Raw genomic sequence first — 144,179 nt, 5'->3', positions numbered from 1 at the left:
ACCCATTCAAAGCTTTTACACGTAGGGAAATTCTCAATGAATGTTAAATGTCACTGCGATTGTTGTAGGTTATTGTTGTGGTTATTGTTTTAGACTGTCATTATTAAAAGCTCCAGGTGAGGATGTATATATATACCCTGCCTGTATTGGGTGTTGGCTCAGCCATTTACTAGGCAAGTTACCTTGAGAAGTTATTTAAATAAACATTTCTGAGCTTCATTTTCCTCATCTGTAAAGTAGGGCAAAATAATAGTACCTATGTGTTAAAGTTGTGAGGATTAAATAAAATAACATGCATAAAGTTAAATTTACCCCAAGGCCTGGTTCATACCTAGTGCTCAGTAATTGGGGATAATGATGGTGTCGGGATGATGTGAGGGAAACTGGGAGGCTCTTGTAATAAATGAATTATCTGATAAGGCTCTGGACTGTATTATTGGTTGAGGAAGGAGAAAGGAAAGGGTACGACTTAGTTATTGAGAATCTATTGTCTGAGCTTAGTGTGGCCACAAGTAGGGAGAAGAATGGAGTTAAAAATGACCTGGCTTTAGAAGGTTGGGCCTAAGAATAGTGGCAATGAAGAAGGAGATCTGGAAGAATAACTATCTTCAAAGATAAGGCGTATATTTTTTTGTTGTATTAAATTTTAGAAGACTGGCTCATCTATCCATTTGGAGTTTGTTATACAGACTGCTGGAAAGAGACACAGAATGTGCCTTCTGCTGGTGATGGGTAGTAAGGAGGGCACGTATTGCATGGTGCACTGGGTGTTATACACACTAATGTATCATCGAACTTTACATCAAAAACCAGGATGTACTGTATGGTGACTAACATAATATAATAAAAAAAATGTTAAAAAAAAAAAAAAAGAATGTGCCTTCTGATTCACAATGTGGAGCTCATTTTTGCCTTGGCAGTTTGCTGTGATAGGTGGTGCTAGTGTGATGTTCTTGATCACACAAGGAGTGAATGCTCCCTGGAATTATGCCTTATTAAATCTTTGGAAGAAAAAAAAAATCAAGAGAAAAATAAAGACATGAGAGTTGAAAGACTTGAGTTTATCATTTGTTTACCAGAATAAGAAACTGTTGTTAAGTTGTGTGTTTGTGTTTTCTCTCTGGTTTGGGGACTCAGGGGACAAAGTAGTACCTCTGTTTATTTACAAGTTAGAAAAAGAATGGTCTTTAAAAAAAAAAGAAAGAAAGAAAGAAAAAGGATGGTTTTTCCACTGTTGGTGGAAACACATACAGGGGTGGGGGGAAGCAGGGAATTTGTATAGGCAAAGAAACTGATCCAGGCAGTATGATCAATTTCTAAGAAATTGAATGATAGAGACTTATTCCTGAAATGCATATGGAAGATAACTAGTTTAACCCCATTTTATAAATTAGGAAATTCAGACTTGTAGAGAAAAAGTTCCTCAAACATTCAAAGAATTTCAAAATATTGCTATGCTAGAGCAAGGGCGGATGCTGAAGGTCAGACCAAGGTGCTCATGTTCCTTTCCAAGGCCTCTGTTTCTGCCACACTGCCTTCAGCTGTGCCTTCCTGCTGAAGTTTCAGTCTGACATAAACTCCTACTTCTCATCTGCTAAGTTACTTTCTTCAAAGAGTGTTTTCTTTCATTAATTTATCACTGCCACCATTTATAATCTGATCTATGAGTGAGGGATAAGGAGGTCAAAAGTAACCTGCTTAGTTATCCAAACTGAAGTGCAGGACTGTTGTTCTCTTTCATGCCACTAGAAACAAAACAGATTTTTTTTGTGTGTGTTTACTATTGATGGCAATAATCAATCTCCAAAGAATTTTGCCTTGCAAACTTGGGAGGGAAAGACTGAGACTGTGTATGTGTGAGTGTGAGTATAAGAGTGTGTGTGTGCACATGTGGTTTTCTTTTGGAAGGTTTTATATAGTATAGCCATCATATTGTGAAGGCTAAGTTAATGTAAAGCAATAAAAATAAAATTCATCTCTGTTCCCAAGCTCTGAAAAAAAGAATCCATCATAGTAAAGGCTGCAATTTATAGTCCCAGCCTTCTTCCCGTGAATTGTCATACTCTTTATGTGATGCTTATCAGCAATCTCATAGGAGCCTAATGCCTAGCAGGTGCTTTTGTATCAACCAGGCTTGGAATGCAATGAGGTCTCTTCCTCCTAGTGTAAAGATGACGTACATTGGAATCCAGCGGCTCCAGAGAGCTTAGGCATGGAGTGTCTTCAGATGGGGGCCAAAAGTCCATTCTCTCTTAGAGGACTGCACATGTTTAAGGGCAGATGTATTACATGGCTTGTTTCCTTTAAACATGTGAATAAGTTGTTTGATTTTGGGGTTTTTTTTTGTAAGAGTCAAACTGGATATGTGGTTCATGAGAATTATCCTTAAAAAAGTTGTCTTGGGACACCTGGGTGGCTCAGTCAGTTAAACGTCTGCCTTCGGCTCAGGTCATGATCCCGGGGTCCTGGGCTCAAGCTCCGCTTCAGGCTCCTTACTCAGCGGGGAGCGTGCTTCTCCCTCTGCCTGCTGCTCCCCCAGCTTGTGTGTACACTCTCTCTCTCTCCCCCTCTCTCTGACAAATAAATCAATAATCTTAAAAAAAAAAAAAGTTGTCTTACCCACATACAGAACTGAGAAGAATTTTGCTGCTGCTGTGTACATTTAATGTGGGGTTCCCCCCCCCCAAAAATTTTTAAATAATGGTGCATCTTAAAATCAATGACATCATAATGATCCAGCCATTGCACTACTGGGTATTTACCCCAAAGATACAGACGTAGTGAAGAGAAGGGCTATATGCACCCCAATGTTCATAGCAGCAATGTCCACAATAGCTAAATCGTGGAAGGAGCTAAGATGCCTTTCAACAGATGACTGGATTAAGAAGTTGTGGTCCATATATACAATGGAATATTACTCGGCTATCAGAAAGAACGAGTTCTCAACATTTGCTGCAACATGGACGGCACTGGAGGAGATAATGCTAAGTGAAATAAGTCAAGCAGAGAAAGACAACTATCATATGATTTCTCTCATCTATGGAACATAAGAACTAGGAAGATCGGTAGGGGAAGAAAGGGATAAAGAAAGGGGGGGTAATCAGAAGGGGGAATGGAGCATGAGAGACTATGGACTATGAGAAACAAACTGAGGACTTCAGAGGGGAGAGGGGTGGGGGAATGGGATAGACCGGTGATGGGTAGTAAGGAGGGCACGTATTGCATGGTGCACTGGGTGTTATACACAACTAATGAATCATCGAGCCTTACATCGGAAACCGGGGATGTACTGTATGGTGACTAACATAGTATAATAAAAAATCATTAAAAAAAAATAAAAAAATAAAATCAATGACATCATAGAACACAGGATATACGAGTAGTGAAACATTTGGGTGATAGCCAGATGTATGCTTTATCTCTGTTCTGGTGGAATCTTGCCTTATTTCAGTGTATGTTGCCTGTACTACTTATGTTGCCCATTGGGCCTTCCTGTTTCCATAGTGAGGTTGCCGCTGCACCATGTTGTCTAATGTTGCTGGAGATGGTTAGGTGGTCTCAGTTGTTAATTCTGGGAATGAGAGCAGATGTTCATGCTATGCTCACTGTTCTTGTCTTGTTTCAGTGCATGAAGGCAGCCCTCTGGGTGAGCTCCATCGTTGTATCCGGGAGGGAGTGAAGGTGAATGTTCATATCCGCACTTTCAAGGGTCTTCGGGGTGTCTGTACAGGCTTCCTCGTCGCATTTGACAAGTTCTGGAATATGGTAATTAAGTCTTTCTCAAGGGGTTGGAGAACCTCCTAGGGATTAAATCTTTTATATGTCTAAATGACCTGAGTAACCTTATTTAGGAAGACCTATAGAATAACTTCCCAGAACTAGAATTTTTGCATTCTCTTGGCCAACAACAAAAGAGTACTTTCTATTGCTTCCTTTTCTTTAAGGCATTGGCTTTCAACCCGGATAGTTTTGCACTTCTCTCCCTCCTAGGGACATTTGGCAATGTCTGGGGACGTTTTTTAATTGTCATAACTGTGGCATCTAATGGGTAGAGGCCAGAGGAGCTGCTGCACATCTGACAATACACAAGATAACCCCCCAACAACAAAGACGTATCTGGTCCAAAATCCTTAGTGCTATGGTTAAGAAACCCAGCCTTAAGGAATAATTATTCAATTGTTTAGTAGTTTTGTATCAATTTCCTACTGACCATTCTTTCGTTCATTTCAAAATATTTATTGATTTCCCACTTTGGTTGGTACTGTACCACAGTGCTAGGTATAGAAACTTCAGAAAGGAACTTTCATTCTACAGTTTTGGGAAGATAGATGAAGATAGAGGGGAAGCAGACATACTAATAAGCAAGGCACTTTGCAAGGTATTTCCTTATGAAGGAAATGCACTCCCACTCTCCTAGAGGCTTACTGCCTACTAGACATTTGTAGGAGTGAAGAGATACATTATAGTGCCACTATAATATGTGGAAGTTAAACTAGAAACACCAGGCTTTCTGGTGTTTCTTTTTCATATGGTCTCTCATCTCCAACTTTTCTTTTTCCTGCGTTTTATCTTTGTCCATGTGTTCTCCTGGGTGAATATAGTAGTTGCTGACATTTATTAAGCACTTAGCATTTGCTGGATAGTGTACTAAGGGTTTATCTCCGTAAACAAGGTTTGCTACTGTTCCATTTTACAAATGAAGAAATTGAGGCTAGAGATATTGCATGATTGGCCCAGATTACCCTGTTAGTAAGTGGAAGTTCTAGAACTTTATCCCAGGTCTTTCTGACTCCTAAGACCATGTTTTCAACCAGTGTGGAATCAGAAGACCTAAATTTGAATCCTAGCTTTACCTAACCTTGGTAGTTGTGTTACTTTAGGCAAAGTAATTTCTCTGAGGCCCACTTTTCTTACATCTAAAATGTAGGGGAAAGTACTTTACTGTTACAGTTTTACCTTTGAAGGAAAAGTATTTAAGACAACATCTTTGATATGATGGTCATAATAATAATCCTGCCAGCTTATATTTGTAGGGTGAGTTACACTTTTCAAATTGATTTCTCATACATAATCTCATTTGATCCTAAATAGCTGTCCTATGAGTTTGATCTTTCAGAGACAAAAATTCACCAACAATTCTGTATGTAACTCTGATTAATACTTATTCATTGCTGTCATAAGACCTAGAAACTGAGGAAGGAAAAGAAGTAATAGAATAGTGTTTCTCAAAGCATGGCTTAGGGGTATCCTATATCACAATCATGGAGTTTCTGGTTAAAACAGAAAGTTCCTGAGCTTCATCCCAGACCTACTGAGTCAGCATATCTAGGAAGTAGCCTTGGATTTATATTTTAATAAGCTTCCTAGATATTTATGCACACTGAAATTTGCAAACCTCTACCATGCATTTGTAAAGGCCCCTTACCATAGACGAAACCCATCTTACATGGTGATAGCAGCTTGGAAATCTTACTCAGAGGGTGCCAGGGATTGCCATTTTTTTCTGCCCAACAGCGGAGTCACTTGTTTAGTTCTGCCAAATGAGGTGTTTATTCTGCTTTTGAAATTTTTCCTGGAAGCTATAAAAATAATTTATGCCTAATTATGCCTTAAAATAATTCTGCCTAATTTTTTCCCCCTTTGGGCTGTTTCTCTAGGCACTTACTGATGTGGATGAGACCTACCGAAAACCTGTTCTAGGCAAAGCGTATGAGCGGGATTCTTCATTGACTCTCACTAGGGTAGGCCGTTTCCCCTGACTTCCTGAGTACCCAGTGTGCTTTCAAGCTTAGAAATGAAGATCACCGAGCCTGGTGACCAGGTTTTCTTAGTGGGAGAGCTCAGTTACTGTCCACTATGCATGCCTAGACCAAGATCTTCATTAGTTTTGCTTCTCATGCATTCACCTAATTGCAAATGAGTCTGTACTTTTGACCTGCATAGTATTTAAGCAACAAGTTACCTCTTATAAGCCTTAGAAGTCTTTCCATTTTATACCACAGAAAAAAGCAGGTGCCTTTTCTCTTGACAGATTATTGATTTATCTGTATTATGGCTACACACAGAAGATTTATTATTGAACTTTTTAAAAATTGTACAGCAAGGGGTCTATAAAACCTAAGCAATCTGGTGGGGTTTTTTTCTATATATTGAAAGAAGGATGTTGAAGGCTAAAGAGAAGGCTGATATTTATCATTGCTTTCCTTATAGCTGTTTGATCGCTTAAAACTTCAAGATTCCTCCAAAAAGGAAGCCGATTCTAAGTCTGCAGTTGAAGACTCCACTCTGTCCAGATATTCCCAGACATCTACTTGGAAGGTGGCTTCAGTGTGGGGAAGAGGAGATAGTGACCGGAGCTCACGCAGGCGTTCCCGCTCCGTCCCTTCTTCTCTGCAGGCATCTGCAAGGGAGGAGTCCAGGTCAGAGATGTCAGGGAGGACTACACGGACAGAAGGGTCAAGTGCGGGAGGTACCTTTTCCAGGGCTACCACCCTTTCCAGGGGTCAGTCCCGTAAGAAAAAGCGAAAGCCCAAAGTGGATTACCAGCAGGTATTCACTCGACACATAAATCAGATTTTCATTCGAGGCGAGAATGTCCTGCTGGTTCATCTTGCACAGTGACCAGCTCGGCCTCACTGGAGTTTTGGTTTTTAGAAATAAAATGCATGAATTGCTGCTATGCTGTATCCTAGTATCCCAGTGAAACTCGAGTTGGAATGATTCCCTCTGGTCCTGCATGCGCAGAGCATAGAGCCAGGCTCAGGCCCTCTGGAAGATGAGCTCCCTCAAGGGGACACAGGCCTTAGGAGGATGGGTATTTGCATTAATATCAAATCAAAAGCTGTACAGAGGAAACAACATACATCTTATTTGGTGTCATGGTCGACTTTAGACACTCAAACCAAATATCAAATCTCCATTTGAATTAGGGGCCATGGTATGAATTAAATTCACCCCACAGTCACTATAAGGATGGGAGGGAAAAAACACCTCAAAAAAATGATTTCATTTCTAAAAGCTAGTGCCCTATGTACTCATGAATTTGATTCTAAGAGTAACAATGTAAATTTCCCTGTCGTCTTCCTTGTACCCACAACTTGTAACTGACCTTTGAATTTTGCTCTACACCATTCTCTCTTGATCGCGAAATGTAATTTATTACCTTTGAATATCTGTAAAACTAAGAAAGCTACCAGCTTATGAAAGAGTAAGATTTGGATAGCTGATATGCTCAAAGCAGCCAACAATGAATATTCTGTTCTTACCCCTCTCCTTATTATTTAAAGGGATACAGGACTTCAGCAGTCTTCCCCCCCTTACCAGAGGTAGCTTCTGAGAATGGCATGGCAGATGGGACTAGAAGATGCTCATGAGGTGGCTTCTTGTCCTTTTCTCTCACTTCTGTGGCATGGTGCTAGTGCATGTACCCAGTGTATTGCCCTTCTGTATGTAGTGTGGACTGTTCCGTGAGCTTTATGGCAGGTGACTGTGACCTTCATATCTGGCTTCAAAGAGTTCTGCATGAACTCAGTAGCACATATGCATCACGTGGATGAGAGTTCCCTTTCCGGTTAGGGCTGGCCTGTGTAGACTAACTTTCAGAATGGTATTTCCGTAAAACAGGAGTGGCAGTTTTATTCCGTAATGTCATGCCGAAGAGGTTCTTACAAAGTACAGTGGGTGGCATCTGTAAGGGACACTTCACTCACAGCCTGGCTTGAGTAATGGCACCTCTGATACTTCTACTTGAATCATATGCTTTTTCAGTCACTAGTACAGAATGGGCTACATCTTGACACAGACTGTTAGGCAATATTGATTTTTTGTTTTGTTTATATTTGGTTTTATTTTAGAATAACTTATGTTCAAAATGAGAATAAGAAATAGCTGACTAGTTAAAATGTTTGGGGGAAAAAAGTTCCCCTGCTGTATTTTTTGTGTAACTTAGGTAAGCCTTCTGAGAAGCAGGGTGAATAATGTTGAGGAAGTTAGGACACCTGATCCTTCTGGTAGCTGGGCCACTGGCTCGTCATGCAATGAAAGGAGAGCAGACTTTACCCCTCCGTGCCTCAGTTTTTCCCATCAGACACCTACCTCACAGGGGCACTGAGACAAAGAATTTTAGGAAGGCATTTTAAAGTCTTTCAACATATTTAAGTGCCATGAGTAACTTTTACTAACTATATTTCATAGCTTGGTAAGAGTTCTATGTCTTATGAGCAAGGTGGGTGCTACATATGAAAGTCATCTCCGTAGGTGTCATAATTTTGAACTCGTCCTCAGACGGCAGTGATATCTTCAGGAACTATTTTCCATAATCCATTCTTTTCTCCTAAAGGACAGTGGAAGTGCTTAGAAGAATATCCTCATTAAAAGAAGAGTAATGTTTCTTTGCTGCTTCCCCCACATCCCAGCCCCAACCCTGTTCTGATCATCATCAGAAAGAATTCCCCTGAACTTTTCAAGGGGTTTATATGGTAGTACCAAAGGGACAATGCACATCTAAATATGACACATCCCCAAAGGGGAATTGTAGAAGATGTTTTGTTTTGTTTCATTTACTTGTTTTTATTTTAAAATGCATTGTAAATATTCCTCTTTAGAACCATATCAGATACAATAAACACTTAGAGAGGTTCCATGTTACAAAGTCAAGCGGTTATCTTTGGAATCGGCTCATCTAAATTCTCTTCTAAATAGTATGTCTAAAATCTCTGTTCCTCAAGTAATAGTTATCTTGTTTCATCCTCAGGCACCCCTGCCTCTACCTCTTTACTAGTCTTTCCTGTTAGATGTCCTCCTCTGCCTGCTTTTCTGTCCCTCAGCTAGAAGCTGCAATAGATACCAGGTTTCCCCAATAGGTAAACGTTTGGTATCAAAAGGAATATATCAGTTTCCATTCATTTTAGTGCCTAAATCTAACGTGATTTATTTTAAACACATGCTGCATTTTCATGTTTGTATATAATTTTCGTATGTCCAGATAACGATTGGTTTGCTACTTTTCTGTCCAATCTAATAATTCTGGCTCTGAAAATTATTTTAAACTCATGTGATCAGTCTCATGTGCCCATATCTCCCCATTTATTGATTTGGTTTGGACAGTGATTCTAAGAATACTATTTAGTAAATGTGCTGTTTTGTACAAAGTATGACAATTCTTTTTTAGGGAAGTCAATTTTTAAAATTATTGCCTTTTCTTTATTATTGTAGAAATTTTTCAAAAGGAAGAAAAAAATTGGTCCTAATAACCTATGTGCTGCTCAAAATATGTCATCACCTGGAACATTATAATAAGTTGCTATGAAAATAATGGAATTCGTCTTCCTCAGGAGAAGGAAAGAAAAAGGGAAAGTAACAGCCAGAATGGTAGAGTTCTAGAGGCCCCCACAAGCCTACTTGAGGGGGCCCTGCACAGCTGAAATGCAACATAACTGGTTTCTGATATTCCCCAGGGATTTGGGCTTAGGACAGTTGGTAGGAATAGTATTTATTTTTGAACACCCAACTGGGGTTCTTCAGAGTCATCTCTAGCATGGGAATCCGTTTCTGAGACAGTTCCTGGGGCGTACCTGTGCACTTCTTGAGGTCTTTGGAGGAGCAGCCAGCTTCGTTAGATGACAACAAAGCACTGAGCCACAGGAGATGTGGTTTCACGCCCAGAATGACTTCATGTGCCATTCTTTGTACACAGAGGTGATTCTGCGCCTCTACCACCAGCAGAACTTCTGCTTTAGGTTGTTTGTTCTAGTACTTGGGAAGCGCTCTGCTCCCTTTTAGAGACCATCTTATGATGGTGGGCCATTTGTGAGATAGTTAGCCAGCGTTAGCAGTGTCTAAGGCAGATGGCTTTAGACCAGTCCGTTCCTTGCTCTCTCTGCATGGTGCATATCAAGTCAGAAAGCCGAGAAACCATTCACATTAAAGTCTAGGTGCATGAGAATCCTTGAGTTGTTAGTGGGTCAGGAGGGGCTTCATCTCTCGTTGTGGTAAAATTATCCAGGAGTACCTTTGGAGATTGTCAGGCATGAACTATGAGCTGTCTTTAATCCTCAGAAGCTGTGTGCAGAAGTCTAGGTATACCACTTACCCCTTGAGAGAAAAATAGGACCCTAACTTGATGCTGAGGGGTTTTGTATTTGTATTTGCACTATCCCCGTAGCCGCTGACATGGGCAAAATCATGAAATAGAACTGATTTTGTAAATTTTCTCTTAATTTTTGCCTTTAGGAAAAATTAAAATTATTCAAAGATGGCTAGCTGTCACTGGTGCTGCCCCAAAGCTTTCCCATCTTATATGTATTTTTTATGAATGACACGGTTGCTATGGGAAGGCCAAGGTTCACGTTAAGAGTATCATGGTGTAAATATAATGGTTTAGCAGCCATTTTAATTTTTCTTTCCCTGCGCCATATGTAGACTACAGTCAACCCCTTTTCAGTAGCTTCCATTCACCAGCCTGTGTTTTCCTGGGCAGTGACTCTCAGACGCTTTTCTTAGTGATTATAAAGCAAGAAAATCTTATCTGGGCCTATGTTGCAAAGGTGGGTGGTCTGTCATTACTTTCTGGCAAACTGAGTTGGTGAATTTTAGATAAGCCTTTGGGGTTCCTGTCACAGGTTCTTGGGCTCTGAAGAAGGGTTGCGCCTTTTTTACTCTCAGTGTTTTGAGTATTTTTCAAGTGTTTGTAAGTTCTCTTGCACTCCTCTAATAAAAACGAAAGCTATCTGTCAAGGAATGGTTTTGGATGGTTCAGAGATCTAGGGGAAAAGAAATAAATACACCTGAGACCTTCAGTTGGTCTTTTATTTATTTAGAATGAAAAGTAGTTTGATAAGCTACCAGAGTTAGTGCTGCTTGAAAAACACTCTCTGAAAAGATGGCAGCTGTCCCTCAGGAAAGCTATAAAGCTATTCCCAATGCATCGCAATTGCTTTTGATTTTTAGTCCTTTGGAGCAAATGTCTGATGTTATGTCTGATGTTATGTTTTTAGAACTGTGGGGGAAAATGTCTAAACAATTTTAGGGGGTATTATTTAAATGATTATCTGGCTGAAGTATGTGTGAGCTGGGTTCTAGGGCAGCTGTCCAGTTCTTTTTCTGTTGTCCTGACAGTAACACAGATAGTGAGCGATGTCTTGGAAAGTGATTTGCTTATTTCATACTGACATCTAAAGACATTAGCCTTCTGTTTGGCAACCCTGGGGACACCCTTCTGCACCGTGACTTATTAATGTTTTTTTAGACAAGGCTAACCTGGATGACTCTCTGTATTTATAGTTTCACTATTCATATACCAGCTGCTAAAAGAAAAACCATAACTTATAATCTTGTCTTGAAATTACTCCTAATTGTGAAGTTCACCTAAATTCTTCATGTTTAGGGAGGATTGCTGCTAGTTACGTCAGTTTGCAGTGTTCTGCTTTAGGTATGTGTCATATGGGAGTCTGGAAACTGTAATAAATACGATTGTTTTAATGTACTGACTGCTTTGTCTCTGCTGATTTTGAGGGGCGGTGGAGGGAAGGAGACATGGGAGTCTATTACCAAGAAGACACTGACCTAGAAAGTTAATGCCTTTCAAGCCTTCTGCCAGCTTATTGTTGTAACCTCGTACCTTTTCTTTATCAAAGCATATACATCTACATCAGCTGTCCTTGGGGTGGCTTTGTTCTTCCATGTTTATTAGAAGCTCATGCTTAGAAAAGGAACATGGCCCACATTGTGAATTATCTCTTCTAAGCTCCAAGCAATGGTAATTGCCCTGTGAATTTATTCTATCTAATAGCTCACTGGCATTAACCCCCCTCTCTTCATGATCTGCTAAGATCACACTTCACTGTGCTCCCACTGAGGGTTTGACCACATTTGACTAATTGATCCTCACATGGTTCCAGAAATATTTGAATTTGTTGCGAGCTTCCCTCTGTGCATGTACAGGAAGTTGAACTTCCCTAAGATTTGCCACACGGATTACTTGATCTCCTCTGCGTGCTTTCAGAACTTAGTCACCTGGCAAGGTAGACAAAAATCACACTGAGGCTTAGAGAGGGAAACCTCAAGTTAACTGTCAAGACCCAATCCCCCGCTTTCAAAGAATTTATTAAGCTGGGCTTAGTCGACATTCAAGAAATTTCTAACCACTACAGTGCATGGAAAGGAGGCAAGACCCACATGCTCCAATTCTTCCCCTTGATTGGTTGTTTTGTATCTCAGACTTCTGATTAAATGAGAATGTCCTCATTAATCAAAATAAAGGCAGAACAGTCAGCTTGCTTGACATTTAAAATGTACAGTAACAAATATTGGCAGGGGGATGGAAGCCAGTGGAATGAGATATATCTATTATCTTTTCCTAAGCTTCCTGGATTCTAGAGGCAAGGACAAAAAGTTTATTGCCCTACCGCGTGACTTTCCTGAATAGAAGTGAAGCACTCCTCAGTCTGCTCAGTTGCCACTAGATGGCAGTGGGTTAACGAGAACTGCTAAACCGGAGGCCCCAGAAGGACTTGAGTCTCCCGATCTCCAGTCACGGCTACAATTCATTGTTAAATGCTCACCAGTCTGAACCGAGATAATCAAGGAGAAACAAGCTATAACTAACCAACCCAAGTGGCAATATAAACGTTTCTTCCCAATATTGGATTTGCCTAATTGGGAGCCTACGAAACCTGACTGATGGCAATCAGCCACTGAATGTGCTTGGAGAAGAGTGGTGAACAGCGAGCTTGCCCAGCGTCGTCTGCTTCAGGGCGGCTGTCACCAGTCTCATGTCAAGGGCTTCCTTGTTTCTTCTCCGCAACCAGTCAGCTCCACCCAGCCTCTTCCCAGCTGCTGGCTAAGGAGTACCTTGGGAAACAGTCTCGATGCCCTGCTTTCTCAGCAGTTGTCTCACTTTTGGAAACAATTCAGTTCCAACCAATGTTGATGCCCAAGAGCCGGCTTGTAAGAAAGGTTGCATCTGTCTTGTGGTTCCATGACCAAAATTGAGTCTCCACTCCAAGACCAAGCAAATATGCTCCTGAGTCAAAGGAAAACTTATAATAGACACAGAAAAGTCTGTTGTTTTAGGCTGGACTCTGGGGGCAGAAGGGGTGGGTAGGCAATGGTAGTAAGTCTCCTAGCACTTCACGTCAAGGCCTTCAAAAGACCTTCCCCCTCTACCTCAGGAAATAATTTCTCAGCAGCTTATACTGAAGAGGAATACAGAAAGTGAAATAATAAATAGATAAGGTCTCCAAATGAATAACTAAAAGATAAGATTATATTTAAAAGCTTTATCTCATGCCTTTTTGAACCATGGCGACTTGTACCACATTTCACTCAATCATGCTATGTGAAGGGGCAGAGCACAGATCAGGCAATAAGAAATACTGTCATTTTTGAGCATTTCAGCCCTGTGCCAAGCGTATTATATGCATTACCTGATTCAAATACAACCACCATGAAAGAAAGATTTTATCCTGCTTATATGTGTGAGGCAACTAAAACAGAAGGTAACTTGGGATGCCTGCGTGGCTCAGTCAGTTAAGCGTCTGCATTCGGCTCAGGTCATGATCTCGAGGTCCTGGGCTCTCCCTGCTTTGGGTTTCCCTGCTCAGTGGCAGCCTGCTTCTCCCTCTCCCTCTGCCCCTCTCCCCTGCTTGTGCTCTCTCTCTCTCTCAAATAGATAAATAAAATCTTTAAAAAACACACAAAAACATAAAATAACTTGTCAATATCTCTTTGCTAATCAATGGCAGATTTGGGATACTATCTAGGTCTGTCTGACTCTTGAGTTTGTTATTAGTCAGCTGTAAATTAAAAATATTACATTTCTCAGGCATTGACCAGGAAACTGACAAAGCTGAGTCATCCCCTCCGATTAATCAGAAACCAGAGGGCTGAGTTAAAATATGATTTGGTGATCTGCTTCAAGTGTCTCTAGTCCCTTCTGATTCATACTGTTCTTTAGCTGGAAGTGAATGTGCACACAGGGCTTCATGGCTTCCAAAGAGGATGAGGGTGGTGGGCACCCCCAGGGCAGCAGGCCCACTGCGGCTCTGGGAATAGTGGCTGCCAAGTGAGCACCAGTAGGTATTTCATCCACCAGTAAGTATGGCCCTGGAAGGGGTATCGATCCAATAGCCTTGTTAAAAAGCAGATGGAGTAACAGTGGTCTTTCCTGGCTCTTCAGTATGCATTAGAAGGTCTGCTATCCCTTTCCTTCCAGTGTTCTCCAACACTTGGAAAGAATGCATTCTCTTGGCCTTGACTATACATTCATCTTATTAAAGAAACTCTCGTGAGGGCTAAACTGTGGATTTGCTAAAGCTACGGAAAAATAAAGGTGACTTGAAGGCTTACACTCTTTCTCCTGAGACCTTAAAGGGGACACAAGCAGAAAGGTTTGGAAAGCAGTCTGTCCATCTTGTAGAACTTCCCTTCAACTTGACAACGTGTTTATTTCCAGAATATAGCAGTCCTGGGAGGAGCTTGCTACCGGAGGCTCTTGCACTGGTTATCTTGGAGCCTCGATCTCCTGATCTCTAAAATAGAGATAATATCCCTACCTCACAGGGCTGGTGACAGAAAGTGCTTGGTCCAGGCAGCAAGCACTTAATGTCATTTACACCGTGGTGAGCTTGCTGTGTGATGCTTAGCATTCTTCACTTCCCTGTGCTTGCATTTTGTGTCCTGAGACCTGGCCTGGCAAACAGATGGACAGAGTGGAATGCTGTTGTCATCCTTTTTTCTAGCACACAGGTGTTTGAAAGATTGTTCTCAGGCTTCTTAAGTTCTCTGTGCTTTCTTATTTGGCTTTTCCTGGGTTAAAACTTCAGAATATCATCAACTTCTCCACTGCTGGGAGAGCAGTGTGCTCCCCCAGGAATGACATTAGGCTCCACGGGACATTCATTAGTTGGGGTTACGAGAGGACCACAGGGCACTGGAATGGTAATTTCCTACATGGGACCCCAGTGACCCAGAGCGAGCTAGCTCAGCTGGTCTGAGCATGTGGCTAATGAGGGAAGGGTCATGGTTTCACTCCTGTGTGGGCCAATTAGTGTCACGTGGAAAAGCCCGCTCCTGGGGCATCAGGCAGCAGCTTCACATGTGTGTGGCACTGGTCTCCAGGATGACTCAGTGTGGCCCTCATCACGCTCAGAAACTCAACCCAAAGCCGACATCTTCGTTCTCTTTATTACCTAGCCCACTGTTTCCAAAACATGGGTCATTTGCAGAGCACTTTCACAATTTTTGTTTTATCCTAAGCAGACTACAGCTTAATCATTCAATACTTTTCTACAGATTGACTCACTTTTTAGCTTACACTTAAAAGGAAGCGGCGCATCACTACCATGAATGGCAAGTTGGAAAATTTGCCCTAAAGTGAAAGTACACATTAAAAGAAATATACAACTTTTGAAATCAAAATGTTTGTCTTCATACTATCTGCAGACACCTCCTGAGCCACAAGTGGTCGTGTACTGTGTGTTAGTAAGTGGTGCATTATATAATCTTCATGTGTTTCATAACACACACACACACGCACACTGTTCCGCAATAAAATGGCCACATCAGCAAAAACAATATTAAGCAATTGCTTCAGTGGGAAGAGTTGGGATCAGTGACTGGGGAGTTTCACACTTGAAGCGATGAAATTATTCTTGCAGGAATTTCAACACCAAGGGTCTTTCTAAATGCCGTAAATGTATAGCTATAAAACCTCAACTGAACAAATCCAGAGTTTAATTGACATCTAGCTTTTGCTCAGAAGTCATGGCTTTTGTTCGCACTCTCTACCGGCACTATCATTAACACTGTGCCCCTCACACATCCTTATCATTACCACCTGTTGTACGATAAACAAAGCACAAACACGCGAAGCAGATGCGTGGACTGCACGACGTCTTTGTTCCCTTCCAGTCATGAGCCAGTTCACACTAATCTGCCTGGCTGGCCAGTTCCTTATAGAGATCAAATTATAACCAATAGCGGTGTTGGTAATAAAAATGTAACCCCTAATTAATTGAGCATGTTACATCCAATCCAGTTATGAAAATGTGCACTGGGGGACAAACACACATAAAAAGATACGCGTGCACCTCTTCAAGGTTGAGAGAGAGCCCAGCCACTTCCGTTACTGGAGGCTCCCAATACACTAAAAAAAATGAAGGAAGGTCAAAGCCAAGTTGTAAATTCTGTGGTATATTTTGTAAATTCAAGTTGAATGATAGCTTTCAATCCTCTTTGTGTGCCTGTGAGTAGGTGTGTAGCCTCATTTAAGAGCCCCAAGTTTGTATGTGAGGTCTTTGTGAAGCCAGAAGGTCCTCCCTTCCTGCCCCCATGTCCAGAGATGAGCCCTGCCAGAAAAACCGACTTATAAAGGGATCTGGGTTCAAATATACCATAAGGCAGAGCGTAACATTTTCGCAGTGTAGAAACAGAGTCATCCACGGTGTGTTTCCTTCTCCTGTCTCCTCACTTACCTTATGGACTCTTGCAAAAGACCACTCCTATTATTTCGGTGCTGCTTGGGTTTCACACTTTTACAGCTTTCTCATCATCCTTGTAAAGCCATTGATTGGTAGCAAGAGGGCCAGACCATTTTATAAGTGCTAGAACACTTACTTAGATCAGAAAATCAGAACATTAAGAAGAAGGAATGCAGTTATAGTTTACTTCCACTACACGGAGACCTGACGAGTACTTCAACCACAAGAACCACCTAATGATTGCACACGCATGCACGTGTGTGCACACACCCACACACGGTACAGAGCAAGGGAAGGACTCCATGCCGTTAACATCTACAAAGTTCTCGGTGCACGATTCTTGCAGAAACAGGAAGACTGTGTAATGGGGAGTGTTGTGTATGTATTTATGTAAAATAGTATAAAATAGTATTTACTTAAGAATATCTGTTGGGATTGTGTTTGTATGACCTTGTTCTAAGATCGATGCATACTTGTGATCTTTGCCTCTCAGGGCAGAAAGCAATTAGTGCATTTGGTATTCTGTGTGAGAAGTCTTAGGCCTGTGTAGCCTCTTCCCTACCCTTGCCAGGTCCAATTATGCCTCAGCTGAGTCCTCTTACCCCTCCTTCTCCCCTGTCCCTAGAGTTCATCTGTGTACATCTGTTGCTCCATGAAAAGGGTTTTGGCAGAAACTTCCCTCCCCTGTGCTGGGAGTCATCTGTCCTCACTGGCTTGGAATTGTTTTTGCTTATTTTATTTAAATATGTAATACACACATTTATATATCCTTATATATTAATACATATGTGTCATTTTAATAGACCAACATGTAAACCCTCACATGCCAGACGAAGAGCCTGGAAGGATTCAGAATGTTTCCTTCCAGTTCTACCCTCCACTTCAGTCCTTCCTAGATATAACCTTCAGTGATCATACCTCAAATCTACGTTCTCTTACACTGAGTGGGTATTCACAATTTAATACTAACTCTTCATATTGAAAAATATTGGCAAGGACCTGGTAAACCTATTTCAGGTACAGAGATCTTCTTACCAGAACATAACATGCCTAGGAACACATCCTGCACAGGACTGCCCAAACGGTGAGCTGTGGCATCTTGAGTAATATAACTGATGCCTCAGTTCTCGGGACAGCTGGAACCCCTACACCAGTCAGTCACCTCCAGCCAGAAGCACCGACAGCTTCATCAGGGTCCCTCGAGGGTGGCTGAATGGAACAAGGTAGGAGGGTGTAGGCCATGGTCATGTGAATGAACATTGAACCTGATTAGCCTGATGATATCCAGATTGTTACGCTCCGTATCGAGGAGATGAACACAGAAGCTAAGAAGTTGCTTCATAACTCAAAAGCCAGCGGTAACACATGCCATTGCTCATCATGGGCAAAGGCACAGGATGGCTGCTACCAGAGGAGCTTGTGTTCCAGGTGCCCCAGATAACGACACCAGCTACCTAACTTGCAGGGCCCAGTAAGAAAAGAAAATGAAGGGCTACTTGGTCAAAAATCATCTCAAGGGGCGCCTGGGTGGCACAACGGTTAAGCGTCTGCCTTTGGCTCAGGGCGTGATCCTGGCGATCTGGGATCGAGCCCCACATCAGGCTCTTCCGCTATGAGCCTGCTTCTTCCTCTTCCTCTCCCACTCCCCCTGCTTGTGTTCCCTCTCTCGCTGGCTGTCTCTATCTCTGTCAAATAAATAAATAAATAAATAAAATCTTTAAAAAAAAAATCATCTCAAGATGCCAAACAACAGAGTATGAAACCAAGAATGGGGTCCTTCGGAGTGTGGGGTCCCCTATGGCTGTATGGCTCGCACACCCATGAAGCTGGCCCTGCAAGGAGCTCCGCACCAGGCCGAAGTGCAGCTGGTCACGAGTTCAGTGGGGGTGGGGAGAGGGCAGCGAGGTTCTTGGCAGGCACAGCGCTCAATCTGCCTTCACACATATTGGATTCTTCCCTCTGTGACTGACGTGCCCTTTCAGAGGTGTCCAAGTTGGCTGTGCTTAGTAACTACTCTAACTGTGCATGAGTGGTCTATGAATTGAAGCATTTTTATTGTTTTGAAATAATTTTGTTTGAAAAAGTTCCCAAAGATTTGAAACCCAGTCACACAATCTCAAGGAATTTCAATAGTGCACGTGTCAGTGAAAGAAAAAGAACTGTTAGATTCTTTCAATATGACTCAAATATTATAAAATTTGAAATGGCTTCAAAAAATGTTTTACTTCGCTGGTATTACTAACTTGTGTGAACAAAGTTTATTGTTAGTGATGACTATCAAGCATTTGAAGAACCTGATTCAAGAGTCTTGACTGTATTACAAAAGTCTTCATCAGGAATTGCTATTTGAAGCATAAAATCTGTTGTAAAAAGCTAGAGTCGTAAAAAGCAAATGCTAATTTCTCATTAAAAATTAAAGGCATTATTTTTTGGAAAGTTTGTAGAAGTTCAATATTTAATATCTTCCCTAAATTTTGAATTTTATTTTCTTATAATTATGTAATATAAAAAAAAATAATGGAGGCTTTTGCCAAGCCCCATATAGATGCCCTAAGTCCCCTTCAGTTTCCCCCAGTGTGTACCTTAAAATATTGTCATTTGCTCTGTGTATTAGGAAGTGAAAAATGTTAGAAGCAGCAATATAGCCAGCAGCTCTCTCAAGGGGTCAGAAAAAACCCATCTGCTTTCACCTACTAGCGGTGGCAGAGGCTTTGGACTTCAACTTGGCAAATCAAGGCATGACTGAAGCAGAATTCAACCATGGTGACAATTCATAGTATTTGATAGAACTGTTGAAATGATTACATGAGTACGACATGTAAAGTGCTTAGAACAATGCCTGGAACATGGGAAATGCTCAGTTGAGGGCAATTACTATTACCTGGCACCACGGATAACTAGTAAGTTGGCAAATTCTGTTGAATCTCGCCCACGATGCCTCAGCTCTGTTTTTGACCTCACTTTCCATTCCTCCTGGTCCCTCCCACCGTAGTTTAGTGTTGTATCACTGCTCAATTAGACAATTATATTAGCCTCTTAATTCGTCTTTCAGCTTTCAGTGTCTTCATTTTTGACCCATCTGGTTCAATTAAGATGCTTTAGGTGGCAAATAACAGAATATCCAACTGAAACTTACTCTTTCATATAGTAGGACATCCAAAGTTTCCAGAGGTGGTTCAGCTACTCGATATCAGAGCTCCCAGGTTTACAGTGTGTGTGTGTGGGGGGGTGCATGCGAGTGCTGTTTTGTTTGTTTTGCCTTCCCCCCCATGGTCTCAATATGGCTGCTATACCACCAAGTATTACCTTCACTAATGATGATATACAAAAGCGTGGAGGGAAGTGTGTTCTTGTGTGTCTCTTTTTATCAGAAAGGAAGATTCTTCCAGAAATCCTCTTAGAGTTCCTCAGAACATATCCACCATAAACTAATCCACTGGCAAAGGGCGATGGAATTGCAATAATAGGTTTAGACTTTTCATCATTTATCTCTGGGCCTACATTCCCTAAGCATAATACTGTAAGTCCTGTAGCCAAACAGAACCAGGATTCTGATAGCCAGGAAAGAACAAAGGTTCTTGGGTAAACAACCACCAGCTTCAGCCTGTCCTTCCTACATACCACTGGTAGATTCAGCAAGCATTTCTTGCTGGCACAAGACTTCTCAGCCTGCTGGGTGAAGTCCCTGTCTCTTCACCTGAAAGGAAGTGTTTGGTCCCTAATTCAGCAGAGGAATTCACATTTCACCAGCAAAATCCTCTTGGAGCATCCTGTACATTTCCTTCAGAGCTTGGTATCCCCTTCTGTAATGTACGTGAATTTAGGGAGTGCATGACTAGTATCTCTAGGCCCTAAATTCCACCAGGACTGTGTCTGTTTGGCTCACCATTACAAACGCTGAACACGGGTCTTGGACGCAGTGGGTATCATAAGTATTTGTTGAGTGAATGGATGTCTATACTTGTCAAAGGGAGCAAGCAGCAATTTCAACAGTTAGGTATTTTATCTGGCAAAAGCAGGTTTCTATGTAGCTATCAAACGAGCGTGAAAGAATTTGGTACCTCAACATCACCAACATTTTGTTAAAGGACTAATTGCCGAGCCCCGTGTGCACGTGGGACCATTAGTAATTCTGTAGCTATGCAAATTAAAACAGTGATGTATGATTTATAGCTTTAATAACATTCTGAAGGCTCTTAAATTTTAATCACTTGCAACATCCTTTTTAATATTCAATTACTTTATTAACTAATTAGGTCACTTGCTGAAAAAGCACATAAGGCTGGTGCTATTTTAATATCAGCTGAGCCTCACAAAATACCTTTGAAATGGTGCAAATGGTTTATTTATTTTAAACAGATCATTAAGATGCTATAATTAATAAACCAATTACGAAAAAAAGGCCCGATAGTGATAGATGCACAAGTACAATCGCAGCGTCCGATGGATGAGTCATTTTCATACACATATATCAAGGGGCAAAACTCAAATGAAAACCCACTGTAAAAAGCGCTTTCCTAAATAATTAATTTGTGCGATGACTGATAACCCTATCACGGCAAACCTAACTTGGGGCTTGTTCATTACGCAAACCTGTAATGTGTACGTTCGTTTCGTCTAATGACACTCAGGATTTAGTGGGGCACACTAAACTTGGTGTTCCTTGATTACTTACAGAGGCCTTAATTTGCAGATGGAGCTGGGCACTTCATGACTTATCAGTGCATTGGAGTGAGCCAAGCCTCCCAGAGGAGAATCAGAAGGAGACATACACAGGGTCGGCAGCATCCCTGCTTATTGATTTCTCAGCGCCGTGTTAAGGTCTTCAAAGCAAACAATGTGAACAAAGAAAGCTGAGGCCAAGCCTGTGGGGATTTTTCACCCGATATTCTCAAAGGAGACCGTGCGTCATAGCACTAAGCCTGCATTGCTAATACGCAGATATGTTGGGACTTTGGCTGGGGGTGCCGTTCTCAGGTTCAGAGTAGAATTTTATCTCCAGGATCAGGGAGAAGCAAGAGGACACAAATCATTTTACTGGGCTGGGAAAGAACACTGTCAGATCCTAGAGGCCAAGTGATTTTTTTTTTTTTGCTACCAACAACTTAATCATAAAAACGTAATAACCACCATTTACTAAGTGCTTACTGTCTACTGATTAAACATGTACCGAACACCTGTACCGTCTTCCTGGATATTTCAGGGATTTTTTTAGTGGACATTTATTTCCTGAGCACCTTCTGGGACCAGGCACCATGCTAGGCACTGGAGATAGTGGGACGAACAGGACAGACAATTTCCTCTTAACGGTGTTTACATTCTGTTGGGGAAGTGAGACAAAAGCCATGCATCCCAAGGAAACAAGGTAGAGACAACTTCGGACAATGTACAGTGCCATGAGAGAATCAAGCAGGAGAGTGGGAGGCTGTGACAAGGGTGACTGAGTGTCAGGGAAGGCCTCTCGGAGGAAAACGAAATTTGTGAATGGACGGGAGGGTCTGGAACAACTTAAGAGTTTGTTCTTCCTGCGGTGTCCCTGGTTGTTTTCTGCTTAGCGTCCTTTTCAAGCTAACGGGGGTGGGCGGGGAAGGCAGTTAGCAGGAGGGGAGGCAGGCTGGAGGTGAGAGCAGCGGTAGGAGAGACGGAGGGAAGGTGGGAGACGGCACGATTTCCGTGGCTGTCGGTGTCATGATGGCTGTTCTGCAAGGACGGGCACTTGTGTGCGGTCGGCCTCCAACACGAGCGCGTGCGGATCTTGTGAGTATGTGCGCTGGGAGGTGAGAAACTGCAGAGAGAGCAGCGTCTCATCCCTCACTTCCTCCTGCCACTGTCATGCTCTGCAAGTGGTTACAGCTCTGGTTTAGGTAGCACCAGCCTGTTCTAGCACCTTTGCAATGTGCGGATGGAATTTTGAAATATTCATCAATTTCCACTTCATCCCATGGATGCTAAGTTCTTTGGGAAGAGCAACCTCGCCTGAACAACGAATCTGATGTGGGTGCTGCTAGACTATGTGTCCCTAGGGGAAAACATCAGAAAAGGCCCCCATACTCTCTGTCAACTGTGAACAACTACACAGCACTCCAGCAAGGTGCTCCCTTCCCCTCCTGGGCCGCTTATCTAGTGGGCCACTGGGACTTGTTATGACAGCCACGGGGACCGATATATAGGCAAGTCCCAGCACAAGCTGGACGATCGCTGAGAGGTGTATCAAAAACATTCCTTGTGAATGACACAAGAAAAGGTGAATTATAAGCAGACCCCTATATAATGAAGAGCTGCTTTGATGGATGAAGTTCTCTCCCCTCTTCACCGACACAAAATAGACCCCACCCATGAATGTAAGCAGAAAGAGGGCACTAGGGGTGCTTTAGGACTGAAGAGGAGAAGAGCTGTGAATTTGCAGTGAACCCGGACAAGAAAAAGCTAGTTGGGTCTATCTCTCATATCCTGGAAGCAGACAAGGGGACCTTTTCAAAGTGTTCACAAAAGTCTCCATTTCTCATTCTTGTGGCTTTCCCTGTGGTTCAGCATAAACTGTTCTTACCCAATTTTGGTTCCATTTAATCACTAGCGTTATAATCGCGTTATAATCTGTAAATTGTCTTTGCAACTATTTCTGCCACACTGAGTATTAAATAAATCTTTTCTAAGAAAATGAATTACTAAAAGCCATTTTTATGGAAAAATAAACTCTGAGTTATAAATGAATAGCAAGAAAATTTGGGAACATGGTCCATTTGTGGCCTGGGTCGTCTTTCCTTTCTTTTAAATTTGGAACTCGAACAAGATGGTTGGGTTTTGAGATTTCCAAAGGGCTGTAAAAAGACAGCATATGATTCCTCACATGTGAGGGAGATCTCTTGCACACCCTTCTTTTCTTCAAGAGCGGATTCTTCAGAGTCTTCCCCTCCCCTCAGGAACAGAGTGAGAGAGAGCTGATGTGCCTGAAACAATAGACTGCAAACCCGCCAACAGGGCGTCACCTGGGTCTGCCGACTTTTTTCTCGTATGTGCCAGTACCCGAACCTTTTTGCCTAAACAGCTGATTCATAAGATGGTGTTCACTGTCCGACCCCCAAATGTACGTACTTACAAAATAGATATCTGTTCTGTCAGTGTGCCTATTAATCATTAGTACAACCTATTTTTCTACACTTTAGAATAAATAAATACAAATAGATGTCTCATCCTTGTCATGCCACGATGGATCCTCTGGCGAATGCCAGGGCCTGTGTGAACCTACCTTTGATGATCACCGCCCTGAGCCGTGGAGGTAACTTAAGATAGACACGGTTTCTTACAGAAATAGGTCCCGTGTTGAGGGGGAACAGATCTGCTAGCAGCATCTTAAGAGCGTTTTGGACATTTCGTACCTATGAATCCAGGTGGAAAATGCATTAAACAAAATCTTTTCTGGCTTTTGACCTTCCCTGGAGCTTCTCTAGGGATCACTGGTCAAAATTTTCAAAGAGAGATGTGATGACGTCGAAACCAGTGTTTCCCCAAGTTCTTCCCTGCTCATGTTACTGTCACATGTTTGCCTCATCAGCACCGTGGTACTGTTATTTTAGAAATACCTCGCTTTAAATTTTCTCATTTGCACTTAAATTAACACATTCAAAAAGATCCTTTATATCAAAAAGACCATAAATGGAATGCCAACCTCACTTGCCATAAAGTGAAAGAAATAAAAAAAAATTACGTGTGTAATTATTTTAAAAAGCCACAGTGAGATATCACTTCACACTGTTAGAATGGCTGTCATCGGACAGACAAGAGATGAGCCTGAGGGGTCTTGAGGTGACGGCGACCGCAACCGTGACTCCAGCAGGAGAAGGAGATGGACAAGGGGAAGGCCAGGTGATGTCGATCTTCGTCTGACATTGTCACAGAAGGGTAAAGGAGAAAGCCTTCATCTTCCGAGTCGCATGAGATAACAAAATGTTAAATGCAAAACCAGAGGATGTTCGTGTCCAGTCACCACTGTCCACACTCAGAAGGGATCTCCCTTTGCAGGGGGTAAATAAAAATGAATTTCTTTTAAGTAAAAACAAAACAACACCGAAGACAAGAGGTAAGTGTTGGTGAGGAGTTGGGGTCAGGGGAAACCTTGGGCACTGGTGGTGGGGATATAAACTGGTGCAGTCACTGTGGAAAACAGTGTGAGGTTCCTCAAAAAATTAAAACTAGAAGAGTGTATGATCCCACAATTCCACCCGTGGGTGTACGTCCAAAAGAAATGAAAGCAAGATATTGTAAAGCTATCTGCCATCCCAGGTTCACTGCCCCATTATTCACGACAGCCAAGATATGGAAACCCCCACGGGTCCGTCAGTGCGTGAGGGGGTAAGGAAGATGCGGTGTCCGTAGATCCTGAGGAATACGATTCAGCCGCGTCAAAGAAAGAGAGCCGCCATTTGCGACAACACGGATGGACCTGGAGAGCAGGATGCCTAGTGAGATAAGCCAGGCAGAGGAAGACAAGTGCAACATGGTATCACTTCTGTGTGGAATTACAGAAAAAGTTAAACGCATAGAAACACAGAGTGGGAAAGTGGCCGCCAGAGGCTGGGGCTGAGGGAAACAGGGAAAGGTTGGTAACAGAATATAACCTTTCGGCTATAAGATGAATAAGGTGTGAGGATCTAATGTAAAACACGGCGACTTTAGTTGATAACACGGTATTGTATAAGTGAAAGTTGCTAAGAGAGTAAAACTTAAATGGTCTTGCAAAAAAAAAAAAAAGAAAGAAAAGATAAATGTATGGGGACGGGTGTGTTAATGAACTAGATGGGGAATCTTTCACAATGTATATATCAAATCACCACAATGTACACTTTAAATATCTTATAATTTTATTTGTCAAATATACCTCAATAAAACTGATATTTTAAAAAGTCTTTAAAAATGTCCTCTCGCAAACAAAGTTCTTGCATATGTTGCCCAAAATGACCAAACCAACCCAAACAAGCAAAAAGCCAAAGCACCACACATTGGGAAATATTGCCCTAAGTTATTTAAAAATTAATACAGTACTTGGATGCCTGGGGGGCTCAGTCGGTTTAGCGTCGGCCTTCGGCTCAGGTCATGATACCAGGGTCCTGGGATGGAATCTCGCATTGGGCTCCTTGCTCAGCGCCAAGCCTGCTTCTCCCTCTCCCTCTGCTGCTTTCCCAGCTTGCGCTCTCTCTCCTCTGTCAAATGAATAAATAAAATCTTAAGAAAAACATCAATGCAGTACTTGCTGGATCTTCCTGTCACGGTGTTTGCTGGCTGTCTTGGCGCCTGTAATCAAGCAACAGATTATACCTTCAGCTCCATCGCGTGCTTTCCTTTTCCATTTGGAGGCCCTACGATTTGCAGGGTTGGCCCTCTCTGCCAGGGCTCCTGGGCTTGGGCCTCGCTCTGCCGCTGATTCTGATGGGTGCACTGTGCAGAGCAGGGCTCAGTCCCCCCTCCCTCCACCAGCTGTGCACAGATCTGAATCCCTGAGAAGTCAGTGTCACTCTGAGTTCTGTCAAGTGCCAATGGTTCGCTTCCCACATCATACATTTCTGGTTTGTATTAAGAAAAATGACCTAATCTGGTGTTAGTGGCAGTAAGTATTTGAGAATTTACTTTCATATTCTCTGGAAATATTGAGTCCCAGTTTTTCTCCTGGCTTTCTCAACAAAGTTATAGGACCTCAGTTTCTCCTTTTATAAGAGGAAGCTACATACTAACCATTTTCCTCCCTCTCTACCAACCTTCCTCCCTCCCTTCTTTCCTTCCTTCCTTCCTGAAGAAAACGGTCTGCTGCCTGATGAAACAGGACCCAATCTGTGTAAGGCCCAGCCAGGCAGGATTTGGGGTAGCCCAGTCCTTGCGTGCTCTCAGCAGCTGTGTCCCACGCACTGTGGAAGGCCAGGTCCACAGGGCCTATCGCTGTCCGAATTTTCTGTGGGGACTCCAGCACAGTTCTAGGCAGCGTGTGGTGAGCGCCATGGGAGCGCAGCTGGAAGGGGCCGCACTCCATGCAGGACTGCGCCCCGTTTCATCCCCCTCCCCCCAAGCCCCAGTTTGCTCCTCATCTGTAGAACCAGGCCTACACGGTGCATTACTGTGTCACGTAGCAGTCGAAATCATGTAGGCTCTGCTGTGGCCCCTTTTTCATTTTCATCTGGCCGCGAGGAGATGATGGGGGACCTGAGTCTGCGGTTTTCTCGAGCGTCAGTTCCACGTGCCTCTCGCAGTGTGAGCTTGGAGGGCATCTTAGCGTTTATGTCCTGGGTGCCCACGGTTATACTGCACTTAGATCTACTTTAGTGTATGTTGTGCGTAACGCTGCGTGTTTATACATCGATATCGTTGCATAGGTTTCTGTGCCGAACACCATGTGCAATTGAGAAGATTTTCAAGAGCAGTTCTGACCTTACCCAGTATCGGCCATCTTCTTACTTCTACAGTCAACCTCCCACCTGTAAGTTCCCTGTAATACCAGCTCATGGGCCATCATGAGAATTCAACGGGAGAATGTATGTAAACCTCTCCGCCCAGGGCCCAGCACGGTGCTGATATCGAAAGGTGACATAACTGTGATCATTCGGTTCCTATTGTTTTCCATCCGGGGAGGGAACTATCCACGATAAGCACCTACTCTGTGGTTATTATGAATATAATCATCCAAGGAAAGAAACAGAGGGAGCTCCCTTTCTCCTAGCGTCGCTCACTCTTCACAGAGAAGAATGGGTATGTCCACTGCCAGACCCTGGGTCTGGGGGAAGGCCTCCAGGGTCCTGGGGCCGGGACTGGCCTGGACCAGTGTCAAGGGAGGAGAAACAGGCACGCAGTGCGCCAGCACTGAGGAGCGGTTTCCTTTGGTCGGCACGTGGGAGAGGAGCCAGGCATGAGAGTCTGAAAGGGTGGCCCGTGGGTAGATGGCCCTGAATGCCTGACCTTGACTCAGCTGGGGAGCCACCGGTGGTGTCTGATCTGAGGAGACGTGAACGAGACACGGAAGGTGAAGGCGAGGCTAGAAACACGGAAACCAGTGAGGACGCTGTTACGAGACATTCGGGAAGAGTCGTTCTGAGCTTCAACAAGAGTGGTGGCCGAGGAATGGAAACGATACTAGCAGATTTAGAGCAACGATAATGGTGTATATTTTTGGAGCAGATCTCAGATATTTTATTGTCCTTTTTTGCTACAAAGAGTTATTTATTCCATCTTCTTAAAAGTTTTTACCACTCGACAATGAATTTTTTTTTAAAAAAAACCCTTTTCAAGTATAAAATATGGAATTCTGAAGCTACAACTTATGGGAATTTGCATAATGACTGAATGTTATTGAAAGATTTTATGAGCCACAGCACTGATGGCTGAATCCTGAGAATGCAACTGTTATGGGAAGCCTGTGGAAAAGTCCCCAAAGTGGGGTCTGGGACCCACCCACACGTGTTTTAGAACAATAAAAATATAACATATGACCTTGACCGAGAAAAACACCATCACCTCAGTCCCAACTGAAAGGAACCGAACCTATCATCTGCCCCCAATCGCTCTGAAACACGGTAAGGGAAAGGGAAAGAAGAAGAATTGAAAAATAAGAGGAAGCTGTCTTGCAAATAAGTCACGGGGGGCGAATAAATACTACTATTTACATCTCCTGAGTTGAAGCCATTTATTGGCTGGCATCTAAGATGGACCCGTCTAGGTATGGACAGGGTGCCTACAAGTTTTTAAAGAAATTTTTTCTCTTAAAAAAGAAAAATTTCTTCTTTCATCATACTTGCACTGAAAATGATACAGTATTGTACCTGCCCGATAGTGTCTGCCTGAGTACAGTACCGGAATGCCTTCAAACAGCTCCCGCCGCTCAGGGTTAGGGGATATTAGTGCATATCCCGAAATGACTTCCTACTGGATTGTGCTAGAGACTATTGTCATATTTGCATGAACAATACAAACTGGGCTTCCGTACCAAACCACTTTCCTGTCACGGAGCCAACCCATCATTTAAAGTTTTGGGTGCTTGGCTTTCCATTTGTAATATGAGCATATTAGATGGGTGGTAGTTGTGGTGATAATTTTTATATAGTTTTGGGGGGAAATTGATCTTACATCCCATGAATAAGGTGTTAATCTCTGGGTAGGAATTCAAGGCGATGCTTTGTTTAATCAAGGAGCCCCTCCCACAACTGAGAGATTACACAGTCTTACATATGTATTTGATGCTGTGGGGTTTTTCAAAAACAACCGTAATTCTCAGCTTTTAATAGAACACCAGTCTGTGGTGTTGTAGGGAGTGGGTGGGCCTCAATCCCCCCCTGCCCCGTTTTAAAAAGCTTATTCCTCATGGTGTGCATTCTTGTTTATTTTCCAGGCATGAAATTAGGGAAAAAAAAAAAAAGAATAAACTCTGAGGTTGTCTTGGGTTTTTTCCTCAAAGGGACCAAGGAGGAGAATATGGAATCTGAGCAAAGGCCCTATGTCAAGGAAAAAACCGAAATCCAAAATGAGCCAAATGACACTTCCTCAAAAATTAAACATAGAGTTACTGCATGATCCAGCAATTCCGTTTCCAGATATATGCCCAAAAGAATTAAAAGCGGGGATTTGAATTCATAACAGCATTATTCATAATGACCAAGAGGCAGAAACAATGTAGGCGTCCAACAGATGAATGGATAAACCAAATGTGGTATGGACATACAACGGAATATTTTTCAGCCTTAAAAGTAACGAAATTCTGACGTATTCTGTGATATGGATGAACCTTGAAACATACTAACCGGAAAAAAACAGACACAAAAGGACAGATCCTGTGTGATTGCACACTATGAAGAATCGAGAGTAATCACACTCATGAACAGACGTAGAATTGTTGCCGCCAGGAACTGAGGAGAGTGGGAAATGGGGGGTTCGTGCTTATTGGGTCCAGAGGTTCAGATGGAGACGATGAAAAGTTCTAGGGATAGGTGGTGGTGATGGTTTCACAACAATGTGAAGGTACCTAATACCACTGAACTATACACTTAAAAATGGTTACGATGGTGTTATTTACACTTGTACACATAAGTTTACATTATACACATAAAATAAAATAGGTATATTTCACCAAAACTTAAAGAGATCATCAAAATGAAATAGAAAAGGTAGTTGAATATACAAGAGACTTCCAGCCTTCCCCCTTGCCCTTAATATTCCCCCCAAACATACGTGTGAGCATCGGATGAGACTAGAGTAATGGGTACACATTTAGCTAAGAAAATGTAAGCTCTTCTAGGTATAATCTTCGCTTAACCGGATAACCATCTCAAGCAAGGCTTCTATGAATATGGCCCTCAAGAAATCTCAGCCAGTACACGGGGCAGGGGTGGTCCTGACTTTAGGGGACTCACTGAGACCAGTTACCAAGGTCTGAAGCGCTGCCTGCACAGGGGGTGAGGGCTTCCCTCAGGAGGACCCACCAGTTCCCAGGTTACCTGCAGACACATAGAAGTTCCGTTCTAAATATTTTCCAGTTCACTGGAAGTCCATCTCGTACCAATTTGATCCTGATATTTCCTGCCTTTCTTATCTGGAGAGGACTCCTTTGTTTTAAAGCGTCTTGGCCAGTGTGTGGTTTAGTGGAACAAAGAGGAAGGGATTTTTGAAACCGACGTTGTAAGCCTCAAATCAGGCAATCAGGAGCAAGAACTCGTAGGTCAGAAACGTGGCCACCAGTTTGGGGAGAGTATTAGCGCAAGTGGAGAGCTACAGAGACATGAGTAGCTAACAGTCGATTGTTAAACTCCCAAACTCGATTCAATGTGACAGTGACACTTCACAGCACATTGCATCCAATCTCATTTGAAGCTGACAAAGATTGTTTCTGCTTTACATCTATTGGTTTATTAATGGCCTACAGCCTCTTACCCAGATGCATATTCATTAGGTGGCCAGCTGTTAGGGGGTTCCCAGATGTCGAATGTAACTCTGTCTTGGAACATTTTTTTTTCCTTATCATGAAACAAAGTAATTGAGGACATATTAAAGAACCAGTTAATTACTAAAGCGGTACCTTATGTCACCCTTTTTATCATTCAAATCTGAGAACTCCTGGGACATCTAAAAAATTTGGTGAAGACACAGTATTTAAGAGCCAACCTTTATTATATATTTATCGAGAGAGACAGACACTGTTATGTGTGCAGACACACATACACACACTTCCATGTGGGAGGGACTAAAAAGTACGTGAAAAGTTCTTAACAACTGAAAAATTTTCAGCTACAGTATCTCTTCCTTGGCTCATTACAGGCATTAGGTCCAAAGACAACATAGATAAAGCTAGTATATTAATTAAAATTAAAGTTACTTTAACATTTCTTTTATTTAATCTTATCACTTTCCTGTAAATGATGACTTGAAAACTGGTTTTTCAACCATTCACTCATCTCAACTTTGTGTACCTTCTGCCTCGTACTTCATTTGATATTTTCCACTAAAGTTAGCATTTTTTCTATATAACGAATAATTCAACTATCAGCAATCAAACTAGTTTTCAAATCCCCACATATTTCTCAATGCCCTTAAAAATATATTAAAAGTAAATAAATAAAAACTTACTCTAAAGAAGTCAATTCAATTATTCCCTTAAGAACACCTTAAATCTAGAAATTCCATTTCTATTTTTATTTGGTAGCTGGGCATCTCAATTCTATTTCTCAAATGCAAGAATCACAGGAGCAAATAAAAAATTGCCGAGAGCACACAATCTTTAAAAAACATTGCTGTGCGCTTTTTGAAATGGATTCCTTAAACAAGCAATCCAAGGCCATCCACCTTTCCTGCAGCTTGCCCTTAACATATCTTCTGATCCCTTAAGGGGCCTTTGTGTTTTACTACTCCAAACCTGCTGGAATTTTTTGCGTCCGATTTGGCTAATGTCTTACGCTAAGTTATATCACCATTTCTACAAAACAAACAAAAGGGTTACTCTTCAGAGGAGATCAGTTTTTATTTGCTCTGTGGCTCATCTCCTGCTGGTGACCTTTAGAAAATGCAAATAGATTTCATAAACATTCAGTGCTTACTTAAAAAACGTATTATTTAACAACCATTTCCTAGCTGTCTACCCTGTGTGGAGCTTTACATGGCACCTGGGACAATGTGGTCTGAGATCAAGGATACGCAAGAAAACCCTGACAATCTGAATGGCGGGCACAATCTTTAAATTAAGAGGTCTGATATTTTAATAGAGGAGAAATAAGAGACAGTGGAATAAAACTGGGTTTGGATTCCAAAGCCCTGTCCTAGGAGACCTGGCTTCACTCACTGCTTTGCTTTCCTGGGGCTGGTTTCCTCACCAACAAGGGGCTGATGACTGTCTTACCTTCTTAGCTTAGGGTGATTGTGAAAATCAGGGAGGAAATGAGTGTGACTCCACTCTGGAAACTATAATATGCAAATGTATGTTATTACTACTTGACATAGTCCATTCGTATTTATAAATGGCCCCTTTGTATTGTTCACGTATATATCAACAACTATTGACGTATTTCAGGTTGGACAGTAAACATCAAACTATTGCCATACAATTTTCCACTCAGGTTTATCCAGTGAGCCCTGTGACAACCACGGATGTGAAAGCGCGTGGGGCCTTCAGGATAGACCATCTTTGATGGGCATAATCCCCTCTGAGGAACTTTTGAGGAGAGTGAAGTAATCACTTACCTCAGCATCCTAAGCGTCGACGAGTCCCACGTCCTTGCCTATCTCCTCAATTTTTCGTTTACATCGACCTCCAGCCACAACCACTAAGCTTCTGCTGGTTTTTTTCCACTTGGAATCTTCACACACATGGGTCAAGTTCTGCTGATCCCCGTGTAAGAGCTCCCTTCTCAGAGAGGCCTTCCGGAGTTACCTGAATTAGGCCTCTCCGTCGACTTTTGGGTAGGAGCCACTTGACGGCCGGCCCTTCAGAACACTCACGCATGCGCACACTTCCATGTGATGATCTGATGGGCAGGTTTCTGTTGCAGTCACCACAGCACAGAACTTGAGGTAGTGCCGGCAGCAGCACCTAAGAAGTAGGAGCAGGGGCACCTGGGTGGCTCAGTTAAGTGTCTGACTCTTGGTTTCGGCTCAGGTCCTGATCTCAGGGTCATGGGATCGAGCCCCACGTCCGCCTCTGCGCTCAGCAGGGATTCTGCTTGAGAGTCTCTCTCTTCTCTCACTCTGCCCCTCACCCTGCTCCCAGGTGCGTGCGTGCGTGCTCTCTCTCTCTCAAATCAACCAATCTTTAAAAAAAGAAGTATGAATAAACACATGGAATAAAATTCAGGTAGTGGCCCATTGTCATATTGCAGCCTTGTTTCCCACCTAGGAGGGTTTAGACTTTCTACATTTTTATCATGACTGTCTTGGTATTGTTCCTCTCGATTTAATTTTTGATTGAGAAGTGAAAATACCATGAAATATAGGAACACGGGAACCCAGTCTACTACCTAATATTTTAGTTGTATTTTAGAAAATATTTTAATAAAACTGGTTTATGAATCACCAGACACAATAGGTCACATCTCCAACGCTTCATTAACAGAAACTGATTCTGTGCCCGTTTTATATTAATTTCCAAAATGAAGCTCTTCCGAGAGGGAGAGTCCTGCCTAGGATTTCCTTCCTCTTTCTGTGGCAAAAACTCTGCCAAATGCAGTAACCGAAGGCTGACTTTGCTGATCGGTTACTGAAAATTGACAGTCTCCATTTTGGGGACCCTGCATAACAATCTTTCCAAAGCTACTTTTGGCTAGTTTTGGACGTCCCTGTTCTGTAACTGTCAGGAGGTCGTTGTTCTATAGGTATGAGAATGAAGGGAGTGGATGTATGTAAGGCAAAGGTTTCATGAATGGATGGGAGCCTCGCTAGAGTCCTCCAGTTTGGGGGTCAGCTTTATCTAGGTTCGTAAGGTGCACTATCACTGTGGATGCACTACTTCCATAGTCTTGGGCTTCTGTAAAATATTCGGCAGAGAACACAGTACACAAAGCTGCCAGGCCCCCTTGCAAACAAGTCAGGGGTCTTCAGGTTTGACCCACTTTACTCTCTCTTCTCGAAGGACAGAAAGGGAACCTCGAAAGCTTTACAACTCACCAAGCGCTCAACACCCGGTCTCTCAGTATAAGCTTTTCTAAAAAACCCAAAATGGGTAAGGCACTTACTTCTTCATATTATAAAAGCTAGGAAATATGGACTACATATCAGAAGAAATAGCTTGAAAACTGAGCAAACACTGATGTCACAAAGTTCTGGTATTCAGTATCCAGGGAGCAATTTCATGTGACATTTTGCCTGTGACTGAAGTGAAAAGCAAAACTAAATTCTTTGTGCCTCAAGCAGATCACCTTATAAACAGAATAAATCAAGCAAATGGATATATAGCTACTGTGAAATAATCTTACTTATTAGTTTTCAATAGATAGCAATGTGGCCCGAGGACCACTGGGGAGCCCTGAGCAAGTTCCCACCCTTTCCGACCTCGTATCCCTGAGGCCAGACGTTTTTCATGTATTTCCCCCAAAACAACAGCACAGGACTGAATGCAGAAGTAGGTAAGAGAATTCAGCTGTATTCTATTAAGCCAGGTAATAGATTTTTCGAAAATGTGAAAAAAAAAATGCCACTCTTCTCACGAATTTTTATTTTGGAAGTTTTTAAATAAAATTATAATTTGACAGGGGCGCCTGGGTGGCTCAGTCAGTTAAGCATACGATTCTAGGTTTCAGCTCAGGTCAAGATCTCAGGGTTGCGGGTTCCAGCCCTGCATAGGCATGCTGCATGGAGCCTGCTTCAGATTCTCTCTTCCTCTCCCCCTATGCCCCGCCCCCACCCGTGCGCATTCTTTTTCCTAAAAAAAAAAATTATAATTTGACAGGTAATAGGGTTACTGTAAAATCAGTATTTTTAAAGTTGCTCAGTTTTTATTTCAAATACAGTAAATATCGGTATGACCCATGTAAGCATAAAGGTTCTTTGGGGTTCTCAATTTTTAGGTGTAAAGGGGGTTCTGAGACCAAAAGGCTACAAATACCAACCCTAAGCATGCGTAATAAACTGGCAGAGTGTGCTTGGAGCACTTAATGCAGCTGCAAGATATATAGTTAAGAAAAATCAAATGGAAAAAAAAGTGCAGGGTTTCACAGTCCAGGACTCAGTTATTTAAAGTAATGACATTTATTTTAAAGAGTAACAAATAAAACCCATGTTTGCCCATCAGGACTTTCAAATCCGTCCAAAATCCCTGGGAAGCTAAGCATCTGAATTGGCTGGATGCTGATTCCCCACCCATTGGGGTAAGCAAGTGCAGTGAGAAGGGGAGCGAGGAGCTACTTACTGCGTGTGCGAGGAACAATGCATTAGCAAGGCTGCCATTAGGAAGACGCGCACATACACGCACCCACACACAAGACAAGACACACAAGAATTAAGGTCATAATGAGTAAAGGTGAAAAAAAACCCCACTCTTTCATGGATAGATTTTTTTTTCCCAGTCTTTATATCTGATTGCTTATTTGGATATAAGAATAGGAAGACCTTAGTCAACAAAACTGCAAGAAGTCAATAGAAAAATTGAGATCTCTACTGCTTCTGAAAGCTGAGAACATTCTAATGAGGGTTATTTGTGTGGCAAATCCCATACCAGTTTCGGTTTTCTCCCTCACATCTGCACTAACGTGGTTAAGTAGAAGTGAGTCAACACATTCACAAAACGGCTCATTTACAATTCCTTGTCTAAGAAATTGGAATTAAACTTAGGCAGATAGGAAAATCCTCAGTTAGGAATCGACTTAGTAGCAGTCTCTAAGGCTTTCTGAACTACACACTGCTTCTGGGACTACAACTGGAATATGAACTTTTGGGTTTGTTGCATCAAAGGCATGCAGGTGGGGTGTTGAATAGTAACTGGCACATAGTCTTGATACGTAAGCACATTTACAAAAACATAAAAACGGGAGGCAGAGAAATATTTAGTGTGCTTATGTCCATGCTGGTAGATCTGACATATTATTTATCCACTGCTTCCAGATTTTAAGTTCATGTTAGAAAAGATGTTTTAGGGCCCAGAGAAGTCAGGTAAACCAATCAGTGTCACACAGATAGTGTGCGTGGTTGAAATGGGGGTAGATCTGCTTCCAAGTCCACGCTCCTTCCACGATGCAATGCTGGCTCCCAGCAGAGCTGAAACATGAAGCCAATTTACTTCACAAATCTATTTACTGGGTGTGCTCTGTGCTTAGGACAGGCAGCTTTATTTTACAAAGGTGCTTCATAAATTTTGAGGAAAGTATCTATAGGCCTCAACTTAGTACTGACTACCCCAAACCCAACATTATGGATATCATTCAGACAACTTATAAACGAAAAAGGGAAACACTCAAGTCCCATACGAGAACATTTATGGTTCCTGAAGATTTTATCAGAGAGGTTAAAAAACAATTCAAAAGGGAAAAAAATGAAATCTGGAGTGGCAGTGGAGACTCACCTGCAAATTTTGAGAAAAGTAACTACTTCCCTGTCCCCCAGCAAACAAAACAAAACAAACATTAGGCCGGTAAAAGGGTGAAAGGGTATAGGACTGGCAGAAGGGAGCCCAGCAGACTATTTAGAGTATTTTCTTGCCAAGTCCCAAATACTTGAGGGTATTTAGACCTTTCTTTGTAGTATCACTTAATAGCCCTTTCAGAAATAAATCACTGCATTGGATAGACCCCTTAAAGAGACAATTCTGTCCTTTCGTGGGCTCTGAAACAAAAATACCGATAAGACAGCAAACTGTATGCTGAGGTGCTATAATACATGAGATGGGGCTGGCTCCCTTCTGTCTTCAGAGAGATACTATAGGAAGGAGGCATAGTTCAGAAAACGCTTTACAGATAAATCTTAATTTTATTAGAAAAGAAATTTTTAAACACAAAAGTTTAGAAACAAAATATTTCCTCCAAGAATCGTTACGTATTTGAAAAGGTGATGCTATACCTCTCAGTTTAATGAAAAAATTCACTTAAGATGATGGGTTTTAACTATCAGTGAAGATAGTCTCCATGCTGCCACCAGGGCCTGGCTTGACTGCTCTGAAGTAACAACACTTGAAAGCTCCTATTCTTTGAAACTAATTTAAACACATTGAATTGTTGAAAGATTAAAAACCACAGTCAGCTAATTACACTCTCTCTCATCTCTTATTCAGCAAATGAATCACTTTTCATTACCACTTAGCTGAAGTACATGAATTTCTGCCTAATTAGAAATGTTGTAGATGGAACATTAGCAAGAATGGAGCGGGTCAGGATATCTTTGCTGCTTCATTTTTAATTCCTAACTGTAGAGTATGAGAGGAAAGAATAGAGAAGTCATTAAATAATTTTAAATTATTTATAAAAATTACTTTGCCCAAATTATAATTATTTTTTCCCCAAACGGTCTCAAATGTCTAACAGAATGAAAGAAAAAGCAGTTCAACATTGATTTTAATGAACATTTTAATGTTATGTATAACAGAACATTAGGAATACAATGGAAACAGAGTTTTGTCAATGTAATAAAAAAAAATTTCAACACAAAGTGGGGAGGTAATAATTTGATACCTATATTATAGTATTTATTTTTAAAAATATTCCCAGCTTGAGGGTGAAACAATTAATTTTGCATTCCAAACTCTAGAATCATGATTTTCATGTGAGCTTAATGCAGAATTACAGCAGGAAAATGAAAACATTTTAATTAATTTCCTTTATTTGCCATTAAATCAATAAAATCTTTGACTGCTACAGGTCTCCTTTAATAATATATATTTAACTCCTCTCTATTGGAACCATATTGCTAACGCCATATTATATACACTCAAAACCAAAACAAAACAAATATTGTATAAAATCTAAAAGCCAACATTGTTGAGTTCTAACATTTATATTTAACTTAAAGTTTTAATGAATTTTTACCTTTTCAATTTTTTGAAAAGACACCAAAAAAATAAAAATAAATATTTTTCTCTTTTGACTGTTCCTGACTGATAAGTAGTGGCTACAGGGATAAACACGGAAGGAAGCCTTGCCAAGTTAACCACTGCAAATTGTAAATAATGACTGCTAAAAACAAACAAAAATACTGGAGGGTTTTTTTTTTTCTTTTAAAGGAAACCATAGAGCAGTCCTGAAAAAAATATTTTTCCTAGTTCTGCAAAGGATAATTATAGCAGAAGATATGGGGAAAGTCCCATAGCTATCACCAATCGCTTGAAGAGGTTTCATTACAATAAAAATTTGGATAGTATAATAGTAATAGCAGTGTTGCTGGAACATTAGCAAAAGTATATACATTCCAGTTACCTTTGATTTAGCCATAATCACATATGTATGCCTTTTTTGGACAAAAATATATATTTTTATAAAAAACTGATCATCCAACTTTAATGATTTCATTTATGGACTCAAGAGTGGTAGTAAAAGGACAGACCCAATTATGACAAGGCGATTCAGGGACAGAAAAATCAAGTTCCTCAGGAAAAAAAAAAGTATAAAATTAGAGATTCAAACACATTTATTCAGCCCTATTCCAGTCTTCGCACAAATCATGATGTTAAAATGGGCTCTTCAATTTACAAAGGCTTTCAAGGTCTCACTACCCCATTTGTGGTCTATTCTCACTGGGAAAAATGATTTTCACTGCCTCATCTGAAGTGCCCTTGCCTGGCCATCTGAAATACTAGATATTTCACTTTTATAAAACAGCCTTTTTGGTTCTTTATGTAGGTTTATTTTAATTAATTGATAAAAGAAAGGGGAGTTGATTAACATTTTCCATCCCAACATCACCTATCTTCACCACTAAAAATCCTTCATTCAATCTGCTCCTTTACAATCTCTCATTTGCTAAAGTTGGCGAAATTTGCAAAGGCATCTTGCTTGGGCTGCACAGTTCCAGAAGTCATGGCTAAGTTGGGCATGCCCATTCCCATTGTGCCTGTGAGGCCCATCCCAGCAGTTGACATCCCCATGTTCATGTTCATGCCCATCATGCTCTGGTTCATCATTGGAGTATTTCCAAGAGGGGCCATTCCCATGGTGCCAGTCATCACACTGGGCATGCTCATAGGCATGGGTCCCCCCATCAAAGGGTTAGTTTGTGGCCGGACGGGAAGTATGTTTGATGGAGAACTGAGGTTCACAGCTCCAAAACTTTGGGTCATCACATTCATAGGCTGTTGCATATCTACCACAAGAGAAGAGACAAAACAACTTTACATTAGATTCAACAAGCAGAATAATAATACAATGTTCCTGACCATCAACACTTGTAAGCCCTAATAAAATTCCTTTATAGTGACTTTACAAGATAAGTCAATTAACTTGCACTATTTGCTCTAGAAAAATACTCTGTGGCTGTTAACTGGCTTCCCAAAGATGTAGAAACAGTTACGAGCGGGCTGGGGGAAAACATACCGCACTTTAAAATCATTCCGACAAAATTTATTGTTGATTCCAACCTAACAGGTTGTCAGGAGCTACTGTGTATCAAAAGCCTTGAAAACTTTATACCCTTTGACTCACTCTATTTTTAGAACATTACATTAAGGGAAAAAAAATCACAAGTACAAAGATTTATATAAAATCATGGAGTTATTTTTAATAGCAAAAAGCTGGAAACAATGGAAATAACCAACGATAAAGAAGTTGTACACTGATATAATGGATAACTATAAATATCAAAAAAATCATTTTTTTCCTAAGAATACTAAATACAGGAAAAATGGTAATTTAATGCAGAATGACAACTGCAAGGAACAAAACAATATAAACAGAGTGATTTCAAGTATTAAAAATATGGTTAGAAGAGACAGAATATGAATTGATGGTGATTATCCCTGGATTATGAGTTAAGATGATCTTTGTTTCCTGGTCATATTTACCTAGATATAAAACATTTTCTACAACAAATATTTTTATTTTAGTGGTCAGACTCCCCAAACTCACCAAAATACAATGTTATTGCACCAAGAACAGAACACAAAGTAATTCAATATGCCAGAATGTCTATCAAGTATCACAGGGAAAAAAAATCCTAAGCAATCACACAGTCACCTTCAGTACGGTCCGCATCACATATTCTCACTTCATGGCTTGAACTAGTCCTGCCATCAGGGTAAAGATTACAAGTGCACAGAGAAGCAAGATGTCTTGCGGTAACTTACTCTGTTGTTGAATCATTGTATTGAGTGATGGCTGCTGGGGTTTGGAAGGCTGCATACCAGGTAGTAAGTTGTCTAGGCTGATGTTTACACTGGGGTCAGACCAAGTAGAGGGCAGGGTTTTGCTGACTGGTTTCTGGACCATATCTGTATTCTGATTATAGAGAGGATTAGGCTTCTGCAGCACTGTGCTAACATTTTGCAAAGGCTGGAAAATAGAAAAATGCTCTAAAAATTAAGCATTTGCTCTTTAAAGGTTATCAAAATGACAGTTTAATCACAATAACTCCAGATATACACTAGACTTAGTAACAAACTCCTGAAGCCAAAAAGAAACAAAAGTTCTAGGCTAAGTTCTTTAAGCTGAATCAGTAGCTTCCCCAAAAGGTTCCTCTGAATCCCAAATCATGTTTGGGGTTAAAAAGAAAACAAAAAAACCCCCACATATTTACATGAACAATTACCCTCCCATCACCCAAAGTCTAAAGCCACCATCCCAGGGCAACTACCAACTGCAGGTTAGTACAGCTTGAAAGGAAATATACAAGTGGAAATTTATCATTACAAGATGGAATTCAGGATATGATTTCTCATGCTATAAAAAGCAAAACTATCGGGGCGCCTGGGTGGCACAGAGGTTAAGCGTCTGCCTTGGGCTCAGGGCGTGATCCCGGCGTTCTGGGATCGAGCCCCACATCAGGCTCCTCCGCTATGAGCCTGCTTCTTCCTCTCCCACTCCCCCTGCTTGTGTTCCCTCTCTCACTGGCTGTCTCTATCTCTGTCAAATAAATAAATAAAATCTTAAAAAAAAAAAAAAAAGCAAAACTATCAAAGCAATAAATTACATTGCACAAATTCTGACATTTTCCTGCTCCATGTACACTTCTATTGCCTAAAGTGAGCAACATTAGTGGAACTTGATATATGTGTACCAATTCAGGAGAAAGGAGAAATTCAGGAGGAGGAAGCAGTATGCCTCGTAGCTACTAAGGATAACTATGAAAAGGACAGAAAAAAGGAAAGGGAATAGAAACAGGAAAAATAACTAAAAATGTACCAATGTAAAGAATTACAACATAGCTGCAATTAAGACTGCAAGTAAGTAGACTGGCTTTATGTTTAGACCACATGAAAAAAACTCAAAAGAATAAACTGGTCTGGGCATGTTTAGTGGTACACAGTTCAATTTAATGGTACTGGTGTGCCCTTCACGTCCTTTTTCTTAACGTTAGGTCCAACTTCTGTTATATAGAACAGTCACCTTTCTGCTTCTTTCTTCTCTTCCTCCATTCTAACACCCAAAAGAGGAGAATCTACACATTAAAATGAGTAATTAGCATCATAAAAAATATTCTGAATTGCTTGAATCAAAAAGAGCAAGTTCCTGGTACAACTCAGACACGGATACCCTAACCCTGTGCTTGTCTGAATTCGAAGTTAGTATTAGGTAATTTAGATTTAACTGTAAAAAGTGAATTTAAAAACTCCCATTTAGTTGTTTATCCTTATGAAAATGAGAATTGATAGAAGAGCCTATATAAAAATTACATAATGTAGATAGAGCAGGCCCAAAATAAGGAAGAGCATTTGTCATTTTAGAGAATGATCTTATATACTGGTAATGACTGCTTGCAACCAGTAAGTGACATTTCTTTGAGGATCAGAGATTTTACTAAGTGAATATAGGCCACGGGTGAAGCAATAATCTCTATTCCTTCTTAAAAACAGATTTTTTTAAACTACTAAATACCAAATTGCTTATGAATTCACTAAATTTTTATTAAGTGTCTCCTCTGCGCAATGCATCATGATTGGCTTTGCATGGACTCCAAGATGGGCGAGAAGGCCTTGCTCTCTAGAACCCAAATGACTACCAGGGGAAAGAGTGTAAGGTAAACGCAATGTGCAAAAACAATCTATGTATGGCTTATTTTTCTGTCTCATGCTAGTCTACCATTATGTTAGTTACAGAATCTCAAAGATTAGGAATCGAAGTTTCCAAGGGAGGCAGACAACTTACCTGTGATCTTGACATGGGCAACCCCAGGCCTACAGTATTAGTGCTCATCATAGAGAAATTCATACTCTGGGAAGATGTCATGGTTGCCTGGGATGAGCCCATAAGATCAAATAGGTCCGAAGAATTTGAGGCAGCTGGAGGTGGGCCTAAAGCTGATTGTGAGCCACTGACAAGTTCTACAGCTGGCTGTGAGGCACCGCCAAAGAGCTCACCACTGGAGGCACCAGGGCCTGATGGGGCTTGGTTGAAGGCACTCCAGTCACCAAAGTCTCCATTCCCACTTGTTGCTGTAACTAAGAAGGAACAATAAGGGTAAGAAACTTTCTGAAATCTGCAGAACAAAATAACAACCTATGAACTGAAACAAATTAGAGCTGATCTGTGTCCATCAAGATTAACACCTGCAGGTACCATCTCCATCTGGACATTATTTTTCTCATGAATATTCCACAAATGTTAACAAGGTGGCAAAAGAAAAAAAAATCCACATATAAAGTAAAATCCACCTCTTAGCAGGTCTGAGGTGATACACAGAAATTACAATCAAAACTTTCCTTTAACTTAAGTCTGCATATCATCAAATATGCTGCCAGCTAAACAAACATGAATTAGCCTAAGACCCTGAAAAGCAAGAAAACTTAACTGGTTAAACTTTTTGTTGGGAGATAGAGAATCCTCACATGAGGAGTCACTCAATAAAATCAGAGAATTCAACTCATTTCATCCATTCATTATTTGGAAAGGTTCAAAGAGAAATCAAACCATGATTTATATGGTCTCATGTAAATAAAACCCCAAATTCATGAGATTAAATTCATAAAGAAACAAAATAGAAAAGCATGGGAAAAAACATTCAGTAAAATGAAGAGTAAGGTTAGTAAATTTCCATAAGAAGTTCTTACCCTTTTGGTCATGCTTTCATTGACCACACAAGGGCTGTAGATTGCCATGGCATAACCTTTGTACTGTGCTTGCTTCAAATGGGACTGTTCAATTTAGTTATTTAAATAAAAAGCGGGGTAAAGAGGGGAACTCAATGCTAATATTAAAAAAGGGGGGGGAATTCTTATCATTACATTTAGAGATAATTATAACAAGTTTAAGACTTAATGCATTCAGTAATATAAAAATTGATAATAGGTTAATTAATGGACCATAGTGTTTAATAGCATGGATTTTGTTACTACTAGATAATTGACCCTAAGAAAGCTACATAACCCTCTCTCTATCTCACTTTTTGAAAAATCTAAGTTGTGAAGATTAAGTATTTTTTTGTGTGAGCATTAATTTAATACATAAGTGCCATTTAGGGTTTATTATTGTTACTATGGATTAACTGTGAAAATGCAGGGGAGGACCAAAAGCACCACATTCTCTTTCCTTTAGGTATGCCATAAAACAGTGTAGGTCAAGCTTCTAAAACATATACTATTTGGAACACAATAAATACAAAGGCAATTGGTACTGAAGAAAAATTCTTTAGGCTATGCATGACTCTAAGTAAACAAATCTTTCTTTAAGAAAGGGAAAAATACATAAATATGAATTAATGGAAGTTGAAAAAGCGAAGGTGAACAAAGAGCTACACATAAACTGTCATCTGAAAGAGAACAGTATATATTTTCAAGTTAATTAACACCATCTCTTTGTACTCCACGTTCACTTAAAACTTGGAAATACATTTTGTCTAGCCTAAAAGGTAACCAACCACTCCAATACTGTGTCTCATTATGCTAACTATCTAAAGAGAACAATAACATTAAGTCTTTAAAATTATATTTCTCTATTACCATATTAAAATGTGAGATCCTTCAAAAAAAAATAATTCACTTAACAAACCCACTCTCTACCAACAATTTAATACAAGAACGGGTCTAATATTCATTAGGGTTTTACTAAAATATGTCTTTGATCTTCTTTACAAAAAAGACGGATTTAAGAGTTTTACAATTAGTTCAATATATTAAACAATTCAAATTAATTTAAGAAAGACTTGCTGGATAAAGGTAAACTTTATGCCAATTTCCTATATGCTTGATCTATAAAACAGAGTAAGAATGGAAACTGGGGCAAAATGTGTTGCCCCATCTGAAAACTTTATCTGAGATGATTAATCATAGGAGGAAAAGATTTCTAGTGGGGCATATATTAATGATTAATCATTGTTGCAACAGTTTTAGCCCCTTGCGTAATGGTGATCAGGTTATATTAATCACACGCATACAGATGAAGAGATGTATCAATTAGCAACATTAAGATATTCCAATTATTTGCATAGTAGGCAAGTTTGCATACATAAAAACTTTGAGAATTTTACAGGCAGTCTGTAAAATTAGGGCAATGTTTATCTTCCACTTGATTTGCCTAAAGTAAGGTATTAACCCTTAGAAAACATAACCACACTTCTAAAATGAAGTTAATTACTCCACAATTCTGGTTTCTGGGAAATACTCAGATATACAAGTAGGCTATTAAAATAACCCCAGATGATTAAAGCCTTTGTATCTTTCTTTTTTTAATACTTTTTAAAAAAAAGATTTTATTTATTTATTTGACAGAGAGAGAGACAGCCAGCGAGAGAGGAAACAGAAGCAGGGGGGTGGGAGAGGAAGAAGCAGGCTCCCAGCAGAGGAGCCTGATGTGGGGATTGATCCCAGAATGCCGGGGTCACGCCCTGAGCCGAAGGCAGATGCTTAACAACTGAACCAACCAGGCACCCCTAAAGCCTCTGTATCTTTCTTCCTAAATCCTCACAAAACTAAATCAGACATTTCTAAATAGAAATTTTAGTTCAATTAATCTAATGGCGATAACTCTACTTGAAATTAGACTAATTTAGCTAAATTATACCTTTTCTCCCTGCCTCACCTCATGTTTAAAATTTATAACTTAATCTTCATATTATCTCTCAAACTTCAGAGTGACAAGATTTTATACAAAAAACCACTATAGCCGACTCCTTTACAACTTAAAGAAGAAAGGACACTTCATAACAAGCTTAGTCCCTATTCCATACACTTCTATAGACATTACTTTATATCCTTATAAAGAACCATGTCAAACGGTGTTCCCGATTTTAGAAAGTTGGAGGCTCAGCAGCTTTTCCAAAGTTAAACAGCTACCATACTATATGGCAGAGGCAGTAAGGTAAAAATATTCATAAAGAAAGGGAAAAAAGACAAATGCTTCACCTCAATCCTTGATGTTTAAACCTATATTGTTAGTTCCAAGTACACAACTAAAGATTTGGTATCTGCATATACTGCAAAATGATCACAATAAATCGAGGGCATTTTAAAATTTCTAATCTAATATGGAAGGAAAGTTTTACCTGAGGATGTGTTATTTGAGGATGTGTTAAAATGAAGTTCAGTTATTTTTTATAGAAATGCTCTTACTATATCTAAATTACAAAGAAATGAATTTTATTAAGATAGTCTGCCCAATCCCAATGTCCTTGGGATCCTATCACATAGGCGAAACATAAACCATAATATTCTTCCTGCTAAACTGAGATTATACTTACACTCCCCACCATGCTGTTCCCGCCCCCGCAAAAAAAAAAAAAAAAAAACAACCTAAACAAGAGTCGCTTATAAATAAGGGCAATTTTATTTAGGTGTGCCAATTTTATTTAGGTGTGCCTGACTGAGTAGTTTGCAACTTAATTAATTAATTAATTCTTTAATGTCTTTAAGACACTGACGCAACAAAATACCTTTGTGAATAAATTCTCAAAGACTCAGGAATTATAAATACTACAAGGAGTAAGACATCAAAAAGCAGCTTATTTGGGGGGTGCCTGGGTGGCACAGTGGTTAAGCGTCTGCCTTCGGCTCAGGGCGTGATCCTGGCGATCTGGGATCGAGCCCCACATCAGGCTCTTCTGCTATGAGCCTGCTTCTTCCCCTGCTTGTGTTCCCTCTCTCGCTGACTATCTCTGTCAAATAAATAAAATCTTAAAAAAAAAAAAAAAAAAAAAAAAGCAGCTTATTTGGTAGAGAAGGAATTGTTGGGTCTTGATAACCTTTTCACTGCCCCTCGATTTCTGGCCAATCCAATTGTATCATACCTTGGGAAGGGAAATTGCCTGATGCAGCAGCTGAGCCAAAGTCAGCAAATCCTCCAAATAAATCAGCTGATCCTCCTAGAAATTAAGCATGAAGAAAAGTTAAACTGTTAAAACCACAGAACCGACAGCAATTTCAGGAAGCCATTTTAGCAGCACACTTAAAAATTACCTAATATTAGAGGCTCCAGACCCATCACAGAAGCTAGTTTGTTGATCTAGGTTTTCATGCCACCATGTTTCTTTTAAGCTACCACAAACTCTTACATTCCTCAGTGCTTTATCTTGTAAGTAAGTGACAATACATTTGTGGTTAAAGTTATCCCTCACTTACATTGCCTGAACACAGTGTGGACCCTGTGGTTTATCCAGTCAATTATGCTCTTTATAAGAATCTTTGGTGGATGCTACAACCTGGGTAAAATGTTGCTAGAGAATGAGACAGTCACATAATCACCAACTATCACCCCACAGATTACTTAGTAAATACAAAGGATATGAAGCTACTTATATAATGGACAAACTGAATAGATATCAACCTACACAACTGATCAAATTTAATGCCACTAATAACCAGACAAAATAGTATTCAGGGGCCCTTTAATGCAAGGGATTGAAAAGGAGATAATCACCTGTGTTAAGAATTCCAGCCAAAAATATTTAACCGCAATGTAATCACGAGGAATGAATCAGACAAATTACAAACTGAGGGACACTTTGCAAAACAACTCTCCAGACTCTTCAGAAAATGTCAACATCATAAAAGACAAAGAAGACTGGGGCTGCTACAGATTAAAGGAGCCTAAAGAAACATGACAAGTAAATGAAATGTATGATCTCTGACTGGATTCTGGATTTTTTTATAAAAGCGCTATCCTGAAATGACATAACTGAGACATCAGGGAAATCTGAAAATGGTCTGTATAAATTTCCCAAGTATGGTAATTATATTGTGATTATAAAGGAGAATATCCCTGTTTTAAGAAGATATATGCTTAAGTATTTTGGGGGCAAAATGGCCTGGTACTTCCAATTTTCTCTCAAATGGTACACTATAAACAAACGGGATATAATAAACAATAAAAATGATCTAGAGACAGATGAAGAAAATGTGGCAGAGTTTCTATAGGTTTGAAATTTTTTTAAATAAAAAGGGAAACATTTTTGAGGTTGATTTGCATAAATATCAGTTTTAATAGCTACATAGGAAAAAATGAATGCAATCATTTTGGAGGACTATTTGTTTTCTATTGTCTACTCCACGAACAGGCAAATACTTACATTTTTAATACATGAAAAAATAACAGCCTTTTGCTACTTCTAGACTGGTGTTTTTAAAGAGGTGAGATCCAAAGGCTGCAAATCAATCTCTGTGCGTTAACAGCACATTCGCATACAAATTTTTATTTGTAAACATTACTCGGGTAAGAATATTTACTTTTACCTACAATTTGAACAATATTATACTGAATTTTAATATTCCATTTCTGTCCAATTCAGTTATCAATGAAATAGCAATAGCCAAAAGATCTAAAACCTTAAATAGCTGTCCTTATTTTTCTTTGTCCTTAAAGATTTCACTCTTAAGAGTCACAACCTTAGAAGTTTAGAGCAGCAGTTCAATTATGGTGTTTTTAGTGTTATGCGAACATTATATAGGTTACATCACAGCTGCTTAGCCTGCAGTGCTTAGAAACTAGCCAGGTGGGACTGGAACATCTGGGCTGCACTCAAATACCACCAGGGACAGATTCCAACATCTGGTGCCATTTCTGAATTGTCTTATCGCTGTAAGACATTCTGCCCCATCTGCTACACTCAACTGGGTTAATTAAACTAGAACCATCTTCCCTTCTTAATAAATGGCCAGCAGTAATAAAAGGAACAAATCAGTTTCTGATACATGTGTACTTGGTATTTCTTTTTAATGCACATTTACTGTAGTCAACTATCAGCAAGCATAATGCACATTTACTGTAGTCAACTATCGGCAAGCATAACAAATTTCCTATTTCTTTACCTCATTACAGAGGCACATATTCACATATAACCTCACCCACCATGAACTAACTCCCACCAAGGCCAAGGTTCTCAACTCCTACCAACAATATAGCTCATCTGGCTACTTTTGCTTTATCCAAAGTATAATATCACAGTGATTCGTTTTTCTCTTCTTCAAAGATACATAATCATGATAAAATGTGGTGAGGGGCATAAACAGAACAATGAGCTACATTTTTAAACTATATAAACAAGTATATATATTAATAAAAACTAGCAGGGAAATGAAAATTGCAAATAGTTGCTGCTTTATATTCATAAATTTGTCTTCTGTATTGTTCCTTCATGTTAAAAATATTGATCAAAGTATACTGTTAGGTAACAGAATGACAGTTAATCATTTGCTAGAACATTAAGGGATTTGAAAATTAGGAATTATTTTTATTTGCTTCATCCAGCAGTGAATAAACATCAATATGTAATTTTTTATGCTAAACAAGTGAGGAATTTTCAAATCTTATCCAGTCTGGGCTACAAAGAAAGTGCATGATGCAGAAAAAGGCACTTGAATACTACAGGATCATAACTTCAAACAGGGTAAGATATTTTATTTTTGTCATATCCTGATTTAGTATTTCAGATAATCACCTACTTTGTTAGTCCACTGCTTTACCTTCTAACATCTGAACTAAAATTATTTTGTATTCATAACTTATCTACAGCAATTATTATACCTCTCCATCCATACTATAGGGAGTTGGATTTCAACATAACCAATTTAAGCATACTGCAAGTAAAGAATGGCAACACACGTAAGTATAGAAGCCACCTTTTCTTGAAAAGGACTTAAGTTTTCTCTAATCTTTTGAAGTGCCACAGATTATGCTTCTCCTTGGGTTTTACACAATGTGATCTTCAGCTCTGAAAACGACCTCAAAATATCTCAATATTTTAAAATCTGTTTCTTTTAGGAAAAGTTTCTTTCTCCTAGGAGGGACTATCTTTACCTGTGTGATGTTATTCATACCAATGCTTAAATTCAACAGAAATTTTCTATACTGCAGCATTTCCCAGATAACTTCTATCTAAGGGAATTTAAATAAAAGAGTGTACCAAAAATTGCTGCATGTGGAAGATTGCTAAATTTCACAACAAGAGCTATCCTTCAAGATTCCCACATGAGAGCTGTCATTATAAATGAACCATTTCCATCTGCCTTTTCAGGATAGTAAGGAGGTTATTTACAATCACCAGCTGGGAACATGTATTTTCCAAAGCAATACTGTGAACAGGAAAAAGCTGAACCAGACAGTGTTTAAACTTCAAATGAAAATTTTCTTCAACAAAGAATTTCATCTAGATTACATTATAAAAAATGAACTTGTGCAAGAATTCTAATAAATATAAAATTAAAAGAACTGACAAAACACAAAAAAATGTATGACAAAGGTTAATATATATATATATAAAGTTTATATTTAAAACACTAAGGATGAATACCCCCACTAAAAGAAATGGACAAAGGAACATGAAAAGACAACTTATAACTGCCCAATAAGCACATGAAAAGTATTCAAACTCAGGCATCAAACGAATGCAAAATAAAATGAAATACTATTTTCTCCTTACCAAACTGGATGCTTTTGAAAGATGCTACTCCACTACTGTAATAGAGAAAAATTTGGAAAACAAAACAAAACAAAACCTAACACCCAAAAAATAGGAGCTTGTCTGGTTAAATAAATTACAGCATACCCATACATCGTTAAGATATAAAGCAATTACAAGTCCATAAAAGAATACCAATGATCACAGGGAAATGGTCATGAGAACAGAAAAATAAAAGCTTTATCAAAAGCCTGAAAAAGATCTGCCATGTAATAAATGTTTAACATATTGAGTGAATATATAGAAAATGTACTTAAAAAAAAAAAGAGTATTCACCCAAATTATTATGCATCCAAGTCACGGTGAATTACTTGTTTTCCGTCAAATTTCTAAAATGAGCATGCACTTTTAATTAGTGAAGAGAATATGTTAAAAAAATTATTTTTAGTAAACTTGGCTTAAACTAGAGACAACCCCATGGCAATTGTAACATACAAGTCAGTGCACCGAATATGTAACAACATGGTTCATATTCATGCAAATATCCTCAAGTAATTTTTGTGATTACTGGGTACAAGGCAATAGGTTCAAACAGAAATGTAATCAACATTTTGGATTTGACATACCTTAATCTTTATAACAATTTTTAAACTAAGAAAAAAAAAGAATCCAAAACATATTGCAAGTCATGTAATGGCCCTCTATTTGTACTGACAATGGTGTATTCTCTCTTCAACCTCATTTATTGTACTAGAGGTAACTTACGGAATAGTATGACAATCAAGACCTAAATTCCTTAATTAAAAAGGGACAAAGGAGACAATGAGGACTTTTATAAATGTGAGATACAGTAAAAAATGAAGTGGGATGTTTTTGGCATTCTAGTTTTAACTGGCTTATTTTCTAAATACTGTAAAGTTAATTCCTTTTTTAAAATGTTTACTTAGAAATATACTATATGTAAAAGCCACCACAATATCCTTATAGATTTTTTTTATTACAATAATATTTTTTTATTATATTATGTTAGTCACCATACAGAGTATAGATTTTTAAAAAGAACATCATCGTGGTGATGGGATTCTTGGTGAATGGGTTTCACATGCACATTTTAAAGCTTGGTAGATATTCTCCAATGATTTTACCATACATACTTTTGAAGATGTTAACAAAAAGGATGTAGCAACATATAAAAAAAAGAAAAGAAAATCTGAGCATATTCTCATAGGACGTATTTTTCTGGTGAGAGGTACAGATGCTGCCGTATCTGCTTAGGTTTACAGTTCATGCCCGTATTACTTGGATGACGGTAATACTGTAAGCACAGGCACATGTGTAAATGACGCCCAACGGCATACCAAACAGCAATGCTTAATACGGTAGATTCTTAGACGTTTTCATGTGTAGGTGCTAAAGATTTAATAGCCAATATTTTTTTCCACTGCTAAAATCAATTTGAAATATATTACTTAAAGTATTTAAGTAGAGATTTGGGGTAAGAAAATTTATGTACTGATTGGAGGGGGTTCTACACAAACTGGGTAAGCATACTGTTTCAAACAGAAGATAACTTTAAAAAATAATTCTGATGTAGACCCATATTCAGTTGTTTTTAGAGAATATTATGATAAAACAAACATTAAGAAACTTCCCAGATTTCATTCAGACTTTGTCTCAATTGCTACATTAATATTAATTGCTACTTCTATTTAATTAGTCAATCTACTGTTTGCACTGGAGAAGAAAAAGCAGTCAATGGTTTCTTGCCAAGCAAAGGAATCATGTTGGTATTTAATAATTCTCTCTGTTCAAAGCAATCCTGGTATCACTGAGGAAAAAAGTTACATCACTCATCTGACCTTCCTAGTTAATTCTTCTCTGATCGCTCCATTAAAACTTTCTAGACGCATGAAAGGGGCTCCTTAATATTTCATGCCAGGAAGTCCAAAATAGTTGATATTCTGTGACACTATGTCTGTATCATATGACTACACACTAACAGTTAATACTACAGTTTAGATTATTTTATTTCTTTTAAAGATTTATTTGACACAGAGAGAAAGAGCACAACCAGAGGGAGCAGGATGCAGAGGGACAGGGAGAAGCAGGGAGATGCAGGGCTTGACCCCAGGACCCTGAGAGCATGGCCTGAGGAGCTGAAGGCAGATGCTTAACCAACTGAGCCAGCCAGACGCCCCCACAGTTAAGATTTTAAACATATAAAAAGACACCACATAAACTGTTAAACATCTGACATAGTTGTTTGTAACCTTGGGCATGACAGTTCAATGGAGTTTATAGAATAATTTTAGGAACAGTTAAGAGTTATAGAAAAAAGGGAACAGGAACTAAAGAAGCTCAGAAACTTGGTTGGAACCAGATGCCCCATGAAGTTCAATTCCAGTCCAGGAATTTTAGGACAGTGGGCAAGGAGGAGGAGAAAATAAGAGAAGACTTTCTATTAATTACATGTACTAAACTATCAATGAAAAGTAATTTCCATCACAGACTTCTATTTAAGCACTAATGTAAATTTTAAAACAATTCGCTTTTGAAAAATCACTACAAACATCGAGAACAACAGATTTACTTTGCACATTACTTATACACCAATCCTGCCATCTACATTTTAATGCGAAATAAACTTTAAACAGGTTGGGAAAGATCATCTTAAACAGAAGTTGTATTTCTTAAGCTGTTGTAGCACAGGACTTTATTAGAACCCCATAATCATCAAATGAAACCCAAAATGCCAATTTTGTTTAAAACAATATATAGGGACTTATTCAAATCAAATCTGGCTTGTACTGAAAAGCTAACTGAAGAAATCATTAATCCTATCTCTAAGAAAATCTTGGTAAATAAAGAGACTACTGTTTTGCTATGGCCTCCTTAAAATATGTCAGGTAGGTGATTACTTACTTTCATAGGATGCCCCTTTCCTCCAAAGCTCTCAGCATGTTTATAACTAGGTAACTATTTGTGACTCTTTGATTAATGATTACTTCTTCCACCTGACCTTCCCAGGAGGGCAAGAACTTTGTTTCACTAAGCATTATATCGCAAGCACGCAGACCAGTGTCTGGGTCAATAAATACTTGAATAGTTGAGTAAAAAGTTTAAATGAACTCTACTACAGCTGATGCTGAGAGCCAGAATTAAGATTTAAGGAAAGACAGTAAAATGGGCAGAGCAGTACATTTTGCTTATAGAGAAAGCAAAGGACCCCGTTCAGCACTAAGAAATTAAAGAGACAGAGAGATATTACTGAATCATTGGTCAAATATTTAAGCACTCCTCTTTACGTTAGGGAATTAAACATCTTTTCCCAAATAATACTCAAGGCTAATTTCGCATTAAAAATAAATGCAATGCAAAAAAAATTATTTTTCATTCTATCCTTTATTTGGCATTTTGAAAAATTACTCTGAAATCAGGGTTACTAAAAAGAAAAAAGCCAATGTGAAAGCTTACCTGTCGATTGGCTAGTGCCATCAAACAGATCAACAAGGTCACCAGATGACTTGCTGCTAGGCACTGAAGTCTGAAAACACACACAGAACTTAATATGCTTCGAAAACAAATTTCTACTATTTTTCCTAAACCTGCTCTAGTCATCTCTGATTCTCAACTTAGACACAAATACTGTAACATCTTAATAAGGGTACATTTAGTTTTCTGAAAAAAGAGAAGTGACCTTGAAGTCTTATGGAGATAGTTATTTTTAAGTAATTCTATTCCTAGCACTGTAAAATCCCTAACATCATCTACACTGCTTTCCCTAACTCATTTCTTTTCCTACTGCATTTCACTCTGGAAAACATACCTTCCAGATCCCACTCAAATCTTAATGCTATATATCAGAAGCATTTGAGAAGCACTAAAAAATACTTATGCCCCAGCCCATCACAACATATTGAGTCACAACTGCCCAGCGTGGGATCTTGGCCTATACAAGTCTGACAAAGCTCCCTTGAGAATTCCCTCGAGAATCCCATAAGAAGGTCTGAGATCCACTGGATTAGAGACCAAGATCCTATCCAGCTCTAAAATTCTACGATTTTATGATTCTAGGATTCTTTGATAACTATCTGTATACCACATAAGTCACTCTATGTTGTTTGATTTACCTTCACATCTAATTGCTTCACATTTAGTTCCCAAACTAAAATGTGGGGCTGGAGTTTATAATATGATTTTTTCTCTTCCCTATGGTCCTAAGTACCTTGATGCAAATGTCCTGTATGTTCCTAAAGCATGTTAATTTGAGCCTTGGAGATTAAAATACTATATGCTGGTTCAAAAAGGCCTTGAGATTGAAAGAGATGCAAGCAGTTGAGTAATTTTCCAAAAACTCTAGCCTTCTAGACTTTATTTTTGTGGTTAAAAAAAAAAAAATCACAAAGCTTACACTGTAAATGTGAAATACTTATGGCAGAATGACATATATTTAGGCTATATTACAAACTGATATTTAAAATCTCTTAAGATACAAATATTTTATTGTTAAGTTATACAGTTTGGATGATTTTCCTTGTGCAACCGTACATGAATTGTCCCTATAACAGCCATATGTATTCAGGTTTTAATTATGACTATCTACCAGATCCAGTACAGCCGTTAGTAAGCTAACTGTATCTATAGCAGGGGAAATCTAAGACCACAAAGAACTAACAGAGCCATTTCCCCTCTTTAACTACAATTAGAGTTGAGTTTTAATTGAGGTTTTCATCAAAACTAAAAACATAGGTGCAATTATACACAGAAGATACTTGGCAAAACTTGACAGAGAACTTGTTCTTGCCACTAAGTACGACTAGCTTTATTTTTAGAGTTAACTACAACCTGCAGGATACATTAGAAAAATGTTTTCCCTAGCCTTTTGCTACTTCTCATGGAAAGACACAAGCTGGGTAAACACTAGGCGGGGGGAGACTGACAAAATACTAGCTTGTGGCCAGGTATCTAGTAGGTGGATTTCACTTCCATGGGTGAATGAAAAACAAATGAAGAAGGCAGTGCTACTGATCAGTAGTGACCACCAAGCAAATGATCCTCCCTTCACAGGCAACATCTCTATATAAAAATGAGACCATTTCCCCTATGTATCTAGTTGGTCCTCTTTTGTCATTTCTTACTTCTAAATACTCCTCTGTTTTCTTTAGTGAATCTCACTGTGTTTGGCAACCAGTGATGGTGTCTAGAAGGAAACAAATGCACTATACTCTGATTCGCCACCCTTCCCAAACGAACCCAAAGTGTCATTTCTACTTTCAAAGAAAGTGCATACGTGATCATACAGCAACTGGACAGGTTTCTTCCCCCAAAGAGATTTCTGATTATTAATGACTCTGAGTAACACAAGCCAGACGATCTATAATTAATATGATTGCCTAGGAATGCCCAACCCTATTAATGCAGTAATTCTAGAAGTAATCTATAAGAATAAAACTGTGTAGTGTGTGCAAACTCATGCCTTTCTCACCTTAAGTGAAGACTGAGGTGTATGAGTTGAAGCATTCTGATCTGGACTTGCTTTGTCCCCTGTATAATGTGCCGCTGCTCCAAGATCAATGGTTTTGGAAGGATTCGCTGTGCGCTTGTGTCTGGTTGTGGTGGTCTCTGTGGCCTGTGTGATATGGATATGCTTTGTCGTCACAGTCTCCTCTTCATCTTTGAATTCACCTTTGGGAGATCTGCCTCTTCTTGCTTTCTTTTCCTCATCACTGTCGCTAAAAGATATTAAAAATGAAGCAAAATAATAAGAGTAGGGATTATTTTTAAATGGAGCCCTCAGTGATTTGAGCTAAAGAATTTCAAATGCAGTAACTCCAAAATTCCATACTCTATTTGACAGGGATCAACAGAATGTTATCTAAGCTATCTGAATAATGATATGTATGTGATGGGGAGGGGAAATGGGAACCCGCTCAATTCCCTAGGTAAGTCTAAAACACCGCTACAAAAACATATTTACATAAATGTGTACAAACAAAAAAAGTCTGAAGTAATTCAAGTGTTTATGTATTACAGATCTGAAGTTTAATTAAAAAATAAAATGGCAGTATTGTATCAGAATCAACTGATGAGATCCTGTGAACTCGAACATCTGCATTTGATGACCATTTTCTTGAAATGGATTGTGTGCAAACTATAGTCCTATTTAACAATTCTGTCACTGACTCATATACTCATACAAATACATAATAAAATATTAAATTTCGGTGGACAAATTTTCAACACTATCCTAACTAAATTCAAATGATTAAACGCTCCCCTGTAAATGCAAAACAATAGGAATATTGCACTTTACAACAACAGTGTGCTATTTTACTATAGTATAAGGAGATCAACTTTTACCTTACTATGAAAATTGCTTTACAGGAAACAAGTATATTTAAAATGTTTCAAAATAATTCCTTTTTAGGCATACTCAAAACAATTTTTCCCTTTTTTAATAGGGCAAAAGAAGTATAATAATATATAGTATAGTATAATAATTTAAAAAACCAGGTTTTTCATATGCCACAAATTTAAAACGTCAGCACTAATTTGTTCTTCAGTAATAAAGCATGGAGGTTTTTCTCCTGGTGCAAGCAGGACAAAGAAAAATTACCTGAAATATGTTCCATTACCTATATTACTTAATTTGAGTAGTTTAATTTATAAATATTCTGAAATAAAACACTTAAAATTCTCCTTAAAACCATACTAATTTACCCCAGACAAATCTAAAGCAATTTCTACTTAAATATAAATCAATTTGGAACCTCTATAAATTAAGGATCAAGAAAAGCTTTTCACATAGAGCAAAGGGTTAAATGTAATTTTATCTACAAACATTTTAGGGAATCTACAGGTTCCGATTAAGTGTTCAAAAGCCCTATCTCCTACCAATTTCTCAGCAACAGATGACCTGAAGATTCCCCCCATCAGCCCTATAAGTAAAACTAAAATTTCTTACCTTTCTGATGTCCAATTTTATTTCAGTGCAAGATAATTTCTTTATATGTTGAGAATATAAAACTAACTAGCACACAATGAAATGGAAGCTTCATATCTGATCAATGTTCAAGAATTCCTGACTCTAATAATGGACTAATAATAAGTCTGACATTTTGGTAACATGCCAGAGGTCACATGCAACTTTGTCTAAAAGTCTACTCTTTTTTTCACAAATACTCAAAGAGGTAAAGTCGTGCCTGGTGTGCTCTTCAGATACTATGATGAATAATACACACTCTATTTTTACTCTTTTAAACCTGAATATATAAACAATTTGGGAACTCTAGCAGAACCTGTCATAGAGGTAGTATTTGAAAAAAAAAAAATTGAGGGAGAAAACAGGAAAAAAAAAAAGGCAAAGCAAGGAAAGAAAAATTAAGGGTGGCAGGGCAAAGCGACAAACAAGAATGTACATAGATCTCTAATCAGCCTACCTACCTAAGCTCCACATCTCTTCAGGAGATGGCAACAGATTATGTGACCACTATGTTTTCTTTCTTTTTTTTTTTTTTTAAAGATTTTATTTATTTATTTGACAGAGATAGAGACAGCCAGCGAGAGAGGGAACACAAGCAGGGGGAGTGGGAGAGGAAGAAGCAGGCTCACAGCAGAGGAACCTGATATGGGGCTCGATCCCATAACGCCAGGATCACGCCCTGAGCCGAAGGCAGACGCTTAACCGCTGTGCCACCCAGGCGCCCCATATGTTTTCTAAACCAAACTAAAAACGTAAACACACAGGCCATGAGAACAGTAATGAGAGAAAAAATAGAATATTCACAGAATATTTGAGTAGGCACAGTTTCCCAAGTTTAGTGCTTATTGTAACGTACGTACTCTTCAGTATCAAAGAGCTAAAAATGTAGTGGTAAAACAGATATATTTAAAGTATGAAAAGTAAATTTTGGCTCTTCAAAGATTATATTCTAGAAAGAGTCTTGAAAAAGACAAGCATTTTAGAAATTTAATAAATACAGAAACATACCAAAGACACTAAAGTACTTTAAAATTGTTTCAAAATTATATTTTTATTTTTACTTCTTTTTAGTGACCCCTAAATCCAAACTATTAAGATTTTTTTTTTTTTTTAGGAAAAAAAAAAAAGAGAGAGAGATGGTACTTATTACAAGAACTCACTTGAAGGAACAGCTCCATCACTGTTACCTTAGGAAAGTTCCACACAGCCTGAGTAGGCATCAGGTTTTACTTCTAAAAAATAAGGGTAAAATCCTTGATCTAGCCTATCTAATAGAAATACTCTGAGGCACAAATGACAAAGAACTTGTAAAACTTGCCTTGCAAATGAAGGGCTACGAATATATACATTGTCCTTTTAACTTTTATATAGCTTATAGCTATATTGGTAGGTAAGAACAAAAAGTGAATGCTGAAAAGTTAAAGTATTGTTCTACGTATAACAAAATACAAATGCCCTAACATCAGAAAATATAGTTTATGAAAATACAGATCTACACTCGAAAATATTTTAGATTAAAAATTCATTTGGGTTTTTTTTTCCTGTAACACTGCCATGAAATCATAATAAAATGTCACAGAAAGAGTTACATTTCAAACCCTTTAACTTTTGTTTAAACTTAATTTTGTTATTAATAAACTTCATTATCCCTTAGCAATAACTTAGATGGCTGGGTGATCTGATGCCCAAATACAAAATGAGCTACGAAAGTTCTTACTGGGAAATTTTTTTTTCAATAAATAGCCTGAATAAAAACATAGAAAATGTGATCAACTTTAGAAATAAATGGACACAGACAACACGGAAAGTGTATCAATACTTTGTATTGATACAAAGTAACGTTTGACCGAGCATCTTAAAAACAGCTGCAGAATGCTCACATCAGCAACAAATGCACTAAAACTGGAACAATATAGAGATGAGCATGGCCCCTGTGCAGGGATGACATGCAAATTCATGAATCATTCCACATTTTTACACAGGGCATTTTTAGAGCAGTGCAACTATCCTGTATGGTTCTATAATGGTGGATATTAGGCATTTCTCAATTGCACAACATAGTGAACCCTAATGCAAACAACAGATTTTAGTTAAGAACAGTATATCAATATTGGCTTTCAATTGTTAATAAATGTACCACACTAACACAAGATGTTAGTAACAGGAGAAACTGTGTGTGTGTGTGCGTGTGCGCGTGTGTGTGCACGCACGTGCGTGCACGTGACCATGTGCAAGATGGGGGGTTAACATGGCAACTCTGTTACTTTATGTACAATTTTTCTGTGAACCTAAAACTGCTCTAAAAAAGAAAATATTGGGGCACCTGGGTGGCACAGCGGTTAGGCGTCTGCCTTCGGCTCAGGGCGTGATCCCGGCATTATGGGATCGAGCCCCACATCAGGCTCCTCCGCTATGAGCCTGCTTCTTCCTCTCCCACTCCCCCTGCTTGTGTTCCCTCTCTCGCTGGCTGTCTCTATCTCTGTCAAATAAATAAATAAAATCTTAAAAAAAAAAAAAAAGAAAAGAAAATCTAATAAGAAAAAAGAAAAGCTAAACTTCAGATAAACAAAAACCCAGCTGCAAAAATTTAGCACCCTTTTCAAGAGACCCAGGAAACAAAGTGTTAATACCTGCATCTTTCTGGAGAGTCTTCTCTATCTTTCCTCCGGAACTTGCTGATGGTGTCATCAATTGTGCTTCCAATTTTATCACTCAGTTCACCTAATTTATCACTGAATGGAAAAGCACTCTTGTTTTTATCCCACTCTTCATCCCATTTTGATTTGGGTTCAGGATCATATCTTTCACCTATATAAAGCATTAAAAAGAAAAGCAACTCTAAGGACATTAAATTCAAAAGGTGTCTACAGTCCTTATTTCTGAAGCTTTTCCTCATAATAAAATAGTTTTCAAAGGAAAACAGAAAGCTCCCACAGTGCTGAATCAACACAATTACAGCAAGGCACAGCATGTAGTGCCAGTCATTAAGTGGCAGGAATGCAGATTCAAAAGCTTTTGTTTATGAAAACTTACACAACCTTAATGCACAGCACAGCATATCAGGAAGTTCTTAAAAGAGTAAAGGAAAACACAAAAACCAACACAGGCTATATAAGCCAAAGAGAAATGGAAATTTTTTTTACAAAAGTCACATAATGCATTATATTTCACTCCTGTCTCTTAATGGTTCTTCAATTATTAGAAAAATATTGGACAGCAATAGTCTCTTAAAAAACAGCAACTATAGGAGACAGTACTCTGAATGCTACACGTCCTGAAATGCTGTAAATATGCTGAAAATTACGGTCATACTTTAAGTGTCAAACTAGAAAAATAACTCAATGGATTTCATGGCATGGGAAAGCATCTTTTAATTATTATAAAAAGAGAAGAATATTCTAACCACCCAAAACTACACAGACCACAATCATGAAATATGCTCAAGCAGTTCAGAACAGTGATGATCTATTCAAACACCAAGTCTAAACATATGCCGGGATGGCAAAACCTAGGGAGACTCTGTTGGAATTTGAGAATGAAAAGAATAGATCATGGCAGTAAACAAAAACCCCAAAATGTCAAAATTTGTTTTAGACCTTGACCTTGGCAGCCTAACGGAGAGAGAAGGATTCTAAACACTAAACAAAACCGCTCCACTTCCACACCCAAAGTCAACCAAAAAGGCAAGAGTAGAAGGTACAGAGAAATCAGATGAGGTTAAAAAGAAGAAAACAATGAAAACTAAGGCAGGCGGGAGAGAAGAGGGAAAGTGCAATGAGAAATAACAAAATAATCAAAAGGTGGCTAAGCCTTTGTGTTGAACTTTTGTGAATGAGTTCTGGTGGCAAAAAAGCCCTTTGGAGACTAAATAAAACCATTTTGCAGATCTGCCTGCTAAAACTGCAAAGCCAAATTTTTTCTAAGAGGATTTTAAAATATGTCCACTAGATCTGAAAGTGACCACCAACTCAAAGAGAATATCACAAAATTTTAACCAGGTGGTTTTACAAAAATGAATGGTTTTCCAATAAGGTGAACGTACATTTCAATGAAAATGTGATAAGCTAGACTTTGAAAAGACAAATTTATAGGAAAAATGAAAGCAGATGAAAACAAAACTGATTAGTGTGATGGATATCCTACTAAATGGGTGTCAAAGATACTGGATTACTGGCAAGACACCATCTAAGGTCAAAATGAACAGACATAAAATAGCTAAACTTGATTAGTTAAGTCTTTGAACAATATATGCAACATCACAAATAATTTTAAAAGAATGTGATGCAAATACATAAAATGTTCAACTCTCTACTGCAGATGTTGTAATTAGTTCACTGTGACTGGGTCTGAGAACTTAATTTCATAAGTTTATCTAATTACATTATTGTGCTGGTTAAAAGAGGGTTACAAGCAAGTAGAACGAGGAAATGAATTGCAAATAGCAATTTCTCCTCAAAAACACACTAAATTGCACTAACTACTTTGAAAAAGCTAAAGAATAAAATACTACTTAGGCAAATAATCCAAAAACTTGTTACTCCCCTAAACAAATAAAAACTCCAAAACATATTTACATGATTTAAGAGAAATATTTTTGCCCAATTCAAGAATTGACTTTTTGTGATGCTTAGTCATAAAAGAATTTTCCTGTTAAAAACATCCTTTAGCAATTAAGTATAGTATTTTTTCTTTGAGAGCAAGGAAGCAAAGAAGCAAAGGAGTGAAGATATTATTTTGTAGATGATCACAAGATAAGAAATAGAAAATTTTTACACGGTTCCAATGCAGGAGTTCTGAGATCCCAGTGTAATCCAAATATTAAAAAACTAAGATATGGGTTGGGGGGAGCTGGGAAATCCCAATCTGTGGCTAAGTATACATAGCACTAGCCTGTCTGTGTATACACAAAATGACCAGGGGATGGTCAGAGCTTACAGAAGACAGAATGAGGCCAAAGGGACATGCTGTAACAGAAAGTTCTTATTTTCTGTGCCTCTTCCTAGTACCTAGTGATCTATTTTGGGGAAACTATATTATTACATTAAAAATAAACATGAGCGATCAGTGTTCTAGCTGCTCTTAAATGTGTTAGGAACAAGAAAGTGATAGGCCTAGGTGAAAAATTGATGGCATTGTTAGTCACCTTTTTCTATGTCAAATTAAAGTATTGCTTAATTAAGGGAAGAGACTGAGGCAAAACTAACTTATAAGGAAACTTACCTATTTTTGGCCCAAAACAGAGCTAATTTGTTTCAAATTAGGAAGATGAAGCTCTTCAAACTTTTTATTTTTATGCTCCAAACAGTGAAGTAGAGAAATCCTTTTTTCTTTTTAAAAATGGTAATTCCAAGAGGGAAGAGTTTTATTCTGTGTGTCAGTTTAAAGTTCATAGTCATTTAACGACTAATGGTTAAAATCATATTCTTGAACCCGCAAAAGTAAAAAATAGAAAAGAAGATTCCTAATATCCACGTAATAGAAGCCAAAATGAGTACTTTGTATACTTTAATATTCTATTTTGGGGGGAGAAGGGGGAATTTTGGTCTTTCGTATCTCAGTGATTCTTAAAATATACCCAGGAAGCTAAACGAATGCTTAGGTGCCAGTTTGTCTTTGATACTCACTGTATCTGAATCCTCCAACACTGTCTGAGGAAACCCCAACATATTTGTCTTTGTTCTTCTTTGCTTTCTTTCGCTCTTCACGAAGCCTGTCGTCATCCTGGGCAAATTCAACCAATTCTTTCACCTTCTGGCGAATATTTATACCTTGATCCTTGCCATGCTCATCTGTGAGGATGGTAAGGGAGAAACAAAACCTTAAGAATTCAATTAATAAGTATCAAACCCTTTAACACAAAAAACAGACACGAAAATTCAACATAAAAAAACCAACTTCAATATTTAAAATTAACAAGAAGAAGCAAATAGTGCTATTGAATTTTGCCATTTTCTCATTGGCAAATTCTAAGTCTTGAGATGCAATTCTGGCTTCTAAGAGCATGTTAAGATGAATTAACAAGGACTACAGATATTGGTGGTATGCAAGATCAATGAAAGATTACTAATGATGACCATATGAAAAAGACTTATATCTATAAATGTTTTCTTTTCCTACAGTATTTTAACAACAACAACAAAAGATCCACTTTAACATTTTAATGACTAAAATATACTCAAATGCTTTGGTTTCCCCAATATAAGTTTGGAAATACTAATTACCAGAATTTAGTGCAGCTAAAAAACTGAATTTTTAAAGTGCTTTCAATTGGGGTACACTACAAAATGAAATGTGGTTTATTCTGTATCCTTGTTCACATTCAAAACACACTCTGGCCTTGCTGCCTTTCCACAGTAAATATTATTTGGTGGGAGGAAAAAAAAAAACCCCAGCTTCAAACAGATGTGTGTGTTTTGGAGCTCTAACCTTTTCTTCCCATATGATTAAAGCTATTCCTTTATGGACACCACAGGGGACCAGTCTCCAGTGCATATTTTAATATAAACCCGAACACTCATGTTGTGTTGGTTCTGTTGTTATTAGCCAGTCTTTTCTGCAAGTTCTTGTCTTCACTAATTAATACTCTAGGGCCCCACGTCTTGGATTCTGCACTCGTCACACAACCAGCAATAGTCACATTCTAATTAGAGCGGAGAAGCTTCTAAGCTGGTTCAGGTGACTGACAACTCCAACTACTGTTTTAATTTGCTTATAAGGTTTTTCTATTGCTCACCTACAAAGTGGTAATTTTCCAGGGATCGCAAATCATAAATGTGTTCTCTGGCACTTGTAACAACACGCTCTGATCCATTCCTTATGAGGTAAGCTAGAAGCAGCAATGACTGTAAAAATACAAAGCACCAAATGATTTAACAAAATAAATTCCGGTAGAGCTTTGGTAAATGGTTAAAAAAATAATTCCAACATTAGCAAATAAATTAATCTTTGTGGGGGGAAGGGAGAGCCAGAGAGAGTTTCTTTACCTGACACTGGACTTTAAATACATGGTTTAAAACTTATATTATCAATTTGAAATTCCTCTTGTAACCACAGTAAATAATTACAAGCTGTCTACTGGACACCATGTGTCAAAAGATTTAAAAAAATGCTCTGTGATGTTAAGAAATATCTGAATGTATGATACAAATGAACACTAAGCTTTTAGAAAGTGGCTCAATTTTTACATTTCATACGGGCAGTACAGAACTGTGAACTATTTGAAATATCAGCTTAACAAGAATAATTCACCAAATTATTTGGTAACTATATGATCCCACAGAATTTTCCACGGATCAAATTAAATTTGGAAGTTAACGATGTGACTTTTGTTTCAAAAACTGGTCGCCAACAAATAAAAGAAAAAAACATTTTATGGGGTTTCTTTTTGGGGTGATGAAAATACTCTGATATTAGGTAGTAGTGACTGCTGCACAACTTTGTGGATACACTAAAAACCACTGAATTATGCATTCTGAACTTAACTTTGCTTGGAACAAACCTCACATATAGAAATATCAACTATTTCATCACAAATATACAAACTGAGGGAATGACACTGAATGTTTTCAGAAACGAATAACATGAAAAACATGGAACTAAATAAAGCACTGCTCTTCAATCCTGAAAGCCAAAATATTGCTTTTAAAGTTTCAAATATAAATACTACATACCATTTTGAAAGCACAGAAAAACTTAATTCTGAGTATTAAGAAAATATTGTGGGTATGGAAAACAGATGACGATCTTTAGAATTCCACATTATATGATGAAATCAGAACTAAATGAAAGGAATCCGATAAAAAGTACGTATTTGGAAATTTATAATGTTAGAATTTTAATATGTTTTAGAATTTCCAATTATATTTTAAACTAACATATTTCTGGTGCACAACACTGCGTTATTATTATAAATTAGGGGCGCCTGGGAGACTCAGTCGTTGTGTCTGCCTTCAGCTCAGGTCATGATCCCAGGGTCCTGGGATCGAGCCCCACGTTGGGCTCCCTGCTCGGCGGGAAGCCTGCTTCTCCCTCTCCCACTCCCCTTGCTTCTGTTTCCTCTCTCGCTGTGTCTCTCTCTGTCAAATAAATAATATCTTTAAAAAAAAAAAACTATTATAAATTAGGCAAATTTTTATGCAGAGATGAGAAACCATATTAGACTGTGGTTTTCATCTTAATTGCTCATCCACTAAATATACATCCACTGTAGATTCATTACTTTGATACGCACAAATATATTTCCAGAAGGAAAAATTTTAATAAAATGAAAATATTTATAGGTATTAATTTTTATACATTCAGAATGGTTGTTTATGGTGACTAGAAAACAACACCCGTAGCAAATCTACTTCTTTTACCTGTTTAAGAATATTCTATTTGAGGACTTAGTGTCCTTCATGATCTCTTATGTATGTATACCTTAAAATTTCAAGCATTTGTTTTCAGCATGTCAAATAATAAAAACAAACTGATGTCCATACCTTGTAAACTCTTCTCCAATTTTTTTTGTTGTCTTTTAACATTCGTGACCAAAGCATGTTCATAAGCTCTGGAAATTGTTCATACATAAATGTAGCCCTGAAAAAAAAATAATCTTTCTCAACACTTTGTAATATATTAATTTTGACAGTAGATGGCAGGCTTGTTCCAAGTTACTGTGTTTTCCCAAAGAGCTTAAAAAATTTAATAAGCTTAATTCAAAAAATTTAGATATACTTCCATAAAAATATTTTTCTCACAGTCTGTATAATATGTAGCACACATGTAAACTCCACTAATTAATATCATCTTTTATAAGCCCTTTACTTACCAGGATAGTGGTCAAGATGTTCATCAAAAAAAATTTTCCTAACTTTATTTCAAGTTATTTTATACACATTTGTCAAAATTTTATGAAAAGCTACAGTAAGTCTTTAAACTTCATTTAAAAATTTTTACTTTTTTGAGCTCATTTTTAAGGGGAAATGGACTCTGCATAAAACTTCCTCCTTTAATATCGGAATGATTATGCAAAATTTATATCTGGCAGCTAAACTGTTTAAAACTGAAAGCAAATTTCATATTTCTATGTAAAGATAGTTGGATTCTTTCTGCACTGCTGAGTCAAATTATCACTTACTTGGCAATCTCTCCCATGAGTTGCCCAGAAGGTCCCCAAGGATCATCATTCGTTGCTTCTCGAACCTTAGACTCGATCTCTGAATAATTCATAACCACATTGGTGCTGCAGAGAAAAAAAAATGCACGCACATACACACAAAGATTAGCATCAAAACTGAGAAACACATGAAAACTTAATAATGACACTACTGGGTGTCTTAATGAGATACCTCTACAGGGTGGGAAAGAAAACATCTTTTGTGCATAAGCTACTTCGAGGACGCTATACAACACATTTAAGTTATATTTAAGAAAATTTTACTATTCCATTAGCCTTCCAGAATACAAATGAGAGATTACATTAGAGCTGGAATAAGTCCAGTAAAAAATGGCTTTGGGTCAAATTAAAAAGGAAATTGAACATGCTAGGGTCTATTATAAAACTAAGTTGTCCATTTTCTGACCAGATCTGGTTTACATGCATTCTTGTTTCTTTACAGAATTTCTGTAAATTAGCAAAATTATATAAGAGCAGAACATTATTTATATTGCATTAAGAAAAAAAGCAATGACAAACCAAAGATAACACTAAAAATATGAACATTTAACTGTAATCCCTTGGTCTTTTTTCACTTGTATGTTTTCTATGTCACTGGTCACCACAAGCCTCACTTTTGATGGCTACATAATATTCCATCAGGAAACTGTATTACAACATATTCAATTTTCACTTAAGACTTTCAACAGTGGTCAAGATCATGGGTTCCAGGAGTCAGAACTGACTCCAATTACTCTGTGACTTTTGGCAAAATTATCCTAATTGTCTTAATTTCAGTTTCCGCCAGTGCAAAATGGGAGTAAGAAAGGAGAACACTACCTTTCAAAGGCTAGCACCTCAAATTGTATCTATTAGCACAGTGTCTGACACCCAGAAATTGCTCAATACAGGTTAGCTGCTATTATTATTATAGATAATAATTACCTATTAGGAGGATTTCAAAATATTAAGTAATATTTGTATGAGAAAGAATTAACTTTAAAGAGTACCTTAAAATTAAGATACAAGATGGCAAAATACTTGGCTATTAAAACAGAATTTCCATACTCAAATGGATTTAAAAATTCAGATATTCTGAGGAATAAAGAGATACTGTGAAAATGTGACTTGTAGTAGTATCCATTTGACATCTAAAGCTCCAATTATTACTGAGCACTTGTTCTAATAGATGCCTATGGATATGGTAATTCAAATCTTCCACTTAAAATTAAGCCTCAGAAACAGAAAAATCGGAATTTGATAACTATTACTTCCATATACCCCACTTTGGCTCTATGGTTTTTCAGTTATCAAAAGGTTCTGTTTTTTCAAGTAAGGAAGTTTTGACTATAACTGGTATTCAAACCTGTTTCTCAAATATAAAGAAATATAAATTTTAAATTCATTGCAAACATTTCTCTTTCTTTACCTTTAAAGAAAGAGATAAATAAATGATTTTGGGTCAAATTCGAAAGGAACCATTACACATACAAATATGACTTGCCAAATCACAGAATAAATCTAGCTTCTAGATCTACATTCAGAATACTGTTCTACTGAAGAAGAAAAGTGAAATCCTATAACTTTCTTTCAAATTTTGGAGAAAGCTGCCTCTAAAATATCAACTAGTTCGATAACATAAATGCAAATTGTTTCCCTGCGACATAACTTCCAATGCCTCCTTTAAAATTAATGAATGAATGTTCATAAAAACCCAGTAATGATTCTACTGACAATAATTTTATGTATAAATACAAAGGAGTAACTTTTTTTTTCTAATTTCTTCAACAATGGAAACAAAATAAAATCAAGGCAGCCAATGACAGATCTGCAATTTAATATGCCACAAAATGATGGATTTCAAAATGCTTTTGTTTATCCTAGTGGCTGAAGAATGTGTGGCTTAGGCAGTTTTAAGTGTCAACATGCAGCTGTGGGAATGAACAATAGCAATTAGGATTATAATTCACCCAAGCATTTCATTACCAAGAATGCACTTAAAATCTGTTTGCATTGTTTAATTTGCTAGAGAACAAGATGAAAGGAGTTAATCTCTAGTCCATGCACATGAAATATTTTTACTAGAGCCTTCATAAATGCTGTAGCTTTCAGAACACTACTTTCCTTGTTCAAGCTACAAAAGCCCATGGGTCAAATGAGAAAGGTCCTGTTTCTCTAACCCTTCACAAGATTTTAGCTGAAGGCCTGTGTGTTTGAGTGCTGTGTGTTTACAGGGAGAGGTGGCAGAGAGCCAATAATTTAAGAATCGCCTTATTTCCTTGGTTGAAAAACAATGGGAACTATGTAAAATGACAACTTAGCATTAGAACACTTACAATATAGTTACAAAGTATATCCACAAAAAGATATGGCAACGATAATAACAAAAAGTAACAAAGTTAACAACTTTCATGAAGAAAACCAGGCTCTATTTTAAAGCCATTTTTTCTAGTGAAACTGCTGCTTTCAGAAACTGCAAAGATCTCTGAGATCTGATGGGCGTAAAGAATTCCAAAACAAAGTATTTTTAAGCTGCACCTAATTCAGAAACAAATGTAAACTAAAACAAAACAACATGACACTGTATAGTTTGGCCTTATTCCAGCTCACTTAAAAATAACTACTTCTAAAAAGGTAGAAATGGCATTTTGATCCTTCCTTTCCCATGTTTTCTGCTGCCCTTAATCCACACCCTACCCATAATTCCAGTGATCTTTTTAAAAAAGGAAAATAACCCCTTCCCTCGCCCCCCTCCAAAAAAGAAATTATGTCCAGATGTGAAAGGAAAAATAGCTAGTTTAATTCCTTAAATTTCTGTAAGTGACAAAAATCTTTTAAAAATGGATACTTCAGACACTAGAGGGGGCTCTCCCAACAGTTTTTTAACACACACACAAAACTCAGACAAAGGTCTGGGATGTGTTCTACAAACAAAATTATAGGAAATTACCAGGAAATAACCAAAGCGTGAAGAATTTAAGAAGCTGCTCATGTTCTGAAGATTTTACCTTAAAGCAACACTGAACCACTGCTTTGTACAAGGATAAAATCCACAATTAAAATCATTACTGCTTGTATCAGTAAGGCTTCATTGCGCCCATAGTGCTTTTACATTTGCTCCTCACAACACCCCAATAGGTAGGACAGAACTAGGGAAGTTCCTGTGAGAGTACTTAATCCTGGACAAGCCAGCACCACTCACTCACTGGATCTATAATGCTGAATGCTGAAAGCTACTGCCCTCAAATTCCGCACACATGCTTCTATGGCTGTATCCACAGAGCAAATGTTAATTACTCAAGGGTTGATTACTCACTTTGTAAATTATTAGTGTTCATTTTGGCTCTCCTCTTTATCCCTCATTTTCTGTTTATTTCACCACCCACTACTGATAAAATACCAAAGTATTTTCTTTAATAACAGTTTGGGTCCAGGTTTTAGAGGCAAGACTCGTTGAAAGTAAAAGCTAAAATGGGGCTTTTACTTATACATGGTTAATGCTTCTTCTAATCTGCATTAATGACTGACAAGAAAAATTTTGAATAGTCCTTACTGATAGTTTTTTCCTATCAAAAAGTTCAAGAACATGCTTTGTTAAAACAAAACTACACACCAAGAGAAAGGGTAAAGCTTAGGTATAATTCAGTTCTACAGGCTAACAAAGGAATAAGGAAATTGAAACAGACTGATGTAGTAAGAAGTATTTTTCCCAGCTTGCCTTAATTTTACTTCCTTTTTTAAAAAATAGGGTTATATTTTTAATGTTTTCTTCTTTTTGTTTTAAACTTATTATAAAGACTTCACTCTGAGATCAGGAAAATATTTAGCAGTATTTTCTTTTAGACCTTTAAATCTGTGTTTTATTGTATGCATGCGTATGTCCATCCACACTTACAGACACAGAGAGTCCAGGCAACAAGAGACAGAGACACAGCTTTCAAAGTAATGGTTTTAAGTAATAGTATTTTTTTCTTCATACCTTCCTGTATTTTCTGAATTTCCTCCCATGAACATTATACTGTAACCAAGGGAAAAGTATTAAATGCCATTAAAAATAGAAAGTACTGTTATCATCAGTACTGTATCATCTGCACATGTAACATCATTAGCAACATTTTAACTCTTTTTAGGCAAATAAGCATCATTGTAGACCATACTATTATTTGTACTTCCAAAGTCTTCTTTTATCAGGCTAGTAAGTGCAGCGAACTAGTAACTAAAGTATATGTATATACACCACAATATGTATACCAAGTGCTATATGTGTAAAACGACAGGAAACAATTTAAGTACCTAATACTAAAATTAACATGTTCTTAAGAAACTCTTTTAGGAAAGAATGGTTCCTGAACATTAAAACTTACATCTAAGAGTCACCTCTTTTTCTCAATGTTACAAAGATCTCAGAAGATACTTTTACATTACAGGTGAAACTATCATATGCTCCCTGTAAAGTTTCCATCTTTCAATAACTTTAAAATAACAGAACACCCATAAAATGAACACCAAAAAAGAAAATTTTCTCAGGTAACAAGTTCCTTTTTTTTTTTTTTAATGCTTGTTCCTTTTTCTTTTTTTTTTTCTTTTAAAGCTTCTGGCCAAAACATTACGACAATAGTTTTAAGAATACCTGCTCTATAAGTTTAGTAAGAGACCATGTGATATTCATTTTTCATCAGGGGATGGCCTTTACAACATTACCCTAATTTGCAAGCCGAACATTTTATAGGTTCAATACTCATATTTTAAAATCAAGTAACATGTTATTACAGTCCCGCGAACAGAATCAAATTTGTGATCAACAACCAAGAAGTCTAGAACTCCTAAATTCAACAAATCCATAACTTTCATTGTTAGCAGAAATCTGAGGTTGCATAGAAATGGTGTAGGGAGGTGGAAAAACTGATTCATCTACTTGGCTGGATATCTGCTACCCATTAAAAAAAGTCTTTTCTTGATCTGAAAATAAAACACAAAGCAATGAAAAATGTCAACACAAGCAATGGTTCAGTAGAAAAATTCATGTTGCTAAAGCAAATGTTATTATATTTGATTATATAGTATTTTAGATATAAAATAGCTAAAGTGCTAATGCAAGGAATAAACTATAGTGCTCCCTCCACACCAGAAGAAAATAAAATAAATATCAAAAGTACAGAAGAAAAAATATAACAAACCTAATGCTGGCCAGTTTCTCTCTAGTGCTGCCATGCTGTCATTACCAGCAGCAGCCCCTTCTACCAAATAGAAAAAATGAGTTAAGAGAGAGGAAATTAAATAAACTCACTCAGTATCACATGATTAGTAAACAACTGATGTTCAAACTCTGCTAGGTTTTCTAATTCCAAAGCCCATGTTCTATTATGCCTCAGTGCCCTACCAATTAGAGAATTGTAGTATCATATAACCTAAAAGAAAAAGCTTGCTAGTTAATATAGTAAGATGGTATCTGGGTTTCTGGGTGACCAGCTGGTTAAGTATCCAACTCTTGATTTTAGCTCAGGTCATGATCTCAGGGTGGTGGGATGGAGCCCTCCATCAGGCTCCATGCTGAGGGTGGAGCCTGCTTAAGATTCTCTCTCTCCCTCTGCCCCTCCTCCTCTATCTTAAAAAAAATAGATGACATCACAAACTGTGCTACTAACAGAACTAAATGCTGAATTAATCTTTAAAGAAATATATTCTTAGTCATAGAAATTACTTGGTTTTTGGATTTTCCTTGGTTTTACTAAATCTTAAATACAAAGTATTCAAATGGAAAGGAGGAAACCAATGTGCCCCGACCGAAACACAATCTTAAAATTAAGCAAGGTTAAAAAAAAAAAAAAAAAAAAAGTTTAAATAGGGAAAAACTGAAATTGAAGACATCAAAAATCTGAGACTCTCTTATCCATTCTTCTGCTGTAGCAAGATTTCAGGAGAGTAACCTTGTTACTTAAAAAACATATGCCCTATTTCAATCCACTTACATCATAAATATGTGGGATGCTCATGTGCATATTATTTACGACTTCACCTATTTACACAGAGGACTATGCTGGGTTATGCACCTTCTGTTTTCCTCTTTACTTTTCAAGAGGGGACATTAAAATACTAAATGCTGAAACATGAAACTCCGCTTTTTAAAATAACCATGAAGAACTTGCACTGAAATAATACACCTCATCTTTCAGCTATCATAGTAAAAAAAATTAACACCAAATAAATACTAAAGAACAGTTTACTGACAGGCTTTAATGAGGGAGGAGAAGAGTCCCATAGTTCTTTTTAAAGCTTCAATAAAGTTCTTTTTAAGGTAATTCTGGATACTCAAAGATCAAGTTAGACACTATAACTGGACACCCAGAACATTTTAAAAACATAGTACAGACAGAAAAACTGCTTAAATCCAAACTCAAGCTGCCTGCCTAAGACATGAAAACCACAGAAAACGTATTAATGTTCAGAAACACCTTCAAGTGTTCCTCACATGACAATAGAAAAGTACCTCTAGCTGATGTAATTCTAACTGAAATTCTAATTGTTTTAAGTTGTAAGAAAATTAAGGACTATACATAACTCTTTTCTAAGCCAAATGCTATTCTTCCATCATTCTGCTACCAAATTCTTTGATCCATTCTGATTGAGATTGGCCTTCAATTTCAGTTAATAGCTCAGTCCAGTACTATCATGGAGGTGAACTGGGAGTACAAAATTTAATCATTCTTGATGTTTTCCTATTACTGAACACTGTTAATTGATACAGCTCAATATTCTCATAATCTTAACTCAAATTTTTAGACTGTGTTCGTACTATTTACAGATAAAGTAGAAAGATAAATTCTATAAAAATATATTTTCATGTTTTTTGGGGGGGACAATTGGAAGCAAATTAACACATGTTAAACATACTCTGCAGGTAGAAAAGACTAAGAACAAACCTAACATTTGTGGACGATTAATTGAAGACCTTTGTTTACCATCAAAATTATGAAAACACAAATGTTTGTACAGGCTTCTGATAGTCTCCCAGATTTGATCAAGAGTTTAAAGTATCCTGTACATATTATACTTCCCCAACACAGGGTAACCAATAGATTCATCAAGAGTTCATCCTTAGGTAGGGAACTTATGCATGGCAGAACACTTTTTATAATTTTTTTATTGTTTCCATATAGATTTCATTGTCTTCAATCCAAGGTACTATCAAACCCAATGTGTTCCTCTCTAAATACACTTTGTAACACTACTATTTTCTGTTACTCATCATTTTCTTAGGTTCTGCCACATTCACTACAGTACTGGAGGCTGGCCTTCTTGAGCTGTTTTTCACAAAGAAATTGTTACAACAGCCCCAGAGCTGTAGCATAACAAAACCAAGCTGCCCTGTGGATGCCAATGACTGGCTTATAGCTAAGTGACTTGTTCCCACAGATGTAAATCAGATTTGGATCATAACAAAATTATACATTATTCCCTGTTAGTAAGTCTAAATTTATTTTAAAAAGTCAAAAATCAACAGAGACATCAAGAATCTGCTACATTTTAGGGGCGCCTGGGTGGCTCGGTCAAATGGGCATCTGATTCTTGGTTTCGGCTCAGGTCACAGTCTTGGGGTCCTAGGATCGAGCCCCCGTCGGCTCTGCACTCAGTTCAAGTGTACTGGAGATTCTCTCTTCTTCTCCCTGGCTCCCCAACGAACCCCTTCCCCCCTGGCCAAGCCCCCCTCTCTCTCTAAAATAAATCTTAAAAAAAAAAAAAAATCGACATTTTAGAAAGGTGAATGGTTACATAGTAGGAAGTGTAATGCAAAAAATATTTAAGAACTTTTATCAGTAACTGACATTAGCTGACATGACATATTTTCTCTTCTAATCTGTAAATATACCCATTACAAGATCATCAGTACTCCAAATGAGATCTTCATTTAAAGACTTTAAGCTTTCAAACTAGCATTCCAAATCCATACAATTTCAAATTGTACATTTAAATAAATACTTGGTCCCTTGCTTATGGAAGTTTACCTAACATTCCAGGAGAATTTCCAGTATTGACTCAATATCAGTTTACATAAGCCAAAACTAACCACTTACATCTAAAGTTTCTGAGATTTCTCACAATTGATATATTCATCACTTAAGTGTAAAGCTGTCCTAAAATGTAACTAGCATAACCAATGTCTTATGAACTTTTTCTGAAAAGACACCACAGAAAATCATTATTTTATGGTTATGTAGAATTCGAGGTCAGGAAAGGTTACATAAAATGAGTAAGTCTTAAAAAAGTCAATACTCCAAATTTAGTTTCACATGGCAAACTATGTACCAGATTAGAATGTTTACATAAATTGATCCCTCAAAGATAAGAACTTATGGAAGTAGTGACTAAAATACCTTTTTATGTTAAAAAGTCATTAATTGTTATAGTCCACATTAAAGTCTTTTGGGAAACACTAGAAGACACACATAATTATTCCAATGCCTCAAAAAATTTAGGAACTGATCCAAAACAAAAAAATACCTAAACCAGGATGGTAGTTGGATTTCTGCCCCTCAAAGTCTGTCATTTAATTCTCTTTTCCAACAGTTACCAACCTCTTGATCACTATTAAGTGTGACTTAAACTGGCAATTTTTCAAGGAAATAGTTTAGTAATTTATGTAACAGATGTGCAAGAAAAACTACATGAATGAGATAAGCCAAGAAAAACATCCTGATGTCCACAACTAAATTATGACCTGTGGGAGGAAGAAACTATAAAACTATTTCCCTTTCCTTACAACTTCAGTGGTTAGCAATACCAAATAAAATAACCCATTTGATAGCAACTCATTTTCAAACATTAAAATGGGCCCTGATTCCAGGAACTGTTCCAAAACACAAGGCCACCCTAAAGGAAAATACTGCACATTTATGTATTTTCATAATCTGCTTCATCTTTTATGGCTATTTTGTAGAAAAGCAAAATAATATGTACATTAACTGACCAATAATTTATTAAAAAATTAATAGGGTCTGAATTGTCTCGGATCCCTGGACAAATCAACCACTTTGTTCTCAAGGTTCTTCATCTCAGAGAGTTCCTATGTATAAAGGAGATGAAATGAAATGGTAAGTACCTACCATTCAGCACACATGGTTATTTTTCTGCCAATATGTATTATTTTTAGTTTGAAGATATTCTTTATATGGCCCCTTACAGTAAACTAGCATAAGTCTATTACTTACCCACATCTCATTCACTGTTGCAGAACTTTATAGTTATGGTAACTAGCAGCCTATCTGACCCAGTGTAGACACTGAAATGAAGATTTTAAGGATGTAAGTATATAGCAAGACAAAAACAATTCTATTATTAAGAAGTGGCCAAAGACCTGGAAATGAGTATTACTAAGAGATAGGATAAGTATCTATCAATACAAGCCCCAGCACAGAATTGCTATTTTATACTCAAGACAATTTATATTTTGAAGTTCACTCTCCTTATTTTGGTGTACCACCAACTGTGAGCTATGGTTTTATTTCACATAAAGCAGCAATTTCTCCTTTAGTGGTAATATGACATCAGCTGATAAAATAAAGTCTCTTAAGTTTTTGGGATTCACTAAACTCATTCATATCTACTACTGGAGTTGCACATCCCAAAGCAAATTATACCAAAAACAAAGACTTTTAAGCTATTATAATAAGAAGGGAAATTATCTAGCATGATGTTTTATGTCTACAATTCAGGAATATCAGAAATTGCAGAATTCTGAACTTTCAAAATGCCAAAAATAAGGTCGTATAATTCACTCCATGAGGTGGCTGGCTGAACAAAGCATTTAAGGGCCACAATACCTGGTTTCTACGCCGTTTCCTTTGCAAGAGCACAAATCATTAAACTAGGAAATGTCTGGATGTTCATGGGTCTTGATTTATATAAAGCCCTTCTACTCTCCCTCTAGGATAGCTGCTGCTGCTACCATGAGTTGGGCAGCAGATGACAGGCTTACAAGAAAGCTGTCCCAACCATTCACTAGTCAGTCCCATGATGTTAAAGAGTTATTTTCCAGAGAGGCACTCTGGTGGCACTAAGATTTGGGGCGCCTGGGTGGCGTAGTCGTTAAGTGTCTGCCTTCAGCTCAGGGCGTAATCCCGGCGTTCCGGGATCGAGTCCCACATCGGGCTCCTCCGCTGGGAGCCTGCTTCTTCCTCTCCCACTCCCCCTGCTGTGTTCCCTCTCTCGCTGTCACATAAATAAAATCTTAAAAAAAAAAAAAAAAAAAAGATTTGGGGAGGGGATGTTCTATGGCTGGCAAAAGAAAAGGAGGCGTTAAGTGGTTTAGGAAAGCAGGATAAAAAGCTGCTTCCAAAATGTGGTAGTAATGATGCTTGGAACAATACAGCAATGGAACAGGCAGAGGCTGCCATGCTAGAAAATACTTTTCCTTTCACCGCTGTAGAAAAAGAGCTCTCACAACACAAAACTGATGAACACTAACCACTATCAACTACATAAAAACAAATGTGCTGGGGCGCCTGAGTGGCACAGTGGTTAAGCGTCTGCCTTCGGCTCAGGGCGTGATCCCGGCGTTATGGGATCGAGCCCCACATCAGGCTCCTCCGCTATGAGCCTGCTTCTTCCTCTCCCACTCCCCCTGCTTGTGTTCCCTCTCTCGCTGGCTGTCTCTATCTCTGTCAAATAAATAAATAAAATCTTTAAAAAAAAAAAAATGTGCCTGTGGACAAAACCTAGAAGGAAAAAAAAAACCATGAAAAACAGTGTGTGAAGGGACACATTTGTTTAAAATTGTATTTACATAGTGAAAAAATTAATCTCTCTTAAGGAAAAGAAAAACAGCATTTGTATATAAAACCTCTCTTCACTTGCTAAGGCAGTGTCCCATGGCTGAGCTGATTTAATTCTGCTGAGGATCAGTTTCCACTCCTCTGGCTCAGCAGAGTGTAGGTTAGATCAGTGCCCTGTCTGCACAGATAAAAGCTTTCTCAAGACAGCTTTGGACGTAGGACCAGAAAGTAAGGGTGTCATGTTGCTGTCTTTTGGCTACGGGCAGAACAGTGCTGGAGACTATTCCCTAGGAATGGCAGCCCCAACCCAAATCTATTTTCTAATTCCAGCTGATTTTTTCTTTTTTATTGTCCATCTCTGTAACCTTAAGATTTCCATTTGTAAAACATGCTAAGGTTTGGGAGATGTTACATATAACAAAGGCGAATTTGTTACTACAGCACTTCTCAGAGACTATATTCTAAACTGCACTGAGTGTCTCCATGAGGGGACTATATTAACATTCCTAAAACTTTGGGTATAACATACCTTCTCCCTGGAACATTTTCTAAGTGTCCCAAAAAACCCACGCTGGTATGCACTAATTTTAAGAACTGCCCTTTATATCAGACTTCCACAACTGTCTATACCTTTCCTCTTACCACTCGTTTTTAGTACCTGTTATTTCTTATTTTTTCTTAATGGATAGCTTTTCCTTTAACCTTTTATTTTTATATTCTTAAATTCTTATCTGATGGCTGACTTTCAGCCTTTTATCTTGCTTTACATATTAAAAAAACCTCTTGACTGATCTTTACTGTTGATTTCAGTTTCCTCTCTTGTTTAAGTCTCACCAGTTTTACTTTTTGTGCCTTTTTCCACTGGGTTTTTTAAAAAAACTTTTAAACTTTATCCCAATCCCTTCAAAGTTCTCTATTTTTAGCTTTAAGTGTTAATTTCTCAATCCTTTTAATAACCCTATATTAAACATCTTTCCTTTCTTCCTACATGTTTGGCTTATTTTATGATATTTTATAACACATTGTTGAACGAACAGAATAGGGCAAAGAGCTCAAGAAGAGAAAGGGATTGCCTCTTCCCACAGCCCCTTACCCTCACACTGACTGCTGTTTTTCTGGGCCCCCTGATGCAGGGGTAACATTTTTCACAAGGACTGATGAAATACATACATGAGATACTCAAAAAGGAATTAGCTTTTATCAAGTCCCAAGGGTGAAAAAATTATTCTTCTTACAGATTAGAGCTGCTTTTTCACAGTAAAATATTAGTTTCCACGTATTTGAGAAGGAGCAACATGAAGGCAGCTTCATTATTTCTCATCCTGAAAAATGATCTGCAGGCGCGTCATAAAGCTGAGTGGGCTGCATGCAGTTGTTGGGTGTTTGGAGTCATCTTTGGGAGCATTTCCCTCAATGCCTACTTCCCGTTAATTTCCAAGACCTGTTCATGCTGCACTGGGGGGGGGGGGGTGCCTGGGTGGCTCAGTCAGTTAAGCATCTGCCTTCAGATCAGGGCCTGATCCCAGGGTCCTGGGACTGAGCCCTGCCTTGGGCTCCCTGCTCAGCAGGGAAGTCTGCTTCTCCCTTTCCCCCCCCTGCCTGCATATGCTCTCTCTCAAATAAACAAATAAAATCATAAGAAAAAAATCTAGCCTAGACTTTGACAAGATCCATTTAACAATCTCTCCATTTTGGGTATATTCTCTTCTCTTTATTCATCCTTCAAACTATGACCAGATTCAGTTTCCTAATATTTAGTGTTGGTTATGTTGGCCCACCATTAATTCATCACCACCTTCCCCAAACATTTTCCTCTTCATGTATCAATGGACAGTACCATCCACAGTTATGGCTTCAACATTATAACTGATTACTTCCCTCCCCTCTTTCTATCCAGCATCAAATCCATTCCCTGGCCTTTTCTTGTGTAGTTTGTAAGTATCTCTAATATGTCCATCTACTTCTCCCTACCTACACTGACACCACCTTAGACGAGGGTCATGACCATTTCTCATCCAGATTACTGCCAACAATCTTGTAACTACTGTCTCAGCTTCTTCTTTATCTCCCACCAGGCCAGGGCCAAAGCGAACTCTTCCTGAAATACTAGTCCTATCTGAGCCCCCATTTTAAATCCTACAAAGTCTTCCTTATTACCTTCAAAATGAAGTCCAAATTCCTTAACATGACAAAACAAAGGTCCTTTGTGTGAGGTATCAGTCTACTTTTTTAGTCCCATCACTGTCATTCTCACCTCTGGCCTTTGTACAAGCTGTTCCCTCTGTCTGAAAGTCCTCTCTGCCTACCCATCCCTGCCCCTGGCCTCACTTCACCTTATCATCAGGTTTTAGTTTAAATGTCACTTCCTCCAAGAAATCTTCCTTTAACTCTGGGGATCTGCTTATATGCACTTCATAGTACCCTGTTCTTTATCCTGACTTAAAACTAAAACTAGTGTACTATAAGCATGTTTGTTTTCTTGTCTTTCTCCCCTTCTGGACTGAAAACATTCAGAGGACATAAATTGTCTTTCTCACTTAAAGATCCCCAGTGCCTGTAAGAGGCTTGGTGATAGCGATGTTCAATAAATATTTATTGAGTAATTGAAGAAATAGCTTAAACAGCTTCTTTCCTCTGACTAAAAAGTCCTGGTGATCAGGATCTGCTTGATCTGGCCTCAAACGACCTGTCTACCCTTTCCTCCCATTACTTCTGTTTCATTTCCTTTATGGGAATAATTATACTGTATTACCAACTGAAATTTAAACATGCCCTTTCTTACCCCAGTAACTGTTCACTTCTGGAATCATCTTTCACAGTTAAATTTGAACCTAGTTTTTAACAAAGATACAAAAATGAAGCTTACCTGATTCCTTCTAACCCGCAACTTCCCCTTCTTATGATGAAATAAACATTACATTTATAACTCCTATAAATTATAGAACCCTGTACAACAGCTACATATGAACTTAATCTTAATTCCCCCTTAAAACATTGTTAAGTTTTTTTAGAAACAAGTACAATTGATCTTCTTGAGGATTCTGTATTGGAGCTGGCTCACTAAAATGTTTTTGTAACACTAAAATCAATATTCACAGCACTTTCATGGTCATTTGTGAACATGTGCAGAGTAGTGAAAAAATTTTGAGTCATCTTTGTGCACATTCCCAAGTAAGGCCAAAAAGGTTATGCTCTGCGTTATCCTTTTAGTTCTCATACTGTAAACAAGAATCCTTTTCCTGGTCTATGCAATGACATGACTTTTCTCATCTTTGTGCTTTTTGTTGGTGATTTCACTGTTTAGTGACCTTCAAGCCTGGTGCTAAGGTGCTGTCTAGAGAGTTCCTAAACGTAAGAAGGCTGTAATGTTCCCTACAGAGAAAATACCTGTGTCAGGTAAGCTTTGTTCAGGGATGAGGTATAGTGTTGTTGGCCCTGAGCTCAGTGTCGCTGAATCAACAATATATGTAATAAATGTGTTCATACAGGAATAGACACCAAACATGGTTATGCACTGACTGGGTGATGAAAATGTGAACAGAGGCACACAGACATCTAACCCAGAAACGATGGTTCAGTATTTGCTAATTTAGTGTCTGCAGCGACCCTGTAGAACCTGTGCACCTCAAACAACAAGAAATGACTGCACCATATGTTAGGCATTTTTATTTCCCTCTCAGTACCTAACCATGAACGCCTCACATAAAACGGGAATGTAATAACCGACCAGTGAATACATAAATGGAATCCATAATCTCTTGGTATCAGGAGGTGGGTGTAAGACAAAGAAACTGGGAATAAGATATGAATAGAGAGGACTAAAACAAATACCCTGTGACCAACAAATATACAGAGAATGACATAAGAAATATCAGCTTCACGAAACCAATCTTTTTAAAAAGGCTATCGTGTGCGGGGGAGGGGGAACCTGGCTGGCTCAGTCAGTGGAGCATGAGACTCTTGATCTCAGAGTCTTGAGTTCAAGCTCCACATTGGGCATGGAGCCTGTTTTAAAAAAAAAAGGGGGGGGGCGCGGAAGGCTCTTCTGTTTCAATCTGAGGTCTTTTGAAGGCACAGTCAGAAAGACTTGTTAATTTGCTATATCCCCTAAAATCAACTTACTGACCCCTAACAAAAACTTAAAAAGTTAAGATACACGTTAGCACAAGAATTCTATGTCCACAGACACATATGAAGAGCTAAACACCGAAATCTAAGGTTAAAAAATACTTCAAAAAATTTAAACCCCCTACTCGTGCTCAGTGTCAACTATGGATTAGGGAGCCACCAAAGGTTTCCCCTCTACAGAGTCTGTAATTCTTGTACAAGCAGCCCTCACTTTGCATGCCACCTTGTTAACCGAAACTTGTACATATTAGTACCATGCCTTCACTCTGCACAGTCTCTTACCACAGAAGAGCTATGCAAAAGACTCTGCACAGCAGTAATTCTTGTGTATTCTTTTCCAAGTAAGGCAAATAGCACAAGCAACTGAGCACCTTTCATTGCCCACTTAACATTTTATTCCATAAGATGGCCTTATTTACTGGTTTTTAAACACTCACCTAACTCTATGAGCCAGGTAATGTTCTAAGCCCTTTACAAAAAAGTCATCTAATCTATCAACTTTATGAGGCAATTACCATTATTATTCACATTTTACAGATGAGGAAACTGAGGCACAAAAAGGTTAAATATCTTACTGAAGGCCACACAACTATTAAATGGTATGCTTAGGATGTCAACTTAAGTAGTCTGAATCCAGAGATAAAGGTTCAGGGCTTTTGTTCCTAACCGCTTATGTTATAATCACAATTTTAACCACTGCCCCTTTCTACTTGTCCCCCCACTCTGATCCACTACCCAACTGAGCACCAAGAGTAGCTACATCAGTGGAATCATTTCACTCCCTTGCTTACTGAAATTCCTCACCGGGTTCTTATTACACTTAAAATAAATCCAAACTCCATGCAATGGCCAAAGATTCCCTAAGACTACACCTTCTTCCATGTTCCTTCTGTACTGTTCTTTGACTTTCTCACCAGCTCTTTCATCACTTTGCTTATTCCATAATATCTTCTCTCTGGAAACCTCTTTCCTTTACTCTCTTTAAAAATCTTTTAAGTCTTAACATAAACACCACGTCCTCAGAAAGGCTTTCTTCTCCCATTTTATTTAAAATAGTACCATTCATCATTCTCTACTTCAGCCCCTTTTCTTCATAACACTTAAAAATATATTTACTTCTTTTTATTTATCTCTCTCCACCAAAACTTATTTACAACTACACTGCAAGTATCTGAAAGAGTTCTAAACAATCAATAAATATTAATGAAATGAATAAACCAGGTCATCCTGCGGCTTTCTGCAATTTTTAGTACAACACCTCATTCTCTGTCATATGGGTATCTGACATGAGAAGCACACCTACAATTTTAGCCTTCTTATCAGAGATTATATAAGCATTCAGAATATACTTTAATTCATTCACTAAAAGATGATTATCATCATATATCCTAAGAAACTCTATCTGAAAAATGTTACCAGTCTAAAAGGAATGTGAATATGTTATTTTCCAAATTACTCCTTATAAATCCCAACATGACCAAAGGGATATTATCTGTGTTAAAATCAAACAGCAGTGTTGTATCTCCATCAAATTCCTCGAACTCTTCTACTCTTAATGTGCAACTTCCTTATATTTGTTTTATTTAAAATTCTGTTAATTGTGTTGCTTTTTAATATACACACATTATTTTTTTAACTGTTGGAAAAATGCCACTCTCAACATATAGCCATTTTTTTCCCAATTTAAGTCAAAAGGATTTCATATTCCAAATGAATTATGTGTTTGGTTTGCAGATAAAGTAAGCATAAGTCTATACATCCAAAAATTATCTACAGAAAATTAATCCTCAATACTTGTTTCTATAAATGTCCCATAGATATTTTACACTTGTTTGCTAAAAGAAGCGCCATCATCCAGCATTCTAATTAGAATAGTGCTGCCATAATTGAGACTTAAATTGCTCAGTAATCAGTTGCTAGCATAAACAATTCAAAAACCAAACAAGAGCTGTATTATGACAGAAGTGTATGAATTACAGGTAGGTGGCTATACTAGAAAATAACCATTGGAAGAATACATTCTATGGAAGCATTTTATTGACATAATTAGATTATCTACAATACATACACTTGTAAAGCACATGCTTTGATTTTTGTTTTTTTATACTAAATTGATTTGTAGAAAGCAAATTACATTGCTGGAAGTGGGAAGGGCAGGGAGAGAATAGCAGTGTAGCATCCTTCACATAGCTTATTCACTTAAAGTTTAAAAATATGAAAACAAAACCTTAATTATCCAAAAGAAAATCACCACACTTCAAAAAAGCTCTTTGTCCCTTGTGCCAACTCTTTGTACTTACTGTGTTTCTACATACTAAGAATTTCTAACAACATCTTAATTATGACAAACATCTCTCCATATATTATCTACCCTAACATCTTTATTTAAAAAATCTGTCTCACTACTAAAAGTAACCCAAACCAGGGGTCCTTGGAGAAATGGCCAACTCCAGGGCTGAAGTAGTAAAAGTAGAGGATAAGCCTGAAACATCTTATCCAGAAAATGAGAAAGTGCTCAAAAAACATAAACAAAAACAAACAAAACAAAACACACACCAAAAGGATATAGGCCTGCTTTACAGGCTCCCATTGGCCAAATCTGTGACAATTTGAGTACTGAAATAAGTAAGGACAGTATGGATTACAACCCATTGAATAAAATGAAAATCCACAAGGGAGGGATGTAGGAAGGGAGGGGGAATAATAACGAAAGCTTTTCTGTATAGTAAACTGATAAATACGTACAAGGATGGAATGTGGGGGAAGGTTAACTAACGGGGGAAGAGTCACCAATTGTAACCTTCGCACTAAAGACAGTTAAAGCAAGAAGTATCAGTAGATGCTAAATCTAGGTGGGAGTTTAATGAGAAAAGATCTTAGAATATCTCTGAGATATCTCTTAGAATAAGAAATATGCTTATTTCTTATTACAATGAGAAAAAGAGTTAACTACCCAATGAATAAACCAGACAACACCTTGACTTAGTGCTCAAAATTAACAGAGCATACAGACCTTGTGTTCTTCCTGAAAAGGACACATTATTACTTAATGTAACATCCCACCTAAGAATACATACCTGAGGAAACATCAGCTAAGCTTAAATTGAGGAATAACCTTAAGTATAGAAAAATAAAATAACTGGCCTATGATCTTCAAAAATGCCAATGTTACGAAAGGCAAAGAAAGGTTAAGGAACTCTTCATTAAAGGAGACCAAAAAGTCACGACAATTAAATACATAAGCCTGGACAGAAGCCTGCACTGGAATGAGATGACTAGAACAACTAGAATACAGACTGCGGAGAGATAAAATTATTGTTCCAATGTTAAATTTCCTGAATCTGATACCCATACTATGGTTATGTAGAAGAATAATCTCTGTTCTTAGGAAATGCACACTGAAGTTTTGAGACAAAGGTGGTATGTATCCTACTTTTAAAGATATCGGAAAAGTGTGTGAGTGTGTGTGGGTGCATGCACATACGCGCACGTGTGTGTATGTAGGCAAAGTGGAAGAAGAAGAAAAGAGAGAATGTAAAGCAAATATGGTAAAATCTTAAAAACTGGTGAATCAGGATAAAGGATATACAGGTGTTTCCCTTACTATTTTAAGAATTTTAATTTCAGAATAAAAAGTTATTTAAAAATTTGCCTAGGGGCACCTGGGTGGCTTAGTCAGTTAGGTGGCTGCCTTCAGCTCAGGTCATGATCCCAGAATCCTGGGATCAAGTGCCGCATCAGGCTCCCTGCTCAGCAGGGAGGCTGCTTCTCCCTCTCCCTCTGCTGACAACCCCCACCTCCCTGTTTGTGCTGTCAAATAAATAAATAAAATCTTAAAAAAAATTTTTTTTAAATAAAATAAAAATTTGCCTAATTGCACAATATTGTGAATGTATTAAATGCCACTGAATTCAGCACTTTAAAATGGTTAATGTTATGTGACTCTTACCTCAATATTTTTTTTTAATTTGTCTCTCTAGGTAACATACATACAACTGTACGTCGGTAACAACATACATACAACTGTACGTGGGTAACAACAAACATACAACTGTACGTGGGTAACAACATATATACAACTGTGTGTAGGTAACAACATACATACAACTGTGTGTAGGTAACAACATACATACAACTTGGAACAAAGCCAAACTTCATGAAAATGGTTGGGTTTATTACCTTTTCATTTTGAGCTATCATTTTCTTGATTCTGCAATTTGGAGAACATTTATTTCAGTCTCGAACTAGGCAATGACTAGCTTTTTCAAGTGCAATCATTCTTCCATTAAAGCACTGAAGAATTTAGTTGCAGAGTGAACATCAGCTTTCAGATACAGAATGCGTAAGTTTAAATGTTAACGTTTATCAGCATTAAAACACATAATGAAATTTAGGCTAACCTGATTTTTATAATTAATGTCATTTTATATTTAACTTATAGTAAAAGGAACAATTAGTAATATAAAGTATGCATATTTTATCCTTTTGGTACACCCAACACCACATCTCCTTTACCAAACCATGTTAGCATGTCAAGCAGTCTTAAGTACTTATATGAGTGAAAAATACTAACAGTTTAACATTTTACTCAACTAATAAATAGGCCAAAAACACCCTCAATGAAGCTCTTAGGAGAGTTCTGGTTCCAAAGTTTCCATGTAACAGTAACTTATTACCATATTCAATGACAATAAAAGCTAGCAAAATGTTATATTTAGATACAATAGTGATAGAATATTTATGACTCTAAATAACTAGGACACCCATTCCCACATGCTAGAAAAACTTTTAGTAAAATATTTAGCATAAAATATTTATTTGAAAGTTGTTTTGGAAATACCAGTCATTACAAATTCAACTGTGTATCCTGTGGTACACATTATCAATTCAAGTACAAGTTCTTCAAGTGCAATTTCTAATAAATTTTAAAAGCCTAAGCTCCCAAGGTAATAGATTTTAAAAGCCTAAGCTCTCAAAGTCCTGTTTTGTTTAAAGTATAGAATATTATTCCTATTCAACAACCAAAACCACTCCTGCTCTGTACTTAAAGAAGCTTTGGACAATCTTTCGCTACTGATGGCAGTTGTTTAAGGCCTCTCGCACAGCTAGTTAGTAAACCAAATTTTTGTTTTATAAAGAAAGGACAGTGCGATGTTTTTCTTGTCAGGAGGTATCATATGTTAAACTGGTTTCACAAACAGATCAAATATCCAAGGTATTAAAAAGTGAGTATAGTGTTAATTTTATTTGTGTTATAGATCTCAATTCTAGTTTGTACAGGTATGGATAAAATAGCCACTAAAATAATTTTAATAGTAAAAATGTTACTGTTATAGGGGTTTAAAGTTTATTTAAAAATTTCTGCCAACTTCTAAATTTCTATTAATTAGAACTAATCTAAAGAATAACAGTCTTTGTTCATCTCTATCTTTTAATTTGGGGTTATCACTTTTTAAAGCTATCTCACAACAATGAAACTAAATAAACAAAACAAAAACAATGAAGAAGAATTTATTGAGAACACAGTGATAACGTTTCCGTAATAAATTAACTCATTTAATTCTCTTAACAGTCCTGAAAGGGAGACCTTATCCCATTTTATACAGCAGAAGTGGATAAAATCTCTCAATTTATCAGGTCTCCCTTCTAATTACCCCTTCCACTCTCATTTAAAGATCTTATTTATTTGAGAGAGAGAGGGAAAGAGAATCTCAAGCAGACTCTCCACTGAGCACAGAGCTCAAAGGCCAGGCTCATTCTCAAGTGCCCTACCATCCCTCATGTAAAAATAAAATTGAAATCCAAAGAAATTTGCTCAGCTTGGGCATACTCATGACCAATATCCTTTTAAATATGTGGCACCCTATATAAAATACCCTACTAAGGCAATTTTATTAAATGTATTACCTGATTCCTTCAGGAAAAAAATCTAAAAGGAAGTTCTGAAATTAGTTAACCTTAGAAAAACAGTTTCATAACTATTCTAAGAGAATGATAAACTGATGAAAAATTCTGCACTGGGACAACATGTAAAAATTACACCTTTGTAGACGCAAATGCTTGATATTGTACAGTGTGATTACATGACTGATTCTTTTCATTTCTATCTGATTAAGTTCAGCGACACTGCTAAATATCAAACACTAACCAAAGTATGTAATTAAAAATCCTCTCAACAAAGCTAAAATGAGAAATCCTGCACCTACTTCAATAGCGGTAAGTTTGCAAAATTACCTCTATTTGAAGTCAAATATCTGATATTTTGTTTAAATTGTTTTTCATTTTCTACTCTTGATTGATTAAACTTAGATTTATTCAAATGTATTTCCAAAACCTCAAAACTAGACTCAACTTTTCTGACATATATGAAATTACTTCCAGAACCCCACCACCAAAATTTTCAAACCTCTATAATTTATCTCCCCTCAAGCTATAAAAAAACCCAAATATCTATACTTCAAATTATTAATTTGTACTATTTGATTGGAGTAGGAAGGGCTCTTTCTTTTGCAATGGAACATCTTCTAAGACAGTATCCACTGATGTCATCCTATGCTTGGAACCATTTGGGAGCAGGTTTTTATCAGTGAGTCTACACTGTTATTTGACTGGTTTCAGATTTTGCACTTCCTGTTTGATACCTTATTCAGCCTCATCTTCCTTTCAGGCAAATATACTTAAAAAAATAAAAAAAAAGTATTTCAGGATGTATCTCTTTCATGAAGCTTTTGCTATTTTTATCTTGTTCTTTTTATTCTCTCAACAGTATACACATCCTGTACCCCAAATGCAGATATCATACTACCTTGTATTATTCTCTATTTCTTTTTCATGTGCTTTTCATGTACATCTGCTTCACAGAATCATATGCAGCTGCGATTGGAACCACAAGGTCTCTCTCTCATCTTATAGTACTCCACAGGGCTCATAGCAGATATTTAATGAGCACTCAGTGAAGGACCTTTATAAGGGACAGCCAAGATTGGTAAGGATACCAGTAATGTATTTGCAGTTACTGCATAACATTTACATATAACATATGCCAAAAACATAGTACTTGGATAAGTATATAACGGACTATGGAATATATTCCTAAATGCTCAGTCTGAAGAAAAATTGGAAAAGTTGGGCATAAATCACAGATTAAAACAACACAGTGCTACAGGTACAGCAAAGACCACAATCTAAAGATCAAAGGATTATGTGAAACTTATTAAAGTTGTGGTAGCTGGTTAAAAGACTACTAATTCTGAAGCACACTTTATAGCTCATAAATGCTATATTTTCTAGGATTAAGTAGTAAGCACCTTCACTACAATAGCTAAGATTTTCTTTTGCACCTACACAAACACCTGTTTGCTTCCCTTCCATTGAGGGGCATCCAACTTACAGACATTACTCAAAGGACTGCAAGAGTCCAGAAAGTTTTTCCTTTATGACAGGTACATACAAGGGGAAAAAACTCACTGAATTTGGTTTAGAAACTTAAGAATTATAAATTTCTTTCAAAGTTATTTTTAATTAGTATAAGGTATACGCTAGTAACTCACCTTTATCATTATAGTAAAATAAATCATTTTTTTGTTTAAATAATATCTTGTAAAAGTTAGCAAAAACTGTTAAATATATGTCCTGAAAGCAGACATGTAGATTTAAATCTAGACTCTATTTTCTAGATGTGTTACTCTGGACAAGTACCTGGACTTCTCTGTGCCCCATTTCCTTATCAATAAATTGATGATGATAATAATGTTGTAACAATGTTCTTGGCATATGGCAAATGTTAAATAACTATTAGCTCTTCTTAAAAATATCTGGACTTAAATGATTTCCTCGGTAACATAAATCGGCTTATCAAATTTAACAAATTCAAAAATGTTTATTGAGCACCTACTATATGTCATAAACTCTTCCAAGAGTTAGTAATACAGCTGTAAACAAAACAAAGTCCCTGCCTTTAAGGAGTTTCATTCCAGAGGTAGCAAAAGAATACATGTAAATAAAGGAAGTAGAGGGGAAAAGAGTGATGTAGGTGAATGCATGCTATTTTATATAGGGAGTAAACAGAAAACCAGAGAGTGGTCAAAATCAAGTACGGGCTAGGAGGCAGTGAGATGAGAAGTGACTGAGGAGCTCTGGGACAGATCTGATTTAGTATTTTTAAAGAATCACTACTGCTTTGTGGAAAGCAGGTCATAGGGTTAAAATTGTTACTTGGCTTCATGAGAAATAAGCCACATTTCAAAAGCCTATTCAATACCAAACTTATAAACATAAGCCAAACACATTAAACTAACGTTATTATTTAACCATTGTGGTTTAATTACAAAAAGTTTTAATCATACAACCTTAAGTTGAAGAATGAGTATGATAAAAATCAAGAGGAAAAAAACCTCAGCATATTTACTTGCACTGGTCTTTAATGATTTGCTAAAAATACACGAAACCAGGGGCGCCTGGGTGGCACAGAGGTTAAGCGTCTGCCTTCGGCTCAGGGCGTGATCCCGGCGTTATGGGATCGAGCCCCACATCAGGCTCCTCTGCTATGAGCCTGCTTCTTCCTCTCCCACTCCCCTTGCTTGTGTTCCCTCTCTCGCTGGCTGTCTCTATCTCTGTCAAATAAATAAATAAAATCTTTAAAAAAAAAATACATGAAACCAAATGGCAAGAGAAACAAGAAATTAAATTTTCAATGCATGTATTTTTTCTATGTAAAATATTAAAGGCTATCCAGACGAGAATTTTTTTAAAGATTTATATTCATTTGAGAGCGAGAGAGAGAGAGAGAGAGAGAGCGCGCGCGCGCATGAGCCAGGGAGGGCAGAGGGAGAGGGAGAAGCAGACTCCCCACTGAGCAGGGAGGCCAAGGCAGGGGCTGATCCCAAGACCTTGGGATCATGACCTGAGCTGAAGGCAGGCTCATTAACCCGAATAAGCCATCCTGGCGTCCCTAGATGAGAATTTTTGAGTGAAACATTTCAAAAGCATGCATACACATCTACCATGTAGTGGTGAATTTATGTGGAAGTTAAAATTATTTACATTTGAATTATGTAGAACCTACTCTCCTAAGAATTTAGAAACTAAACAAAATTCACACTTCAAAGGACATTCTAATTGGCAAACTGTACTTTCCTTCAGTACAAAACATGCCTATTGTTGCACATTAACAAAATCACTAACATCTAATAGTTCATTAGATAAATCTATCCACGAGTCATAAATAGCTATAAATTGGTTCCAACATGGGAATACATTATGTTCTTTTACCTGTATTTAATTTTCAGGCTAAAGAGCTCTGGTAAGGCAAAAAAATTTCTTGTGAACTTGAGAGAATGGCCTGAATAATTTGAAAGCCCTTTCTGCGATGTGCTTTCCTTGTATAAATTCTCAGAGATAACAAATTTGATATATTTTAGAGGTTTCTTTTTTTTGATACTGTTCAGTTTAAGAATAAACCATCAACTTCAATTTGCCCTCAAAAAATAAATCTTTTTACCTTTTAGGAGGAAAGTTTACATTATCCCTATCTTTAAAATCTTGAGAAAATACAAAACAAACTGAACAAAAATTAGCAGATGGAAATTGCAATATGTCTTCCCAAAGACTCTATTCCTCCACGTCTTTTTAAAGAATTACTTCTGTAATATGCTACAGTATTAAAGTAAAAGCATTTATAACTTAGTGAAAACAACACACGGCACATGTAGTAGAGATACTTCAGTGAGTTTTCCTTTATGTAGGTTAAGCTGTCCATTCAGATGAAAAGCTTTATGAAAGAGTGCCCACTGAAAACAATGATTCACAGATTAAGACACAGTTCTTAATTACTTGTAAATAATGCAGTCTGACAACAATATTTTCTTTATTCTTTTAAACACTATATTCTTTTGATTTTTTCTGTTATAAATTATTTCTGTATTACATAATAACAATAGGCATTTCAAGAGTTTGTCAGATAATATGCTAAGTGTTTCACGTGAATTTAATCCTCACGAGAACCCTGTAAAATAAATATCATCTCCACTTCCTAGTGTAGAGATATTGTTCCAATGCCCAAGACTGCTGCTTCTTAGTAGTGGACCCAGGAGTTTAATCCAGTTCTGATCTCTGAATCAAACTGCTTCACAGATCCATTAAATATCACCTGGAGGGGGGGCGCCTGGGTGGCTCAGTCGTTAAGCATCTGCCTTAGGCTCAGGGCGTGATCCCGGAGTCCTGGGATCGAGCCCCACATCAGAATCCTCTGGTGGGAGCCTGCTTCTCCCTCTCCCACTCCCCCTGCTTGTGTTCCCTCTCTCGCTGTCTCTCTCTCTGTCAAATAAATAAATAAAATCTTTAAAAAAAAAAATCACCTGGAGAGATATAGGATAATGTGTTTTGCTAGTAAATTACTATAAAAACAGATGGATGGACAAACACACATAAGTAGACTAAATATAAAGTTTATGAAATGACAGCTTAAAAAAGCACAAAAGAATAAGCAGTTAAATATGTTGTCCTAGAATGTTAAGTAATGTCAGCTAAGGCTAAAAGGAGTTAACTGGGGTACCTGAGTGGCTCAGCCCCTTAAGCTTCTGCCTTCTGCTCAGGTCATGATCCCAGGGTCCTGGGGTCAGTCCTGCATAGGTCTCTCTGCTCAGCGGGGAGCCTGCTTCTCCCTCCACCCCACCCCCCTGGTGATTGATCTCTCTCTCGGATAAATAAAATCTTTAAAAAATAAAAAATAAATAAATAAAAGGAGTTAACTCATTGTATATAAGAACTATTACAAACACTAAAAAATGTACTTTTTAATAGCTAGGTATATCTTAATATGAAAGATAAAACAATAAAATGTCTTCAAGATTAAAATGTTATTTAAGCTGCCTATGCTCTTTTTTCTTAAAAGAAATATTAAGTAAATATTAAAAATAAGTAAGAAAGTAATACAAGAGCATAGAAAAAAGTTCAACTGTGGAGCTATACTGTAAGAACTAGGAGTACTGTAAGTGGTATTTAAAATTAAAAAAAAAGCCAAGTACTTTTAGTAGATACATCAGTAAACAGATGAAAAACTACTTGTAAACTAACACTACAGGACACAGAAAAACATAAGAGGCAACTAAGTGATTTTTAAAAGCATTGTGACACTAGTACTGAATAGGCTAATTTAAACTACAGAAAAGCTGGCAGAAGACAAATTAAACTCTTCTTTCTTTGGAATTAAATTCTTAATATCTTCTTATAACCACTTACTAGAAGAAAGGGAGGATAATTAATTATTTCAGCAATAACAATTATCTGTAATTGGTTCCCAAAAAGTTGATACGGGAAGACTAAAAAGCTGACAGTCATGTTTGCTTTCAAATTCTAAGAAGCACACGGAAGAGAGATTTACTGGTAAGATAGGGAAAATAAGGGGGAAACCATCTGCTGACCAAAAGGCAAAACTGATGATAAGTTCAAATTGTAGCATACTTGTAATGTCAAGTTTCTCAAAGGCAGGTATTGTACTTTTCAAGTTCAGAAAACACGGTACTCCAAAAAAATAATAAAAGTATTATCTGTTGAAATAACTGAATGATTTTCTATAAAAGCCAAGTTCTTCCTCCAGGGTCTAGACTAGAACAGTAGTTTCTGTAGCTCTATTACATGAACTAAACATGTAGGAGCTAAAAATGCATGTAACACCAACAAAAATCAACTTACGGCGGAAAATGCAAGCTATGCTTAAGAAAATAACTTAAAATGGACTATCTATGAGTCCATTAAAATGGACTACCAGCACTATCTGAATCACTATCATAAAAAGAGTAAGGACCACTATGTAATAGATTTACCATTAATATTACTCCCTGAGATGAAAGAGAAGGATTAGCCGGGCTTGAATAAGCAGCAGTGCGATCTACTACTTTCATGTCACGTTTACTACATTTCCAAAATTTGGAGAAAAAACAGACTGGAACTGCAGCAACTTTTAATTTATACTATGTATAGAGTGACAAAATATAAAAGTATCCAATTTTATTACAAGAAGGGAGGTCACACAATAGTGGTCAAGCTAGTCCTAATCGGTAAGAGTGGTGCCACTTATCCTTTCCTGCCACTGCTGCCTTTTATGCAACTTGAGTACAAGTGGGAGGAAACTGGTCCTCTAAGCTCTGGCTGGCCTATGACTTCATCTACTCTTCCTCAGTGTTCTGCAAAACAAGCTATTTAATACTACCAGGAGGTGCAACAACTGTGGAAAATATCCCACCCTACAGGTCTTCAAGTTCTCAAAAGCCAATATATGAAATATATCATTACACTTCAGAATTGCCACCATACTTGATCTAACTGTAGCTCCAGGGAACACATTCTGAAAAAGTGCATTTTTGTTTCTCAAGTAAACCTCATTGGGTAGGGTTATACGCTAAATAAAAAGTAGTAGTTCCCGAGTCATGGGTTGCACTTATTTACTGCATAAAGCATTTAAATATAACATTTATTGATTACCACTTTAAAAAAAACTCCCTTTTCAGCTGAAACTGTCTTTGGAGGATAATGACTTTCCAAAATTTATCTGCTATTATGAAATACTAGCTCCATTTCTTTCCCGCGGATGAAAATTCTTATCTCCGGAGAGCCAGTGAAGTTGGAAACAGTCTTTCTCTACCCCAGACCCCTCATTTTACAGATAAGGAATCTATAATCTGGAGATTTATGTGATTCTCTCTAAAATTAGACATATGGCTAACTTAAAAGGCAGTATCAGAATCTGAACCCCCAAAACCCCTAACTAGCGCCCTTAATCCAAACTCTCTGAGGAATCCTTAATCACTTCGTCTTGTTTCTTCAATTCAAGTAACCTCAATACCTTATCCTCCTAATAATCAAAGTAGCCATTCTAGGATCTGTTTCTCCTCCATTATGGCATTTCAAAGTGAAGAGTCTAACTGAACACAGTGACACAGGTACTGGTTCTTATACTTTGAGGGAAGAATTTCTTCTTTCCTGCCAGTGAAAGATGAAAATTAAATCCTGAATATTCATCAGTAGAACAACCTCACATATTAGTATCATGTGTCAGACACCCGCAAAAGCTTTAAAAAGTCCTTGGTGGCAACATTCTTACATGTTCTTGAATAACTTAGCTCAAGTCTCCATTCTAAAGTGAGTAGTAGTAAAAAGGAAGAAATTTTTTCAACAAGTTGTTCCATTATGACTTGAGAACTACTTCCGTGGCAAATTTAACCTGAACACTTGAAGATTAGTAACATAGGTGATAAAGACAAACAATATGAACTGTACGACAAGAGCAGGAACATTGTCTTGATTTCCATCTCCTGAAAAATGTATGCAGCCTCTGCAAATTTTTGAGTACCACAAACTCCATCCTCTAAGATAACAAGATGTTACTTAGTGGTTTTCTTCTGCTATTCTCTGACTTGGAAATAGTTTTGTAGAGACTTTTAGACTTTTAAAAACTATTTAAGCTGGTATCTAAGTCTTTGTACCATTTAAAAAAACAACAACAACAAATGATCCAGTAGGGCATGCACAGCACCCATGGAAAAAAAAATAAATAAATAAAAAACAACTAATGAACCCGGATCTGGAAAAGAATGATTATCTTTAGAAAGCAAAGGCTGTATAAATAGCAAAATAAGCCCAAAATAAATGTCTGAGGGCTTAATCATCATATAAATAGTTGATAAAGGAAAATTATTAAAGCAAATCACTTTTCAAACATGGTGCTTCTCTTTTAATGTTTACCTTACTCTCAATGCAGAACATCTGCTACAGTTATCAAACGTATACTGATCTAAAGATATTGTGTTAAGGGCTTTATATGTAAAGCCTTTAGCCCTTAATCCTTACAATATTGTAAGGTAGGTATCTGTTATTATTTTCACACTGCACCTAAGAAAACTAGGGCACTTAAAGATTAAGTAACTTTCCAAGGCTACACAGCTTGAACCCAGCTCCGTAGGTTCTGAAACCTGTGTTTTTCAGACACTCTACTGCCTTGGTAGCACAGATAATTTGAAAATATGGTCAAACTCTAAGTTCTAGCTGATGCATTATCCAAGCCACTATAAATTGAGGGTTTCTTTCTTTTCGTTTTTTTTTTTTTTTTTTTTTTTTGGTGTCAAGAAAGACTCAATAGTTTGGCATCTACACTTCCTGATTTTAGGTTGGATTGGTGTCACAAACGTTTTTGTTACTACACATATTGCCTAATCACTAGAACTCAAAAGGAAGAGGACTGGTTAAATTCTTAAACTTTATTTCCTGCTGGCCTAGAAGAACTTACTTTAACCATTGTTATGTCCGTTAAGCATTAAAGTTTTCTTAGTGTAGTGAGACACTAAAGTTACCACTTAAGTCTTAAAGGAAATCATCTATGTTATTAGTCATTTTACCTGTCAGGGAAGTTAAGAGCAGATCAACAGGATATAAACCTGGGTTGTTTCCTTCTTTAGGGGAAACTTCTTAATGACTTGTTAATAAAACCAAATGGAACAAGTGGCCCTCCAAAAATGAAGAGCAGTGGAAAAGGAAACAGAGGAAAAGAAGAATCACAGTAAGTTACGTGGTGATCTACTTTCACTGGTGTTAGGAAAGCAAAGGATGAATCTCCTCTTCAGTAACTTCAGTCTGACCACAATGGCCACTTGTTACACCTACCACCCACTCCAACACTTCAGGTTCATTAGGAATTAAAAGAAACCCAATAAGGTGAAGTACACAATCCATCCAGGCCTAAGGTCTCCGCACCACACCCTGAGGAACACAGAGGGTCAGTGCACTGCGTCCCTCACCCCCAAGCCTTCGCTGCTACCCTGGAGGCAAAGCCCACAGCCTGGGGCCAAGACAGTCCTTCGGCTAGGGCAGTGACCCAGCTCTAGACAACCCCGCCCCCTCCCCTGACCGAAGAAGGGTCTATGCCTAGAGGGATGGAGGTAGGGGCATGGTGAGGAAGGCCTGCACAGGACAGGCAGGGGCTAACAGCGTGTTCTGAAACGAGGAAGGGTCCCTTCTCAGCCTCGCCGGTCTGGACGAGCTCCGGGCCGGGGATGAGAGCCGGCCGCCGCCATGATGGGGCTGGCCAAGCCGGGGGGGCGTGACGCGGGCGGCCCCGGGCGCGGGGCCAGCTCCCCTTCCCCCTTCCGTCCCTCCCCTGAGTGGGCCTCGGCCACAACTGACCCCCGATACTCACGCTTTGTCCACCAGCTCCCGCACCTTCCACATGTTCAACATCGTGCCCCGCGCGGGCCGAGCCGCCGCCTCCCTCCCCTGCTCCCCACGGACCCCGGGACACTTCCGCGCCGAGGCAGATCCAGGCTGGGGTCGCCTCCGCCGCCCGCCGCCTCGAACTCCCCCAGTTAGGTCCTTCTCTTGCCACAGCCGCGGCGCCGCCGGTGACACGTCGAGACGCGGGGGCAGAGGCGCTGCGTGGAGCGGAAGTGCCCGACTTTCCGCCCGCTGCGCGCGGGGCACGCCGGGACTTGTAGTTCTCTGCGCGCCTAGCGGACCGGTGAGGCTGAGAGAGATGGTGTGGTAAGTTTGGTGCTATTTCTGTCAGATTTTCCCAGTCCTACGCACGCTTCCCCATGTCTCTGACCTTCGGAACCAGAAACTCTGGGTGATGGGACCCAGCAATCTGTGCTTTAACGAATCCTCCGTGCTCAAGTGTCAGAAGCACTAGTATAGGATCTAGCTGCGCTCAAACTTTCCAAATGTAAAGTATTGCTTCTCCCCAGAAACAGTCCACAGCGTGCTATGATTTTGAACCTTCAAATTGAAAGGCTTTTCTTGTAAAATAAGTCTTGTTAAAATATTACCTGAGAAAGTACAGAATAAATCATGTGGAAACAATCCAGAAAAAAAGAGAAATATAAAGTATTGCTATGTTATTAATAATGATTATACAGAAATGTTATTGCTATATGTATTTGTATTCCACATTGACAGAAGCATCGCTGTATTTGGTTCCAAATATACTTCCTTCTTAGGGCCTGAATTTCCATACCTGTAAATTGAAGAGGTTGTATTCTAAAACGTATTCCACTCTAATTCTATGATACGGTGGCTTTATATTTAAACAGCTATCAGATTTCCTCCTTAGATACTTCATCATGGAGCTCAGAAACTTAGTTCACACTCTGTAGGAAACTAGAAAGACAACACTGGGACATGTCCAAGAACTTGGCAGGTTTATATTCTTAAGCATAAGTATACACACACTGAATTCAGTGTTTTATTGTAATGGTTGCTGTCACTTCATTTTTCACTTATTCATTTTTAACAATGGTCATGTTAAAGCTGCAAGAAACCTTAAAATTCATTTGATCCAACTGCTTAAATTTTACAGTGCTTTTCATTCTATAAATATTTATTGAGAATTTTCTGTGTGCCAGGAGTAGGGAATACAGCTGGGAACAAGACTGACACGGCCTCAGCTCCCTAGGATCTTAAAGGTCTTTAGAGCAAATGCAATAATCAAGGAAACATTTAAGATAATTGCAGATAGATAGTGGGTGAAGAAAACAGAAGATAATGTGATAGAGAATGATGTTAGAGGAAAATAACATTAGGGAATATTTAGGGCCTCTTTGAAGACACTATATTTAAGCTAAAACTTGAATGATGAAAAGGAGCTAGCTGTAAAAAAAGATCTGCAAGAAAAGAATATCTGGTGGGGGGAACAGAGGAAGATTCTGATTCACAAGGGAGAAGTGAGATTGATTGCTGCTAGGTGTGACGCCTGTTAACAATGATCCTAAATGAAGAACCCAGAACTTTGGACCCCCTAGTTCCTCGGGTAAAGTCACCTCTTCACATTGCATCCATTTAATTACTGGAAGCATCTTTGGAAAGGGTTTCAGGACAGCTTTGGGATTAAGGCCTGAGAGAAGCAAGTTGAAAGAATTGTCAGACAGAAAAGTATAAAAAGCAGAAATCGGGACAAAGCTATCTCAAAGCTTTGTCAAGATATGACTGCTTGGGCAGGCATAAAGTGAATTGGATTGGTGGGTGGGGAGAAGCAGGGAAAGATGAGAAGAGATAGGTAGAGAAATAGGGCTTTCAAATGAGAAGTTTGTTTTCTGTAGAAAAGAGTGTCCAGCCCGAGATTCAAAGGATGGAATGTGGCCAGAGGAGATAAGAAAGAGAAACTACCTTGCATAAATAATAGCTCAGCAAGTTAACTTTCAAACAAGCAGGTCCAGGGTACACCAGCAGAATGGGTCTGGCATAAAAATAACCACCTTCCCTGCTCTGGGCCTGTTTGCACATTCATAGCAATTCACTATCAGCATCACCAGAACTACCTAGAGAGTACAATGTCCCTGTCTACTTTGCTTGTTTCAACACCAAGTTTGGAGGTGTCTAGACTTATTCCTGAGTTGTCAGGCTGGGGCCTTCTGGAATGTAACACCAAAAAAGCCTGCCTGTCTACCTTTGATTCAAGAGAGTCCCTAATGGACTCAGAAGAACCAGACAAGGAGAGTTTGTTAAAAAGTGGTCTCCAAAGACTAACCATTTGCATGTCAACAGAGTGTTCCATTTTTACCTTTTATCTTGCAAGTTTGGGAGCAGTTTCCATAGTAACTTCTTTGTGGCAATTTAAATGTGTCCATTGTAGAAAAATAAATGAGAAAATGTCCCACTCACCCCTCTTCAGGAAAACACATTTTTCACTAAATGAGCTGACACTTTTAGTAAGGCCAAACCAACACAAGCTTTGAAAGCAAATGTACTCAGATGTGTGAGGCGCTGTTGTAGACTCTGGCTGCCTATCTTCTGTGGTTGGCTCCCTGGTGTTTACTTCTGAGGATTTAATTCATGGTACACAGGTGTGTCAACCATGGGATGGCACAGCCCAAATCTCTCTTTAAGAGAACCAGTTGCAAGGAATGTGAATGGCTGACAGCTACCAGCAGCTACTCCTCAGGCATCAACCACAGCGTTGACATCAAGGACACGCTCTCACTGGGCTGCTCCCAGGCAGTGAGTGAGCATGTCGGCGCCAGGCCATTTCTCCTCAGTGCAAGACTTCTGTGTTGAGCAAGCATTGCCCTGGGCTTCCCATCAGCCTCACCCAGAATTCCTCCGAGTTTCCTTGCAATCAGGGGATCTTCCTACCCAATCTTCCTTCCTTCTCTCTCTCCCTTAGCAGGTGTTAGAACTTCCTTGGAGTCTGAAGCTGTCCCCACCTACTCTTGTTCCCTCTTCCCTTTATTCTTCATGGGTGTTTCCCCCGGTTAGTCTCTTACACTTCTAATTCCATCTTGGCTTTTGCTTCCTACAGTAACCAAATTAACAGGACAGGCAAACAGTTCTAACTTGGTTTCACTATTTGGCCTAGTGAGTCCTGTTTCTGATCACACCTGACTGTTCCTCTCTAGAAGTTGAGGTATGTGGTTTCTAATCATACTATAAAGAGTTGCCACAAGAACCATGCAGATTATATATTGCACAACCCCAGGGGCACCATTTCTATGGACTGCCATGAACTGTCAGATAATTAATCACAGAAAGGAAGTATAAAATAGTGGCTAAAAAGGGCAGATTCTGGATTCGGACAAACCTAGGCTCAAACTCTGCATCTGCTGTTCAGTGGCTTGGTCATTTTGGATAAGTTAATTAAACCAGTATGACACAGTGATTATGAACTGTACTCTGGAGCTAGATTGCCTGGGTTTGAATGTAAATTTTGCTACTTACTAGCTGTGTGACCTTGGGGAAATTATTTGACACCTCTGTGATTCAGTTTTCTCATCTATTGGGGAATAATGGAAACCTACCATAAAGGCTCTTTCAGACAATTAAAAAAAAAGGTAACATTTAAAAAGAATCTAGAACAGTACCGTATGCAAACACTCAGTAAATGTTAGCAATGCTGCTATTACTACTATTATTACTACTAGTCCTACTAGTAATTGTATTAATCTGTAAAAGGTATTCAATTGTCAACAAGTATTTAGTAAGATCCTACTATGTTCCAGGCACTGTGCTAGGTGGTGGATATGCAATTGTAGATAAAATCAACAGAATACACAGCAAATAAATGTGGTAGACATAGTAAAGTCAAAGTAAAATGCTGAGGAACAAATTAAAATATAACTCACTTCACATTGTGTCCTACGTGTAGGAAGTGCTCACTAAATTCTACCTCATTATTATTATCAAATCACTTATCTTATGTGGAACTCAGCTTTTTTCCTTATAAACTGAAGTGTTGTTCTATCAGAGTATCCTAAACCTAGCCATATTATCAGAAGTTCCCAGACATCTTTAAACATTTCAGGGTTTTTTCATCCTGCCCCATGAGTTCCTGATTCACTGGTATATTATTTTCTATACTTTTGGTCACAAGTGACAGAAACTCAAAACTAGCTTAAGCAGGACGCAGGAACCTGGGGAGTTCAGAGATAAAATTTGCCTCAGGAACTTAGCAAATACCATCAGAACTCTCTTTCTGATGCTCATTTTCCTTTGTTAAGGATAGGTTTCTCCTAGTTGGCAGGAAATAGGGCCACTACTTTGTGAAGAATGGGCTCCATTTTTTTCAGTTAGGCAACCAAGGGGTAAGAGACACTTTTGTCTTTCATCCACTGAGTCTAATAACACAGGGAAGGGCTCTGACTGGCACAGTTTGGATCACGTACCTATCATGGGACCAATGGCCTAGAGAGGTGTATGTTACAGAATTGGTAGATCTAGGAGAACCACACAGAGTTGGGGAGAAAAGAGCGCTCTGAAGACACTTGGAAGAAAGCCATGCCTTGGCAGACAAAAGCAACAGTTATTTACAACCATAGGTCTAAGGAATCTGTATTTTTAATAAATCTCTTAAATGATTTTGTCAGGGTTTGGGATGCCCCAAGTTAGATGACACCAGGTCCTTTCTAGGTCTGAAACCTTTTTTTTCTCTCTTTTTTAAGGTCTTAATTGCACAAAGTTGAGTCGGGGACAGCAAAAGAGAAAAAAAATACCACGGGCAATAATATGAAAAAGAAGCAATGCAGAAAGAGGGGGTGAAGCGGATTGCAGCCTTGTGCAGCAGGTAAGCTGTTAGCAGGGCACACCCTTGCTAGCTCTGTTCTGCTTACAGCTGGCCTCTTGCCTGAAATTCTGTCTCCTTTCAGGACTGTCAGCAGGGCTCAGGTGGGCCTACTCAGAATGCCTGGTAGGTGCTCCAAGGGGCTAACATATTTGCAGTCCTTCTGCGAGAACCTGCAGGCACTGGCAGGAGATGAGATAGAGGTAGATGTGCTCTTGGAATCATTTCCCTCCGTCTTGGGATTCCCTGTCTCTCTGTCTCTTGACCAGAGATGAGCCCAGAATGGGTGTGCTGCTCCTAGTGTCTGGGTCTCTTAAAACTCTAAGCACAGGAAGCCAAGGTAAGTCATTGAAGCAATGAGGCAGCTTGTAACTGTGAGAACTGATCCTGCATTGTCAAGTCACATTCATGGGTGAATGGTGCAGATGTCAGAAAGGATGTGCTGGTGGGTTTCTGAGGCAGGGCCTTTCTGGATAAGGTCAAGTGTCTTGGGAAAGCCCACAGATGCCCAGAATTCACACAAAGGCTCTGCTAGTCCTTGAACTTCATCAGTTCATCAAATAATTGTGCTCTAGAGGAAGAGCTCACTGCAATAGACATCAGAGGAGTCTGATGGACAGACGGCTGCTTTTTTTTTTTAAGATTTATTTATTTATTTATTTGAGCGAGGGAGAGAGCACACATGCGTGTGAGCGCAAGTGGGGGCGGTGGAGGGGCAGAAAGGGAGAAAGAGGGACAAGCAAACTGCACTCTGACTGTGGAGCCCTACATGGGGCTCAACCCCAGAGCCCCAAGATCATGAACTGAGCCAAAACCAAGAGTCAAGACACTCAGCCAACTGAGCCACCCAGAATCCCTGACCACTACTTTTTAATAAGCAAAATGAATGTGGCTATAAAGTGGGGGGGTCTGTTAGAACAAGGCATATTATCTTGGTGACAAAGAGTCAGCATTCAATTTTTGTTGCACACCTGAAATGTGCAGTGGGGTTAAACAGATGACTAAAACCCGTTGTTACCCATAGACCTTCTAGTCTAATATGGAAGATAGACATATAAACAGAAACCACAGAAAGATATTTAGGGAGGCAGTGTAATGTGGGGTAGAGGTCACAGCACTGGCTGTGGTATCAGCAGGATCTTGGTTCACATCATATAGCTCTGGGACCTTGGCTAAATTACTTGACCTCTCAGGTCTTGGCTCCCTCATTGGGAAAATGGGGCTGATAAGAGCCCCTGACTCATAGCATTGTTGTGAGAAATGAATGAGATGACACACTAAACTGCTTGACATGTAACAAGGACTCATTAAATAAGATCTACAATCATTGTTAAACTGTTTCTATTCACAGATCATGGGCGATGTGGCAGAGGGTGTTAGAACAGGTTTATTAAATCTTTCAAAAAACTTCTATTTGTACACTTACCCCATTGCCAAGAATTGTACTGTGAAAAACAGACACAATTCCTATTCTTGTGAAGTTTTCAGTCTGAGGGAGGAGATGGGTATAGAGCAAATAAACCTTCCCCAAGCCTATCATTTCAAACTACGATGAAAGCTACAAGAAGAAAAGAATGGGGAGCTATGAGATAATGTGGCAGTGGTATTTCATTCATATTTCATTCCCAGGAAAGTCCTCTCTGGGAAAGTGACATTTAAGGTGAAGGTGTAAAGAGTTAATGAGGTAGAGAGAGGAAGCCTACTCCAGATAGAAAGAACAGTCTGTGCCAAGGCCCAAGGTAGGACACAGCTTGGTATGTCCCAAGACATAAAAGAGGCCCAGTGAGACTGGATGGAGATGGGAAGAATGATCAGAGATGAGCGGGGGAGGTGAGCAAGAACGTGCTGCTTCTTTGCCTGCTCAATCCGTTCTCCATCCCGCTCTGTCTTGTCGTGTGCCTCCTGACCTACCTCTGTGGACTCCATTACCTACATTCTCATGGCTTCTGGCTTCCGGTTGGGTTCCACCAGTGTTGTGAGGGTGGATCAGAAGATGGTGGAGACATCGGTCCTGATATTTCTTTCCTTTTCCTTCCTGCTTCAGCAACATGGTTCTGGCCGTAGCCTAGTCCCTCTGTAGCCACTGTATGTAGGTGTCACTGGGAGACTTGTATGTCAATTTAAGGACCTGGTTTTTCATATTTTTATTGGAAGTGCAGTGAGAAGCTACAAACATGCTATAGTTACTTTCTTGTCGCATCATTCTCTTACAGTTACAACCCATTTCTCATCTCCTCTTACCAGGAAGGCTGTCTTCTTCACAGTCTCCTCTTCATTACTTCTCAAGCCACAGTTGACCAATTCTTCCTTCTCAAAACTCCCTGCTCTCTTTTGTTCCTCTCCCCAGCTTGTAGATGTTGAGGGGCACTCTAGAACTTACTTCTCTCTTTCTCCACTGCCAATGCCAACCATAATCATCTCTGATATGAACTAAATGTTTCTTAATTTGTTCCTCCATGATCTTTTTATTCATAAATTGGACCATGTTACTACTTGCACAAAATACCTCAATGGCTCTTCATGGCATTTAGAATCTAAGCTTAACCTATCAGAAGTCCATCCCTGGTCCAAACCGCTGTTATGCTGGAGGAAGACTGATACTGTCACCCTTATGTGGGTTATAACTCAAGGCCAGTTCTGAGAAAAAAGGATGGTGGTGGCCATGGGCCCAGCAAGTACCCCTAAAATCTGTCATTGGCAGCGTGGCAGTACTTTTTTTTTTTAATATTTAAAAATATATGTACATTCCAGCCAGTGCTTCAGAGGGATAGGTCTTTGAGAAATTCAGTGGATTATTATAGCATCTTGGACTTTCAGTTTAGATTTGGAAGTTACTACGGTTTGGTTCACAATTTATTTATAAACCCTTCCTTTCAGTGAGTTTACTTCTACTACTCTCATTCTCAGTGTGTTGATTTGACTAGTTTCAGAACTACCACTCTTTTCTTTTTCTTCTTTTTAATGCTAAATATCTATTCTGCTGACACCTCCTTATAGAAAAGAAGTGTCGTGAGTGGTCTCCAGCTGTGGAAGCTGATTTCCTGTGTGTTAGCAGTTTTCATGCTTCCTGGGGAGTGGTATCTAAACACAGTTCTTATTGGGCAGGTATAACATTAGAATTTCCTCATCTTTGGTGATTCAGCCTCAAGAGTGGTGGATCACTGACCTGGCCTGGGAAGCCTAAGATCTGACAGACCCAAACACCTACTGGGAGGGGAGGGAGTGGAAAAAAGATAGCAAGTATTGTTATCTTTTTGAGATACAGAATTATTGGGGCACCTGGGTGGCTCAATTTGTTAAGCAGCTCAGGTCATGATCCCAGGGTCTTGGAATCAAGCCCTGCATGGTCCACCCCGCTCAGCGGGGAGTCAGCTTCTCCCTCTGCCTCCCCTTGCCCAGTCTTGTGCTCTCTTCTCTTGCTCATTCTCTCTCTTTCAAATAAACAAATAAAATCTTAAAAACAAAAAGATACAGATTTATTCTCTTTCTTCCAGTTTTTTTCTTTGACATTTTTTATTAGTTTTTTAAATTACAAAAGTAGAGTATGCTCATACATCCTCATGTACCTATCCCTTGACCTAGCAATTCAACTCCTAGGTAGTTATCCAAGAGAAATGGAAATTATGTCAAAATTCTCATGTAGAAACGTTCACAGCAGCTTTATTCACAATAGCCAAAATCTAGAAACAACCCAAGTGCCCATCGATAGGATATGGACAAACAAATTTGATGCATCATTTGAATGGAACATGATTTAGTGATAAAAGGGAATGAACTATGAATATATACAACAAGCTGGATGAATTTCACAGACATGATCGCAAATGAAAGAAGCCAGAGACAAAAAGTTATGACTCCATTTATATAAAATTCTAGAACAGGCAAAATTAATCAAAGGTGAAATAAATGAGAGCTATTATTGCTTGAGGTGGAAGGAGGGGTGGGAACAGGAGAATTAGAAATAAAAGTTATAATCACTGATTTCAACAAGTGAAACAATCCAAGAATGCATGAGGAAAAGTTAATCCTTTCCCATTTATTTTCACCCCACCGTGCTAATCCTGTTAAAAGCTTGATACGTACTTTTTCACACTCTCTCCGTGCTCATAAATATAAACAAAAAAACATGTGTACATATGCAGGTTTTGCTTTAAGATCATGCTATACGCAATGCTTGCTTTTTAAAATACCTGCTTGAGGGGTGCCTGGGTGGCTCAGTAGGTTGGTCATCCAACTCCTGGTGTCGGATCAGGTCATGATCTTGGGGTCATGGGATTGAGCCCCACGTCAGGCTCTGCACTCAGTGGAGCAGTGGTGAGTCTGCCTGAGATTCTCTCTCTCCCTCTGCCCCTCTCCCTGCTCTCTCTCTCTCTGTCTCAAATACATACATAAATCTTTAAAAAAATAAAATAAAATACCTGCTTGAAAATACATCATGGATATCCCTCCAGCTCAATAAATATAAATATAACTCATTCTTTTAAATACTGGTGTAATTCCTTAATATGAATGCACCATAATTTATTGAACCATTTGCCTAGTGATGGGTAGTTAGGCTGTTTCTATTTTTTGTTTTTGCCACCATAAACAATGTTACAATAAAATATATCTTTGTACAGCTATCTTTACATATGGTGTTTAGATCTCAAAAGTGGGAACAGGGAAGGATAAGTGTTTTTTATTTAATTGGATATTGGCAGATTGTATACCAAAGAGATTACAGCACTTCCCACTCTCACTAAGCAACATACTGAAAAGCCCATTTTGTCACATCCTCACTAGCACTAGATGCTATTGCTCTTTTGAATTTTTGCCAAATGGATTGATAAAAATATGTTGCCTTAATTTCAAAGTAGTTCTAACCAAGGTAAACCTATGCTTTCATACCTTGTGTAAAAGACTCTTTTAACATCTCTCCCATTTTTCAATCCTGTTCTTGGTCGGTATGGCTTACATCCCTCAAAACGGCACTTTCAGGTATGTTGGGAGATAGAAGGCAGGCATGGCCAGGAGGGAGCTGGTCCCATTGTTTGTTTGTTTTTTGACTTAAAATATTCAGCCTAATGGGAAGAATTCCTTATTCTGTCATCCCTTGTCAGAGAAGCCTGCTTATTTTCGTCCTGGTACCAACAAGAATCTGTGATTGTCAGTTTATTTATTCACTTGTATTAGGTAGGGTCACAGAACTTAGAGCAGAAAACAGAACGCAACTCAAAAGAGTTTAATTGAAGAGAACGAAGCGAACAGACTATATATATGGATGCAAAGTCAGGCTTAAGGGTATTAATAAGGATGTTGAAACACTTGGAAGTAACATTGGTGAGGAGCCATTACCATCAGTTTCAATTATTTATTGCTGTGTAACAAACTTTCCCACAACTTAGTCTAAAAAAGCCACCACCATTTGTTTGCTCATAATTCTTCAGTTTGAGCGGGGCTTGGTGGAAATGAGTTATCCCCACTCTGCACTTGGTGCGGAGGTCTCTAGAGCAACTCAGCTGGTGCTGGGTGAGAATCCAGGGCTCACTTACGTTATCTGGTACCTCTGCTGGGGTTGTTGGAATGGCAGGGGGAGAGCTAGGCTTGTCTCTCTTTCCATGTGGTCTTTCATTTAATAAGTTAGCCTGAGCTGTTAATAGGTGGCTAGATCCCAAGAAAGTCAAAGTGGAAGCTGCCAGGCCTTTTAAAGTCTTGTCACAGAACTGACCCAGCATCCCATCTACCACATTCTACTGGTCAAAGCAAGTCGTAAGGCAAAATCAGCTTCAAGGGGAGGTGAAAGAAATATTACCTTTTAAGGGGAGGAGCATCTGTGCACATAGAGTTGAGAGGAATCGTTAGTAGCCATCTTTAAAAAAAGAAAAGATTTATTTATTTATTTGACAGAGAGAGAGGGAGAGCGTGTGTGCATGAGCAGGGGGGAGGGGCAGAGGAGCGAGGGAGGGATAGAATCCCAAACAGTACCCTCACCACCCTGAGATCATGACCTGAGCCGATTCTTTTTTTTATTTTTATTTTTTATTTTTTTAAAGATTTTATTTATTCATTTTACAGAGATAGAGACAGCCAGCGAGAGAGGGAACACAAGCAGGGGGAGTGGGAGAGGAAGAAGCAGGCTCCCAGCAGAGGAGCCTGATGTGGGGCTCGAACCCAGAACACCGGGATGACGCCCTGAGCCGAAGGCAGATGCTTAACGACTGAGCCACCCAGGCGCCCCCCTGAGCCGATTCTTGATGCTTAACCCACTGAGCCACCCAGGCACTCCAGTAGCCATCTTTGCACATAATCTACTACATATGCTTCAGTACAAAAAGGCAAAGGGAAAAATGGAGTTTCCAATGAGATCTGGCACTGCGGAGGTAGGTCTGTCCTGCAGGAGATGTAGTGATTGAGATCTATTGCCAGAACTGTGGAGGCAGGGGGAGAAGGGCAGAAGTACCCTGATCTCTTTCTTCCTGCTTTCTGATTTCTGGCCAGTATAAGGCAGCCTGCTTGATATAATTCAGAGGTCAGCCCCACCTCTCCAGAAAGCAAAGCAGCTCAGAAAAGACTACTGAATTGATTGAGAATGGGTTGGGCCATTGAAGAAGAACAAGCATATTTTATTATTATCTGTTTTTCACACTAGAATTTAAGTTTCATCAAGGGAGAGGAGCATCCGTCCTGATCATAGCTGATTCCCTGGAGCTAGCAAATATCTGGCACTTCCTTGATACTCAATAAGATGTTTTGAATTGACTTGAGTTTAGTTATCTGAGGAGGAGTCATAAACTTGACCTGCCTTCTCTCTGATACTGCAGAAGAAGCACTTAAAAGATGGCAAGATGGAGGTTAAATGACAAATGAGACCAGCTTGATCCTAAGGCCACAGTTTCACTCTGGGGCTGGTCATGGTATAAAACGTGAATGCCAATTCCCTAGAGTCTGACATGGAACGCTACTAGAATATGTTTAGAGTCATAACACCCAGTCTCATCTCCCTCGGATTGTGTGAGCATTGTGCTTTTCTCCTTTGGCTCCCTGATGATGGACTTAGGTGCCCTAAATTAAGTGATTTATTTGTTTCCTTTATGTAGTACTATGAGAAGCCAGAAGTTAAGCTTTTTAAAAAAATTGACATATAATTCACATACTATGTATCCATTCTTTTAAAGTGTGAATTCAAATTCAGTGATTTTTCATGTATTCACAAGTTATGCAACCATCCCACTTATCTGATTTCAGAATGTTATCATTGGCACCATCCCCCCACCCCAAACTCATATTCATTAGCACTCACTTACTTTCCCCTTTCCTTCCAGCCCCTGGCAACCACTAATGTACTTTTTGTCTCTATGGATTTACCTGTGGTGGACATTTAATATAAATGGAATCATACGATATGTAATCTTTCATTTCTGGCTTCTTATGCTAAGCGTAATGTTTTCAAGGTTCATCCATTTGTAGCATGTATCAGTCCATTTTTTCTCTCTCTCTCTTTTAAGATTTATTTATTTATTTTAGGGAGAGAGAGAGAGAGAGAGAGAGAGGGAGAGCACATGCTCAGGGGAGGGGTAGAGGGGTAGGGAGAGAATCTCAAGCAGGCTCCCTGCTGAGTGTGGAGCCCTCTGCAGGGCTCAGTCTCATGATCTAGTGTCATAACCTGAGCCAAAACCAAGAGCTGGATGCTAAACCAACTGAGCCACCCAGACGCCCCCATTTCTCTCTTATGGCTGAATATTATACCGTTGTATGGATATACCATATTTTATTTATCCATGCATCAATTGATGTCCATTCTTTCTACTTTTTGGCTACTTGGAGTAATGTTGTTATGAACATTTGTGTACAAACTTCTATGTGGACATATGTTTTTAATTCTCTTGAGTATATACCTAGGAGTGGAATTAGGGGTCATATGGTAATTCCATGTTTAACTTTAAGACGAACTGCTACAGTGTTTTCCAAAGTGGTTGCACCATTTTACATTTCTAACAACAATTCATGAGGGTTCAGATTTCTTCACATCCTTGTTAGCACTTGATTACAGCCATTCCAGCACGTGTGTAGTGGTATCTCATTGGAGTTTTGATTTGTGTTTCCCTGATGACTAATGATGTTGAGCATCTTTTTCTGTGCTTCTATGCCATTTATATATCTTCTTTGGAGAATTGTCTGCTGAGGTCATTTGCCCATTTTTTAATTGAATTGTCTTTTAATTGTTGAGTTGTAAGAGTTCTTTATATAGAGGTGCCTGGGTGGCTCAGTTGGTTAAGCGCCTGCCTTCGGCTCAGGTCATGATCCCGGGGTCCTGGGATAGAGCCCTGCATCAGGCTCCCTGCTCAGCTGCGAGTCTGCTTCTCCCTCTCCCTCTCACTCTGTGCTCTCTCTCTCTCAAATAAATAAATAAAATCTTAGGAAAAAAAGAGTTCTTTATATATTCTGGTTATAAGTTACTTTTCAGGTAAGTGATTTGCAAGTATTTTCTTCTATTCTATGGGTTGTCTTTTCACTTTTTTGATAGTGTCCTTTGAAGCACAGAAAATTTTTAATTTGATGCAGTCCAGTTTATCAATTTTTTCTTCAGTTACTTGTGGTTTTGGTGTATACCTATGTTAATAATAATGACTAGAATTATTGCTGCCTCCTGGCTTACGTCCTTCCATTTGAGCACTTTTGTTTCAGAGATCATTCCAGGATCTCAAACTTGTATTCCTGATTAATGCAACCCTGAGCCCATCAAGGGAGGTGGCAGAGGGAGGGTGATGGTTTAAGTCCCAGTTCAAGAGTTTGAGTTCGAAGGCCTGAAATCCAGGAATGCAGATGTCCAAGGGCAGGATAAAACAAATATCACAGCCAAAGGGAGAATAAATTTGCTCTTCCTCTACCTTTTTATTCTGTTTGGACCCTCAAAGGATTGGATGGTGCCCACCCACATTGAGGAAGGCCTTCGGCTTTACTTAGTTCACCAATTCAAATGCTAATGTCTCCTAGAAACACCCTCACAGACATCCCCAGAAGTAGTGTTTTACCAGCTATTTGGCATCCCTTAGCCCAGTCTGGTTGACGCATAAAATTAACTATCACAGGGATTAAATGAGTTTAAAAAGATGCCTATAAAACTGTACATGAGAGGGAATAACAGCAAAATACAGATAAAAAGGAGGCAAACGTCAGTGCTTTGGCAAGAGTTGGACTAGGTTGTCAGAAAACAAGCTTTGTCCTGTGGTTAGCTGGGTGACCTTGCCCAATCACTTAAACTCACAAGTCTCAATTTCCGGGTCTATTGAATGTAGGTAATCTTGCCAAATCTGAAGACCTTTCTGTGTTATTATGAGATTGAAATGATGTAGTAGGTATAAAAGTACTTTGGAGAACTTAACTTGTTATTCTGGGCGTTGGGAATAATTCATAGAGACTTGCTTGCTTTCATTCTAAAAACTGACTTTGAATTGTTTATAGTACCAATTTATCCCTTTGCTTGGGGCCAGCCCCAAGTAATGTTTACCATAATGAAACGTTAACATGAGATTTCTCACCACTTAGCTGGATGAGGGCCAGGCCCTGGTACTTGGCTCAAAGAAAGTAGTTATACAGTGTTCAATAAGAGCCAGGCCTTCAGGGAACTCTGTGAATACTTTCGGTGCTAGGGTGAAATATGACCAAAGACTATCAGCCACAGTCTTTTATTGGTCACTTAGAATGTAGAGGAAGTGTGTTTAAAAAAAAAAATTTTTTTTTTTCAAAATAAAAAAGACAACCTTATTGACATTGTGGTGGAGCTGGAAGACCTAAGCCTTTGTACCCTCACCCATTCACCTCCCATCTATCCCAGGCATTTATGTGGGGGAAGATGGTTTGCCCAGAGGAATCCAGTTTGAAGGGAGGAGGTCAGTGAAACAAACCAACCAGAGTAATCTAAAGCACTGACTTCATTATTGAGAAAGACACATTTACAAATTATGAAGAATTTAGGGATGATATTGTATATCCCCATGGGTTGTTTTAGACTTAACGCTTCTGATAGTTAATCTTTGGAAGATACCAGTAGATACAACAGTTACTGACAGGCTAAGATAGAATAAGATCTTTAATTGTCACCTATTGTGTCAGAGAGACACCAAAGAGGACAAGACACCTGGAGCAGCAACAACTCCCTTCTCTACTACCCACCCCCCACCCCCGACAAATTTCTGAGTGTTATTCTAGACTGAGTAATTCAGACTTAGAGATATTTCACCTCTGGTGAACACATCACCTGATCACCTGGCTGGGGAAGAAGGATGGCCCTGGGGTAGGAGCCGTCCCTGTGAGGAAAGGTGGAGTTTTCCAGAGGGAGGTAGAGAGGAAGGGCTGCTCCTGTCTGAGAATATGAAGATCCAAAAACAAGATTAGGATCTGGGGGCTTCCAAAAAGTAAGCTTTCTTTATGAAGAATATGATTACTAAAAGTAGTTTAAGGTATTTTTTGTGGTTCTTTTTCCCTACTAGGGAGATATAGCCAAATTACTATGTTTTTGAAGTCATGTGAAATAATTTCTTTCAAAATACTGTTAGCTTTTGTTTTATTTTGTTTCTGTTTCTTTGGGAGTACTTTTACTTTTATTTTTATTAGTTAATCATTTGAATATTTATGTGGTTGAAAGTCAAATCTACAAAACAAATTATGTTCAGAAGTCTAATTTCTCGCTTTATCCCCTCTATCCTGTTTTTCCCTCCCCAGTAGGTAACAATGTTCTAAATGCATATAAGCATTCTATATAGATATAATCAATGTGTAAGTGTGTATGTGTTTAAACAGGAGTTTACTAAAATAACTTCTCTCTGCTTAGCTTTCTTACTTGTTGTTATACCTTGGAGATCACTTCATAGCATTTTCACAACTTAGAGAGCTCCATTATAGGCATGTACTATTTTTTTTTTTTAAGATTTTATTTATTTATTCGACAGAGATAGAGACAGCCAGCGAGAAAGGGAACACAAGCAGGGGGAGCGGGAGAGAAAGAAGCAGGCTCATAGCAGAAGAGCCTGATGTGGGACTCGATCCTGTAATGCCGGGATCACGCCCTGAGCCGAAGGCAGACGCTTAACCACTGTGCCACCTAGGCGCCCCGGCATGTACTATTGTTTATGCAGCCAGCTCCCTACTGCTGAACATTTAGGTTGTTTCCAGTTTTTTACTATTCCAAATAATGCCAGTTGATACTTGGCAAAGTATGGATACAACTTTTCATATTTCATGTGTTATTTTGGGATAGATAGTTGAAAGTGGGATTTCGGGGTCAAAAAGGAAATGAAAATTTTCGAGATATTGCTAATTCTCCTCTATACAGATTGTACCATCTTGCCTTCCCATTATCAAGGAATGAAAGGATCTGTTTCCCCAAAGTATCAATACCGAATATGTTGTCAATCTTTTGGATTTTTTTTGCCAAATAGGTGGCAAAAGATAGGTGAGAAATGGTATCTCAGCATTGTTTTAATTCACATTTCCTTATCAGCGAGATAGAACATCTTTTTGTATGTTTGAGTCATTTGCATTTTTTTTTTTTTATGAAAGGACAATTCTTTCTGGCTCCTCCCTTTCCATGATCTGCAGTCCTTTCTGGGTCTCCGGTGCTTCCTGGTTGGGTCTTCAGGCCTTTAGGTACAGCACTCAGCACTGGACTTCCTGCAGCTGCTCCCATGTCAGGGGCCATGTAGTGGGAGACAGGGAGAGAGAAAGGAAGCAATAGGTGTTCTCCCCACCTCCTTGGGACCACAGCCCCTCTGATCAGAGAGGAAGGCTCCCCTCCTCCGAATGTTAGGCCTCTGTAGGCCCTGGATGCTTTTACTGCCACTGTTGTTTTTGCTGTTGCCACCATAGGATGACCTCGGGGCTGGTGCAGGAGAGGACAGAGAAGAGAACAACTCCAGACAATTCTTCCACTCTCCTTTTGCCTTAGGAATTCCCCTTCCCTCTCCTGAAGCAAGAGCTAGAGGGCTTCTTCTGGACCTCTCTTTTTCTGTGCCAAGTGCCCAGCTCCAGATATCAAAATGTCTTGAAACCAGATTGGGACATCAGAAAAAAAGAAAAGGAAATTCAAAGCTGGCTTGGTGGTACCTCGTCTTCTGGTGTCCTTCATTTTGTCTTCTGTTTAAATTAAGAAAACAACTTGGGGTGTACTGTATGGTGACTAACATAACATAATAAAAAATTATTATAAAAAATAAATTAATCAATTAAGAAAACACCATGCTTTCTAGCCACATCGAGTGGGAGGGTGAGATAGGATGGAATGTGCTTATGCCATCTTACCTGGAACTGGAATCCCTGCCTCAGGGATTTTGCACTTATTTCCTTCTCTGCTTGAAATGCTGTTCATCTAGATCTTTAGTTGACTAACTCCTACTTGTATTTCAGGTTTTACCACAAATGTCACCTGCTCAGAGAAGCCTTTCCTGACCACTCTCTCATGTAGCGTCTTCCAATCCCAGACATCCTTTGCCACATTAATCTATTATATCATCTTCAAGACATTTATTACAACCTGAAAATATCTTCTTTATATGTTTACTTGCTTCTTGTCTGGTTCTTTCCCAACTCTGTGAATTCTTGACCTATCTTGCTAATTTCTCACCTGCCTTTAGGACATTGACATGTAGAAAGTACTCAAATAGGTGTTGAATTCCTTTTCATTAAGGAATTAAGGAATTAAGCAGCATTTGGGTAAAATAATATTTGTTGGCTGAAGGAGGTAATATCATTAGGCTAAGACCACAGACATGGGGCAGTGGCCTTGTGGTGTAAGAGTGGGAATCAGGATTGTGGCCCTCGTCCTGGCTCTGCTATGGACTTGCTCTGACATTCTGGAAAAGTCGCTTCATCCCTTTAGGCCTTAGTTTTCTCATCTGAGAAATGTTAGAATGAGAACTGTTGAACACAAAAGTCCTTCCAACTTCAGCATTTAAGGATCCTCAAACACTTACGTCAACAGTATGCCTTTAAAGTTACATGATCAGGGTGCCTGGTGGCTCAGTTGGTTGGGTGTCTGCCTTTGGCTGAGGTTGTGATCCCAGGGTCTTGGGACTGAGTCCCACATCCTGCTCCCTGCTCAGTGGGGAGTCTGCTTCTTCCTTTACCCCTGCCCCTTGCTTGTGATCTCTCTCACGCTCTCTCTCTCTAATAAATAAATTTTTAAAAATCTTTAAAAAAAATAAAATTACATGATCAAATAAATAAATAAAGTTACATGATCCAAGAGGATCGGTTATACTGGAAGAACCCATCTCTCTGCAATACAAACTTCCTTTGGCAGGAAAGTGAATGAGTTAATTATAGGGAAAAAAGTTTCCTTAGGTTCTGACACTGAAATGACCTGCTTGCTTCTGGCAGTATATATCTCTTTTAACAATGACCTTTTTCCCCTACAATTTCATGTATAATATCTAGTCTTTTTTTTATTAAAGATTTTATTTATTTATTAGAGATAGAGAATGAGAACGAGTCGGGGGAAGGGGCAGAGGGAAAGGGAGAAGCAGACTCTCTGCTGAGCAGGGAGCCCAGTGTGGGACTGGATCCCAGGACCCTGGGATCATGACTTGAGCCAAACGCAGACGCTTAACTGACTGAGCCACCCAGGCGCCCTCATGTATCATATCTATTCTTATTACAGGCCCCACTCCTGTACTACAGTGTCATTTTGACTTTGGGATTGCTGGGTGTTTCATTACCCAGATTCCTACCCACCCCCACACACAGCAGACAAAAAAAGAGGGGGTTTCCTGAAACTGTAGGCACTATCGACCTGTCTGTCTCCTCCCCAAACATTTCCCCAGCACTGACTCTCTAGTAAAGTCTGGAGGATCATGTTAAATCTTAGTAGAATCATTCCCACCAACAATGTAGGAGGGATCCCCTTTCTCCACATCCTCTCCTGCCTTGTCAATTTTTGCCATTCTAACTGGCATAGGGTGGTATCTCAATGTGGTTTTGATTTGAATTTCCCTGATGGCTAATGATTTTGAACATTTTTTCATGTGTCTGTTAGCCATTTGTATGTCTTCATTGGAAAAGTGTCTGTTCATATCTTCTGCCCATTTTTTGATTTGTTTGTTTCTTGTGTATTGAGTTTGAGAAGTTCTTTGTAGATCTTGGATAATAGTCTTTTATCTGTAGTGTCATTTGCAAATATCTTCTCCCATTCCGTGGGCTGCCTCTTAGTTTTTTTGACTGTTTCCTTGGCTGTGCAGAAGCTTTTTATCTTGATGAAGTCCCACAAGTTCATTTTTTCTTTTGTTTCTCTTGCCTTTGGAAATGTGTCATGAAAAAAGTTGCTGTGGCCGATGTCATAGAGGTTGCTGCCTATGTTCTCCTCTAGGATTTTGATGGATTCTTGTCTCACATCGAGGTCTTTCATCCATTTGGAGTTTATCTTTGTGTATGGTGTGAGAGAGTGGTCAAGTTTCATTCTTTTGCATGTAGCTGTCCAATTTTCCCAGCACCATTTATTGAAGAGACGGTCTTTTTTCCACTGGATGTTTTTTCCTGCTTTGTCAAAGATTAGTTGCCCAAAGAGCTGAGGGTCCATTTCTGGGTTCTCTATTCTGTTTTTGTGCCAGTACCATGCTGTCTTTGTGATCACAGCTTTGTAGTACAGCTTGAAATCCGGCAACGTGATGCCCCCAGCTTTGTTTTTCCTTTTCAACAATTCCTTGGCGATTCGGGGCCTTTTCTGGTTCCACACAAATTTAAGGGCTGTTTGTTCCAGTTCTTTGAAAAATGTCATTGGTATTTTGATTGGGATGGCATTGAAAGTGTAGATTGCGCTGGGTAGCATAGACATTTTAACTATATTAATTCTTCCGATCCATGAGCATGGAATATTTTTCCATCTTTTTGTGTCTTCTTCAATGTCCTTCAAGAGTGATTTGTAGTTTCTAGAATATAGATCCTTTACATCTCTGGTTAAGTTAATTCCGAGATAACGTATGATTTTTGGTGCTATTATAAATGGAATGGATTCCCTAATTTCTCTTTCTTCAGTCTCATTGTTCGTGTATAGAAATGCAACTGATTTCTGAGCATTGATTTTGTATCCCGCCACATTTCCGAATTGCTCTATAACTTCTAGTAGTTTGGGGGTGGATTCTTTTGGGTTTTCCATATAGAGTATCATGTCATCTGGAGATGAATTGGGAATATTTAAATTAAACTCCTGGCCTTTAATGTTACAAAAAAAAAATCTTAGTAGAATCATGCCTCTCCTTCCTACGGTAATAAGTGTGGACACAGAGATCGTATTATTGTTAGCTTGCAGGAGACATCCTGCGTCCCTCCAATTTGGCTTAAGTATTTTGGTTTTCCTCAAGTTCCTTGGGAGATTAGCTTTGGGAGACCTCAGGCCAGACCCAAACATGCTGAGGCCCTAGTAGTCTGTACCAGGAATGTGGTTGTATGTAAACAAAGTGCTTTGCTTTTTATATTTCCCTATAGTGTTGGTGTGTGAATCATATTCAAGTTTTATGTCACAATGGAATGAGTAGCTTTTTCAGAGAAGTCAGGAAAGAGGGTCTATGTTCTCCCCATCTCTAGTTTCCCTCATGTTTTCATCTGTTTACCAGGCCTTAATATTCATTCAGCTACAAAACATTTGCTATGTTCTAGATACTGTCTCACTCATGGGATGAATCTACATGCAAGGAGAGCTTTTATTTTCCTTCACAAATATTTTGACCTTTGACTGCTCTTCAGTTCTTCTGTCACTGCATTTCTGAATCCCTGATGATATAGTACCTGTGGTTTCCTTAACATAAAGCTAATGAGATTCTCATTCAGAGTATTTTTAAATGACCTGTCTAATTATCAGATAGTCTAGCTGCTGGGCTGTGGGGTATAATTCAATTTTGCTGTTATAAAGTTTTAAAGTAAGAACATTTATGGACTGTATGTACTATTTGGAGAGAGTTATTTTGCATTATTTGTGTGAGCCCACATTGGAGAGTTAAGCAGAGATTAAAAAATGAAGTGTATAATCAACACATTTTAAGTTCAGAGATGTTCATTACCATATTATGTATCATACAAAACATTGGATATGATTTTTTTGTCCACCACTAGAGAATTGATTGAATAAAGTAGAAGAGAATTAAGTACAGCATTACAGTTGTTTTAGAGTTGTAATAATATTGGAATGTGTTTATGATGTATTATTAAATAAAAGAATTAGGTTATAGCAGCATATGACCTGATTTTATTTTTTAAATTGTAATACATATATAAAAAATACAAAAAATATGTTGAAAATGTAGAAACTATGTTAAAATTATTTACATGTAAATAAATTAATTGTAAGTAAATATATTTACCAATATAGTATATATACATGCATGTATGTACAGATGTGTATATATATGTGTATATATACACACACACACACATATATATATATTTACTAAGCTGAAGGAAAATACTAAATTATCCATAATTTTTAATAATCAGTGATGATCATTCAATTATGGGTGATTTATAATATAGCATAGTGGTTAATCTCATGGACCCTGGAGCTGGTCCGTATGAACAGAAATCCTGGATCTACCAGGCCATGTGACCTTTGCAAGTTGTATAACCTCTACATTATGTTTCAGTTTACTCTCTGTAAAATGGGGATGATAAAAACTGTACCTGTCTCATGGGATTGTTTTGAGTAATAGGCTAGATAGGAAAAGTGTTTGGAGTAGTGCCTGGTACATAGTAAGCTCTATATAAGTGTCACTACAATTTTCAGTTTTATCCTTATTATTAGCACTGATATGTAGTCTTCTATACTTAGAAAACAATTCAGTAAATGTTATTTTTAACCAAAAATGTATTGCATTATTGATGTAATCTTTCCAGAAATGTTTCCCCCTTGTATCATAAGTGTGTCAAGTTAGTAGGAAATGACAATGAAAGTAATGTGCATTAGGTTTCTAGAGTAAATTATTTAAAAGCTATAAATAAATTCACCTTTTTCTGTCCACTTATTCTCAAACATAGGCAGATAATGAAGAGTTTCTCCTCCAGCAGTGGTTGTCAAACTTTGGCACACATCAGAACCACCTGGAGGTCTTGTTCAAACCCAGATTGCTGGGCCCCACCCCCAGAGTTTCTGATTCAGCAAATCTGAGATGGAGCCTGAGAATTTGCATTTCTCAGAAGTTCCCAAGTGAAGCTGATGCTGCCGATTCTCAGGACCACACTTCGAAAACCACTGACCTACATCACCCAATGCCATGATCAAGTGGAAAAACCTATGACTAGAGAATCAGCACTCTGGAGCTTTCAGTCACTCCCAGTTGTATCATATTCCTCCTTTCCTCTTTCCCTTTCCTCCTTCCATGCATTCATGGAGCACCTACCACGGGCCAGGCACTGTGATAGATGCTGGGGATAAAAAACCAAAAAACAAAAAACTTTTGCTTTCACTGAGCTTGCAGTCTAAGGAGAGTCTTAGGCAAGTTACTTAATCTAATTTTTGATATCTCAACCGGGAAATGAAGAGTTTAAGTATTAAGTCATTTTAATGGCAATTATTGAATATTTACTATGCCCCAGGTTCTGTGAAAGGCAAAAACAAAACAAAAACATTTGATTATATGATGTTTTTAGTAAGCTAAGTGTATCCATAAATATTATTTCAGTTGATCCTCACATTAACCATTTGTGCCTGATAAGATATATTTAACACTATTCTACAGATAAGCCAACTAAAATGTAGAGAGGTCATAAGTTTGCCTTAGCTGGAAAGTAACTAAGAGGGACTTGAACTCAGTTCCTTGCTCCCCATTTCAGAGTCTTCCATCTACATATCATTTGGAACTAAATTTTCTCCAAGGTCCCTTCATGTTCTTTTAGTAAGTGATTTTGTGATAAATATTGGTTGAATTAAAAGGTGATCATTTTTTACCTATTTTTCTAAAACTGTAGGTAATGCTTTTAGATATGCATTGGAAACCCACTGAGCATTGTTGGTAGTGGAACTCAGCAAATATTTATTGGGTATCTGATACATAATAGAGAATATATTAAGGGCTGGAGATTAAAAATATGTATAAAGTATGAATCTAGAAAATCTATGTAAACATTTTATATATAATAGGATATATAATATGTTATATGATAAAAATACATATATAAACATAATATATATTATATATAACAGGTTATATATGTGTGTATGTAGGTATGTGTGTATATGTATATATATGTCTTCTATTTTTAAAGGGACTTAAAGTCTAGTAGGACAGATAAACAGAAAATATAATACTACAGTACAGTGTGGGAAGGACAGTGACAGAAGAATGCCTAGGGTGCTAGGGGACAACAGAGTGAGGATACAAACTCAGCCTGGGGAAAGGATTGGGGAAGATTTTCTAGGGACCTTGTGTCTCAGCTGATTTTTGTGAGATGAGTGATCAAAAGGGGTGGGAAGCAAGTGATCCTAGCAGAGGGACCCATATGAACTAAGGCTCCAGTGTGTAGAACAGCAGGGTGTGTTCAGGGAGTTGTGTGTTCTTTAATGGACCTGAAATGTGATGTGTGGCTGTACATGTCTGGAAAGTTGGTCAGGAGCTTCATGAGTCACTCTTGGACATATGCTCTATGTGGTAGGAAGACTGCATATCGTAGTTGTTCAAAGCTTCGGCTCTCAAGTCAGACCATGTGTCCTTGACCCCAGTTCTTATATGTATTAGCTGTGATCATGGGCAATGTAATCTTCCTGAGCTTTAATTTTCACAGGTGAAAAATGGGGATAATAATGCTTACTTCTCTGGTTTGATCCAAGGATAAAATGAGTTAATGCATGTATGGCTCTTGGTGTAGTGTTTATCACAAAATAAGCTCTCCCAATAAATGGTAATATTTGACAATAATGATGATGACAATTATTAGAAGGGTTCATCCTAAATAACTGCCTAGTTATGCATCATATTGTAATTATATTGAAAAGTAAACATTTGGTGATGACTCCCAGGGAATTTACTGTCTTGGAGACCATACTAGCTGGGACAAAGAAAACATGAACAAGTTGTGTAAGCACCTTTGCATTTCTATGCTTATCAATAAAGGATTACTATTATTTACCCGAAGTGGCAAGATAGAGAAATTACCCTGGTTTAGCATCAGGCAAGCTGTCATTAATAATTATTTAGCTTATGCTTTGTTTTATTCATTGTGGTAAACTCAGAGGCAAAGAATAAGTGGGTAAATTTTCCATTCATATCTGAATAAGGGCAGGCAGCCTTGAATTTTGGGTTCTCTGACCCAAAGGTGCATTGACAACCTTCATTTTGCAGCCGAGAGGGCTGTGCTCAAGTTCTGTCCTGCAGGTTGGGAGGGATAAGGATCATAAGAGGGGTAGGGATTGCAAACTTCTGTATAGGGCATCTGGAATTCTAGGCTGCCTCTGGTACAAAGCCCTTCAAAAACTGCAGGCCGTTGGCTAGCCGGTGGTTGTGGGGATGCTGTGCTGTTGGGAAGAATGTCTCAGCCCTTGTGGCCTGGGATCTAGGGAGAGGAAGAATGAGTAGGCAAAGCAGCTAGCACCAACCAATGGAGGGAGCAGCTCTCAACCATGTGCACACATTAGAGGGCTTAGTGGTGATAATAGTGACTGATGGGGACTGAACCAGAGCTCTTGCCTCTATTTTTCTCCGTATTCTGATACAGACCAAAGCGGAGAAAGGAAGCCACAAAAATAACAGATATCAGTCTTCTCACTGACCTCATTGCATAGGGCAGGAAGGTGGATTTTTTGTGGTTTAGAAAAATAAAAACATATGACATTGCTGAAAAATGGAGTATTGAGTCACAGTTTCAACTCATTAAAATAACTTTCATACAGGCTTCAATTCATTGCAAGTATTGGCAAGCATCAATTCATATGCCACAGAAAACTGGCATAAGGGTAGACTTCCCCACCCTACCGCCCCAACAGACACCTCATTATGGGAGTTATTGATCTTTTCACTTCCCTCCTTCTCCACTCTCAGACCCTAGTGCCCACAATACTTTATGTACTGGGAACAGCATGCATCAGAGCACTGGGTGGGTGCTTTTGAAGATTGCTGACCCTGGTTTTATTACAGTGTTTCCTTTCTCTTAATGGCTTTCCAGTTTTTAGACTATTATCAGCTCTGCCGCTGCCCTCACACACACAGTCTTGGCAAGAAACTGTCAGACCACCCTCTCCACTGCCCCCATCCACCTACCACACCCCTTTCTCCTTGTAAGCCTCAAAGGACTCCAAGGAAGGAGCAAGTTGCCTCCTGCCTGCACTGCCCTCCACCAGTTTGACTGGTTTTTCCTGCTACAGCGGCCCAGTCTTTCTGCTTCTGAGGCCTTTGTGACCCATGGAGACCTACATGGTTAGCAGCCATAGGACAAAAAACTCAGGTTTGGCAGGCAAACAGTAAAATTGGTCTTTTCAAGTGATTCTGAGAACCTGAAGAGTGACTTTGTTGTAAAGCCTGTGATTTTCCTTTCTGCTTCCAATGAGTTGGATTTTTGAACTATACTTAGTATTCAGAACTCAAAGTACTCTTTGTGCTCATTGCTTGAGAACATATTACAAAGTGAGCCCTTTCTCTCAGTAAGGGGCAAAGGGTTTTTGAAGAGCCCTGCTGCTGTCCTTCAGATGGTAATCATATTTGACATACCAACTGGCCATCATCACACCAGGTCCTTAGTACATTTCTGAGCAAGGAAGAGAGAAAAACTATTCTCCCACCCTTAAGAAGAAAGGTGTAAAAATTACTAATTTAATTCAAGTCTTACCTGGATAGAAACTGATTACTATAGAAAATGAGGTGAGAAACTCACATCTACTGTAACACCTAGGACATGCTAGGGACTCAGTACACATACTCTTGTTTAATCGCCCAGCAAGCTAGCTTGGCAGGCTGTCTGGCAGGCTCTCACTAATTAACATGGCAGCAGCTCCAGGAGAGCCACACCAGAAGCTGCAAGGCCTGTTGAGTTGCCCACTGCCACACATGCCATCTTCTGTTGGTTCAGGCAAGTTATGAAGCCAAACCAGATTCAAGTGGTGGGGACAGAGAGTCCACTTATGGGTGGGAATTGCTGCAAAACGGTGTGCAATATAAGGGATGGGCAGGATTATTGAGGCCATCTTGGCTGCACTCAGCTATCACACTGGACCTGGGAGGAGAAAAGGAGTAATGACAGCTGACTCGAACCTAATTCCAAAAATGTACTCTTAAATGAAAACATTCACAGGATGTTTTGAGCCCCTTGGCAGAAAAGTGCGGTGTATAGTCCAAGCATAGGGGCAAGTATCCATTATAAGTAGAGGTAGTTTCTGTTATCCTGTGACCTGTAAAATTAATTAGACTTAAATCAGATTTGGAGGGTATGTTTGCAATGATTAGACCAAATATAGGCAATATTTATTTGGCATACATGTGATTCACTGTGAGGAGCTCTGGAGAAGTTGTTCACTAGTTCAGTTGACATTAAACTGAGGTCTGCAGACTGCTGGCTGGGAGAGACATGCCAAGGGATTAAGATGGTGTGGACAGAGAAAACAAACTGGTTTCAATATGAGCCCTAAACTGAAAGTCAAAAGGGTGGATGCACGTGGCAGGTGTTGATTTGCAACTCAGCTGCTTCTCACATAAGCAACTCTAAGAAGCACGCTTCTGGGTAAGCAACAGCCAGGATTTATTTATCTAAGGATGGTTAATGATTCTCTAAGCCACACCCGGTAGACCGGCTAGTTATTAGGGTCTATTGTTATTTCCCTATCTCTAAAAGCTTTCTGTTACTAACAGTTAGTGTGATAAGCAGGGCTTCACATCTCAGTGAGGTTGACTTCTCAGAATGGCCTTGGTGTGCCTGTGCTCTGGAGATAGATTCATAAAGAAGCCAAGGAATCACTGTACCTGGTAGGGGAGTGATGGAAAATTTTCCGCACTTGGAATATATTGTACCCAGGGGAAGAAGGGCACTAACATCAGATTGGGATGTAGAAGACCTGGCTTTAATTTTAGCTTTACCACTCACCAGTTATGTAACCTTAGGTGCTTCTCTTTCTTTTAACGACCACAACAGGTTAGTATCTGTAGTTATCTCCTGAAATCTAACCACCATGCAGTACATCTTTCCTGCCATGATCTTGTCCTTCATCAACTATCTTTTGGATTAAAGCAACCCTTTCTAAACTTTGTATCTGAACATGTCAGTCTTCCATGGCTCTCTATTGTCCCTCTAAGCACCTGAGTTTGGAAAACAACTCTTTTTATGTTCTTTGCCCGTTTATTTCTTGCAACTGTTCTCCCTCTGTGGTGGACTGATTTTAAGAAGTGGCCTAAATTCTTTCTCCCTATATCCATATGCTTTGCAAAAAGACTGTGTAACTTCTCCCATCAAGAGGTAGAGTCTGATTCCTCACCTCTTGACTGGCTTTGGCTTACCGAATGCACTGGAAGTGGCACTGAGTCGATTCTAAGCCTGGGCATCAGAGGCTTAGAGTGCTTCTGCTCTTTCTTGTGGAACCCTACCACTGCCATGTGCACAAGGCCAGGCTAGCCTGCTGGGAGATGAGAGACTACTTGGAGGAAAGCCCAGCTGTGACAGGCAAGGCTCTTGGAAAGCAGGCTACAGCTAGCTAATGCCCAGATATTAGCTGAATAAGCCTATCTGAGACTAGAAGAACTGCTCAGCTGACCCGTAGACTCATGAGCAATAATAATGCTGTTATTATTTTAAGTCACTGAGTTTTGGGGTGATTGGTTACACAGCAATGACTAATTGATACACCCTTAATTCCATCTCTGTGCACTGTGGACTCCAGTCATGATAAATTTCTTTCAGTTTTCTATATATGCCATCTTCATTTTTACCTTTTGATCTTTGCGCAGGCTGGTTCTTTTTATTTTAAATTTAATTTAATTAATTTGTTTATTGTTAACATATAATGTATTGTTTCAGGGGTACAGGTCTGTGATTCATCAGTCTTACATAGTACACAGTGCTCACCATAACACATACCCTCCCCAGTGTCCATCACCGAGCCACCTCATCCCTCCCACCCCCCTCCACTCCAGCAACCCTCAGTTTGTTTCCTGAGATTAAGAGTCTCTTATGGTTTGTCTCCCTCTCTGGTTTCTTCTTGTTTCATTTTTTCCTTTCTTCCCCTATGATCCTCTGCCTTGTTTCTCAAATTCCACGCATCAGTGAGATCATATGATAATTGTCTTTCTCTGATTGACTTATTTTGCTTAGCGTCATACCCTCTAGTTCCATCTACATTGTTGCAAATGGCAAGATATCATTTTTTGATGGCTGCATAATATTCCATTGTGTAAATATACCACATTGTCTTTATCCATTCATTTGTCAGTGGACATCTAGGCCCTTTCTGTAGTTTGGCTGTTGTGGACATTGCTGCTATAAACACTGGAGTGTATGTGCCCCTTTGGATCCCTACATTTGTATCTTTGAGGTGAATACCTAGTAGTGCAATTGCTGGGTCATAGGGTAGCTCTATTTTTAACTTTTTGAGGAAGCTCCATACTTTTTTCCAGAGTGGCTGTACCAGCTTGCATTCCCACCAACAGTGTAGGAGGGATCCCCTTTCTCCGTATCCTTGCCAACATCTGTCATTTCCTGACTTGTTCATTTTAGCCATTCTGACTGGTGTGAGGTGGTATCTCATTGCGGTTTTGATTTGTATTTCCCCAATGCCGAGTGATCTTGATGTGTCTGTTGACCATTTGGGTGTCTTCTTTGCAGAAATGTCTGTTCGTGTCTTCTGCCCATTTCTTGATTGGATTATTTGTTCTTGGGGTGTTGAGTTTGATAAGTTCTTTATAGATTTTGGATACTAGCCCTTTATCTGATATGTCATTTGCAAATATCTTCTCCCATTCTGTCCATTGTCTTTTGATTTTCTTGACTGTTTCCTTTGCTGTGCAAAAGCTTTTTAATCTTGATGAAGTCCCAATAGTTCATTTTTGTTCTTGCTTCCCTTGGCACAGGCTGGTTCTTATCCTTCAGTTAACCCTTTGCTTGGCTAAAGTCAGTTCATTTTTCATGACTAGTATAGACAGCTCTTCCTCCAGCAAGATTCCCTTAAACCTCATCAAGAGTAGGTTAAGTTGTCACTGCCGTGTTCTCCCATATCATCCTGCCCTTACCTCCTTCATGGCACTTGTTATACTGTATTATACTTACCCATCTTCTCATCTGATTTCTCACTCTCCTATAAGTTCCTGAAGGCAGGCCTGCATCTTGTTTGAGGGGATATTGTCCACACTTAGCATAACGTCTAGTATATAATATGGACAAAATATAACTTTGTCAATGAATAAGTGAAGTCATTCTACTTTCCTACGTTTCAGTTTCCTTGTTTATAAAATGTGAGGGGTGGAAAGAATCAGGGATGAAAATAGGTTTTGTTTTGTATGTCAACTCTGATCCCGTGGTCTTGAATGTCTGCGGTTCTAAATGGAGAAAGATTGTGTGGCTGTGACTGGAGTTATAGGCAAGAACGTCATGATTAATTAGCCACATCTGCCATGGTCTGGAAATAGGAAGTGACAGCAAACCTGCCAAAGATGTGCCAATCTAGGGAAAGATGATTTGTTTCTCTGATTCAGCTACTGCAAATTTGTATCTTGCTCAGCCCCGTCATATCTGCATTATATATTGTGTTAACGAAGGGAAAACCAAATGTTAAACTGACGAGATGCTTAAATTAGTGTCACTTGCTATAGTAGAGACTCAGTGCTCACCAATCCATGTTCTCCTCTGCCTGAGCACATATTAGACTGTATCTCCAGCCCCTTGCATTAAGTCTGGGGTATATCACAAGTGTGATATAAGCTGAGATGACATAAGTTGCCTCTGGGCTGAGCGGAGTAAGGACAAGGAAACCTTCTTTGTGCTCTCTCCTCCCTTCTTGTTCCCCTCCAAAGAGAGAATCCCCTGGGAGGATCTGGGTACCCGTGGGACTGCATCCCACGTTGGACTACAATGGGAATGAGAAATAAAACTTTATTTTTCAAATCACTGAGATTTTGTGGGGAGAGTTGTTATCCTAATACATCTGCCTATTTTTTTTACCCCCTCTTTAAATTTTTATTTTTTATTTTTAGGTGTGTAGGCATGGAAGAGTTAGATACCAAATGTTAATGGCATCTATGCAAGTCAATAAAAATTACATTTGATACTTAGATACTTTAGAACTCTGTGCTGTTCTGGTCTGCATTTATTATTGCTCTTTCTACCCTTAGGTCATTTTCCCATATAAAGTGACCCACGACAAGGACATGATAAAGGCTCCACATGGAGCACCCTTCCCCCCTTGCCTCTGCTCCCCCCCCCCCTTTTTTTGATATCAGTTACCCGACAAACCCTGCAGGTGAAAAAGTTTATTGCTCTTCAAGCTCAAAAAGGTAATGATCTTTCTGCTCAAACTTCCTGCCTTCCACAATGTGATTGCAAAAGTTTCCACACTCATGACAGAAACAGAAAACGTAGATTTAAGATATTCATGCCTTTCTGTCTGCAGCAGCGTGGGGCCATGAATATGCATACCCAGCCAGACAGCATTGCCTTCTGGTTCAGGGAGACAGGACGCGGCTACATAAAGCAAAGTGGGAGAAGGTGACCTTTCCTCTGTCTCTGCCCTACAGTCTTGGGCATCTTACCCTCTAAGTTCCTGGATATCAAGGCCTTATTCTCCCCCTAGTAATTATGGTCCCCAGAGCCGCCTGCCTTTCTTGCAGTAAAATGTTTTCTTCCTGAGATCCCATCAGAACTTCCTCATCGTGTGGCCCAGCTCTCACCCTGGCTCTTTTTTCAGTGCACTAATCAGCTCAATTTTTGTGAACCAAGGTGTTACTGAGTACGTAGTAAAGCAAGCAGCTTTCCTCTCATGTAATAAATGAACATCTCTGTAGTAGTCCATAGCTTGATGTTGCCAAAACTGGAAGTTTCACAAGGGACATTTCAGGCCAGTGAGGACAAAAGGAAGGCTCTGCAGCACACCAGTGCAGAGAGACTCTTGGGCAAGCATGGCCTCCTGGCACTCTTCAGGTCACCCCTTGAAGGTAGCAGTGTGATTTGCCAGTGTGTAGACCGCACCGGTGGGTATGCTGTGATGGCAGAGACCAGAGCATCAGAGACAGTGGGAGCTTTGAGGTCACGGACGGCAGGATTTTAACAGTGCCAGTGTGCACATGAGAGCGCTGTCTGAGTAAAGGTCAGTGGGTGGTAGAGATCTCTGGTAAAAACAGGGCAGGAGGAGGGCACTGGGAAGGGATGGGGCTGGAGGTTTTAGAATGCAACAGGCAAACAAGAAAATGTAGTTTTTTTCCTCCTCCTTCATTATTCATTCTTTCTTTTCTTTTTTCTTTTATTTCACTTTTTTGGGTGTTATAGAATGGGCCTGAAGCCTTGAATTTGCCCATGCCTCTGATTGACAAGGGAAGCCCAAACTACCACCATCGCTTCTGCAACGACCAGTAGATAAGGTTGTAATTATTGAGCCCTTACCATGTTCATTTATTGCTTTCTACAACTCTTCAGAGTCTCAGTATCGTTATCCTACATTTATAGATGAGAAAAGTGTAGTTAAAAAATAACTTGTGTAAGATTACAAAGCTAGTAAAATGCGGAGCCCTGTCCTTAACCACAACACTTTACTGTTACAAGCACCCCGAGAGGTACAGGGGCAGAAATCTTTGTAGGACCAGGCCTCCTGTTATCAGCCCTACCTTTTCCATGAAAGGTTAGTGGAAAGCCAAAAGGGTAAGGAAGCCAATGCTAAGATGTTCAGTTGGGAGTCAGTCTTGCCAGAAAGGATTCCACCAGCGTCTTTAGCTGGCCAGATTCTCCCTGGGCACGTCTTTGCAACTGGTGTCCTTTGGCCGATTTGAGAAAGGAGGCTGCCAGCTTGCATAAGGTGAAGCCTCATCAGTGCCAGAGGCAGAGAAACATCAAGGTGAAAGCCCTAGAGAATCTGGGGTTGTCATATACCTTGTCAGTCAGGCAGGGTTGCCCAATGGAAGATTCCCCAGCCATTAAATGGCCCTGGAGGAAGCTGACATGCTGCCCTTGAGAGAGCCAAGGCGATAACAGAAAGACATGCAGACATAACTGTACATTTGTGAGCAGAAAATCCATCGTGACAACAGGCTGCATTTGAGTCACCAAATGGATGCGGCCACCTGGCTGGATCTCGACTGCCACAGCACGTCCAGAGAAGTCAGCCGTGGCTCCAGCCCTGGCTGCCAGTGAGAGGGAAGCGATTCAGTAATCAGATCTTTCAAAATCAATTTAGCTCATGCTCCAAAGTCCTGGCTGTAATTGACAACAACTTCCTCCCTGGTTTCCTTAACTATCAGATAAAAATGTTGAACTGTTTTAAACCTTTTTGTGGCCAGGACTCACCTTCAAGTGGCATTTTAAAGAGGCATCTGCAAAGAGATTTGACTTAATTTCAGGCCTTGCCTTTCCTCGACTGTGAATAATTAGCTAAGCATTCCCAGGACCCAGAGTTCATGTATAGTGATCCGAAGTGGGAAATATTAAAGAAGCCTGTGCCTAGTGGTGGTGGAGTAAAAAGATGTCTATCCACCTTCCATGTTCTATGAAATGGGGATAACAATAATGAACTCTGCTGGGTGGATGCGGGCCAATTAGTCCAAGTTTGTGAAGCTCAGAGTCTTATTACAGCCTTACTGCTCCTGGAGAGTAGACAGGACCTTCCTGTGACTTTGCATGTGAAACTAATTGCCCTGGAAATGTCAGGAATTTGATCTTCCATCAAATCCTCCAGCCCTTCAGATCTCTTGACAATCTTTGGCTATTTGCATCTCAAGGTTAAGGGAAGCTATTGCTTTCTGGATGCTAATCAGTTGTGAAAACTTTTGATCTCTTGAAAACTAAAACCCTTCCCGATTGACCTATTCTGAGCTGAGGAGAGGTGCAGATAGGCTGGCTTTATTTCCATGAGCAATGTGTTTAGCAGTTTTGAATTTTAATTCCATTTTTCCTTGGGCTCTGTGGGATCCTGGAAAGTCACTTATTATTTCTGAGTATTTTTTCCCCCAAATGTGATCTGAATTTTGTCATACCTCTCCAGGGAGAAATTACCCATTATGAAGCTCTAGATTATCAGAGCTTGTAGATTTAAAAGAAAGAAACTTTGCAAATAGTTTTTCTGCGGGAAAAAAATATATGCTTATACATACACATGTCTACTGTTTTCCTGCTGTGCCATTTTAGCCATACTAGGTACTTTTTAGAGATAAAAATTATCCAAGCACCATCCAAGTGGTGCTGTTGACATTTTGGACCACATCATTCGTTGCAGTGGTTGGGGGAACGGGGATTGTCCTGGGTATTACAGAATGTTTAGCAGCATCCCCGGTCTCTACCTACTAGATGCCAGTAGCATCTAGTTTAAATTGATTAAACAAGGAGGCCATTAGACCAAGGTGGTACTAAAACCTTAGCAGACTTAAGCAAAACCTAAACCTGTAAATGCCTCAAGGTAAAGAAATGAAAACCTAAGGACAATCAATTACAAACATCCAACTAGGTTTTCCCAAATAAGGCAACCACTCAAGCTATAGCCCATCAATCCTTGTGTTGCCTCCATGTATTCCCTATAAAAGTCTTGTTGGAGTAATGCTTCTAGCCACTTATGGTTTGATGCTGCCGATTTGAATCGATTTTTGCTCAAATATACTCTTGAAAATTTTAATATATCTCAGTTTATCTTTTAACAACCCCCAAGTCATGACAATCAAAAATGCCTCCAGACATTGCCACATGTCCCCTGGGATAGGATTGCCAGATTTAGCAAATAAAAACACAGGATGCTCAGTTAAATTTGAATTTCAGAGAAACAATGAATACATTTTAGAATGTGTAAATTTAACAGGGTGTACTATATTTAATCTGGCACCTACCTGGGGGACAGACTCTCCCTTAAGTTAAGAGCCAGTCTTCTAGATAAAGATTTGCATTTATCAGTGAATTCACATTATCCTCATCCTTCTCTTATTCCTGCCCCACTTTTCTCTCTTCCCCACCTTTCTAAATCCGGCCGGCATGATAGAGGATAAAATAAATTAAATTTTGGGCCTCACCACAAATTGTTGCTGGCCTGGGGCATGAAAGCAAATAGAAACAAATTGTTACTGGTACTCTTGGGTGGCTCAGTTGGTTAAGCTCTGCCTTCAACTCAGGTCATGATCCCAGGGTCCTGGGATGGAGTCCCACATCGCATCGGGCTTCTTGCTCAGCGGGGACCCTGCTTCTCCCTCTACATGCTGCTCCTCCCTCTGCCTGCTGCTCCTCCTGCTTGTGTTCTCTCTCTCTCTCTCTCTCTCTCTGGCAAATAAATAAAATCTTAAAAAAAAAGGAAAAGAAAAAAATTGATACTATATATGTAATACTATGATAAAATAAGAGTCAGTCACAAAAAAAGAAAGAAGAAAAGAAACAGTTTAGGCAAATCAAAATCATGCTTCTCCAAGCAGAATAAGCAGAATCCTTGCATGATGGCACAGGACCCAGTCAGATAGGCCCTTGAGGAGAAGAAACTCTGTGTGCTGCCAAGATCTCCATGGACCCTTTGAAAGTCAAGTCCAGAAGTGAATGTGAGTTTTTCTTTTTTGCCATTTAATCACCAGATACTTTTTGAGCAATAGCAACATCAACTAGGTGCTATATGGCATACGTATAAGGAAAAGGCACAGTTTGTGCCTGGTGGAGAAGAAGCCGGTTGTCCTTCCGTAGAGAGATACTTGCTAATATCAGGTGGTATTTTCCCAAGGCCTAATTAAGATGCAGATGATACTCAAAAGGAGTATGGGCAGTGTGGAAGTTAGGGAGGCCTTTATAGAGTAGGTAAAATGGAAGGATGGGTAGAATTAGGGGTTGATGGGGTGGGGGGAGGATGGGGAACAAAACTGGTTGGAGATATGTAACTGCACCCTGAGGATCAATGATTTGGTGCTCAGAGCAGACCAAAAATATAGTGATCCCTTAGACTGATAGTCAGATATTTGTTCAATATTAATGTAGAGGAGCGTGCCTGGGGGAAGTACAGAGAAGGCAGCTAGCTTTTGTCAATCTTTATTCTTTTCTTTATTATCCCCAAGGATTTATTACTCCACTCTGCAAAATAAAAGTTAATCAGACCACCAGCTTGGAGACCATCTGTTGGTACTGAGACTGCTCCCTGAGGGGACCCTTGCTCCCCACTCCCACCACAAACAACTTATTTGATATTTCATCCAGTTCCACAGAATGTCTTGCTGAGACAAGTTCTCCACTTTCTTACATTTGCAACTGTTTTTCAGTGCCCTTTAATAGATTGTTGATTGCCCAACTAGTCCCTTCTTAATCCAGCTCTAAGCCTATCAGGATATTATTGACACAGATTTTATGCTCAAACCATTTATATGTATTATTTATGTAAAAGGGTCTTCACCAGATGCTCCATGAAGGGCTTTCCCTGGTGGTGGCAGAAGAAGCAGGACATGATGGTGCCTTGGAAGGAGCATTCAGTTGGCAGGCAGAAAGCTACTTTGAGTTCTGGCTTTGCACCTAACTTGGTGCATGTTTTTGTGGATGTCACATACCCACCCTGGGTCTTTTTTTCTTTTTCTGAAAATAGAAGTTTGGACTGGAACAAGTCCAAATGATAAAACAAGTTTTATCATAAACACCAGTTTTGATTGATTGGTAGAAGTCTTCTGGAATGCTGCATAGAGAAAGACTTTTAAATTTAATTTATTTTATTTTGTTTTAAAGATTTTATTTTTAAATGATCTCTACACCCAACATGGGGCTCGAACTCTCAGCCCTGAGATGGAGAGTCACATGCTCTACAGACTGAGCCAGCCAGGTGCTCCTAAAGAACACTTTTGAGACCACATCTGGGCTCTGGAAGAAAGAGTGATCAATTAGCAATGTCTACGATGAGTGCAAAAAGGCAATGGTGGTGATGATAGCAGGGGTGCCTCATTTCTAGTATGCCATGGTTGACTAGGCTCTGAGAAATTCCAAGCAGAGTTCTGAGACAATGTGAATATTGGTTAAACATTCAGAGAGAGTTTCTGTATTCAAAATTAGAATTCAGTGGATTTCCCCAAAGCTATAGTTAGATCGTTCAGAGCAGAATAGCTATATAGTTGACACTTGAATAACATTGTTTGAATAGGGTTTGAACTGTATGGATTCACTTATATACAGGTTTGTTTTTTTTTTTTTAAGACAGTATGGTGCTGTAAATGTATTTTCCTTATCATTTCCTTAATAGCATTTTGTTTTCTCTAGCTTATTTTACCATAAGGGTATAGTATATAATATATATAATACATATAACATACAAAATATATGTTAATTAACTGTTTATGTTATTGGTAAGGCTTTAGGTCAATAGTAGGCTGTTAGTAGTAAGTGACTGGGAAGTCCAAAGTTATATGTGGATTTTTGACTGCATGGTGGGGGTTGCTGTCCCTAACCCTGTGTTTTTCAAGGGTCAAGTGTAATTCTTTGCTTCATTTAAGACAGCTTTGCTTCTGACCTGCCACCAGTAGAATCTATACATCTATGGCTTTTCTAGGAGTGGGGGATCCTTATACTGATATAGCCACAGTTAAGTGAAATGACTTAGTCCTTCAGCACACATTGAAATTTTTTAAATTATAAAATAAATTGATGTGACCCTAACCAAAACAATATAAAACAAAAGCCAAACACTATAAGCTAAATTATAAAGTAAACCACAGGCTGAGTGAAAATACTTGCAAATATTTACCTAAAATGTACCTAAGAGATAGGGAACAGCAAGAAAACAAGAAAATGAAATTCTACAAAAAAAAAAAAAAAAAAACAGAGAATATAAACAAGCAGCTCAAAGAAAAAATGTAAGCCCATTAGACATATGAAATATAAAAGATTCAATCATTTTTAATAATCTAAACAATGCAAAATAAAGCAGGATACTATTTCCCTCTAGGTTTTGCTAGGTGATATCCAGTGTTGGCAAGGAAGCAAGGCAGAAGAGGGTGTAAATTGGCATAATCATGTTGGAGGACAATTTGGACTTACCTATAAATACTTTAAGTGCACATATCCTTTCACCTAGCAATTTTACTTCTAGGAATTTATCTTACAAAAACGACTGGCACAAAGATATATATACTCAAGGGCATTTATTGTAGCAATTTTATTTTATTTTTTTAAAGTTAGTTTAAGTATGTATGTAGGTATGTTTGTCTGGATGTACATACATACGTTAAGTAAGTAAGTAATCTCTATACCCAATGTGAGGCTGGAACTCACAACCCTGAGATCACAGCTGCATGCTCTTCCTACTGAGCCAGCCAGGTGCCCTGGTAGCAATTTTAAACAGCAAAAACATAGAAGCAACTTAAATACATACAATTAGTAAAGGGATAAAGAAATAAAGCATGATATACTATATGTTTTAGATTATGCTGGGTCAGCTTGGTTCAGCTGGAAACTGTTTCCCAGCGTTCTCTTCCCTGTATGATTCTGTTAGAGTTGGCCAAAAGAGGAGCTTTCGTGAGATTGGGAAGGTTGAAGTGAAAAGTGGCTGTTCCTTACTACCACCATCAAATCCCACTCCCAAATTAACACACACACACTCCCAAATTAACACACACACACACACACACACACACACACACACACACTTCTTGTCAGTTTATTCATTGAGAAAGGTCTGGAAAGCCTCACGTCAAATTATTAATGGTGGTTAATTTGGGTTTGGGATTTGATAATGGTAATGAGTGTGATGAGTAGATTTTCCCTTTTAAATGTCTTTGTTGTTTAACTTTGTTATAAGGAGCAAATATAAAGGTATGTTTGAGAAAAAATAAAAACACTTAAAAATAAATATTACAATTTTGGAAAATACAAATAGAGCAAAGGAAATATATATAAAATATATGACATCTGTACTTCAATGATCAAAGGTGATTTCTTAAACATTTTAGTTTATTTAAATTTCTAGTCTTTTCTCTTGCCTTAAAAAACTGTTTTGTTCAATATAAATGCCATAAAAATAAACTGCACATGTGTAAAGTGTTCAATTTGATGAGTTTACATATATGTCTACACTTGTGAACCATCACCAAAATCAATGTAGTGAACACACGCATACCTCCCAAAAGTTACTCTGTGTTCCATTATAATCCCTTCTCTCCCCTACCATATTCCCCAGCAGCCGCTGATCTGCTTTCTTTTACTATAGATTATTTTTGCATTTTTTGGAATTACATATAAATGGAATCAAACATTGTATATAGTCTTTTTTGTCTGATTTTTTTATTCAGTGTAATTATTTTGAGATTCATCCATCTTGTGTTTATTAGCAGTTTGTTCATTTCTATTGTTGAGTAGTATTCCATTATGGATTTCTGATTTGTTTATCCATAGACCTATTGATGGACATTTGAGTTGTTTCCAGTTTGGGGCTATTACAAATAAAGCTGCTATGAACATTCACATACAAGTCTTTGTATGTATATATGTTTTCTTTTCCTTTGGGTATATACCTAGGAGAGGGATACCTGAATGGTATGATAGGCAGATATTTGACTTTTAAGAAATTGCGAAACTGTTTGAAGTGGTTTTCCCATTATGCATTTCCACTAGCAGTGTATGAAAGCTTCAGTTATGTGTTCATCAACACTTGGTATAGTCAGTCTTTTTATTTAACCATTTTAAGAATTATAATGATATCTAATTGTGGTTTAATTTGATTTCCATAATTATTAATAATGATCAGCACCTTTTTGTGTGCTTATTTGCCATCTGTATATATATATATATATTTTTTTTTTTTTTGGTCAAGTGATGGTTCAGATATTTTGCCTAGGTTATAATTGCTTTTCTTATTAATAATTATGGAGTTGTGGGGCACCTGGTGGCACAGTTGGTTAAGTGTCAATTCTTGGTTTCAGCTCAGGTCGTGATCTCAAGGTCATGGGATTGAGCCCCACGTCGGGCTCTGCACTTAGCACGGAGTCTGCTTGAGATTCTCTCTCCCTCTCCTTCTGCCCCTTCCGCTTGTGCTCTCTCTCTCTCTCCCTCTCTCTAAAGTAAAGAAATAAATTTAAAAAAATTACTGAGTTGTGAGTGTTTTTAATATATATCTGTTTATAGTCCTTTATCAGGTATCTATTTTGCTTGTATTTTCTCCTAGTCTTGGGCTTGCTTGGTTTTTAATTTTCTTAATAGTGATTTTGTAGAGCAAAAATTTTTAATTTTGATGAAGTCTAATTTATGAATTCATGTGTCTGATTTAAGGAATGTTTGCCTCCTCTGCAGTTTTATTGTTTTGGTTCTTACATTTAGTTCTATGATGCATTTTGAGTTCTTTTTGTGTTTGTAGTATAAAGTAAGGGTGTTGTTTATTTTGGTGCACTTTTGTTGAAAAGATTATCCTCTCTCTCATTGAACTGCTTTGACATCTTTGTTATGGGCCCTCTATTTTGTTCCACTGATCTATAAATATGTTTTTTTTTAAAAGATTTTATTTATTTATTCGACAGAGATAGAGACAGCCAGCGAGAGAGGGAACACAAGCAGGGGGAGTGGGAGAGGAAGAAGCAGGCTCATAGTGGAGGAGCCTGATGTGGGGCTCGATCCCAGAACGCCGGGATCACGCCCTGAGCCGAAGGCAGACGCTTAACGACTGTGCCACCCAGGCGCCCCTATAAATATGTTTTTTCACCAATGTCACATTTTTGGGTTTATGATAACTTTATAATAACTCCTGGAATCAGGTAGTATGAGTTCCCTTACTTTGTTCCTTTAAAAAAAATTATCTGGCCTGTTCTTTGCATTTTTGTACAAATTTTAAAGTCAGCTTGTCAATTTCTATAATTGAATAGAAATTTAGGTTATAAATTTCTTTTATTGGATTTTAGATTGGGATCGCTTTGAATCTGTAGATTAACTTGGGGAGAGTTGATGTCTTAATATTGACAGTGCATTTCATTTTGATTTATTTTTTACATAACTGAATAGAATCTATTTATAAGTAAATCTATGACTTTTTCAAGGGATGAAATCAGGAATTGCTCAACAGAGGAGAGTTTACTAGCCCACAGAGATTGAACTCATGGCTTTGTCCTGAGCAATATGGAAAGTTAGCAGCTGTTCCTTAGCTTGATTCAAATAAAATGTAGTTGGTCAAATTAAATCCACATTTTTATGTAGTACAAAAACAAAATGTTGGTGTTTGTTGACTATGATTAGTAGAATAAATCTAAAAATTGCCTGACCATTTGGGATGGCAAATATGTGGGATAATCCTGTTATTACCTTTTGTCTCACTCCTCATCATGGCAGAAGTCATTCAACAATCATGACATTCTTTCTCAAGGAATGTGTATACCCGTGCTATTTATTTACTTATTATTCATTAGCAGTGGTCCTATTCATTTAATAATATTTATTAGCAGTGGTCCTTGATGGACTCAGTTTACCTTTTCTGCAAGAGAGGGAATTCCTCCAGCAGTGATCAAGGGGTTGAGTTGACTAACAAGGGTTTTTCTTATGCTAAATTCTGTCCATTTCTCATTCCTTACCCTGAATCTGCTAGGCCAAGGATTTTCCATTTGTTTTGCAACTCAAATTCCAGGAACACTTTTGACTTTGTACTAGAAAAGTTTATTTGCTTAAAAAATTTCCCTGTTGACTCTAGCCCATCCCTGCATGGGGGTTAAAGTGGAGTCAGTGTAATAGGGGCTTTAAATAGCTTATCATGATTTAACTGCAAGGATTTTAACATTCTTGTAGGAGCCCTTGTTCCCATTCCTACCCTGAAGCCTAAGATCTTTGGCCCTTCGCTGACCCTACGGTACAGCTGAGAATGTGTCCATTGTACTTACACCCCTGATTTCTAGTCCACTCTACCCCTCTCCCAATCTGTATGTCACCTTATGAGGCCAGTTCTCTTACTACTAGTTTGCTGTTTTAGCCATTTTAGACCACTGGACTGACCCAGTGCATTAAGGATATATATGACTATATACATATATATCACCTTATGCTGAGCCACAGGAAATTTACTTTTTTTTTTCTTCTTTTTTTGATTGTCATGACATTTGGAGAGGTGGAGGACAGGGTTCAAAGCCTGGTAGGGAGCAGGTACTTCTATTGCTGATTCTAAACCTAATTGGAGCTGAAAATTATTGGATCTTTTTGGTTTCTCCTTTGTGACCCCTCTGAGGGAATAGATGCCAGGAATTCAGGCTAATCTGATAGGGCAGGGTACCTGATGGATTCCTTTGTGGGTTGCTGAATTGAGAAGAGGTGATGATGGGATGTTTTGGTGGAAAAGAGATGCAGCTTTGGAGTTTAGGAGAAAGGTTTGCATTGGAGATTTTTGATTTAGAAGGCATTTGCATTTAGGTGACTACTTAAGAGGCAATCCTTGATTGAAGTTGCCCTTTCAGGTGGGAAAGAAGCCTACAGCTGGACCTTGGGGATACTCACATTTGAGAGACTGAGGAAAAATGGGGACCAGTGAGTGGAGAAAGTTGAAAAGAAATGATGGGGAGAAAAACAGCATTGTATTAGGGCCCTTCCCAATTTGTGCTTGGCCAAAACTTTGCACCCTCAGCTCTTATAATAGTGATTGGCATGTAGTCAGTGCTTAACAAACTTTTGTTAAATGACCGACTGAATGGAATCCAAAAGAGACTTTCTAGGAGGAGCCCAGGGTCAACAGTCTCCAGTGTTGAAACAAGGCTGGAATGAATGAGGAAATGTTTCTTTAAGAAAAGTGTTTTGCGGGGCGCCTGGGTGGCACAGCGGTTGGGCGTCTGCCTTGGGCTCAGGGCGTGATCCCGGCATTATGGGATTGAGCCCCACGTCAGGCTCCTCTGCTGTGGGCCTGCTTCTTCCTCTCCCACTCCCCCTGCTTGTGTTCCCTCTCTCGCTGGCTGTCTCTATCTCTGTCGAATAAATAAATAAAAATCTTAAAAAAAAAAAAGAAAAGAAAAGTGTTTTGTATTTGGGGGATTAGGAAATCACTAGTGAATTGACGGTATGGAAATTATAAACATTTATCACCTCATGCTTTGATTATTAAAACATGTAAAATGCAGATGTAAGACTTGATTCCTTGGATTAATGTGATGATTCAGTGATATAACTTGTAAATGGTGTTAAGTACTTAGTCCAGCCTCTTGTTCATTCATTAAAATAATAGTGTTTACTATGGGCCAGGTGTGGTTACAATATCTGCAGATAGAACAGTGAATAAAACAGGTAAGATTTGTGCATTCATGGACTTTATAGTCAACCTGGGGTAGCAACAGGTAATAACAAAGACATCTGAGAGTGACAGATGGTGTGCAGAAATCAAAGGATGATTGTCTGATAGAGTGAAGGGAAGGCTACATTAGGTAGATTGGACAGGTAAGGCCTCTCTGAGGAAGTCATAGAAACTAAGAGCTGAATGAAAAAAAGAGCCAATATTGACTATTACTATTCTTCCCTTCTTTCTCTTTTTATTTCTGGTTCTCCCTCTTTCCTCTTCAACTGTCCCCCTGCCTTACACACTGGCTCATTTCATCACATGACTTTTCTGTTCAAAACCCTTCCATGCCTCTGTGAGTGACTTAGCAAGTTGTTATATGGACTCAGCCAGGAGAGGTAAGTGCGGCTCGCGTGTTACCAGCTGGCTGTCAGCTCCAGGTGGTGCTCTAGAAAAGGCATCCTTGCCCCAGGCAAAGGCATTTACACCTTCCAGGGAGAAGTGTGATTAGAGACAGCAGAGGGACAGAGGCATGCAGATGCAGACACAAAGGAGGGGGTGAATAGAAAGCTAACTGGGACTTCATCTATTAGAAGAGGAAAGGCCTTTGAAAAGTGAATTAATCATATTTATAGCTGCATCAGGTAAGTAGCTGGCCAGAGTTCACTGATAATGAGGCCAGGGTTGAATTCCCATATGGACCAGAGAGCATCCTGTGGAGAAACTATGCTGTTTACTCCCTGGCTATGAGACTTAGGCAAGCACATAGCTTTCCGAACCTCAGTTCCCCTCTGAAATGGGAACATGAACCCCACCTGCCTGCCCATGTCATAAGGAACAAATGAAAATGGATAGTAAAGTGCTTTTTTTAAATTATAATTTTTAAATATGATCTTTTGTTATTACTGATTACATTATTATTTTCATGGTCTAGGCACCTTCCTTCCCTACTTGTTCTGCAGCGTATATCAGCCGGCTATCTCTCCTACTGGATAGTCAGCCACACTGTGAATGTTCCTTATAAATCAATCAGTAGCCCTTCAGTAGGCCCATTATCCTGACCCTGAGTTAGGAAGATTATTTTTAAAGCATGAATACAACCTATATTCTCAAGTGCTGGTGTTTGGGCTTATTCTACTCACTCCTGGCTAAATCTTTGTCTTATTTTAATGTTTGTTACACTCAGTTGCAGTGCTTCTAACCACTAACCACTAGTGTGGATTTCTGTCTCCTCCTATGAATGAGTCCTAGGCTGAGTCTGCTCTGACCTTTGTCCTTTGGCCTGATCGCTAGAGTACTAGAAATTAAGTCATTTGTTGTTCACTACCCAGTGATGACAACTATAGGACACATGTGCCCCCCCCCAACCCCTGGTCATCTTGGACACTGCTAATTGATTATCACACTACCTCCTATTGATGTGGTTTAACAGCTCTGACTAATATGGGTAATCATTGGTTACATGTGGCTATAGAGCATTTAAAATGTGGCTAGTCCACATTGACGAATGTTGTACAAGTAAAATACATAGAAGATCATGAAGACCTCACAAAAGAGGAAATGTAAAATATTTCAATTTTTACATCTATTACAAGTTGAAATGATAATATTTTGCATATATTGGGTTAAATAAAATATGCTATTAAACTTAATCTTACCTGTTTCTTTTAACTTTTTTTTTTTAAAGATTTTGTTTATTTATTTGAGAGAGAGAGTGAGAGAGAGAGAGCACAAGAGGGGGGAGAGTCAGAGGGAGAAGTAGACTCCCCGCTGAGCAGGGAGCCCGATGTGGGGCTTGATCCTGGGACTTCAGGATCATGACCTGAGGAATCATGACCTGAGCCAAAGGCAGATGCTTAACCAACTTAGCCACCCAGGTGCCCCTCTTTTAACTTTTTTTTCAAGTGGCTGCTAGAAAATGTAAAATCATAAATGTGGCTCACATTTGTGGCTCATGTTCTATTTCTACTATACAGTTCTGCCTTCAAATCATTCTTAAGACAATTCTCTAGGCATTTGATGAGCAATAAACCAGAAATAAAAGGAGTTGTATCTTATGGGAGCAGGAGAGAGGTTGACACATTTCAAGTTTACATCTCAGAATGAAAAAAGAAAGAAACTTGAATATATCTAATTTAGTGGTTCCCCAAAATGTCTCTGTATTAGAAAGTCCTAGGATCTTAAATTGTGAAGTTATAAATTTCCAGGTTCCATCCCTGGAAATTCTGGTTTAATAGGTCTGGGATGGGGCCCTGGATTGTGTGTTTTCCTCTCCTCCTCATTCTTTTTCTTCTTCCTTTGTTTAGTTCTTATTTTATATGATAAACTTAACTCTGCAATCCAGCTGGAGTTGGAGGGGGATAAGAAAAATGTGAAGCCCACAGAACTGCAATGAGAACACAAAGATTATGGGATATTTTGAGCAGATGAGGGTGAGGAGGTGCTTGTCTAAGCCACAGAAAGAATGGTCTGATGGTTAAGATAAAACACAAATCAGATTTATTAGATTTGCATGGCCAGCAATGGTGATCTTGCTGGTCTTGCTGTTCCTAGACCCAAAGTGCTCCATGGCTTCCACAATATTCATGCCCTTTTTTATCTTGACAAAGACCAGGCTTACCATCCAAGCACTCAGTCTTGGCAGTGCAGATGAAAAACTGGGAACCATTTGTGTTGGGTCCGGCATTTGTCATGGACAAGATGGAAGGACCCATATACTTTAGGATGAAATTCTCATCATTAAATTTCTCCCCATAGACGGACTTGCTGCTAGTGCCAGTATGGTGTGTGAAGTCACCCTCCTAGGCACAGAAATCCCAGAATAATCCTGTGAAAGCAGGAACCTTTAGAACCAAATCCTTTCTCCCAGTGCTCAGAGCGTGAAGTTTTCTGCTGTCTTTAGAACTTTGTTTGCAAACAGCAGGAAGGAGATGTAGCCCAAGGGCTTGCCTTGCATGGTGATGTGGAAGAACACAGTGGGTTTGACCACAGCTGGGCAGTGCGGGTATCTGCCTGGATTGTGTACGTTCAGTAAGCAGCCTGGAAGATTCTGATGTGTAGCCAGGTTTGAGAACCCCTGAGCGAGGACTTTTTTACATTTCTATGATGGGCCTTTCCTGAGGTGACATGTTATTACTGGCAGAGCGAGGACCAGAGCACATATTCTCATGGATGATATTTTGTACCAACAACTCCAAGAGTCTTTTGTACTACTGTGACCCCAGAGGCTTCGCAGAACTAAGAATGGAATGAGGAACTCAGGCTGCATCTCAGTTGGCAAGCACTTCTCTTCCTTATTTGGAAAGAGCCCAGTTTGGCAGCCCCCTCTGTTGTCAAAAATCCCTAGCACAGCCTGGCATAGCTGGCTTTGGGGAAGGGAGCAGGGACAGGGAACACAGATGTAGCATGAAAGATAGACTATGGGGGAAGCTGTTTGCAGCCTAAGACCCTTGGAACCAGAAGGGCCTGTGGAGGTTGTTTACCTGACTGCTTCTTGGTCTGGAGGAGGAAATTTGGGTCAATCCTTTCACTTCTCTGCGCCTCCGTTTCCACATCTGAACAAGGGGGATCCTGACATGCTCTGTACCTCTCCCTCATTAGAGACTATCATAATAGTATAGAATAACGGGGATGTTTTTTTTTACCAGTATCTTAGTCCAAAGACACACGGCTAGTTAGAGATAGAGGCCAGACTGAACTCTCATCTCCAAGTTGAGGCATACCGTGCAATTTCAGCGAACAAAGGAGAGATGTGTTCAGCTATTTCTGGAGGGACAGGGGCAGGAAAAGCTTACAAGGGAAGTTGAGGCTGCCCTCACGCCTAGGTGAATTAAAGTCAGGTAGCTGCCCTCTTATTTATACATTCATTCATTACCAATTTATTCGGCTTATATTTATTGAGTATCTCTTATAGGATTGAAACTGCAAGATGTGGTGATACTAAGTCAAATTAGACAGACTTTTGTTATATCTATGGTTCTTGTTGTGTTTCTGTGAATATTTCTTTTGTTTTTTTTTTTTAAAGATTTTATTTATTTATTCGACAGAGATAGAGACAGCCAGCGAGAGAGGGAACACAAGCAGGGGGAGTGGGAGAGGAAGAAGCAGGCTCATAGCGGAGGAGCCTGATGTGGGGCTCGATCCCATAACGCCGGGATCACGCCCTGAGCTGAAGGCAGACGCTTAACCGCTGTGCCACCCAAGGCGCCCCTCTTTTGTTTGAAATATTCTCAATTAGCTGTCACCGTGCACAAAGAACATGACTGGGTGAAATAATAATAGCTGCCATTTATTGGGAGTAAATTATGTGCCAGGCACAGCGCTAGGCACTTCCAGAATACTATCTTGGAGCACAGAAGAAGAAACAGATCTAGGGAGACTTAGTACATTTCCTAAGGCAACAGGTTAGTAGGTGGTGGAGGCGGACCTTTTTCCACCCTTTAAACCACAGTGCTGTATCGCTTTGAAAAGTATTTCCTTCTGGCAACAGCGTTAGGTGGCTCTAAGACCCTAGACAAAATGCCTATTTACTCGTGCATGTTCATCAAACTGTTATTTATAGCAGTGAAAATAACCTAAAATATCCAAAATAAGTGTAAATAAATTATAATACAATATTTTTGAAGAATATTTAATAGGCTGGGAAAGTGCCATTCATAAAATGCTACTTCACAATAGGAAGATTTATATCTCTTTGGTACTAATTTTGTAAGACACCCACCCATGCCCATAAACACTGAAAAAAGGATGGGAAGCAATTCACTGTTGTTTTCAATATTGTTGTTTGGCATTAATGTTTTAGGAGTCTAATTTTCTTTGAACTTTTTGAGTTTCCCATACTTTCTACTTTTCTTCTTTTTTTTTTACTCCCCCCCGACATTTTATTATTACAATTCTCAAACATACAGAAACTATGAAAGAGTTTTATAGTGAATATCCATATACTCACCACCTAGATTCTACATTGAACATTTTACTACACTCTATCACTTATCTACCCATTTTTCTATTTATCCATTTTATTTTTTGACGCATTTCTAAATAAGTTGTTGGCCTCAGTACGCCTATGCCCAAATACTTCATTATGCATATTGTTAAAATTCAGTATTTGTTGCGTACCCTTTTTTCCCCCTATGAGGTAAGATTTACTTGCGATGAAATGCACAAATTCCATGTAGTATTCAGTGGGTTCTGACAAATGCATCCACTTGACAAATCCTTAGCAAGATACAGAACATTGTCATCAACCTGGAAAGTTCCTTCATTCCCAGTCAGTCCATTTCCACAAAGCAACTTCTGTGCTCATTTTTTTCCAGCATGGATTAGTTTTACCTGTCACAGAAGTCCATGTAAATGGAATCATATAGTATGTAGGCTTTTATGTAAAGTTCTTTTATTCAACCGAACGTTTTTGAGATTTCACCATGCTATTGCATGTACCAGTGGTTTGTTCCTCGCTCTTGCTGGGGTGGGATGAATGTACCACTGTTGGTATTTCCATTCTCCTACTGATGGACCCCTAGGCTATTTCCAGTTTTTGGCTATTATAAATAAAGCTGTTATGAACATTCTTGTACAATCTTTTTGAGGATGTATGTTTTTCTTTTGGGTAAATACCTGGGTGTAGTTCTGAGTCATAGAGTAGGTATATATTTAGTTTTGTAAGAAACCGCCAGGCCCATTCCCAAAGTGGTTGTACCATTTTATACTCTTGCTAACAATGTAAGCAATTTCTGATTGCTCCATATCTTTGCCAATATTTGATGGTGTCAGTCTTTTTTTAAATTTTAGTCTTTCTGATGGGTATGCAGTGGTATCTCTTTGTGGACCACATATTATTTATATAATCAGAAAAATTTTTATAACAACAACAACAACAACAACAACAACAACAACAACAAACAGTAAAATGATGCCAAGGAAGAGAAAGAGAAAGAAAAAGTACTGGAAGTAAATTTGATAAAATTAATAGTGCTCTTCTTTGGGTGATTTACAAATGGATTTCTTTCTTGTCCTATTTTGCTTTAGTTTCCAAACTGTCAAAACTAAACATGTATTCCTTTTATTATGGAAGAAAAATGTATCTTATTTGTAAAAAATACTACCTATGAGAATTAATTAATTAATCAGAGATAATTCAGTGATATTTTAGTAATCATGACTGTGTGACAGGTTAAGGCTTAAAAAAACCTAAAATGTGACAGCTGGGTTTGATGGGCTATATTTGGGCCGTATGTGTAAATACTGTTTGTATGAGCAAAACGCTTCCTGTCTGGGCTTCAGTTTCTTCTTCTTCTTCTTCTTTTTTTTTTAAGAGAGAGAGAGGAGCATGTGTATGTGTGATCAGGGAAGGGACAGAGGGAGAAGGAGAGAGAGAATCTTAAGCAGGCCCTATGCTCAGTATGGAACCCAGTGTGGGGCTAGATCTCACAACTCTGGGATCTTGACCTTAGCCAAAAC

The 144,179-nt window shown here is 38.8% G+C and overlaps 2 protein-coding genes and 1 non-coding gene across 5 annotated transcripts in view; 2 read left to right on the top strand and 1 right to left on the bottom strand.

The window, feature by feature from the left end:
• Positions 1 to 11,482, top strand: part of LSM11 (LSM11, U7 small nuclear RNA associated) — a 14,881-nt gene extending 3,399 nt beyond the window's left edge. Inside the window, exons 2-4 of one of the 2 annotated variants that reach the window (XM_045792002.2) lie at positions 3,626 to 3,681; positions 5,658 to 5,741; positions 6,211 to 11,482. In XM_045792002.2, the coding sequence (XP_045647958.1) occupies positions 3,626 to 3,681; positions 5,658 to 5,741; positions 6,211 to 6,621 (551 nt within the window). In that variant the 3' untranslated portion in view covers positions 6,622 to 11,482. Of the gene's footprint in view, positions 1 to 3,625; positions 3,766 to 5,657; positions 5,742 to 6,210 lie in introns of both variants that reach the window. The other variant, XM_045792001.2, reaches the window with a different exon arrangement.
• Positions 11,483 to 36,964: 25,482 nt separating this feature from the next.
• On the bottom strand, positions 36,965 to 95,818 carry CLINT1 (clathrin interactor 1). 2 transcript variants are annotated; one of them, XM_045792003.2, is made up of 12 exons: positions 95,588 to 95,818; positions 65,486 to 65,590; positions 64,848 to 64,944; positions 63,101 to 63,209; positions 61,992 to 62,156; positions 58,998 to 59,175; positions 54,871 to 55,117; positions 52,860 to 52,929; positions 45,780 to 45,854; positions 41,708 to 42,000; positions 39,691 to 39,895; positions 36,965 to 38,711 (listed from the first exon to the last, which is right to left on the bottom strand). In XM_045792003.2, the coding sequence occupies exons 1-12, from the start codon at positions 95,626 to 95,628 to the stop codon at positions 38,365 to 38,367; spliced, it is 1,932 nt and encodes a 643-aa protein (XP_045647959.1). In that variant the 5' UTR covers positions 95,629 to 95,818; the 3' UTR covers positions 36,965 to 38,364. The 2 variants fall into 2 exon arrangements, with proteins under 2 accessions (XP_045647959.1, XP_045647960.1); XM_045792004.2 differs by having other exon boundaries at positions 39,691 to 39,841.
• Positions 58,240 to 58,343, top strand: LOC123788648 (U6 spliceosomal RNA). The gene has a single exon (XR_006778562.1). It is a non-coding gene; the product is annotated as a U6 spliceosomal RNA (small nuclear RNA).
• Positions 95,819 to 144,179: the final 48,361 nt, after the last annotated feature.

Source organism: Ursus americanus, chromosome 15 (genome assembly GCF_024610735.1).
Source record: "Ursus americanus isolate L20-20 chromosome 15, mUrsAme1.1.p, whole genome shotgun sequence".
Lineage (NCBI taxonomy): Eukaryota > Metazoa > Chordata > Mammalia > Carnivora > Ursidae > Ursus > Ursus americanus.
Note: the sequence above shows the minus strand (reverse complement) of the source record. Positions and strands in the feature narration are given on the sequence as shown.

Bases quoted from the DNA above. Each gene is read 5' to 3' on its own strand.
- CLINT1 (XM_045792003.2), bottom strand. From the start codon at position 95,628: ATGTTGAACATGTGGAAGGTGCGGGAGCTGGTGGACAAAGC. The intron at 52,930-54,870 runs GTGAGAAAGGCA...GTGTGTTTTCAG, and splicing joins CACCTCAGTCTTCACTTAAG to ACTTCAGTGCCTAGCAGCAA. The intron at 42,001-45,779 runs GTATGATACAAT...GTTCCTTCTTAG, and splicing joins AGGCAATTTCCCTTCCCAAG to TTACAGCAACAAGTGGGAAT.